Raw genomic sequence first — 119,757 nt, 5'->3', positions numbered from 1 at the left:
ATTTGTAAGTCAATAGTGTCTAGGGATCAAAACACGCTTTTGCCAATTACTGAAAATTAGGTTTTTTAACACCAATGGTTTTTTTATATATATTACATGCTAAACACATTTTGATTTAAAAAATAAAAGAATTTAATCAATTTATATAAATATTTTTATTTAACTTTAATAAAGTAATCAAATATTAAAACAACACCTTAGGGATCTTATGGACGTTACGCTTTGATTGTATTTTCACAAATTTCTCAATTTCTGTTTCATCGGTTTGCATAGTTAAATATAAGTAAATTTCCTAAATAGGTATAAAAAAACTTAAGTCGCGTAGCCAAATCCACTAAATTAATGGGATAGATGGTACAATTCCTGCGCGAACATAACTGAAGGATAATTAATAGCTCGAATACAACTGGAATATACATCACTGGAGGCCTGGCATCTCTCCAACTGCCTCAAAGGAATATAATAATTATTACTTACGTACACGTATGGCAAAACAATACCTACTCTGCTGTCCTTGTATCACAGTTTAATGACATACGGCATTTTGCTTTGGGGTAAAGCCGCCGATTTTAACCATCTTAGGGCAATTTACAATCTGGGTCCCATAGTGACTTTGAGTGAGAAATTTAAAGATAATTAGTAGAGGTACTTGTGAAAGAGTTCGCCCAGGGAAACACTGACGCCTTACCTATTTTTGCAGTGATGTAACCCTTACTGTGTTCCGATTTTGAAAGGTAAAGGTGAACGAAAGGTAACATGAGACTTGTCAACTTATGTCTCGGGATGACGGGCGCATTTGGAGTACCCCTCAAATCTTTGTAATTTAAAGCTCTGAGAGCCACTGCAACTGTTATGGACAGCCGAGTCACTTATCACCAGGCGCTCGACTTGATCGTCCTGTCACTTATTAACATTAAAAAAATAACATTGTCACACTTTGCACATCGCATTCGTTACACGTTACACGTACGTTCATAAAATTTATGTTAAGAAGAAAAGTACTTTTTTAATGAAAAATATTGATAAACGTAACATTATAAACAAAAATTACTTGGCTGTTCTAGACAGTCTTCTTTACAAAGTCACAAATTCATTTAAGTAATAATGTAGACGCTTTTATATATATTTTATATATATATATATATATATATATATATATGGCATATTCAAAATATGCCATTTACGGAACTTAAAATTATAATGAAACAAAAACGGTACACTACAGCTTTTGCGTACTTGGACATGTACTCATGTTCATAAGTCAAAGCCAAAGATTATTTATTCCATAGGTAAAATAAATTTACACTTGAAAACGTACACGTAACGTAACGTACACGTGAAACGTACATACTCGAAATAGGTATTGTAAATGATAATACACGTACAAATATTTATTTACAAAGAGCAAACCCCCAAAGTTTCTTTCTCAGACTTCGCAAGTAAATCTGGCTTACAAATTAGTAGTAGAGTTTAATCAATATGACGATATCCAATATAATTTCCTTACCTATCAAATACCTAACGATTGTTTGAAATTGAGTTTGAAAATAGCGTTAGAATAACAACATATAAAATATATCAAATCAAAGTAGTAGGAGAGCTCCTTTCAGATCTTTGCTATTTATGCTCTGAGTGGCATTGCAACTGTTATGTACAGGCGTGTCGCTTAACACCAGTCGCGCGGCTATTCGTCCAATGTTCGTCCCGTTATTTGGTATAATAAAAAAATGTATATCATACTTTGTTTGTCTACGACTTAAGTGTAATTCAACAGCTCAGCGGAGTTTCGCTCGGCTTCAAACTGCTTTTGGAGATGAAGCACCATGCGACGACTATTTATAGCTGGTTTGCAGAACTCAAACGCGGCCATGTGAATCTCAGATTATTTATATATAGAGATTCGGGCATCCTAGGCATAGGCATGAGTTAAACACAATCAATACTACACAAACAACTGGGTGTGAAGAAGCTGTGCTCTCGGTAGATCTCACACAATTGACTGAGGCTCAAGAAACGGATCGCGTCACTTGGTGCAATCCCATGCTTACCAGATTCAAGGAAGGGGCGTCAAATTTGATGTGGGACATAGTAACAGGTGACGAAACATGGATTTATAGTTACGATCTCAAAACAAAGTAGCAATCGAGCGTATGGGTCTTTCGAGATGAGCTGAAACCAACCAAGTGGCGCGCGTGCAAAGTGTCTCTTTTTTTAATAAAACTGGACACGTGGCTTCTGTTGCTTTGGAGAATCTTTGCACCGTGAATAGTGATTGGTACACGATCATTTGTTTGCCGGAAGTTATTGACAAACTCCGTAAAAATAACCGTCAACGCCGTATCATCTTGCACCACGATAATGCCAGTTCTCACACGGCCAGACAGACAAGTGAATTTTTGAAGGTGAACAACGTTGACCTTATGAGCCATCCCCCGTACAGTCCCGACCTGGCACCTAGTGACTCTTATTTATTTCCAAAAATTAAGAACGAGTTACGCGGTCAGCGACTTCATTCATCACCTGAAAAGGCTGTCGAAGTGAATGAAAAATATCTTTTAGAGATTGTCACGGAGGAGTGGCATAAATGTTTTCAAAATTGGTTCATTCGTATGAAAAAGTGCATTAACGCTAACGGAGAATATTCTGAGAAACAATAAATTCATTTCTGGCCATTTATAGCACTTTTTCTTATTCAATCCGGAAATTTATAGTGCGCCTCACGTATACGCCTCGACTCGGAAAAGATGCAGTTTCCGATCGGGAGAGGCAATCAAAATGAAGCTGTTGGTAAAAGTGGCGGGTAATCGATGGATGCACGTCGCGTCCGACCGGCTAGTCTGGAAATCTTTGGGGGAGGCCTATGTTCAGCAGTGGGCGATAATGTTAGAGCATGAGAAGTTAAAATAATATATTGTACCTACAACTACACGTCGTCGGTCAAACAACCAGAAACTACTAATACCTGTTTTATACAATGAACTGAATTTTGACGAAAATAATTTATCTAAAGTAACATTTAAAAAGAAAACGAACAAAAATTTTTATCACAAATAACAGCGTTGTATTCGATATATATCTATGTAGATGTGTACTGTACATCGAGTATATAACCAGAAATAGAGACGAAATAAGGGCCATATATTCCTGGTAACACATTAGCGATACAGCTCTTATAAATATCAACTCTCGTTTACTCTGAAACATAGACAGGCCAACTACTGACCTGTGTGTACGTTTCCGTATATTCCAAAAAATATTCTGTATTTATTCTGTATATATCTCTAACAACGCCGTGCTGTTCTATTCGATGGTGTGGAAAAAACAGCAAAATATCAAATTACAAAACAAACGGAATAAAATGTCATCGGTAGTTACATATTAAATATGTAATTTTACAATTTACGTCCATTATAGCAAAGCTCAAGTTAACTGGTCGATTTGAAGTGAAACAGTTGACGACACCCATTGACGACACCCGTCAATTGTTTCGAACTCGGGCTAGCCAAGCGCAGTTGTCACAGTAATGATACGGCAGAATAGTTTTCAAACAAATTAATTGACATTTCGTCTCTATTTGTGGTTATACATTCGATGGTACTGTATGAAATACATATGTATGATATGAATGATAGATAAAGTAGGCTTAGGTATGTTGCTAAATATGAGTGTTTAATATATAATTAATAAAAATTAATATGAAAGCTTTAGCGGGCTTTGAATTTGTAGCCGTTATTTTTATTATCTCAATATTTTTTATGTACTACAAGTATTGACTTTTGTAAGTCAATGACTACAAGAGTTAAATACTCGTAAGGAAAAATCTGATTCGCTTTGTGATTTAATACTGTGTCAACTTTCAACACATAATACTCCCCAGTATACTAGATACCTACGTATCTCAGGAGGGTCACGAAACTTTTTCCTATCACTTTTATTCCGCTTCCGGCGTCGCGTCGTCAGTTTATTTAGATTAAGGATTTTTAAACACAAGATATACAAAAGTAAATCTATGTGTCACACTCCATATAACAAATAGAATATACATTCTACTTAAGTAACTACTTACTAAATGAATCATATTTCCAATAAACACGAGTGCTATGCCTATAATTTATGAGAATTTCGCCACCGTCTAAAAATACTTATTCGCTGAAGTTCGATATAGAAAAATCAAAAAATTGTTTGCTTCTTTCAGGTAAACTGTAATAAAAACCCTTTGGCATTGATCTTAAACCCCTAACTTCACAAGCTCTGTGTGTCAAATCACAATCTTCGGACGCGTTTCGAGCCCGATATCGGTTAATAAACGTTTCATGGTAACACCCGTCCGAAACGAAGCTAGAAAGATTATCGTTATTTCGTATTTAAAATTTTGAGACTCCGGTATTTTATGAACCCATTATGTATTCATAGCTGTGACCGGCCATCTCAAAGTCATTTACAAACAATTTTTCATCGCAAATAACAAATTGTCGTAACGCCGATGCCTTATAGTTCTGGTAATTCAAAATTTTCGGTTCGAGATGTAGAATTAGGGAGCCACCACACTTATTAACGCAGAATCGCATAAAGCCGGTCAGAAAAGGTTTTGTCCATGATCGTAAAAGCAAAAAAGACGTGTGTTTCGACGCGGTTCGACACAGACAGGTCGGCAACATCTGCTTCGTGCGAATTTCCGATCGCGTCCCGTACGCATGCCGACGACGGCTAATCCTGGTTTAGAAGAAACAAAGATGGGGTGCGACGGAGCGGCAACGGCCGCATCAACAGCGAATCGGCTTAATGCGACACGTGTAGTTAAACACGATCGCATCGAAACGATTCTGCGTTAATAAATTTAGTGCGATTCTAAAAGATAGCGATCAATTCAAGATGTAAAAGAAGATATTTATTTCATCACCATCATCAATCTAATGGTTTTAATTCAAGGGTTTAGGCCTTAGTCCGCGACCCTGGCCCAATGCGGGTTAGGGACTTGCAACATTTTGCAATGGTTGTGAACCTTCTTCGACTTGCAGGTTTCATTACGATGTTTTCCTTCAGCGAAAAGCTCATGGCAGATTTAAAATTAAATTTCGCACATAAATTCCGAAAAACTCAGAGGTTTGTGCCCAGATTCGACCCCGCGGCCTTTGCTTCAGATACGTAGGTCAAAACTTTCAGGCAATCACCGCTAATACGAATTATTTACTTGAAGTAAATACAATCATAACAACCAATGCAGAAATACTGAAAACCGTAAACGTTTTAAAGATAATTACACACTGGAAAGAAAACTATGAAATCAGTGCACCTAATCCTTTTACGGGCAACGTCATTGCATTAAATTCGTTAATTATTCAACTCCGCTAGAGAATCAAGTTACCATTCTATTACCGCCACACATTTAATTCAATTCAGGCGGTCCCGGATCACTCGCTAGTGTCATTACAATGAGATTACCTCTGTCACACTGTCTCCTCTACTTCTCTGTTTGCGTACGCCGGCCGGAACATAACTTCCAACTTAATTATAAAACACTAGAATTGCTTCTCGAACATATGAAGTCCGATAGAACAGTGGCATTCGTTTTTTAAGCACACAGTCTGTATCGCGGTTTCGCGGGTGCCATGGACACACAAATAGACAACCAAAAATTACACCCAAACTCACGAAAGAAATAAATGTAGGCCATATAAATATTTCTTTCGAATCGAATCCGCGACTTATTGTGGCATCGTTTTGGGACCGGAGGCTACCACGAAATGCGTATTTCGCACAGACATGTATTTAGATATGTCTGTGGTATATGTCGTGATTTGACATAAATCATTACTCCGAAACGTCAAACGACAGCTTTCGTATCGAATTTTGACATTACTTTCATCGTAAAACTGACATAATGTAGTAGGTACGTATGAGCTTCGTTGCGGACGCAATCATGTAGTTTCGTATTTCATGGTGGACTTCCCAGCGAACTAAAAACAAAAGTAGGTAACACATGTTACCTCCGTTATAACCTTTTACTAATTTAAAATTCGTAATAACTCATGAATAGGCACAATGAAAATATTCCGCCGTAACACACGTGAATTCTCGCTCATTTCGGTATTGCTAGAACAGGACCATTGTTTTAAAGGAGCATTCTACCTGCCTAACCTGCTACCTGCTGCAGCTAGCATGCTCCTTTAAAACAATGGTCCTGTTCCAGCAACAAGCTTTAACAGCAAGCTTTTTAGGAGGCAGTGGACTTTGTTATTTACGTTCTGAAGAGTTTACCCATAAAACCAACAAATGTAATTTTGGAAAAATATTGGTGACACTCACCTTTCACTCCCGTGCAGTTGCGGACTGGCGGCGGTTAGAAGATAACTCCTTGTTTGCTACGAATGAATATTATAAATAATTACTGATAAGCGGTTTTTACATTTTCAGCAGCGGTTTCGTAATTTCATATCAATTTTTTGTCTCAATGACCATTTCAATGACCGTCTCAACCGTGGCATAGCCAAAGGCTCCTTTGGCTATGCCACGGAGGTCCCAAGTGAGAGTTCCCAAAAATACCTTTAATGGTGTCATGGGTTCAAACATTCCCCCGCCTAGAAGGACAAAGATCTCTTTGTTAATAATAAATAAAGAAAAAAAACAACTGAGAGGATGAGAACATAACATACTTCTTTCCCCAAGAAGTTAAACAAAACATAATATTTTATAAGAAAAAATGTGCGGTATGACAAAAAACTAAAAGTTAATTTTTCTGCAGAGGTAAAAGGGAAACCTTTATAAGTGCCTTTGATAAGTGCCTGAATTACTACATACGGACACCACGCGGACCACTCCATCTTTTCCGGGAAAGACGTCTTCAATAATACCTAATAGCCATATAAGCGGTGGAAGATTATCAATGTTAATCAAAACAGTTGTGCCTTTAGTTATAGGTTTGGTTGCTTTATTCCATTTTGGTAGCCTTTTAAGCGTATGTAAATACTCATTTGTTTGAGCAATATGGTTATTATGTTTATGTACATTAAAGTGGTGCGGTGAAGAATATATTCATTGTAAAGTTACACCAGAATCCGTGATTGCGCAAATATTTGAAATCGTTCTGAAATATTGTCAGAAACATGTCTAAAGAAGCTTAGCAAGCAACAGAGCCGCGCATAATTCTAGACGTGCTAAAGTAAGAACCTTAACAGGAGCTACCTTTTGACTCCGCCTGTCTGACAAACAATATTTACTATATTTTCTGAAAAGGTTGGATGTGAAACACAAATATACAACTGCCCCATAAGCAGCAGTACTAACATCAGTGAACACTACCAAAGACAATTCACAATCAAGAGTTAATGCCCAGATGACGAGGGAATTTAAGTTCTTGTAAAAGCGGAATCTCAGGTTTGAACTGTAACCATTGCGTACAGATGCGTTCTGGCAATTGTGCATCCCAATCCAGTTTCTATAACCAGAGGGTTTTGATCAATAATTTAGCATATAAAACTACTAGCGCTGCGATACCTACTAGTCTCGTAATTTGGCGATTGTAGACAAAATAGTACGTTTTGTCACAACATTTTGCGGGTCTAAATTTACAGTTATGGAGAATTCATATGCTATTGGACACCAGTGTAAACCCAAAATTTTTAAACTCGTATTATCCGAAATGTCCACAGCTGTGGACAACCGATGATCTTCTGAAAAATGCTCAAGTAGACCACGTGAATTGCTCGAAAATTTGACCAACTCTAAACCAGCCTTTAAGAAAAGAGCAATTAGATCGCGAGATTGTTCAATAGATATTCCTAGATCAACCATATATAAATTGCGGGAAGCAATTGATGCGGCGGCGGGATAAGACGGACCTTCATCTAATAGAAGCTGTTTTACCGTGCGCATTGCAAGGTAAGGACTGCATTTAAGCCCGAAACAGACGCGGTTAAACTCATAAATCTGTAGTTTAATTTCATCAGAAAAGCGGTATATCATTCGAAGATAACGATGAAACTCAGGAGCAACCAAAATTCTCAAGTACATTTGACGTATATCAGCGGTTATGGCAACGGGAAATAAGGGCACGTGAAAAATGATCGCAAGTAAATCTGATTGCAGATTCGGTCCAGTATATAGACAGTCATATAGCGATAAAAAAAATAAAATAAAGAAAGAATAAAAGAAAAAGAAAGAATAAAAGAAATAAAAGAAAATATTGGTGACACTCACCTTTAACTCCCGTGCAGCTGCGTACTGGCGGCGGTTAGAAGATAACTCCTTGTTTGCGACGAATGAATATTATAAATAATTACTGATTAGCGGTTTTTACATTTTCAGCAGCGGTTTCGTAATTTCTTTATTTGTAAGTCAATGGTTATTTCGTATCAATTTTTCGTCTCAGTGACCATCTCAATGTCGTTTCTATTTTCTTCTTTTTGGCATAGCTAAAGGAGCGAAAGGAGGTCGGAAAATGCCTCCCAATCTTTTCCCAAAAATACCTTTATTGGTTTCATGGGCTCAAACCTTAGAGGATGGAAAAAAATCTAAGGCTCACTTTTTTTTCCATCCTCTAAGGCTCACACCCTAGCAATATGGTTGTCACATTAATTTATTTATAAAATCTTTTTAATTCACTTGTTACCGCTCAGAATTACATTTTAATATGTCTTTGTTTTGTTTTTTTTATGCCTGTTTTTCGAAATGAACCTAAAGGTATCGAAGTAGTTTTTCTGCTTGTTGTTTATATTACATAGTATGTATGTACCTCTCAGTTGAATATGACATATCAGATATACAAGTACATGCCGCGCCTTTGCACTTTGTTTGTAGTTATAATAAGTAAAAGAATTGAATTTATTTTAATATAAGAAAGTACCTTCCCACCTTTAAAAACAAAGAAGACCCCGCCTAGAGCGAATATCGAGAGAGCGTGCTCTTATGACGCTGTCATAAGTGTAAAGTGTACTGTAATAACGGCTTATAGGGTCAACCTTGGAGTGCTTTTGGGTGTCTGTACCATACTCAAGACATGTGAACCCGCATACTGCGACATCGCCGCCGCCGAGAATACGACAGGTACCGAAGGATTAAGTGACAACGCGCCGCACATAAGGCAAAATGACCACTTTAGAGGGTCAAAAATAAATTTTACTACTTAAGTATAAGGTCTAAAATTGCTTGTATTCTTCGAGTCAAGTACCTGAGCCATAGTGCTGGCCAAAAACATCCTTTGTTATACTATATTATAGCATTGTGCAGTGTACGGCTAGTTGCATTCGAAACCGGAAGGCATTACAACGTGTTATTTTCATTCAAATCGTGGGAAAATCGAAATAATGATTATGGACATTGAGGCCACAGGTATGTTTATTGATTAATATATTTTTTCACCCTAGTTATACAAATTATGTATTAATTAATGACGGTTTCATTCCGCTCTTACTTTTAATAAAAAAAAATATACTTCCTAAGGCTTTCAAAAAAAGTTCCGCTTAGTACAGCTTTCTGTCCTAAATATATCCACTTGTGTGTTTGTTGACTACTAATATTGTGAATTCTAGGAACTCAAACCAACTCATTGTGACACTAGGTAGTCGGAGTGGACCAAGACACTCGGAATTTAATATTAAAAAAATGGATCTGGTTTTGGTGTTAAAAAGCGAAAACTTTTATAAACAATCATCGTCTCAGTGTGTAGAACGATTAACGAGTTACATAATGAACAAGTTTACTGAATATGAACTGTCAAAAGACTGTGTAAACAAAATCAAGTGCGTTTTGAAAGAGTTTGTATCAAAATTGTTACAAAAGTGGAAAAAATCGAATTGGAACATGGACAGATTTATAAAAGCCAATTCAAAATGTTTACTAAACGATTTAGTATTGCCAGCAGTAGGCACTTTAAGCTCGAACACTAATTTGCAAGTGAAAAAGACCAGAGGCAGACCTGCAAACCCTTTTGAAGAGAGCTCTTTACGAACAAAACGAAGAGTGATGAAACCACTTGTTTCTGAGACAAGCCCAGAGCTATTATGTTCTGCTGCTCAAGCCAGCCTTACTAAGAGTGGAAAAAGGACAGCTGCCAAATTAGTAAATTTAGCTTTAACTACAAGCTCTAGGAGATACAAACGCATGAAAAACATTCATGACACGCCAACATATTCAGCTTTAAAGCCTTACTCTCCTGAGGAAGCTTTAGCGCTCATAATCGACTCGGACATGGGAAAAGAAGATTATATTTATTGACAAACAGGAGCGAAATCGCGAGGCGCCAACATATATCCAGCTTACAACGTCATAGCACAAACAAAAAGGCAGTGTTACCCAAATAACATAAAAATCACAGAGACTGAAGTGCAAATTCCAGTTCAAGATATTTTGGGCCACACCATACAAAGACTTGCTCATATGCAGCAGAATGTACTTTTATTACATCACGATCACGAGAAAAACTCAGCGATCAAAGTCGTTTACAAGTGGGGTCTTGATGGCAGTGGAGGACATTCGATTTACAAGCAATGTTTTGCCAACAATTCATTGTATGGAGACACTAACATAATTCTATGTTCCATCGTTCCATTGCAAATATCAGAGGTAACCACGAATGGAACACAGATTTGATGGCAAAACCCAAGTCCGTCTTCATCTCGATATAACCGAATCATTCGCCTGCAGATTGAGGAGACAAATGAATCCGTTAAACATCATTACGAGGAAATAAAGGAACAAATATCAAATTTTTTTGCCTACTGAAGTCACATTCGAACATCATCCTGTGTGTACAATGATGGACGGAAAGACATGCAACGTACTCACAGAAACTTCATCGACACAAGCGTGTAATGTGTGCAAGGCAACACCCAAGGAGCTCAGCAACCTTGATTTACTTTTACAGAAACAATATCCTACAACTTCATTTAAGTTTGGAATATCCGTACTGCAATCATACCTTAGATGTTACGAGTACTTATTGCATATCTCATATAAATTGGAAATACGGCAATGGCAAGCGAGGGGCAGAGAAGCCAAAGAAAATATAAAAAAGCGGAAAGAAGAAATAACCACTAAATTTTACCAGCAAATGGGATTAGTAGTAGACCAACCGAAGCAAGGTGGGGGCAACTCAAATGATGGGAATACGGCAAGGAAGTTTTTAGCTGAACCTACAAAATCTGGGGCTATCACAGGCCTATCCTGATTTTATAAAAAGATTTGCCAACATCCTCAGTGTTTTATCGTGTGGATTTAGCGTAAATTACATTAGTTTTAAAAACTACTGCATCGAAACTACGAAAATGTGCATCGATCTTTATAATTGGTACAAGATGAGTGCATCTGTGCACAAGCTATTAATACACGGTGCAGATATAATAAAGGAGCTACCTTTGCCCGTGGGGTTGTTTTCAGAAGATGTGCTGGAAACCAGTCAAAAAGAATTCAAAGGTTTACGACTTTTCCATGCTCGAAAAACCTCCAGAATTGACACCAATACCGACATTGTGCACTGGATGCTAATAGCTTCTGATCTAATCATTGCATCCAAGAGGAGGAGCCATCACAAAAAAAGAAAACCATTTTCTAAGGAGGTGCTGGAAATGTTGGATGTGCCACTAGTAGAAACCATCGAAGACAAGGAAAGTAATGACGAAGAAGCAATGGATGATCATGACGACAGTGATAGTAATTAACTACATTGTTTACGACATAATTGACGTATAATTTATAATTACATGTACTTTAATTAAAATATACAAATTTGATTTTCAATTTTATTTTATTTTTATAATCTATAAATACCTTTTTAGGTAGGTAGGTACTTAGAAATCTTCTCAAATCTCAACACAAAGTAGCCCTTTAGGTAAGAAATATGTAACCATAAATGCACATATTATTTCACATATTTCTTTTTTGACCCTCTAAAGTGGTCATTTTGCCGTATGTACGCCGTATGGCGTGCAACATGCGATTCCTCCATAAAACTATCAAAAAAAAGTAATGATTTCAGATTTTTGAGGATTCTACTTTTTTGCATTGTTTGTCAATAATTTCATTATTTTTCATTTAATATTTTTTTGTTAAGCCGTCAGCTTAAACAAGCAACAAACAACTAAGAAACTCAAAACGCAATAATACTTATCAACTCGTTTTAGAAAGCGCCAAAAAAGCCATTTTCAATCAAAGCACTTCACATTTAAATTTGGATCCCAATTTTTCCAAGTAAACACAGTAAACACAACATATCGATGGCTTTATGGAATAGTGGCCCATCTCAAAATTAATTATTTCATCAAGAAGATGATTTAGAAACAATGGAAGCAAATGGAATGGAAGAATATATAATGTGCAAAAATCATACACCATTTTTATCACTCGTTTGTATTAAATATTCAATAAAAAGCTCGATGTTTATTTCATAATAAAATTTTGCATTTTCTACAATAAATGCAGCCGTATCATACAACGAATATGAACTATTTCGGTTTGAGTCACTTTCTTGAAAAGCAGCGATATGTACCTGTACTTTTTCAGCAAGAAATAAGACGGGGCTTTTTTTTCACATTTTTGTTAATAATTACTAACACAAAATAAATAAACAAGTAATTTTGGAACGTGTAACGAAAGCCCGTTTTTTAATTATTCTTCCCACGGTATACATAACTTAAAATCGTATGAAATCGACAAAAATCCTTACTTCCAAGTCTCAAATACAATAGGCAGACTACAAAGAATACATTGCCAGCTTTTAAAAGTTGAATTTACACTATGACAGAACTAGTGACGTGCAAACGCAGATCTGAATTTTTATCCGGTTTAATAACCGTTCTTTCGTTTGACTTATTTAAATGTTATTTAACGCCTATAGTACATAGTTTAACCCTTACTAATTTGCAATATGATAAACAATGTGTAATTTTTGCAACTTTAATATTTTTTTTATATTTCGACGGCTAACAAGTCATATTTACGTGTATTATAAAGAAAAAAAAATCACAATACTTTATGATTAAAAGGCAGAGGCTCAAACACATTTCTTTTTCACGTAAATATTCTTTTTTTATTTAAAAAAGTTCACCAACAACTTTTGCTTTTATTTCATATTCTATTGAAAATAGGTAAAAATCTGATTAGTTGTTCAACTACATTCAGATAGAACTCCTGCAAAAAAGAACATCTTCCTATAATTCTTACCCCTTTTAATAAAGGTGTCCTACATTAATTTAGACATCTAAAAACACTTTCAAGGTACGGGGTAAAGTGGTATGCCTAAAGTTACACCTTAGGTCCTCATCTCACAGAGCCAGATGATGATAAAATAAATAATCCAGGATTTAGCGTTGGGTCATGGAAAAATTTCCTTATCTTTTTATACAAGTTTATTTTACAATTCGTGCTAAATAAAACTTCAAAAGATATTTCTAAACGTAGAACAAAATATGAGCCTTTAAAGAGCTTCAAATTGTATTTTTCAAATTTTTCCATTTTTTGGGATTTTTCCGGAAAAATTACCACTATTTGAATTTTTTCGGAAAATTACCATATAACTAAACCTGGGTGACAAGGATGAATACTTTTCCACCACCCATCACTGCTGCACAGTATTTGAAAGGTATTTGACAGAAGTAAGAAGCGAGATAAAAAAAATGGCGAGTTACTAAAAACTTCAAAAAAGTTACGAGTACAGTTTTTACAAAGATTATTTTTATTTTAAGTATTAAGTAGAAAAAATGAAGAAAGAAATAGTGATGAAGAAAGTTATAACTATATTCCTTATTTTAAACCAAATTACAAAAAACTTTGTCCTGAAAATTCCACTAATTACGAATTCAAAGTTATTGTTCAAAGTGATAGAAGATAATGTGATTTAAGTGAAAGTAAAACATAAATTTTCACTCCCGCCGCTTTAAACCCAAATAAATTATCTTTAGAAAGTGAAAACATAATGTATATTAGAATTTAGAACTACAATGGCAATAATTACTGAGGATCCCAATAATTAAACGAAGACAAGGCTCAAAGGACTTGTACCCAAGCGACAACTATTAATAAAAAAAATAGTAAGAAGCGATTGACATTGACGCTTTGACATTACCAACCAAACGTCATACAATTTCTGGATCTGAATTCGCCATGCGATGTTTTCCTTGTGAATCAGTGAAATAATTTAAATCTTATAAAATCCAAAGCATGATTATGGAGCCGACAATGTCTAAAATTTCGAACAGGCTAATTGCTGCCATAGCGATAAGTACACACGCAAGCAAACTACGTCGTCCCATTTACATAACCTCACGCGATTACTGTGATAGTAAATCCATTTATGAGCGCTTAGAACAAGGAAAACTGCCACGCGTGGTACACGGGCAGGAATACCCTGAATGGAGGAAGCCTTGGATAGAGCGAGACGGCGAATGGAAAACAAAATTAGCAGTATTCACGGATAAGAATCCGAGCACGGAAATACTGAATGCAATGCAAAAATTACCCAATCTTGATGTTCAGGCGGTGAAAGATTGGTGGGCGGAGATGAAAGAAGTGCAAGAGATACACAATCAAAAGTATCTGCCTGAAAGAGTGGCTGTGTTGGGAACTAACTTGGCTGCTATGCACTTCTTCATCTACCGACATTGTGCCATCAGGTACTTCTTGCTTACATATTTACTTGTTAACAATCTTTTAATTGTCTTCATAAATCTCGATAGTTCTACCATACATTGAGCTTCTTAGCATTTGTATTATGTTGTAATGGGAGAGTGGAGTCTACAACTCTACACAAGCATAAAGCTTTATATTTGGGACGTTCAGAAATTGCTATACATCTTGATTGTGCACATATGCATTTTAGGTGTCTAGTGGTGGGGTGTGGATAGGAACAGCAAGAGAGTATTGAGCATGCGATTGGTAGATTAGTCAACCATTACCTCCCGCACTGCATTAATGCCCTACTGACATCCCAGATAGAATTGCACCCATTAAACTGTATTTTTTGTATATTCCCAGAAATACACGAGAAAAAGAATAAATATGGTCATTATTTTGCATGAAATTTTATGTGCACCAACTTACCCCACAACCCCACTTTTGGCTCAAAATGTGTGCTCAAGACTTTCTTGTCACTAAGTACTGGTTCTCAAAAATATAAATGTTAGAGAGGATATATTAGGAAGAAGAACACTTTCTTCTTTCTGTTTATTGGTGGTGCCCATTTAGGATTTCGCCAAGGTCGAGTTTTCTACTTAGTAATTATAAATATATTGTAAACATAATATAAAAAGTATGGTAATTGTCACCAATGTCCAGTGTCCGGAAACAATAATCAAACCTGTAAAATATAAGGAAAGACAAATTTCAATTGTCTTTTTAGGCTTTATTCACTATCTTTGTTCTGTAGGATCTGAACGGATGCACCCTCTTGGCAACAATGGAATAATTGTTTTTCACTGCCTTTTCAGATTGAAAGATTCCAAAATATGGATGACTGGTTTTATGCCGCAGCTTAAGTTGCCTGATAAATATGTAGATGGATACTATGTAGAAGCTGTGGACTGCTCCAAATTTCACCACAATGGCATTCGTTATGAAGGACTTCAAAACTTAAGCGGTTTGAACTTTCTAAAGTGGCTATCTCTGAAGAATAACAAGCACATTGATGTGTGGTGTCTAGATAGAATAGCTGGCCAGAATGGAAATACTTTGGAGTACTTAGATATTACTGGCATGCAATTAACAGCTGAGGCTGTGTTTGCATTAAGTAGAATGCCAGCTCTCAAAGTTGTCCGTATAACGGATCCAGGTGATAATATTGATGTACAAGCTGCTCTATCCATTCTTGAAAGTGAAAACTCTAATCTGACCATAAAAGCTGAATTTCCAGAAGTAAACAAATCATTATTACCTGAACATGCTGAACCTAAAAAAGAAGAATTTTGAACAGTAACCAAAACCAAAAATCAAGGAACCAGTGCTTTACCTTATAAAACTGTATATAGACTAGGTATTTATGTGTAAATAGCTCAAAAATGTAGGTATAAATTTATATGTTGTATGTCACTATGATATTATGAGAATGGTAATAAAAGTGTTACATGGAACTATTTTATTTACTTTATTTACCTGGTTGCTTTTTGGCTGAATAGATACATGAATTCCTGATTTAATGAAGCAATTATTAAACCAGAGATTGCTTGTCAGAAATTGGTTGTTGAGCAATAAATTTACTCTTTAAGCAGCAAGTGCAAGAACAATTTCTTGTAACTAGGAAATTTGTTTGTGTTTTTACTTACAAGTGCATCCCTGATGTGGTGTTACCATATCGCACCCTTAGTAATATAAGGGCACAATCCAAAAAAAGTAGATTTTTGGGAAATTTGGGAATTGATAGGGACTTAAATAATAAATGGGATCAAACTTATATAGCTCCATATTTCTGTTATATTTTTTGTACTATATGGGTCTAACTTGAAAGTGTTTTTTTAACTTGCTTGAAACTTATGGAATTTATTTATATTATTTTGTTTTTATTGCTCTTTATAATACATTTATCAAAGAACAAATCTGCCAAATTTCATATTTATAACTTAAATAATAAGCATATTATTTGAAAAAATAGGTGTAATGTAGGAATCCAGAATCTTAATACGCGATTCCCCAAAAATCTACTTTTTTTGGATTGTGCCCTTATATTACTAAGGGTGCGATATAGCTTGCATTCAAGCTCCAATACCCCTACTCTGTGGTACTTTTGTCCAAGGTCTATCAATGTACATTGGCCTGTCAAGGTATGTCAATCTACATTGGCCTGGCGGACAATAGCCCTATCTACGGAATTACTGCCAATATCTGGTGTCATGCAGATATTCTTGTTACTAAATTGACCTGCAATGTAAGCCCTCCAGGTCTCATGTTGTGTTAGTGGAGCTATTTAGTACCAATGTATCTAGGGAATTATAAGTGCACTTAGGTTGAATTTAAATTGCCACATAACCATAACATAATGAACTTGACCAAAGTAATGAAGGGTCACAAACTTGTCTCACTGCCCACTTAGGCAAGATAAAAAATTTCAATGCCCACCACCATATACTAATATGTAGTATAGTTCATATAGATAATCCAGGTTTTTTCTCTTTCAAATGCGGTAGCGCCCCTTGGATAGCATCATCGCCCCCAATTGCTTCAGAGGCCCCTACCGCTTCCCTATAACTCTGCAGCACTCGCAGTATGGACCACTTCGGGTTTATGGTGTAATAGGTACACCAATAAACATGGGCGTCTGCAGAATTCTTGCACAGTCTCGGCAATTTAACGTACCTAGTTTGTGCGTTGTGCACAATTTTATTTAAAAAATTCACCTTCATTCCGTTCTACAGTAAGTTGTCGAGCCTTAATTGGATGCAAGCAATAACGTGTTAACCCACAAAAATTCGAAAATTGAGTTATTAATGCCAATTTGTAACTTGTCATCTCGTCTACATTTTAATGACATTTCACAAACAAAGTAATTTAAAATCTCCAATTAATAAAACAAATGGTAATAACAGTTGATATAAATCCATTAGCCACAACCACGAAAATAATATTTAGGCGCTATTTTCACAAAATTATAATAATGTTGGTTGACATGTTATTGTTTATATCCAATTCCATATGAGCACCGTGACCAGTAGTGGTATGTATTGGGTTGTGTAAAAACAAGGTTCATAAACAAAAATAATGGCAAATGTTTTCGAGGTTTTTATTGTTTTTAACATTAAGTTCATACAATGATCCAATATGCTTGAACAGACTGTCCACACCACTATGACGATTTGCTAAAAATTTGTTGTGAGTCGTATCCAGATACATGAGTGGTTATAGATTCTAAGTTAAGGTGCCGTTTATGGGTCCATTAATTGGATTTTAAACATTAAAAAAAAACTCGCTTATTCAAATGTGATTACTATGTCAGATATTTTCCTCTTATTCCTTTTGTCTAATTCAATCTAATATACATTAAATTGAACACTTAATCTAAATAAAACTCCTAAACAGATATTTACATTTACGCCACATTGACTAAACAATTAGACTAACGCCTTATGTAAGAAGTAATAAATAACGAATATGAAATGCTTCATCAAAAATGTCCCTTTGAAATAACTGTTATTACTTAAAACATAACATTAAAACTTGTTTGTAACATAGAACAACTCAGTCCGATAAAGAAGATTGCATATTATTCGTCATTTATCGAGTAACAAAACCGATTATAGTAATACAAATAACACTATTATGTATTGAAACGCCACATTTGCAAGGTTTACTCAGTTGTCAAATTGCTCATTTCTACAAGGTTTATTATTGCGACACTGCCCTATTTCTGCACACGATTACACCATGTAACACGATTATTGATTCTAGATTATCAATATCATTGTCTAATTGGTTCTAACATAAAAACATGTAAAAAAAATCCCTACAAAACTGTTTTTGTGCTCTGGATAACAAAATATTAAAATTTGCGTACAATTAATGAAAGGGACAGATTTTTGGTTTTCTCTTTATTTGAAGTGAAAAAGGTAACATTATATTTCTAATCAATAGTATATTTCAACCAAAATTCTATTTTGATGACAAAGCATCTAGAAATGTGTATATTTGCGAGATTATGTAAATACCACTATGTAGCTATGTGACAGTCGCAAAAGAAAATTTTCATGGGTATAGCTACTCTTTTCGCATGTACAGTCAAACCAGAAACAGAACATTTTTGAAAATTTGTTATTGTACAGTATAATTATCGGTCGAAATGGTAAAAATCCATAAATTAGTACCATAACATAATAATTTCGTATACAAATGAAATATCAGTGTAGTAGATCGATGGCATGAATTTCTACATCATACTGATAAAATTTAACAGTTTGTCGAATCAAAGTAAAGCCTTTTTTATAAGTATTTCCATGTAACAGCACAAAACTATTTAAATGGAACAGTGTGCGCTTGAAAAGATAGTGGTAATGCAATGAATAACTACAAATAAATTGTTAAGTGGCATGTATGCGCAGTTTTGCTACTCAATAAGGAACTGGTAACTTGCAGTTTGCTATTCCTTTACGGGTTTTTCATATTTGTTATTAACTTTACACAGAGAAAATACGTTCACTCAAAACTCGACATATCTCCAAAACTAGTAAAATGTATAGAACTCAACAGTAGGCAAAATATATGGACAGTTAGAAACAAAATTGAAACATATAGTATAAACAATTGCAAGCACAAATGATCCAAATAGTTTTAATAACGTAGTAAATAATAACGAAACTCTTGCCTTGTAGATAAAATAACGCAAATAATAGGTAAAATAAACGTGAAAAGTGCTAAAAAAGGAAAATTGTGGTTAAAAATGTTTTATTAAGTCGCTGGTACGACACGTGTAAAGATTACTACAATGTGTTACTACGTTTCAAACTTAGGAATAAGTTAATGATTGCTTAAATATAGACAGACATCGAAGGGCATATCGCAATCCTTGTGGCAATGGTTGCGAATCAAAGCTGTATGCTAGTGTTGACACTACTTTCGGTTTTTATTATAAATACTATTGTTTTCTACCACCGCGACGTTTCTTGCCAAGAAGATTGCGATTTGCATTATCGATTTCGAAGATAGCAAATATTTCGACAATAGTTTTGCCGAAATTCTTATTTTACGGTCGTTTTCATATCATTTCGTATAGCGATTTAATGAATATAGTGCGAATGACATTTTTCCAACAACCTCAGTAGTCTTTCATTGCGCAATTTGGGATAGAAATGAGTTTCTTGTAGGTCGTAGCTTTAAAATTATGAAGCGAAATCGAATTCGATTTGGTGGATTGAGAGTGACACGCTGAATGCTGAGTGGAAACCATTTTGAACCTGTATGTTTTTATAGGATAATAAGATCAGTTTTCGTTTTTTTTTCTATCAAAAATTACTCAAGTATGACCTTCGGTACAAAATAAAAAATTTGCTGATGTGTTAAACTTGTGCTCCTAAGGGAGTAATCACACGAGCTGCATCCCGATTGTGAAAAACATTCAAGTACTACTAAATGCGGTGACTTTACATGAAGATTTTCATGTATTACGTTATTTATTACAAGTATGTACGAAAACTTAAATGACTGTGCTATTTAATGTGTTATGTTTAATTGACTGTAAGAACGAGCTCGTAGTTTTCTATCAATCTTTTTAACATCGCTATTTTATTTAATCGGACAATAATAAAAAAGATCTAAAACGTAGTTTGGAAGATGTTTGTATAATAAAAATGAGCAAGCAATATTTTTGTGTCTGTTATGCTAACACCAAACACACGAGGTGACGTTGTACGTAGGCAAATAAATAAATGTCACCGTATTCACCGGTCTCATACTATTCGTGTTGTTTTCTCCGCTTTATCACGTATTACCTTTACCAAAAATTACAAAAACTGTATAAATTTTGGATTGAGGACAGTAAGTAGTGCACATTTGCACGGCATTTTTTAAAATATTACTATCAAACATAGTTTTAGCGACTTGAAAAACTTTATTCAAATAAAATAATATTCTACTCGCTTGTATATACCCATTCATCATCAACTAATTAATACGCCCCACTGCTGAGCATGGGTCTCCTCTCAGGCGGGGTTTAGGCAATAGTCCAGTACGGGGACTTTGGGACCAGGGTTGGGGACTTGCTCACGTTTTCAGAAGGTTGTGAGCCTTCTTCGACGCACAGATTTCATGACAATGTTTTCCTTCACGGAAAGGCACGTGATAAATTTCAATTCAGATTTCGTGTAGCAAGTTCCGAGAAACTCAGAGGTCCAGATTCGAACCGACGGCCTTTGCTTGAGAGGCGATAGGTCAAACAACTTAGGCTACCACCCACTATATACTACGCCCATTATATTTTAAATAATTTCTAAAAACTTGTCCGATTCCCTATTGCTAAGCTACTAATGACGATTGATTACTGATGACGATTTTCATAAACATTACTTGTTGCAAGCTAAATAAAAGTGGTGAACAATCCAATGTTCTTAAAATTTGAAAGCCACGACCTTACACCAACGGCTTTATGGAGACCTACATAGCACAAGCACAGTATTCGACGTCGAAAACTACGGAGTAAACATTAAACAATAGAGATATAGGTAGTGTAGTACAACATTACAGTCTATGTGGTAACAACAGTTTAATATTATATTCCGTATGTACGATTGTCGACAGCATTCAATAACTCCCTACACTTCTTTGTACCAAACCAGAAAGTTCTTAACCTCCTGCCGCTTTCTTAATAAAATTGTGATTGTGAGTACTTTATAATATATAACATCCAATTTTTGAGAGTTAAAAATTTTCAGGATACAGTATGCCTATAACTACAAGACTAATTAGAGTAGATTTAACAGTGCGAAAATACTTCTTACATTTACATTTTTTATAAATTCTTTTCACCTCCGGACTCCTAAAGTAATTATCTATCGCCGAAGAGATCACTTAAAATTACAATTTTGATACATAACATTTTGTATTGGCCAAAAATCTTCACGTATAAATTAGATTTTATTTTTTATTTATACTAATTAGCATTCTTTAAATAAAGAAATTACTTTGAGAGCCGGGAATACTTAGCGCTAGAAACATATACTAATATTTACACTGAGACGAAATGTATTTATTGATATATCTAGTGTCGTTAACATTTGAGCTGTTTTGTATCCATTGCTGTGTTGTGTGTGATAAACTGCGCGCTTGTGGTTCGGATCCGCGCTACATATATACTCCATTATGTATTAAGCATTATATAAGAGATAAAGAAATCTGCCTCCGTTGAATTCCTCCTACTGATAACGCGCCAATGGCAAACCTGGCATCCAAAACACTAACGTTTAACTCCAATTATTAGAACTGTTCCAAACAAGCAATTAATCTAAATTAAAATCACTGTACATAAAAATTACATAACTCTATGTCCTTAACCAAAATGAAAACATATCAAACTTGTGGAAGACCAACATCACAACATAAATAAAAGAAACAAAATCCTGATAAAACGAATCGCACCAGGTATACTGTAAATACATACATGTACCGCTTGCTCCTCTGAATCTTATAGTGTATTACATATAATAAGAATGCTAAGCTATATGCCTAGGTATCAGACGTCTACTGGTTATAGAGAACGAACATACTGAATAAATGCATACTAGTTACGATAAAATCTGGCATTGACCGACAAAACCCTTAACTGTAAGCTTTATAACATCTATGGTTTGTGTGTTAGACAATGAATTATAAAAATGTGATTAAATGAAAATAATGATCGATGAATGAATCATACATTTAAATATGTACTGAGATCGTGCTTGCTTGAAATGAGAAGTGCTAATTACATGAAATTGACGCTTAAAATTATTATAAGAATTAGTAAAGATACGCTAAACCGTCAGTACCTGTAGCATGAATATAAAGTGACTGTTTTCACTAGCGACTGTGTAAAATATTTGCACAAAATGCTGCTATTTCTTCTTGTAGCCGCTAGGGGCGCTATACAATTAACCATACAAAATTCAAGTGTTTCACGCGTTCGCTAACGACGACTGTCACTGTTAACCATCGAGATAAGAGGCACTGACGTTTGAATTTACAATTAGAACCGTAATAAAATACGCAAGACGTACTTGAAAATAAGATATATCGTACACCTAAATACGTCAATTTTAAAATATTAAGTATACTCGCTTCGCTTAGGAGCAATCACGTTGACGGAGGCTAAACGACGCATAATATTGTGTTCAAATACAAACCCAGCCTACATCATTAAGGAACAAACGCGTTCCATAATTCGTACTCCTTAAAAATACACACACGCGATCGCTCGAGTCATACACAATACGAAAGTTTTTTAAGCTTTTTTTGCAGTAAGACAATTGAGATAAATACTTGTACACAACCACATTATTATGAAAATACCTTCGTTTATGTGTCGCTTAAAATTCACAGAGCTCTCCAATATTATTTTCTCCATTCGAATTCATTTTTTTGTAATTTTTTCGATTTCGCGTTTACTGATCACGATAATAAAGACAATGTATTTAACTACCAAGAAATATAGAACTAACATAGAACGTCATGATGCGTTCAGAAAAACATCGACTTTATTACACATAATCGTTATCTTACACATAAGTTTACATTGATTAAATAAGATACAAGACGTACGTTGATATCTATAAAATATTTCAAATGCTATTAAGCATTTGCGAGAAAATCTCTAATACAATTATCGAAATCACAAAGTCTGTTACAAATTTTATTTTGTACGACTATACTACGCGATAGAATGCTACGATGGGCTTTAGGTAGTCACGGAACAGTTTCTACATAATGTTAAATGCACTGCAATCGACAGTTCTCACTATGTTTACGGTTGCACTCAAAGGTCATGAGCCAGAGCGACTGGTGACGGCACGGTGAAGCTATACTGACGTCTCTTTACTCCGTGACTATGACGCAGATGGCGTAGCCGCGCCGCTAACTGGCCGTCGATGTAGGCTGCAGCGCTGCGGACACGATCGGGGTATTCACGTCTGCGTTTGCAAATGCGCAGTGAATTATTACAAACAAAATATATTCACAATTCAAAGATGCTGCTATAATACGTTGCTGCAGTTCACGACACAAGGTGACAATTGACACTTTGCTGCTTAGATGTTTAGGTTGAATATTTATTGCATCGACGAACTTTAACAAATAACATAATAACATACACGCGATATGAACAACATTGCTCTCAAATAGAAATTTATTTCGTCATTCGAAGAACATGTTCTCCGTTTAAATGGGCACTGTCGTCTATTAAAGTATGTCTAACTAATAAAAAGTACAGTCAACTAAAAAAAATTGTCTCTTTCGAGCGTTAGTTTACTTATATTACTTGTAAAAAAAGTAAAAACATGAGTAAATAAAAGGATCACATAATTGAACCAACTTGTTTATGTAAAGTTATCACAATAATTTCTAAAAATGATAAGTATTTTAGTTGACTGTACATATAAATCAATCGCAAGTAATGAAACCTCGTAACTGAGCAAGAGTAGAATTGGAAGCCTCTGGCTACTTACTAGTCGGCGTGTTGACCTCGGAGTGCGGTGTGAGGTTTGTCTGGGCCATCAGCTTCTGGCGTACCTCGCGGATCTTGAGCTGTAGCGACATCTTCGTCGGGAATATATCTACATGGGTAACCTGAAATGGAACGCGGCTTTTTCTTTAAACAATACACCAGACAGCAAAATGAAAAATTCCAAAAATACGTCTGTCAGTAGTGAACATATCCGTTGATTAATCTATATATTACAACTCGCAATAGTGATTTGGCCGAATACAGAATAGTAGGCCACGCTCTCGGCCAAAGTGTCCATTATTCGGCTGCCGAAAGTTCGGAGTAAAAATGCCTTTTGCTTGTGACAGGTTACGACTTATCTCATTGCGCTAGGTGCGGAGGCGATGGGCAAACTCAGTTGTTCAAACTTACGTATTCGTTACATCACAAACGTTTTTTTAAATTGTTCTCTGACTGAATGTATACACAGAACAGGCTCCAAAACGAATCGGATTTTGATTAAACTGCTAGAGGTCTTAGAGGATATTCGATTTTAAGACATATAGTATAAAGGGCTGGTATCCGCAACATATATAGTTTGATATAAACCAGAGCAATATTTAGAAATAGCAGATCGCTAATCCACCTTCCGAAAAAAACAGTCTACTGGGGAGGCTAACGTACAGTAATGATGCTGATGATGACAATAATCGGCAATAGACAAAATTATCAAATAAAACCAACTATCAAATTCTGTAAAATTTGTAAGTCCTAAATTATGGACACTGTCCTGCGACCGCTATATAAAAGCGCGCACAGTTAGCAATAACGTGATAAGGCCAGTTACCTGAAACTGAGTGGTGGCCTGCGTAGTGGGGAACATGCCGTGCTCTTGGAAGAGACGCAGTACAAGATGGCGGCGCTGCTCGAGCACCCGTCGGTGACCGGCCTCGCCGCGTGCGCCGCCGCCGCTGCCCGAACACGGCGTGCGCGGGGACATATCCTCCAAACTCTCAGATATCGAACCTAATGAAACACGTCATCTACATTAGTATAAATCTAAAAGTTTGAGACTGGTCAGCAAGGGCATATCTTAACCCTCAGCTACAGGAAAATGATCCCAGAACACTGTCCATAAATTTTTTGAAGTTTAAAGTTTCTTTGACATTACGAGTATTCTGCAGTTGGTCTCGTAGAGATTTTTGATCCTTACGAAAAACAGGATCGAATGACATGAAAAAAATTTCGTGAAACTTGCCTTTTATCTTGCTGAAAAAATGATACAAAAAATCTGTAATGGCAATCGAAATATCTTCAAACTTCAGTCTTCTAGAACCGTTTTCTTATTATGACGGTTAAGATTGCTGCACTGGCTGACTCATCTCAAATTTCCACCCTGTATATAAGGAGAAAGACATCGAACAGGACGCGAAAATATTTTTATCTCCATTTAATTTTAGACACTTCTAATAAGTTTTCGTAAAAAAAACGGAGTCACTGAATAGACACCATTGATAATCTTATAACCAAAAATATGTTTTAAGCCCTTCCGAAGACATTGGTTTCTGGCGCACCCAGTTTTGTAGTTGGGTTGTTATAATTTAAAATAGCATCAGTTATAAATTTAAATATTAAAATAATTAAACTCGATCGGAGAATGAAGATTTGGCGTAATGTGGCGAGCAAATGCTCATCTTTTTATTATATATATCAAGCACGTCAAATCAAAGAATCATTTATTCCAAAGGTAAAATAAATTTACACTTGAAAACTTTAGTTTTATGAAAGAAGAAAGGTATTGAGCCCTGCGGTTTACCCATTTTTCTAGTCACTCCATATATGTTTACTTTCTGAATTAGAATTCAGAAAGTAAACATATATGGAGTGACCCGATCTCAAGGGTAGACCCTTGAGATCGGATTAGACAAGTTCCAACATCTTGCCATTTATACCGTAATATTGTAAATATGAAGTCAAGCACCTACCTCGGAAACTGTCAAGGTTAAAATCTGGCCCGAAGAATGTGTTGCCGACGAGCTTGGTGGTGGTGTGCGGTGTGGTGTATGAGTGGGGGGTCGGCATTCCCGCGCCGTTCATTTCCGCTTCCATTTGAGGCGTCACCACAGTGGCTTCATCCTCTGAAAGAGAAACACGAATGTTTTAATCGCCGACCAATCAATCCACGTGCGGCTCTCTGCACGCTACAATTTCACGTCTGTGGTTACCATAGAACGATGTGCAAAGTACAAAAAAATGCCAATTAGAGCATACAAAACAGCTAACCTCGTATTACGCGTAATCACATAGATAACGGAGAGCACATTGAAAAATGTCTCGAAATATGATATACAGTAAGCACTTAGGACGATTGAAACTGACCTATTTTGTTGTGCTTCTTGCGAAGGTAAAGCTGCGGGCTACGCGGAACGACCATGGCGCTAGGGCTGCTAGCCTCCGGCTTGAACTGCGGCAGTTTTACGAATTTCTTCTCGAAGTTAACTGTCTCCAGCACTCTGCCACACAATATGCTTCATATTAAAAATAAATAAACAAAACTAATGTTAAGCCCCACCAAAAAAGAGCGATTAAATTAGAATTGACGTACTTATCACGCCCATCTTCGTTGCCTTTCTTGAACAGGCTCTTCTTATGAGAAGGCGAAGGCAGGTTGTCGAGTTTTTTGGGTGAGGGCAGCGGTTCGGTGTCCATCGGGGTGGGTAGCTCAGTGCGCGACTGATCACCGCTACCCGTGGAACCAGTTGACGTACCTGACGTACCACAAAACAGTTATTTAACAAATCAACACAGAAAGAAAGAAAGTATCTTTAATCTTTAGTAAAATAAATAGACATCAAAATATAGGAAGGGTTGAGTCCATAAATGAGTGGATACTTACCACGACTAAGACGTTTTTGCAAGGGCGCCCGTCCAAGCTGCGCTGGAGTGGGCGCCAGCGGGAAAGGACGGGTATCCTCCACGGCCGTATCCCATTGCCTGCACGACACACACATTGTTTATATTCTTAAAATGACAACATTTTTTTTAATCAAAATTAACTTCGTCATATCTGACACCGCTTCAAAGCGGTTGTTGTGACGCATGCTATTCCTTTTTTAAATATTAATTTTGGTGGTTTCAATCCGTTTCGTCTGATGGCTCCTTTTATTTTTTTCCATCCTCTAAGGATGGCAGAGCACAAGTAGTGCCGCAAAGATTTTATATACATGTTTTGGTTGATTTATCTCTTTTGACATAGATATGTTTTCTTTCTAATGGGGCTGACAAGTTCAGTAGCGATCAAAGCCCAAGATGTTATCTAAATCCATATTGACATTTTCCTGTACACACTTGACATAATTAGTTTAATTCAATTATTTATTTAGTTTCATTCATTATGTCGATTTTGTATAATATGTACACTATTTGTGTACTTATGACTTACTATTATATAATTATTTCTTCATTATTTTGTAAACTGACGCTCACTTTTCGAAGAGTAGTATAAAATGACATGTAATTGTATTTGTATGAAATTTGTAATGTTGAGAGAAATATACTATACTCAACTAAATAAATATCAAATATTTGCATTGACCTACCAACGGTGAATGAGTATTTGAGTACAAAATAACTACACATTTTCTCCTGGAAAATCGATAGCTACATTTGATCATCGCGAGACCTAATTGTAAGCGTGGAACCATAAGAAGTGACGGTAACAGTAAAGAATATAAAAATATAATATTGCAATTGTAATATAAATACAATGCAGTGGCGATGAGTGGATATTTAAAAATAGTAACTTAATGCGGAAGTTATGCGGTAAGTGCTGCAATACATGGATTTTGTTCCGTGTACTACATAATTAATTAAAAACATTGACTTACAAATAAATGGACGACGGGTCTAATACAAAAACCACGAAAAAAATGTCCCAAGTCAACCTATTTAAGCGTAGTGACATTTCAAGGAATATGAAAAAGCTAATACGTTGAATTGAAATTGTAATGTCATCGCAGCGTGAATGACGCTCTGTATACGATTTTAACGCCCTTTAAGTTCGGACACTTTTTAGCGCGGACCCGACGTCCATATAATTGTAAGTCAATGATTAAAAATTAAAAAGGGCTTGTGTTTTAGTTAAATTGTCCATTCAACCACGAACTATTAAGTAGAAATAAAACAACCTAGCAGGAAGATATCACTAACATCATGAACAATAACTTTTGTTTCGTGACTTTTAATAATTCATCAGATTTTACTTTCGTACAAAAATGAAAATATTTAAATAGATCGCTCATTTACCACTCTGTGAGATAGCAAAAGAAAATACCTACTACTAAAATTATTTTTATGAATAACAACAACACGTGGAAGGAGTTGTTACAAAAACAGATGTAAAAAGTGTCAGTCAGTACGTACAACAAAAACTTAAGTTTATTTTTAATAAATTTATTGTTTTGTAAAAAGTCGTAGGTGGGATAAAAATTGTTGTATATGATGTTGTTAGTATTTTACAAATAACCCTGCATATGGGGAAAGTAGGAAGAAGGCATTCTTTGACATTTACTTACGGGTTGGGTTGAGGTAGCGGCTTGGAGTGATTGTTTTGCGATACGATCACCGAGGGACCAGTCTGCACAGTTTGCGCTTGGCTCTTTGGCTGTTCCACTTCCGCTATGGTTGAAAACAAATCGATGGTTGAAAGGTGAAAAGGGCTTAGTGATACCTAAATCGAAAATTAATTTAAATTCGAAATCACCTTTATTCTAAAGTAGTAAATCCAACTTTGATTTAATAATTTCATTTCTTAATTTGAACACGTTCTTTTGCTTTTTCCTTTCGACTTTTGATACACATATTTTGCAAGAAAATTACAAAGTATATGAGAAATTCAAGAATCCGCTGTGAGAATAGTTTTTTTATTCATTGTATGGCAAATCTGAAAATAAACTTTGTTTTTTCTTTTCCATTTTGTGTGGTCAACATACGACTGGATTTCACACGAAATTACATAAAAATAAGTGCTAAAACATAAAAAGGCTGTGACATATGCACGACATAAGGATTTCAAGGGCCGTACTCCAGAAGCACGAAATCTATCTATCTAACAGAGGTGACCTACAAACTTAAGTTTCGATCGGGGCTAGAACTAAGAATATATGATAACGCAATTAGACAGCTTCGAATGGGCCGTTTGATAGTTTCGATAGTGCCCATTTTTTCGTTGAAGCACTTCGAGAATAGTTTCGTAGACCATCCCTAGTGGGAAAACGACCGCAAGTACATATTTTGTGCTTCGAGAGTAGGGCCCCTGGTTTGATTGCGGCAACACCCCAAAAATCACCCCATCTTGAAATTGTTTCTATAAGTCCGTTTTAGTTTGAGTGGGTGACTTTGTGAGAGAATCCACGGAAAAGTTAGTTTGAGTTGATTATATTGTACGTGTAAATGAAATATACCTGTAGTGTAAGAGGGCACGAAGAGTTTTTGCAGTTGCACGTAATGCACCGGCTGCGGCTGCTCCACCGCGGTAACCGTCTCGCCCGTCTGGCTTGTCTTGATTAGTAAAGTGCCTGATGCATCCAGGGACAGCGTCAGGGGTCCTAAACACAATAAAAATGAAATTAGAATGTCTACCAGGTCCCCGTGACTGACAGGGAAAATGTAACATTTTTAACACCCTTGATATTATTGAAATAAATATTCTGGAATGTTCGAGTGTATTGAAGTTCAACCCATGGGGAATGTTAGTCTATAATAGACTACTCAGCAGTGCACTTATGAGTGTCAGGTTGTCTGTTCATGTCACGTGAACCTGAGCATCGAATATGGTATTTTATTTTAAATACTCATTTATTAATTGTATTTATTCTGTAGTGTACTACGAATGACTAAATTAAAATAGCATATATCTTCAATGTATAACATTGAAAGTATCAAAAGTGGTGCATAATAGTTACCAATCAAATCAGATTGTCAAATTGAGATCACTACATCGTTGCTTTTCAGGAGTAGTCACCCTAATCAAAATAGTTGATTTTTTAACTATTACCAAGTTTTCCACACTGATTAACATAATTACGTGATAACCGGTACGGTCATCGACTTTGTAAACCACAATAATGTTTCTGTCAGTGGTACTCCAGCAACTTTAATATTTGGGCACCGAAGAAATCTTGCCCAGTCAGGGTACCGCGGGGAAAAAGTAGATTCGACTGTTAATTTTAAACGCAGAAATGTTGTGTATTATTTGAAATAGGCATGAAAACATTTGTAGACAGGACACATGCACTTTACATAGATATTATAATAAAAAATATACTACTCACCCGAAGTCGTATCTGCAATGTTTCTCTTAACGAGAGTGACGCTTTTCAACATATTTGATTGTGCTTGGTTAATCTGCTGGGTCGGCACAGATATACCGCTCGAAATTACTTGCAGGCCACTCGTTGCCGTCGGGGAGTTGATAATCGAGGCTATGGCGTTATCCAACGCCGCTTGTGTTGTCATGTTAGACGTACCCAGAGAAATGCCTTGAACGCTGTTTGTTAGACTTTGAGTACTAGATGCAATGGACTGCGACATATGCGGAGATGTCGGTATTTGATTGGGTTGACTCAAACTCGACTTGGTGATCGTCGTGTACCATTGTTGTCTTGGGTTATCACCTGTGGAGGAATAATGCGATTATGAATCAGGCACACGCTTTCGTCTAATGGTTGACACCAATGTCGTATGAATACACGACATTAGTGTCATCCATGTGTTTCATGCCTAGGTGACTACATCGTCATTTAAGATCGAGAGAAACTGTGGTCTAATGGTAACCAATAAAAAAATAACTGGTATCACCATCACGGTACTACGGCCAGGTCTGTTTCTACTCCAAAACAACAGTGTAGACACACTTCTGTGTTCTTGATTGAAGAATAGAAAAAAGAAGTTCTTAGTAAAGAATATTTCACGCAAACCACTTCTTATACATCATGAAAAAAGCACGTTAACAAAAAAAAAACATTTTGTCAAATTCTCGGACACTGCCCCGTACTGTGAGTGTCAGAATAGTGAAACTTCTGTGTACTACCTAGTCCACCCAAACGATATCCGGTGCAGAAAGGTTTCTGCTGAAAATTGTTGGACTCTTGTTGGACACAGCGTAAACTATGGAGGTCGTGTAAGTATTTTCCCGTTGATACGTGACATTAAATGGTGTTATACAATGAGCTAACCTTGATCGGCGTGAGTAGACTTGAAGGCGCCTCCTGTGGGCTGGAACACTTTGGACCCGCCGGGACTGGATGCTGTGATGCCACTCAGTAAGTTGTCCGAAGATCCCGCACTGTGGGACAATTCGTATCATATTTCAAACATCAGCGTCAAATCGATCCGAAAGTAGGACCATTGTACGCTTTCGTGCTCAAAACTGCTCTCGTAACGAAAAAAGGCACAACTGCTGTATAAAGTACGCATAGTTGTGCCTTTTTTCGTTCTGAGGGCAGAAAACATGACAAGGGGCGTAATCGTTTCACTCGAAATCCAGTCTGACTTTTAAAGTACAATGTTAAATCCTATACTTACGAAACACATTCTCTAGGTTTTAAATTATGAAGGATGTTTGACAAAAAATTACGACTATGTTAACAAATTCAAGTTTTAAACCTTTCTGTGACGCCGCAAACATTATTCCTTTTAAAATTTCCTCCTTAGAAGAACAATCGCATATCTCACTACTTAAGTTTTAGTGTAAGGGACCTCCTCCTCATCCTTCCTCATCAACCTTTTGGTTATACGGGGAGCGTAATACCCGCAAGCCTGCAGAGGGACCTCATCAGTCAGGCCCTGCCCTGTTGATACAGACTCACCTCCCGTTGTGCATTGCACAAACAAGCGGATGCCACCACTAAGCTGTTGACTCAAAAGGAAGAAGAGCAGTAGCATTTGTATCCATTAATACAGACCTGGCCTTAATAGGCTTAGGGCGTCTTGTATGATCATGGTGCGAGGGCAAATATTGCTGCGTCTCGAGGCCTTCCGAGTCGGAGTCTGTAACCCGCTCGCACTTGATATCGACATCCACGCTCTGTGTCACCAGCGGAGGCTCTTCGCACACTTGCTGAGCGATCTGACAACAAGGTCATCATATCCTTGTAAACACTCACGCATTTATTAATTAGAAATTACCATGTATTAAGGTTAAGGTAAGTTGATACTTAGTAATTATAAAAGAAACCGATCTCAAAAGATCGTAGAATTACATCTATTTGCCAAGTTTTATTGGAATCGGTTACCGGAAAGTGCGCGAAACAGAATTCAACCCCTAGTTTGCCACTCTTAGAGGTGGAATATTTTCTTCAAATTTAAATGGGACCAATATTGAGGTACCCTCTTTCCAACAAAAAAAGAATCATTAAATCGGTTTACAAATTAGCCGGAGTTATCGCGTAACATACATACAAAAAATACACATCTATTCAGCAACTTATGATAAAAAAATGTCGTCGAGGTCATTGACTTTCAAATAAATGGACGACGGGTCTAATACAAAAACCACGAAAAAAATATCCCAAGTCAACCTATTCGAAATTTAAATTGTAATGTCATCGCAGTATCGCGCTGTCAGTAGAACAAATGAAGACTAAAGCGGAGTGTCGCGCTCTGTATACGATTTTAGCGCCTTACAAGTGCGGACACTTTTTAGCGCGGACCCGACGTCCATATAATTGTAAGTCAATGGTCGAGGTACAATGTTTTGACGTCATCTATAGAAAATGGTGTAGTTTACTATTCGATTCTGTGAATTTTTTACGCACCGTCATCTGTTCGTCGTCGCTCATCGGAGGCGAGGTGCCACGGCCATACGCCGCTACGCTGACCGGTAGGTCGGCCACGCTCACCGGCACGCCGCCGTTAGACACCTCAGATGGCGTTCGAGGACTCTGCATAATATATAATAGTTACAGTTTAACCAATCCGCTTCACCTGAGTGGACTTTGAGCTATTTTAGTGGTCAACCCCCCAGGTGCTCTCTCTGTCTACTATCTGTAATAATTTGCACGTGTTGCATCCGCTTAAACTGCCTCCGTGGCCGAACGGTTACCATGACTGTCACGCAAAGGTCCTTCGTTTGATTCCCAGGCCGTGAGCAATATGTGTATGGCTTACATCTATTTCTCTCGTGAGTTTGGGTGTAATTTGTGGTTGTCTATGTGCGTTTCCAAGGCATCCGCGACACAGGGTTTCCCTAGTGGGGACTATGAGTGTGTGCGTTATTATTATATTAATATTATGTCAAATTAGTTCCTCGGTGTCGGTACAAAAAATATTTGGTTCCTTGAGAATATTACTATTATTTTACAAAGTCAACTCAGATCAAAATTTAAACTCACTATCAATCGATTTAGAACATAAATTACTTTAGCTACTTTCGGCGCTGTTAAAATCGACAAATCAGGTTCTGCAAGGAAATAAATAATTCAGAATAAAGACTTTAGTTTGATAAGATACAAGTTGCACACACAGATACAAAAAAAGGTAATAATGGTAGATGCAGAACGCTCACATTAAAAGGAGTGCAAATACTCGTTTATGTTGCAATACAGCGAACCTGTAGTACAGAGGGCATGGCAAGTTTCAGAGATAGAGGAGCTATTGTAAGGGTTGCCATAGAAAATAAATATTTTTCAGACTACTATGTAAACTACAATACAATTTACGAAATAAATATACTGGTTTATTTTGTAAAATACTAATAACCTCGCAGAACTATATTGTTACATCATAATCAACAACTTTTGTTCCATGACTTTACTGAACGCTGAACGCCTTGACTGTCAATGCATGAACCATTGTAACATCGTACATCTATTGAGTAAATCTAAAATAGTATTCTAATTGTAATTTCATTTTCTTTTATTTATATTGTTATTTATTTTAATTTTGATTTTCATTTTGTGATAATTTTATTTTTTAGTTTAATTGTATTAAATCTTTGTATCGTTTTGTATTTGTCCATGTTGGCCGAAATAAATGATTTATTGTTATTACTTACAAATCCAAACAAATTTACCAAAAATTAACTTAATATTTTTTTCCGTTTTGACATTTTCTAGATTTGTATTTGATGATAAGTAAGTTGTTTAGCAACACCTCCCATGTGCTGCTGTTCATAAAAATAATGTTGGTGGCGGGTCCTTTATTTTGGTATCGCACAGAGTTATCACCGTTTAGAGCGATCTATTTAAATATTTTTATTTTCGTACCAAAGTAAAATATCGTCATTTATTATTAAATCATAAAAAAAGTTGTTGCTTATGATGCCAGTAATGTCTTTGCGAGGTTGTTAGTATTTTACAAGTAACCCTATATAATCTCCCTTTATTCGGAGTGTCGTTACGATTTACTAATTAATGACCTCCGTGGTCGAGCGCCTTGCATACCGGTTTTCATGTCGCCATCTCTGAGGTACCTACCGGATTCAAACCCCGGCCGGGTCAATGCAGAAATTAACTTTTTTATATTGTCTCGGGTCTGGGTTTTTGCTGTGATGCAACGGTACCGCATCGAGTATATAATCAGAAATAGAGACGAAATGTCTTTTAATTTGTTTGAAAACTATTATGCCAGTAATTATTTATATCATGTATTTTGTAATTAGATGTTTCGCGATTTTTCCCACATGTCCGGTAGGAACACCCCCAATAGTTAGAGATGTTGTCTTCATTATACTAAAAACAGAATATTTTTGGAATATACGGAGACGTACCTACACACTGGTCAGTTGTTGGCGCTGTACTATTTCAGCTTTCTAATTTGTGATTTCAGCGCATACGAGATGTGATGTTTAAAAGTGTTATTAGTGCCATTTGACTGATGAGTTGCCAAGGATGGATGGCCCTATGTCTCTATTTCTGGTTATATACTCGATGTACAGTTGTTTCCGATTTCCATAACACAAGTGCTATAATTAACTACTTTAGGATCAGAGCAACGTATGTGATGTTGTCTAATATTTATTTATTCATTTATTGCAGTGTAAGTAGTTAATTTCTGGGAGCAGACGCTAGGTATTGTAACATATTTTGTAGAATTGATGCTTAATATCGTGCTTATTTACCTGAGGCATAGAGCCACTAGGGTCGCGGCTGCTGGATGACTTCCTGCGATCTTTATTGCACCACTTCCATTCGGGGTGTGCCTTGAAATGCGCTTCTTTCACCTGTTTACAACAATGAATGTTATATAGTGAAGTGATGGAATTCAAAACGATGCGAAGAGATACATAGATCTTATTCTATTACTACTTATGCACATAACATAACTTTAAATACAAAAAAAATCGGTACATTATACATTGTAGATCATTGATAATAATGCAACGGAAATGTCATAACGAAAACAGAAACGGACGCAGATGTCAAAAATAAATCTTAACGGTAACGGAAGCGGATGCGCAAGCGAAAGTGTGAAAACCTATAAAAATCTCAACAAAATAGTTCCAAACAGTGTACGTGGTTTGGTGTCATAATTGCGCTCAACACAACACAAAACTGCTAAAAACAAAACGCGCGCGTGCTTCATCGGTTGCGACGTTGTAAATTTTCGATTAAAGTTTCTTTGTAAAACTTACGGAAACAAATGTAAAAAAGCGTGCGGAACTTCCGAAGTTGCGAAAGAAGAAACAAAGGTCAGTTGCATCACTAATCATTGACTATGTAGCACGTAAGACAATTTACCAACGAGAACATAAGGAATTGCAGTTACCTCACTCGCCAGCTCATTGTATTTCTGCTTCTGTTCAGGCTTTAGCGAGTACCACCACTCGCCGAGGATCTTGCTCACGGTGCGGTTGTCTTGGTTGGGGTGCATCTGGTGCACGACTTGCCGATGCCGCTTCGAGAATATCATGAACGCGTTCATCGGACGACGGATGCGACGCTCCTTCTGTTATGAAATACTTTTATTAGCGCTTACTTACTTACTTACTTACTTACTTTACTTGTTATTATAAAACGTTTAGATGATGAAGGATACCGCTCATTTTGTTAATTATGATAGTGTTCAAACTCCTAAGACCCAGTAAACTACAATGGGGAAAGCGCTAAATGCAGTACTTTAACCTAGAACACAGCAATGCCTCCTCCTCTCTGCCTCAGTGGAAGAACGGTTACCATGCCGGACTGCCACGCAGAGGTCCCAGGTTCGATTCCCGGGCCGGGAGAAGTATTTGTATGGCCTACATTTATTTCTCGCGTGAGTTTGGGTGTGATTTGTAGGTGTCTATGTGTGTGTCCATGACACCCGCGACACAGGGTTTCCGTAGTGCGGGGCTATGTTGAGTGTGTGCGTTATTATTATATATATGTTATTATTATATAAACTACACAACAAATGCAAACGATGTAGCAACATGTCGTCTACACAGTGCAAAGGGTTTGCCCGCTTAGTAAAAAAGAAAAAGAGAAAACTATATCACGTCGGGGTCACCAGTTTACCATGGCGCAGGTGAAAGGTGTTGGTAGTCACCACTTCGCCATGGCAGTTTAGTGGAGAATGATAGACGAGTCGTGGGTTGGTAAATGACTGTATATTAATGTATGAACTGATTATAACTGTTGATATATTTACTTGAGCTACTTATTTATACTAATTTGGTACGTGTGTCTTATGCTGATTCACAAGGCATGATTGTAACTTTTGCTTGCACTAAGACGTGCCTGAATGTCGGAAGAGGGTTAGACATTCTGGCACGTCTGTGGCTGCTACAGGATACAAAACATTTGTTACCTTTTCCGCAGATCCGGGATTCTGAAGCGAAGAAAGGCTCTGCGAACGACGCTTGCTTGACTCCTCGCTGCCTCCCGCGGCGGACTCTTCACACTCAAACACTTCGTCATCTTCGTCCGCGCACATTGTCACCACAGTGTCCCCTAAAAATTGCCATATATGTGTTAATAGTAAAAATGGCAAAATTTGTTTGCTTCCTGCTCGTACATACAAAAACAGGTAACACCGTTAGTCACAACAATGTCAAGGTTGTACAGGACCAAAGGCACGTCAAACCAAAATCTCAAGACGTCAATTCAACTCTTATGCCGCATGTAATACGAGCGGTCTAAAGTTCAAAGTGTCCAGTTCGAAGCTACTGATTGTGATATTTATGTAATACCGGGTTATTTATGTAAAATACTAAAATCATATAAAATAATAATTTAACCAGAACTAAACTGTTTATTGTTGTACTATCGGACATTTGCATCTGTATTTGATAGTAAGGTACTACGTTCAAACGTGCAAGCATCCTCTCTGATGACCCCCATCCTCGCTCCTGCGTTTTACATCGGACTGGTTTTTTCGCTAGCGCTTTCTATGTTACCGCGCAGAGTAGTCACCGTTTAAACCGATCTAGTGAACTATTTTTATTTTTGTACGAAACTAAAAATCTTATGAATTATTCAGTCATGGAAAAAAATTGTTGTTTATGATGTTAGTAATATACTCCAGCGAGATTGCTAGTATTTTACACGTAACTCTATATGGTCTGCTTAAAGGTAAAACCACATAAGTGACTTTCCACAAATTCACAAAAAATCTCCAAATTATGTATCTGTTGTAAGAAAATCCCCATCTTTCTAATAAAATAAATTCAAATAAAACCAAATAAAACCACTTATTGAGTTTTTAGCTTTTTAGTCATTGTGTTTCACCTGCAGAAAGATAGTGATTTTCTTATCGGTGTTATGTAGAAAGGGCGAAAGCACCGTTTCGAAAAATTTTTCAGGGGAACTAGTTTTAGTTTTTCACGACTGTTTTAAAATATCTACGTCCTGTTTTAAATTCAACTTTAAAATTTAATTAAAACCAAAATTTAATTTTAAAACAGCACGTTAATATTTTATTACAGTCGTTAAAACCTAAAACATGCTCCCCTGAATTTATTTTATAAATGGCGCTTTCGCTTTTTCTACAAAACACCGACGATATGAATTCAACACGTCCTCTCACTGAACATAGTTTTGGCAGTCTAAAATAATGTTACCAATATATGAAACCCTTTGAATGTAATGTGCCAGACAACCACACCAATTGCCTGGTCTCAAACTAGGGAATCCCCTGTACTATAAATTAAGCCAGAATAACGAAATTCACTTTATAGCGCTACTCTATACTACTAAACAAGATTTCTTGCCGAGAATCGAACCAGAGACGTTCTCATCTAACATCCACAGTGCTAACCGATCACAGAGGACGTTAATCAAAATAATTGATATTAAAATGTAAATATTAAATTTACTATAAGTGTATCATTTTTCTATACAGATAAATAATTTCATTTCTTTCGCATGCTTTAACATTTAGACATGTAGGTACTATTCCGTAAGTACTTTTCCATTATTAGTTTTTTACAAAACCCTTAGGATATGGAAAAAAAATAAAAACCAAATAATGCAGTGACGAAAACGCTTGCCGCAAAATGCCATAATGAGAACGAAAAATATGATCGAGATGTTATTTTACATACTAAACAGTAATGCCAGCAGACAACTATTGTGCTTTTTAAATACGTACTATGTTGAATAAAAACTATAATAAGAGGGTCAAGGGCATGAACGCATTGTTACACCAACCAGATGGCACACTTTTTAAACGATTTCTCTTTTTGTTTACGTTATGTTAAATTTCGATTTCCTTAATTTTATGTTATTTTTAACAAAGAGGGCTTTCTAACTGAATTTCTAGCTTTATTGATAAATTAATAAGTAACTTTTTTTAAATGATACGAAGAGACGGGACGAATAAGGCTCAACTCACACTGGCACAGAGTCGAAGCGTCGCGACGCGTCACGTTTTTCGCCTATAGCATATACATCTCTATTTTCCCATTATTAAGGTACAATTTCGTGTTTTGCAAATATGGAATCGAGCGTCGACACTTGGTAGCATTCGAGCGGCCTCGCCGCGCGTCACTTGGGCGCCGTGAGACGTCAGACGCCGACCAAACTGTGATCCCGGCGCACTAATGCGAGCGTCGTCGCGCGTCGCCAGGCAGTGTAGTTGAAAAACAGGACGCGACGCATCGCTTCGACTCTGCGCCAGTGTGAGTTGAGCCTAAGTCGTGCGCTTGGTCGAAACTTTAAATAGCAAAGATATGAGGAACACAGCCACTGTGACCGTCTCCCTGAGTTGACAAGTCCCATGTGCCTGTAATTTTACTTGGTATGTTAAAAAACCAACCGAAACAGAATATGCTTACGCATCGAATAGATAGCAGAAATAGAGACGAAATGTCATTTCATTTGTTTCAAAACTATTCTGCCAAATCATTACGGTGACAATTGCGCGCTCCGATTGGCCAGCCCGAACTCGAAACAATTGACGGGTGTCGTCAAATTTCAAATCGCCCAGTTTAACTTGAGCTTTACTATAATGGACGAAAATTGAAAAATTACATATTTAACATTTAATTACCGATGAAATGTGATTCCGTTTGTTTTATAATTAGATGTTTAGCTGTTTTTCCCACAACGCCGAATGGAACAGCCCCTCATTGTTAGAGATATTACCTTTATTACAATAAATACAGAATATTTTTGGAATATACGGAGACGTGCACACAGGTCAGTTGTTGGCGCTGTACTATTTCAGCTTTCTAATTTGTGGTTTCAGCGCAAACGAGATATTTACGTTGATATTTAAAAGTGATATAAGGCCCCTCTTGCCTGATGAGTTGCCAGAGGCGGATGGCCCTTATTTCGTCTCTATTTCTGGTTATATACTTGATGTGCTTACAATACTGCTTGCCGGCAGAAATAGGTACGGCTATTTCCCTGGATGAACTCTTTCACAAAAATTTCTACTGCTACTCAATTGCCAATCATTATTGATGTGAACATTTAATTAACTAACCACTGCCTTCAGATTTGATTTCCTCGTTTTTGATATGTGGCGTGTGCGGGGTGTGCGGCGTCTGCGGCGTGTGAGGCGTGCGCGGAGTGCGCGGGGTGCGCGGGGATGGCGGTGCGGCGGGCGTAGCTGGCGGCGGCGATGTGGCCGTCAGCAGCGGCACCAGTGACTGCCAAGGAAACACTCCACCCGGTACTCCCCCGGTCGACACTGCGATGGAAAGTAATAACAACAATTAGTTCAAAACTCTGTTCAATGCAACATCAATAAATTTATACGCCCCGCTGCTGCGTGGTGCGTAGAGTTTAGGCCATAGTCCCCACACTGGCTCAATGCGGATTGGGGACCAAGGTTGTTGTGTGTAATTTCGCACATAAATTCCGAGAAACTCAGAGATGCGAACTGAATTCGAACCCACTTGAGAGCTTCAACCACGGCTTCACCACCCCGCTGTGTCGAAGAATATAAAATATAAACAGTGAAGAAACGCCTTTTTAACGTTTTCTCAAGTTACAACTTAAGATTTAAATGTAATTTTGTGGTTCTTGCGATATATAAAGAGATTTTGAATTGCAAACCATTGCAATTGTCTAATAGCATTGCATAAAAACGGCAGGTTGAGTGGACAATATCTTATTATTTAAAACATTTTATTGTGCTGACACATGACCCTATTATATAAAAAAGTACACCATATAAAATGAATTATTAGATTTGTATTTATTTCGCATTTCCCGTTTCATTATCGCTACTTATGGGATTCTTACCACGACATGTTTTTAACGTATAACAGCAGTTTATGTTTTTTAACTCACATACACTCATAGCCCCGCACTCGGGAAACCCTGTATTGCGGGTGCCATGGGCACACAAATAGACAACAACAAATTACACCCAAACAAACAAGAAAAATAAATATAGGCCATACAAATATTTCTCCCGGCCCCGAAATCGAACCTGTGTGTGGCAGTCCAGCATGATAACCATTCGGCCATAGAAGCATGAGTCATGTTATGTGTTCTAATAATCATATATATTTCTGGATCCTAAAATAACTGTTAATATGTTTATATAGTATAATTATTATTATTTTAGGAACTGGAAATGCAAACTTAACACACTATATCATTTCATATAATATTTATATTTTAATTATCATATAAATTTGGTTTTTTGGTTACATTATAGACATTTATGGAAAAACTACTAGTTTTCCAAATCTATAAATGTGTCTTACAAATGAAGGAACAATCAGGTAGTCATAAATATGAAGCATACATGTCGTACGTATGTCTTCGGAGTCATTTGAGTTTTACGTATTTTATTATTGAGGAACTCTTTAATTCGGTAAAGTGTCACATTTTTGAACAAGTACGAAACAAACGATAATAAAAAATATATAATACTAAGTACTTCTTATAGAACGTCATATCTTAACGGTTAAAAGATAGATTTTAGATAGCAGGAGCGAACAGATATTATGTCAAATCGTACAAATCCAAAGTAATATTATAAATGCGAAAATAACAGGCAGGTACGTTCTCCGTCCGCTAAATCGCTACAGCAATATTGATGAATTTTGGGATAGATTGTGACAAAAGTAGCCTATTTCCTTCTCCAAGGTCCCGGAGAAGGAAATAGGCTACTTTTTGTCACAAAAATAAATCTTAAAGGGAGTGAAATAGGGAATGAAAGTTGGTAAGGGTGTAGGGTGACTAAGTAGTAGCCTATGCAGCCTCCATACATCTTACTTAGTAAGTTTAGTTGTTCAAAAGTTGAAAGTCCAGTTTTATAGGTATTTATTCAGGTTTAACAATAATATTATGATCTTTAAAATGTAAACGGTGTAAATATAACTAGTAAAAGGTTCAAAAAGATAAGAAGATATGTGTTGGCTACCGCGATCGGGCAGGCAATGACGATGGAACGAAACAAAATCAGAATGCAGGGCAAAACGGAACAATTCAAAATTTGAATTTAAATACTAGTGTGAGAATAAAATAAGGAATTTAAATAAACAGGTGGGCTGACGATCTGAAGAGGTCACACTGTCACAAGGGGAACTAATAAAACTATGAACAAAATCAGAATGCAGGGCAAAACGGAACAATTCAAAATTTGAATTTAAATACTAGTGTGAGAATAAAATAAGGAATTTAAATAAACAGGTGGGCTGACGATCCAAAGAGGTCACACTGTCACAAGGGGAACTAATAAAACTATGAAAATTAGTATAGTACAGTCGAAGTACTTATTCTACGCAGACGAAGTCGCGGGCACCAGCTAGTATTAGAATAAGTGAACAATGCAATCATCAGATTCCGTAAAATTCGAATAGCTCCAAAGTTAGGTAGGAAATGAAACTATTTTTCCGGATTTAAATCGCGTATATTTGTTTTTTTCAAACAAACCGACGTTTCGGGCCCTTTACAGATCCCATGGTCACGGTTGACTGAGGTGGTTCACAAAATTAATTGTGAAACCACATTTTTTTAACAAAATCCACAGAAACAAAAGAGTTCTATTTTTCACCATTATATTTCTGTACAAAAAAGTTAACATTGTGTAACTTTTTAAAAGTCTAAATATACACTTATTGTCTTTGGTTCAGAAGGTTTTTCCGGATCCGTTTTTAATTTTTTTGTTAATTGTGCCCGCTTGTTTTTAAAAGGTTGTGCAAATGAGTATGATGAGTTTTAAATTTTTATTGAATTGATATTCAATTATTTTTTGTGAAATTACTCTACTAGTTTGTTATAATTATTAATACAAATGTATAGTGTAATTAATACAAATATATGAAACATTTATCACCCAGTTAGTAGTACCTTTACAGCTACCAAATCTTTCATAGATTTCTCATACATGGCGCTACGATTAAAAAGTCGTTGAAAAACCAAATACAAAGACACGACGCAAGCACATAGAAAAATTCGTGAGGTCCGCTGGTTCGTTCCGTGGCTTAGTTGGTATAGCGTCTGGCACGGTAAGCTAGAAGACGTCGCGTCGGCGTCGGTTCGAATCCGGCCGGATCGAAGGAATTTTTTCTGAGTGTTCGATCTTTGTATTAATAATTATAACATATGCTAGAAGTTGTTTATATAATATGTAGATGAATATGTAACACTGTTTTTTTTTTCCAAGTAAGTGCTAGCTGCAAGAAGAGATTTTTAGTAAGTGGAAGTCTGCTCTCACTACGTGCTAGCTCACGTACGGAGAAATTTTAAGGATAAAGTTTGTTTAGTATACATATTTATGTAGCAATATAATTTTATGCTTCTTACATTTATTTTACATTTTCATACATAACTAGGCAAATGTATAAACATTTTAAAACAAAGATTTCATTGTAAAGATATTTTTGGCTTCAATTATTCCACAAGTTTTGCCACATGCCCGCTCGCGTTTTATAACGAAGCGCCTAAACTTAAAATTAATAAGTAACAATGGAAATTTGAAGATTCCCTTTCTGTCTCACAAATTTTATTAATAAAATGAATAGTGATGCCTACCAATGATTGCGGTGTGCGAAGATGGCGGCGGCAACACGGGCAACAGCTGGCTAGGGTGCACGATGACGGCGCTGCTGTTCACGTTGTTCATCTGAAACCAGTTAAATTAATTCAAACACCAGTCACAATATTCCCATAAAAAGAGAACAGCAGGGCTAAAATGGCCGCCTTGGCAGAATCATATGATTGATAGACATATTATGAATTCTCAAACAAAATAAAAAACGCTTGTCTTCTATTTGACAGTGTTCTATGGAAGGTCTCCATAGAAAACATGTATGGTCAATTAACCATATTATGATTCTGCCAATGCGGCCTTTTTAGCCCTGCAGAGCTAACGAGATTTATGTTGAAAAGGACAGAAGTAAAGAAACAAGCCGATTGTTTGTGATATTGATTTACACTTCGTATTACGATTCATAGCTTTGAAAAATGTACATATACGTACGTGTTCACCATTATCGACAATCCGGTGTTCAAGCTCGGACTCGTTATTATTCACGTGATGCGGAATCTGGTGTGATTTCTGTTCAATCTGAAATAAAAATTAAAGGTTAGCCCAAATACTTAGCACAGAAATGAAGTGTTGTGGAGCAATTTACATGTATTGACAACAGCAATTATATACATAATTGTCATTTAAAATTTAAAAGCTGAATGTATCGTAGTTGCTTAAGGTGAATAAAAAACATTATGCTTGGAAAGTTTACCTGAACAATATCACTAGGTTCATTCTTGATCAACACAAATTTCTTCTCAATTGTATTCTGCGGAATGACATAAAATCTCTTGATTCCGGGGTCCTTGGCGTCAGCATCAACCACAGAGAGGAGGCGCGCCTGCAGTGGTGCCGGCTTTACAATACGCTTGTTCTGCTCCATAATGTGAGCTACAGAAATTTCGTTATTCCGTTGCTCAATAATGTGATGAATGTTACTTTCCCGTTGAGGTATAGAGTGGTCCTCTTCTTCGTACTCCGAACCGCGTCGGAAATTCTCGTGGTTATTCATAGGCGGGGACATTTCGGCGTCTCGGCGAAATGAATCATGAATACCGTTTCTTAAGTGCGACGGTTGCGGGCTGCGGTACAACTGGTCCAAGTCTATTCCGTTGGAGACTGGAATGCTGCGGTGAACGACGAGGTTGTGGGGGATGTCGTCTATTTTAGTCGCGCGAATGGCGTTGGCGGCGGATGACTGGCTGTTTGTGATAGTCAAGGACACGCTGGGAGGCAGAGAAAGGCCGCTCGGGATGGTTGTGGGAGCGCTAAGAATAGAGCTTGTTTGAATCGAGCTCTGGATGTTCAGAGCCGACGATGGTATACTACCGATCACGTGGCTTTGTGCGCTCATGCCGTTCGATTGCAGCGTCATCGGACCATCCACCTAAAAAGTCAAAACAGGATTTTTTTTAAATTTAATTAAATAAAAAAGAAAGATAAACATAATCGGTAACATTATTCTGTCATGAAAACTCAGCAACGATTTTAAATTTACAAAATATGAATTTGGTCTGGAGATATATGGATTGGTACAGATTTTATTTAAGAAATAATTGAAATACTTCAGTAAGGCTAGCACGATAAGGCGCGACTTGCGCGAGACCGACATGAAACGCGAGATCTTTATACGAGGATAGCAGTATCTCGCACAGTGCTAGCCCTATAGGTACTTGTATTAAATTCAAAGGATGGAAGGTTTAAAAAGTTTGTTTTTACCTGATAGTGATAAGAGGGCGCCGGCGAGACCCGGATGACGCTAGTGGCGACTCCGCTGACGGGCGAGCTCTCACGCGCGGGTCGTACCAACTCGGGTCTAAACAAACAATTCAGTAGTAAAGAACTTGCCACCTTTATATACTGCTTAAGACAGACTACAAAGAAAAGATTAAATTTCTCACATGAGCTTATGGTCATCGTCGAACTTCGTCCATTAAAAATGTGTATTTGGAAAATTAAAAAGAAAATACTTGAGAATGCTCCAAATCATTTTCATATTTTTCAAAAAAGGAGGAACTTCTCAATTCGACTCTATGTATTTTTTTTGCATGTATGTTGCGCAACAACTTTTCTGAACCCATTTTCATAATTCTTTTTTTGTTGGAAAGAGGGTACCTCAGCGTTGATCCCATTTAAATTTGAAGAAAATATTCCGCCTCTAAGGGTGGCAAACTCTCCTAGTTTGCCACACTTCTTTGAATCCGGTTTCGCGCACTTTCACCACTTCCACGAACTTTTGATTCGGTTTTTTAGTACTCTGTATCTCTGTATGAGATTATCAACATAACACATAACACGTACATAGTGTAATAATAGAGGTATATTTTTTTATTTTTTGTCGTTATTATTAGTTGTCTTATGTTTAATGTTAAGTCAAGTTGTTAATTGAATCATGGGAACAAGGGCGTTCGGCACCCAAAGCCCGTTTGCAAAGGTGGCGCTACGCCCTTGTGGCATGGATTATAAATGTGCGTTTGAATTTCGGACCTGTTATCACCTGCGGTTTGTAAAAAATTAGTTTTAACGTAAAAAATGTCTGAAACGAGCGACTTCATCCTCAACATAGATCATCTAGGAGGCCAGTGAAACCTGCTAAAGATGGTAATGTCGATTCACTTTAATCCAGCTTCAATGTAATGAATGATCAAAAATAAGTTTAAATGTATTCAATGTAAGTTTCAAATAAGACTGATTCACTATTTATTTCCTTAAAAACCAATAATAAAACGAACGCCCCATTAATTTACCGGTTTGATGCAACAAGGGCGAATAACACAAGGAAAAAAATTACAATTGTTTCTAATTGTTTTAAAATAATAATAACACTTTAATCTTTTAGCTAACTCATAGAACAAATAAATAATAAAGTATATAAGAGTCATACTATAAATATTGAAAAAATATAAGACAGTAAAGCTTTATTTTAATTTTTTTTCCAATCTCACTTTTACGTGACGCCCTTGTTACACCCAATGCTTCAATTGCATTGTCTATTTTCTAATTACAAGAGATATTTGCATGTAACTATTTGATGCAAATAGTTTTAAGTTGCTTCTAGCATATATTCCTAACATTGTAATAATGTATTAAAATGTTCATAGATCATGTGTATTATCAAACGTGTCGATCTATAAACTAGGAAGTTCTCTATACCATGAGTACCAGAGCAACGGAATTCACTTCTAACCAGAACACCCAGACCAGAACTAATTTAGAAAAGTTAATTTCCCAAATTGATTCGAAATTTCATTGCGACCGGGATCGGGAGCGCCCACTGTGAAGAACGTTTGGCCACCCAGCTCGTTAAAAATAACTCTCGACGATGCAGAAAAATATTTCTATATAGACTATTGGAAGAAAGGAAATCGGTGTATCACTTGCTAGTAACGTAGTAAAACTACAATTTCCTGAACTAGTTCAAAATAAAATTCTTATCTCATAGAAGAGGAAATAGTTTCCGTCGCTTCCTCTTGGTACAATTTGCGCTACGACAAAACATTTTCTAAAAATAGACTAGTTTCCAGACCGGTATTCTCTATCTCACATAACTTTTCATTGTAAAAATGTTCTAATTATATCCCAGTAGTTAAGCTGTGTAGCACTCCTCTTAATAGGGTCACTAAATTGAAGTACTTAAGGCATTGGTGGGTCACCGAGTCTTTGGAAGATAATACTGATATTGAGAGCGTAGGGCGTTGGCAATGCGTTGCAAAACGTTGACCCGTAGGTTTGCAAGGTGTACTAACAACGTAAAATTATCACTATGTAAAGCTTACTGCCAGACCTTTTACACTTGACCTATAGGCATAGGTCAACTACACACAGATAGCTCTAAGCTCTCTAAGAGTCGTGTACAATATATTCAGGATGCTGTTTCATGGTTTGTATCGTTTCAGGATTTGCCGCCATCATGAGAAAGAGAGCGGCTTCATTGATGCACAGAGTGCTTTACATTATTGCTGGCGGGGTCCATTTGTAAAATTGATATTTAATTTTAGACTATTGAGTTTTAAATGAGTTTTAGCGTTAATACAGCAAAAAATTCCACTATATATGCACAGTAGATGGAGTGAGTAAATAATAATCGTAGCTCTTCTACCACACAGTTTCTATCAGCTTTCATCTGTTGAGTTTATTTAGTAAATTAGTATTTGTTAAAAAAGTCTTGCGAAATATCGGGTAATATACCTGATGAGATGATGACGGTGCGTGTGCGGCTGCGGCGAGCAGATGGGCACAAAGACGTTGTTCCGTAGGCCCGGCGTATCCGCGCCCACCGGCGATGCGCCCGGGCTGCCCGAGCGCGAACTGCCCAGAGATACTGCGAGACAATATTTATTTTTATAAATTTTTGGTTGAGATGCACTCATTCATGGAGTACTTTCACCAGAAACGCATTAGTCAATGGTAAGTAAACATTAGACAATCATTTTGAAAAATTCATATCGTAAGTTTCCCTATTGTGTTTGCATCACCCTGTGATAGCTACAGATTGGTTAAAACACAACAGGTAAACCTTCCCTTGCATCGCTGTAGTCCTTGAACGACATGACGATGAAGTTTGACAGCAGCTGGTTTTTTTTTTTATAATATCAAGTGACTGGACGAACAAGTCGTGCGTCTGATGGTAAGCTACATGCCTGTCCATAACAGTTGCAGTCCCACTCAGCTCTTTAAATCGCAAAGATCTGAGGCGCACTGCCACTGCGCCCGTCACCCTGAGACATAAGTTGACAACTTCCACGTGCCTGTAATTTCTTTTTTTTCATTACTGCTTGGCGGCAGAAATCGGTAATAATAGGTAGAAATATGTTCTTTCTAAGAAGCTCTACTGCTACTAAAAACTAAACCTACTTTTAGGAAATGAAACTATTTTTCCGGATTTTACTCGCGTATATTTCAAAATCCGGAAAAATAGTTTTATTTCTTATGTGTAACAATCGCGAAAACCTAAGAACTTGATAAACCTACTTTGCTGAAATTATTTTGAATTTTAGGAATCAGTAAAGAAAACGCATTTTGCCGTGAGCTGCCATAGAATGGACTGTCAAGACTAATGAAAAAGTCTGAGTGTCGACCAGTGTTGTAACTTGAAAAAAAAAACCAATGTGTTTTTTCCCATTTTTAAATAAAAAACATGAAAAAAAACACAGCGTCCTGGTCTTTTTTCTAAATTAGTTTTTTTTTTAGAAAAAGTAAAATGAATGAACTGAAATAAAATAAGACACTAACTTTTCAACAATATATATATGTCAAAATATACATAACATGTTTATAAAAATCAATTACCATGATAATTATAAGAAAAATATAATCTTACCATGGTGTTACCAACACTTGTAATGTCATCAAAATCTTTCTGAGTCTTCATTAATCCTTCATTGAAATCCTACCGAATAATTTTATATACCGAATATTTTTGTGCATGTTACGCGATTACCCCGACATTTGTGAACCAATTTCGATGATCATTTTTTGTTGAAAAGGGGAGTTGAAAAAAAATACCCCACCTCCAAGGCTGGCAAATTAGGGGATGAAATAGGTCCACCGATTTTAATAAAACTTGGCACACAGATGTAATAAACACGGCGAAAGCGGATACGCAGATTTTTGTAATTATATTTATAATTATTCCGGGATTTCAAATAGAGTGTATATCATTATACTAAATGCGGCTGGAACTTTAAATTGCAAGTGCTCTACTTAATAATACATACGATTAGTCTTCTGACATGGTGTTGTCGGAAATGTCGGGACGTTTGATATGTGCGTAAATAAAAGATGAGTGCGAAGCTCGTAATAACTTTAAGTTAAGTTGAATTCTATTTGCAAGTGATACGGTTCCCATTGATTTCAACACTTGCCAAATCTTAAAAAAAAATAACGTCATGAATGTTAAAATCGTTCGGGGAAATCGACTACTATCATTATAGACTCCTCAACAGTCAAGCTCACCTGCGTGTGCTGCATAGTGGGCAGTAGCATTATCGCTGAAATAAGTCTCGAACTGCGGTCAACATCTGCCCAGAATGGTGTCTAGAGGCATTACCTCTAAATGAGCAACACTACATCATCAAGATGGTGGCCATTGTAAAGGCGGGGGAGGTGCTGAGAATCCCCGGACTACTAACAGAATCTGGCTACGTACAATGGACGCACGCTGCGGCAAGACGAACCCACCGGGGAACATGAGGTAGAGCTAAGTCGTATCAACTAGGACATGGTAGGGTTATCTGAAGTCCGAAGCAAGGGCGAAAACACGCTAACTCTTGAGTCAGGACACTTGCTCTACTTCTGCCAGGGAGATCAATTTTCTCTGGTTGGTGTCGGTTTTGTCATCAATAAGTCACTTGTTCACAACATTGTGGACATCGGAAGTGTGTAGACCATCGTGGCGTATCTTGAGCGACTTACGCGAGAGCGACATAAAGAGCGAGATACTGCTATTCACGCTTCATGTCCTTTCGCGCAAGTGGCGCCTTAGTACGTTACTGGTTTCAAAGTTTTCAAAGCGATTCTGCGTTAATAAGTGTGGTCAGTCTCGAATGCAAAAAAATCGTTCTCCAGCATAGGTTCATTAAGGTCTGTGGTGCGCTTTAATTCTTCTGCATGGACTATCGGTTATTGATATGTATATGTCGATGTGCCGTTTACCAATAGAATGACGTTTGTAGAAGTGATAAATTGCAACGTTTCATTTCTTCACCGCGATAGTCAAGCTTGAAGATTACGGCACTGTGCAAATCAATAATTACAGGCGAAACAAGGAAAGGAAGATTAAAACAAAATTAATATTCTACGGGCGCCTTCAAATTAGACGCTTGTAGTGCTGCTGTGTCGCGTCAGTAGCGCTTCAGTCATTTTTAGTTTGCTATAAGTGACTGCAAAAGTGGCGCGCGCTTGTCACGACTGTGGCGCTGCAACTGAGTTTCTAAATATTCTATGAACATTAGTAGTCTTGTCTAAGTAAACGTCATTCACGTATAAAGTTTACTTACACTCTGGTATAAGTTGCAGTATAGGTCTTTGTGAATGAGTTCGTCGTTCGTCTCAAGGTGACGACCGCAGTGGCAGTTCCCCTAAGAACTTTGCGATTTAAAGTTCTGAGTGGCACTGCAACTGTTATGGATTCGAACACCGAGCGCACGACTTGTTCGTCACTTCACTTTGTACTATATAAAAAAAGTTGCAATGAATTGAAGTGGCCAGTTAAGTGCCTATAAACTCTGAATTGAATCTATAGACAGGGAGTGCCAGAGTACTGGAGAAACTTCCTGAATATAAACTATCTGGATTGCTAAATGTTGTGTATAGGTAGATGGAAACAACTGCATAATCGACCGAACATTGGCATTGTATTTTTTTTATTGAGTACGAAACCGTACAATATACTTAAGTCGTACGACATTCATAATTTTACAACAGCTGATGTAGGAAGATACAGAGCACAGAAGTAATGAAAAGGGGAAAATTATCAAAAGAAACAAAGGGAAATTCGTCGGTCAGAAGACAATGTTCAAGTGACGGCAAGAGTAACAAAGCAATGAACAGCATAAATAGAGAAACTTGGCTTCTCTAGAGGACGTCTATTGACGGAAAGAAAGTGAAAAAAAAAAACAAGAAGAAAATGAAAAAAAAAACCCGTTACTAATAAAGAAAAACCAAGTAAAGAATTTGCAAAATTATATATTAATAACCCGACGTAAAAAGGAGAGTTATAAATGAAGCCTTCATTTATGTATATGTGTGTCTGTATGTGGCATAGTAGTTCCCAAAAGGACCACAAAACTTTATTTTATATGTAGGTTGAATTAATCGGGAATCGGTTGATTCAACATCATCAACCCATTTGTACGTCCCACTCCAGGGCACGAATCAGGCGAGAGTTGGCTAAATTTGATGAACAATTATAATATGTTAAGCTGTTTAAAGATTATCATCTTTTCTCAATCGATATAGGGAGGATGTCAGTCTATAATAAAATGAATATTTCGATCCCTTCTACGTAAGGAATAGTAAATCCAAATTCATAACTTTACAGGAGAACGTTTGAGAACAGTGACATGGTTTCAGCTCGGACTCATTGACTTTTTCTTTTTCAACTTTCCTTTCATTTCTTGTTTCAAGTCCATTAATGCAACCTTTGTCAAGTCGTAAATAAAGGCTATTTATATTTTTTTATGACGTACGTACCCAAGTTCTTGCCACATAACGCCCACATGTACAGGAACGTGTTCAAAATATAGACTTAGAACGGTTAGACAAAAGATGTCAATACATTTTTCTTTCAAGTAATAGCAATATTTATATACAATATTACATATATGGTTCATTCACTACCAAGGGAACCTGCCACTCACGACTAATGGCAGACATACGAGGGCTGTCAATTAAAAGCTATTCGTTGCTTCACATGGTACTCGTCACGATATTTCATATATCTTCGCATTACCTTGAATCACTTTTCAAAATATAGATTTTATAAACACTTTTCAAAACATTTATTTAACAGTTGGGTGTTAAAGTTGGGATGGCCAAAATAGCAGATTTGTAAGATCTCAAATCAGAACTGTCCAATATATATGAACCATACAAAACCCCTGGCAGTGGAGTATTCCCCGCACTAACTAACTGCCTCCGTGGCCGAACGGTTACCATGCCTGCCATGCAGAGGTCCTGGGTTCGATTCCCAGGCAGGGGGAAATATGTGATTGGCCTACATTTATTTCTCTCGTGCGTTTGGGTGTAATTTGTGGTTGTCTATGTGTGTGTCCATGGCACTCGCGACACAGAGATACCCTGGTGCGGGGCTATGTTGAGTGCGTGCGTTATTATTATTACTTGTACAATAGGGCGGCAACACACTGGTCCAGCACTTAGTCAACATCTTTTAGCGTTCGGCTACATGCCTCAAAGATGGAGAGAGGTAAAAGTTATCTTCATACCGAAACCAGGAAAAAACAAATATACTGACGCAAAATCCTTCAGACCTATTAGCTTCACATCGTTCGTACTAAAGAGAATAGAGAGGTTATGTGATAGGGAACTGCGGAACGGAGCCGTAAGGAACATACCGCTACGCGACAATCAACATGCATATAGCCGGGGTAAATCCACGGAATCGGCCCTCCATGTCGGCAGGATTGAAGAGGCCCTGAACATCAAGGCATTCTGCCTAGGCTCATTTCTAGACATCGAAGGTGCCTTCAACAAAACAAACTTCTCCAGCATACAATCAACACTAGGAAGATACGGAGTGGATGAAGCGCTGATCAGTTGGATTAGTAACATGCTTAAACAATGAAGACAACAACATTGTAGAACATGGTTGTAAATGATTTCAACATTAAATTAAGCAGGGAACACTTCTTCACTTCACTTCGCTGATGACGAAGCTATTAATACCTACTAGTAACAGGAAGCTATGCACGTACACTGCGATATCACACAAGCGGCAGTCAGAATTGTGGAAACATGGTGCAGTGTATATGAACTATCTATATTTAACTGCCTCCGAACGGTTACCATGCCGGACTGCCACCCAGGGGACCCAGGTTTGATTCCCGGGCCGAGAGAAATATTTGTATGGCCTGCATTTATTTCTCTCGTGACTTTGGGTGTAATTTATGGTTGTCTATATGCGTGTCCATGGCACCCGTAACACAAGATTTCCCTAGTGCGGGGTTGTGTTGAGTGTGCGCGATATTATTATTATTATCGGTAACCCAACAAAAACAGATCTAGTATTGTTTAAAGTTCAAGTTCTTCAACACAGAACTAAAATTGTCAACGGAAGTCAAGTATTTAGGAGTAACACTTTACAACAAGCTAAACTGGAACAAGCACTTGGACAACAAAATCAAGAAAGCTACAATCACCTTCTGGCAGTGTCATAGAATGGTAGGTAAGCAATGGGCACTTTACCCCAAAATAACTCTATGGCTATACACAGCGGTGATAAGATCTACGGCGCAATAGTACGGTGGCCACGAACCAAACTGACAACCGCAGCCGACAAGCTGGACAAATTCCAAAGACTAATATGGCTGCATGAGAGCGAGTCCGACTGCGGCCCTCGAAGCGATGCTGAACCTGTCCCCTCTCCAACTGTTCATCCGACTGGAAGCAGCGACAGCGGCAGTGCGTTTAAAAAAGGTGGCCTATGGAAGCACAGGAGGACCCCACATACAGATATCCTTTGCAATATTGTTAAGGAGGAACCGCTACTGAAGGCGGCTGTGGACAGAATCTCCAAACAATACATTTACGACAAAAAAATACAAGACACAGTTGTTTGAAGAACCCAATGAAGGTCTAAACCCCTAAGAGGATCGCATCTTCACTGACGGGTCCAAAACGAATTCAGGAATAGGTACTAGGGTATTTTCAGAAGACCTCAATATCAGAATTTCAACACCGCTTGGCAACCATAACACAATATTCCAGGCGGAATGTATGGGCATCAATTTGGCATCAGAAACAATCATAGCTAGAAAAGTACAGAACCACTCCATTCGAATATTCACCGACAGCATGTCAGTACTTCAAGCACTGGGCGGCTATGACATAAACTCAGGACTAATCCATGAATACCACGTAACTCTACAGTGAATCAAAGGACACAGCGGCTCACGTGGTAATAACGCAGCAGATGAACTGGGCAGAAGAGGATCGGAGATGGACACTATAGGACCAGAACCTTTACATAAAAGTACAAAAACTATTCATCACACCTGAACAACCCATACGGATTGTAGACAGGCTAAGGAAGTACTCCCCATGCTTAACGCATGTCTATTATTAGTAGTTAGTATTTATTAACCCCAAAAGGAAAGAGCTTCGCGTTCTAACTACCGCTCTAATGGGTCATGGTCCCTGTAATAAACACCTTTTTGAATCTAGGTGTGATACCTAGATTCAAAAAGGTGTTTACAGCTCTCTATGAAGAGCATGCGTGGAGGGGGAGGAAACCGCCGTGCACATCCTACTGCAATGCTCCGGCGTGGCCACCTACAGGACAAAATACCTTGGAGTGACGATGTCGCTCCCCGAAGTCTTTGAAAAACCTAGACGGTTGATGAGATTTTTGAAGGGGCGACGAGTAGGACCCTGCACCCATCACACGCAAAACAGGCGCTTGGACGTCGAGTTGCGGACAACCCGTTACGCCATACCATACCTTAGTACGTATTCTATGGATGTACATATCTAAAGATATATGTATATACTCAGACATACTAGGTACATACGTATCTGCCATTGAGTCATTTAAAAAACTACCTACTTAATAAATAATTCAACACAAAATACGTTATGGTAATGGAAAAGTTCTAGCTATAGTTAATTTCATTATGTTCTTTGACTTTATTTAGTAACCACGTTAACACGGCGATGGAATTGATTATACCATGATTATACCCGATTGATTTCACTACAAAATGATGGAAAACATGTTTACTATTTTTAACTCTCCAAGTGAACGGTACGACATATAATGGCGTCGAAAAATTTAAATACCTGGGATGCACTATTACCTACACAAATAAAAGGGAGGATAAAATCAGTAATCGCATAGTAAACGCGCTACTATGTGCAGCTGCCCTTCACAAAGTGTTGGTGTCCAAGTTACTAAGCAGGACTACAAAGATTCGTGTCTACAAAACAGTAATTAGGCCAATCTTAATGTATGGGTGTGAAACATGGACACTAACGCTGAAGGAAGAACATAAATTTTTAGTGGCGGAACGGAAGATATTTCGAAAAATTCTGGGATCAATCAAAGGAGAATTTGGGAACTGAAAGGCCAGATTCAATAGAGAGATAGAAGAACTCTCTGAGCCGAACATAATCGGGGAAATAAAATCTGCTCCACTTCGCTGGCTAGGTCATGTGGAAAGAATGGGAGAGGATCGAGCTGCCAAAAGAGCGTATTTGGAGCAAATTACGGGTCGTCGTCCAGTGGGCTGTCCAAGATATCGTTGGAAGGATGAAGTAGCCAAAGACCTCAAGGAACTGATTGTGTCCGAATGGTCGGAATTGGCACAAGACAGAAAGGGCATACTTTGGTGTCGGAGGCTAAGATCCACTTCGGGTCGCTGAGCCAGCGAAGTAAATATTATTAACACTTATCGTATTCTTTATTGCAAACAGATATAGACGCCATAACAATGTATTTTGCCGACTACATTTGTTTTTTTTTAAATGCTTTAAAGCCTTAGGAATTCGAACCCAGTGTGTAGCAATAAAGTTTTCCCGTAAATACAGCGATCTAGATTTCAATTTCCGCCCTATATGTTATCTCTCTCGTAGTTACAGAACAAGGCTACACACATTTCATTTATTCCAACCAGCTATATCAAATAAAAAATGCAAAGTGCAATACGATGTTCTTCAAATGAAATTCAAAAGTTCAATATACATCAATGTAGGCTACTGAATTATTATTTTTACGGTTGAAATTTTATTCAAGCTAGTCCACAATGAATGATGAATAAATGAATTTGAATATGAATTAAAAAAAATTAATCAGTCAACCGTGACCATGGGACCTAAAGGCCCGAAACGTCGGTTTCTTTGAAAAAACAAATATACGCGATTTAAATCTGGAAAAATAGTTTCATTTCCTATGTGTAACAATCGCGAAAACCTAAGAACTCAAAAAAAAAATTAATTAATTAATGTTCTCAGATTTTATTTTTTATTCTGTTACCACGGAAGTACACGAAAAAGACATTTATTTCTATAATCCCGTTTAATCTTTCATAAGTTTCAAGTATGTAAATAATTTAAAGATTGAATATTTTTTAATCTGCTTTAACAATTTTATAAAAAAGGTGGCAGCTTGTTTAAATCACTTTCCTTAAATATTACATCATTTGCTATGTTATTTTATTCAATCTCCAATATTCGTGTACTGTTTTTATTATTATACCGTGAAAAGTAAGTCTAGCACGATGGGACGCGACTCCCGCGAGAGCGGCACAGAGCGCTAGATCTCTATGCAACAATAGCGATATGTCGCGGTTTATGTCGCTCTCATGTCACGCCCTGTCATGCTAGCCCCACCGTGTGCTATCTCATTCAGTATCATATCTCCAATTAGTAAAAATTGCTATTTCTTGCCGACACTACTCTCAGCTCTTCTACGCTCCGCTTTAATAAATAACGGGTCATAAAATGGACAAATAAACAATAGTATTGTGACTTACCGAGCATATTAGCGGCCTCAGTTTCATCGGAATCGAAACGGCCGGTGACGCGGTAATGGGGCGGCGTGGTGTCCGACTCGCGAGAGGTCTCGTCGCCCTCTACACCCGTGCCGCTTGACGAAAGCGATTTGCTGCTGCTTCTGAAACAAAGTACACAATTAACTATGGAAATACCACCATATTGCTTCAATCAGCATGTCTGGATAGTTTAGTCCGTTGTCCATGACTCATCCGATATTCAATTTGCATAAAATTTAATAGCCACCGACGGCAATAATACGAATACTAGATGAAAAGTTCATAGCTACGGAACGTTTGAAAACACTGCTGTTAGTGAAAGAAAAACTTAGAGAATTATTACGCCTACCTAGTTAGCAGCAGTAGAACTCCTTGTGAAAGAGTTCGTGAAGGAAAGTACTGCCACTTTACCTATTTCTGCCGCCAAGAAGTAATGTGAGCATTACTGCGTTCCGGTTTTGAAGGGTAAGGGTGCCGGTGAAATTACAGGTACATGAGACTTAACGCAACCAGGGCGACGGGCGCAGTTTAAAGCTCTGAGTGGCACTGCAACTGTAATGGATAGGCGTGTCGCTTACCATCAGGCGCACGACTTGTTCATCCCGTCACTTGATGTTATAAAAACAAATCCCCAGTGAGAGATTGGCGTAAGGGTAGGTCTGTAAAAAAACCTATGAATGAAGTATGTAGAGTAAAAACCAACCTTTGCTGCGGTGTCTGCGCGGATCCCTGCGCTAGCGGAGTGTTCGATGACCTGGTGACACCACGCAACGAGAGATGGCGGGAGCAAAACCCGCGGCGCTGGCTCTCCTTGGTACATCCGTCCTTGGAGCACAGCCTACGCCATTGTTTGCCGTTGAACTTCTTGCGGATGCCTGTGGGCGTCGACACGACGTCGCCCTTCTTGTATTTGTGCGGCGTCGCCGCTTGAGATCTTCGCAACAAACGAAGGCATGTCAGTCAGACCGATGTCGCTTCCAGTTTTTGAACTGATTTTTATCATTATTATTAATAGAAAGATCGAACAAACACAAAAATATCCTTCGACATGATTTGACTCGAACCAGCGTCTGTTGTCTCACTGTGGGTGTCGTTCTTACCAACTGAGCTATAGCTCGAGTCAGCGGATCTTACGAATGTGCTCGTTCCGGATTTTCATATTGGGTTTTAACGGTGCTTTTTTTTGGGAGAAACTTATGAGTTTCTTCGATGTTTATCGTTAATTATGTAGGTATGATTTTGCAAGTACATCTCACAAGCATAGGCTTATTTATGTCCAGCACCCAAATCTTATGCAACTTTGGCACATGAAAGATTTATTGCATTCGTCGTTATTGTAAATATTTAATAAAAATTTTGTATGGCTTGACAACGGGAACAAAAACAACACGTATTTGCATGTTTATTACAAATTACATTCGCATTTTCAAAAATTTCAAGGAGACAAAATCTAAAGATGGTATTTGGTACGTAATTAAATGTAAAATGTTATATAATTGCGAGCTGTCGCACACGTCACGCAAACATATAATAATCAAAACAAAATTAAATTCCGATAAATCAATATAACATATTATAAATAAATGAGTATTCGCAAAAACAAAATACTATTTTGTTTCCATTGATATGATAGACTACTTATACATTATAATCGGTTTTCGTTATTTTAATATTCGACGAAAATTGGCAAAAGCCTAGACTTTTTTCGCTTCGAGCAGCTACAGCGTAATATACGCCTAATTTCTAAAAATAATTGCAAAAGTTTCGCTCATAGTCAATAAGTATTCGCAATTTCAACTTGAGTCACGTTATTATGGAATAATTATTTTTCGCTTTTCGCATACGAACTTAAAAATAATTCTTTTTGCATCAAACGTTTGAAACAACGAATTTGTAGCTTTTTAGAGGTACATAATGTTCACTGGTCAATCTGGGTTCCACAAGGTTCCTTTCGATGTTTTCCTTTACCATTATAACGATTAAAACCGTAGACACAATTAGAAATATTGAGTATTTTGCTGGTCTACTTAATTTTCATTGTACTGCATTTTGCTGTTTCGTTGGACAAAGGCATCTGTCGGTATTAACTCCATCATAGTAGTAGAAGTTAGTTGTATAAAAATGACACACATTTCACCTCCAGGTTTAGGGTCTGCACTTGTCTTCGTTTTTTTATGTATCTTTTAGTTTCCTCACGATCCTTTCTTCGTCTTTAACATAAGCGGAATGGACTTGGCGATGCTGACAAGGTCCAAGTGTCGAACATAGACCAAAATTAATAACGCGACGTTAATAGCCTCATAGCCACACACTAGGGAAACTGTGTATCGCGGGTGACATGGACACACACATAGACAACCACAAATTACACCCAAACGCACGAGAGAAATAAATGTAGGCCAATCACATATTTCCCCCTGCCTGGGAATCGAACCCAGGACCTCTGCGTGGCAGTACAGCTCGGTAACCGTTCGGCACGGAGGCAGTTAAATTATTCAAACATTATATTATATTAACTTTGTTATTGCGATTATTATAGAAACCCATCGAAGTGTTTATTTTTTTATAGATACATCTATGTATTATTTCTTATATATATAAGAAATAATACATAGATGTATCTATATATATATATGGAAATTAATTGGTACAAACCAATTGTTTGTGTTACAAATCAAACTACACTTGTATCATCGCATCGTGCGTTTCTCACCGCCAGCGCAATGTACACCAAATCCCCTCTACCTAAAATCTACTTGCGTGCGGTTGATTGTGCTGTATAACTAAAACCCGGGGAACTAGAGCTTTATATAAATAGGAAACTAGGTGCTGTGGTAGAGGGGTTAAATACTCCTCTGAATATATAATCCTTAATGTCCTACATTACACTTTCATTATACATATTACATTAATTCTACACTTTCAAAATACAGAAGGATAAGGCCTCCCTTTATACGCTATTGTATTTCGATACAATTTATTAAAAGAAGTATTTTGGTGTCTATTATGTAGGTAATATAATATCTATTATGTAGGTAATACCTTTACAGTATTATATTATATCTCACAAGAAAAACAATCGTTAAAGTAAATAAAAGAAATATGTAATAAAACTAACACAGATGGAAACCTGAACATCAAAAATGTATAAGAAAAAAAATCGCTCTAGCCGGTCAAGTCATGCGTAAATATTTGCTAGCATTAATTCGTAAAGAAAATACAACATCAATGCAACAAAAAATTTAATGATGTGTTAAAAAACAAGTCGCTGTGATGTTTCTGAAAGGAATCAATAAAATAAATAATTGTATATTGATAACTGGCTAAGATGCATTTTTACACCATTCGCTATAGCAATGCAGTAAAGAAAGGACAAAGACGACAAGAATTATAGTAAATGATTCACATCGAGCCTAAAGGCAATAAAAATAAATAAATAAGGTAATAAAAATAAATAATATATCAAAAACAAACAACGCTTCAAGTACTTTCGCATAATTTTTACGAAAATAAATAAATATTCAAGAAATTAAATATATTAATCCGATTAAAAAGAACGAAAACAAGTCGAAAAAACATTTTAATTTAAATATGTACATTTAATTTAAATATATTTAAAACATTTTAAAGGCCCATTTTAATTGGTTAAAATAGGTTATTTTCATTATTTAATCTCATTTCGTGGAAATGGTTTTTGATGGTTTTTAAACGACTTACCTTGGAGTGGGGGGTTGAGATCGAGGGGTGAGACTACGCTCGAGCAGGCTTGAAGTGCTGCCACGACTCTGCAGGCTGCTACGTTTGCTGTTGCTGCAGTCTAGTAGAGCAAACAACACCCGGCTATAGATCATTTTGTTCTGATAGGTATTATTATAACTCCTGTTCCACGAATTGTAACGTATATGATATCTTTGACGTTTTCTTTCATATTTTTGATCTACTTGTGTACTTGACTAATGCCTCTACGGTTCTGTAATCAATAAACTTACGTTTGAATGATTTCATCAATTACAAAGTTCTTGGAACTTCTATACCACATCTAGTAAAGAGGCTGAGCTCGACGGGACGTAGGCTGCTGTTGGTACATATATATGTTACGATTAGAGCAAATCTGCTTACATCACACGCGCTAAACAATTTAACGAATTAATTAAAATAATTATTTATTTTTATTTGACATCACAAATACAGACCGCAATATGACTTAATTTATAAAATCAAACTTACGCTAAATTGTCATTACGTTTTAATATTTGCGATAAATGCATTGCGAACGTGACGTCATGCTTGAAAGCACTGTACTTGGTTATAGTTAGTCCCACATAGGGCAGAACCGGTGCGTTTCCTCAAATGTTGACTCCCGATATTGCCGGTACTTCTTGAAAAGCTTAAACTGTAACCAGTAGGTATGCTCTTTCCGGGTTATCCGTACCTATTCAATAATATACTTAATAATAATACCATAAATAATAAAGAAAAACTTCATTCTCTAATGAAAGTAAAGGTTTTTATTCAAAATACATATTTTGAATAAAAACCTTCGAGATATAATTAAATTTAGCATAACATAATATCGTAAAATCATATTATTTATACAATACAATTGCTAAAAGCAAATGTTATTGTTTTTCCTGGCCACTTAATAGTACTCTGGTGAATTTCCGATGATGTTTTGGAAGTATATCTTATTACTGTAATTTCGTTTTCGCTCCTCTCACTAGTACTAATTTTCTTAACCAAAATACAAAAAAGACGAAAAAACAAAAGAATATCAAAATACTTTAGTTTAAGTGTTACCGCCATTTTCTTTTTTTTAAGTAAGCGGTACTGATAGGTATTTTTGATTTGATTAGTTATGAACACTGGGCAGTTGGGTATGGGTGGGTTGAGTAAGAGTTTTTTTTGTCATTATTAGCAAGTAGATTTAAAAGTTTAGAGAAGAGGACAGTAATGGATTTTCATACTTACTTTACAGGCCTTGGCCAGAAAGAAGTAGCATGGTTCATAAAAGACAAACTTTCCGTGTTCGTTTTTTGAAAGCAATGCAAACATTTCCGAGCATGTTTGAGAAAAATCACATTGTAGTTAAGTATTATAATGGCAGAAACGTGTGTCGTGCAAAGTTGCCAATGTACGATATTATTCATAACTCTGTAGGTAGGTAGTTCCTTGCTAAAATCGGGAGTACCGGGAATCTACAACAGCGGTAACGGGACTGATTGTACCTCGCCAGTACCGGGATTAACCGATATTTCCGGAATCGGAGAATTCCCGGAAGCAAGCACACACTAGGCAGAGTCTATCCTATGGCGACCTGAAATTGCTACCAATATTGCAAATGTTCAGATCGTGTGTGTCGCATTTAATAAATAACTAGAGCAAGATATAAAACGGCACATCGCGTTTTAAAATCGGTGATGTGTAACTTTGCAACTTTATCTACGCTGCATCACGAACTTCCGGACAATAACCTAAAAGACCGATCACCTAAGCTCATGTGAGTGGTAGGCGATATAAACAGTTTTTACCCATATGAGTGACATCAATGGGGAACATGATGTCATTCTTGAGTTCGTCGTCGCTCTCGCCGTAGTCATCGAAGGTGCGTTTGCGCAGTTCATCCATTGAACCGTTGGAGAGCGCGCCCACGGTCACCACGGGCCCCGTGCCCGGCATAGGCGAAGATGTGTAAAAGTTTTCGCCCATCTAAATAGATAAATATAAATAAATAAATAAATATTAGACAACATCACATTCGTTGTTCTGATCCCAAGTATAAAGCACTTGTGTTTTGGAAATCGGAAACAACGACGTAGCACAAACACCAGACCCGAGATTAAAAAGTTAGTTTCTTTATATAGTATTATTTATCCACGATCACCAAATTTTTTCCACATATTTATCCCCCAGGGATTGGAATTTTGCATGTATTTATAACCTACTGTACGATAAGCATCGAAATAAACATACCTATTTACTGATTTTCACTATTCGCTTGGTGCAATCAAATATGATTCATTGCGAAAAACTGTTATGATTCATAGCCACGGTTACCAATTGTTGTCAACGTTATATACAAACAAAAATCTCTCTCCACACGAAATTTTACTGATTCATTATACCTGAATAGCAATACGGCACGTAGTTGTTACGATCGCACTATCTTTAAATCTGCGAAAAATCGGTCTATCTCCAGATGTCTCTAACATTAGGAGAGGTAGTGGTTGAAATAAGAACCGTTTAAGTAGTTATTTGTAAGAGAGAAAAGATAACGACCAAAGACCAAAACATCACGAGCCCGTGCGCCTTTATTCACGATTGCCTAACACTTCTTCTGAAAAAATTGCCTAAAGACGCATATACCTAAAACTCTTGGATATAGAACAAAAGGCAATGATTCATCGTTGCGACCATAGAATGTCGTCACAGACTAAGAACCAATAAGCGCGCATTGTCGAACAAAGCCGCGGAAACCGTGCCTAATTTTTTTTTTACATATACCGCTGAATTTGTAACAAGTATTTTATTATTGAACTATCAATAAGTTTAAAGTTATAAAAAGGGCCCATTATACAATTTTCCAACAACATCCGTCATAAACGGAGACTGAAAAACAGCAATATATCGAGACTATCTCCTTTTCATGCGCATAATATCTCAATACCATTATCGGATTGTTGGTTAATCAATTTAGAAAATTTAACTTACAAATTGTTTCAACCGAGAATGGAATCCGAAAGCTCCTCGTGTACTAAAAGTATTATTTGAACCGTGTCAATTGAATGCGTTTAAGTAATAGATAACCTGGTTACTTAATCATCCAAGGTTATACTCGGGTTAGATAGATGAATGTGACTGCGTATTCCGAGTTGACACCTAGTGTACCTGATAAGTTAAATTCTGTCGTAGCGTGTTTACTTGGACTGCGATTAAAATAATTAAAAGTAACGAAGTACTAGGAGTATGACTGTATTTGGTCGTTGGTGTAGGAAAAAAAACGGGTAGCAACATTCGTTCTTGTTATGACTAACACAGACACGCAACCTCTGGTCATTTTTCCTGGTGAATTTGTTTCATAAAATGTAAGTGTGAATGTGACCTCCATCTCACCTGATGGAAAGCAACGATGAGGTCGACGATGGAGCTAGCACGAGTTATAACGTTGAGGGAACAAGTCTGCAGGGAAATCCACTCCACAGCCGTTCGTCATATAAATGTGGAAGCGTAACGCTTCTTGCTAATCTTTGGAATATCCACAACATAGGGGTGGAACTCAAACCTACTCCTAGAGTCCCGGTGATGAAAAGGGGAAGGTGGAATTAAATCGTGTAATTCCATCGCACGCTCTCCGTGATATATCCTGTAAAATACCGGTAACCAGGCAACTTTACGGCGGTGTTCAAGGTACTGCAGCTTCGTCTCCACTAATTCCGAGTCACGTTTAAGCCTCTTGGCACGGTTGTTAATTGAATCCTAACAAGCTGGCCAGTTGGTATGTAGCAGAGCCATCTCAAAGGTGGCAGCAGTACTCCATGCACGACCGGACTTGTGCTTGGTATAGCTGAAGCAACTCTCCCGGCGTAAATTAACGCCTCACCCTGAAAAGGATGCCAAGGTTCCTTGCTGCATTTTTGGCCATCGATTCAATGTATCTGCCGAAGTTCAAATTGGACGACGGCTATCGGTATGGATATATCACAAAAAGTTGGAGTCAGCTCAAATAAAGGGAGTCTGTTTAGTGGAGAATAGACACGCCTGCGTTTTGATAGCGTTTAATTTGCCAATGTGACAAGATTGATATCGCCCCAATCGGAGACTGCCTTGAGTGTCAAATTCAAACGGCTAATGGCATGGACTCTCGACAAGACTGGATTTCCTCTACGAACTACTACTAAGAGGCCTTATTAAAAGTTTTGTTCAGTTTCCGAGTACTCGGAGCTTTGCATGGTCGAGCACCTGCCCAAGCTTGTTACGCGGCCTGTTTTTGTGCTTCATCACAACTACAGTCAGCGTTAAACCATGGACGACCGTATGGTCCATTGGGTACAGTATGATATGTAATACTCCATATCCAAACGCAAGACCTCTACTACAGACACCATCAGCACAGCTCGACGAATCTCGTGAAGCAAAAAAAACGCCTGTCAGGGATATGAGGTAAAGAAATGGCGCATTTCATCCCAATCTGCTAACCTGTATCACTACACCCGTCCCATACCACTAGGGCCCTACTCGGGTGAGGAGTACACGGATATAGTTTTCACTAGACATTGGTCGGAAGTACAAAATGGAGGCTCCACAACCACAGAGAAGGGGTCTGGATCAGTTGTTAACAGCAGGTCCAAGCAATTAGTCGCATGAGACTCAACATCTGGGATCCTGATGGCGCCACTGGCAAGTTGGGAAAGGCTTAGCGTTAATGTAAGTTTACGCGTCTCTCTCCCAGCTTGGTTCGGTCATCTTGTATGGGAACAACCTTTCCGTAGGTAAATGAGCTTTCCGTAGGTTACAATAATCAGTGTCAAAATTGGGCCGATGTACGATTCGTCGGCCTTGCGCGCCAGATACGACTCAGTGGTTTTTAAAACATCTTCCTGATAGATTAAGTTTCTGAGATAGGCCGCTTTCTAACCATATAACAAATGCAGCACACATTTTGTTAATGTTCAAGTTTTATGTGGATATGGCTTCGTCGTTTTACACAACGATTCCGTCAACGCCAGGCTTGGAAGACTCAGTGCTATGATGAGACAAATTGATATTTAATTCTTACTTTTTATACCTGAAAATTGCACCCAAATATAAAATAATTATGTACTTTAGTAACAATTAAAGTAATATAGTAGAAAAAAAAAATGAATGTGAGTGGTGAAACATACACCACTTTTGCGCTGATAGTCTCAAATATGGTGTCTGATCCATCGAGTAGTCTGTTCCCTCCAATCTGTTTCACCCCTATACAAGTGTAAATAAATAATATTATCTATATATCGCACCTACCGTGAAACACAAACTGAACTGCCAAAGAATATAAAAATTACTTAACAATGAAATTTATAAACAAAAACAGAGAACAAGAACAAAACTTCATTTTTCCATATTATTATAGTATACCATTTTGTACTCCCTAAAAACTAACATATGCTATTTAAATCCGGAAAAATAGTTTCATTTCCTATGTGTAACAATCGCGAAAACCTAAGAACTCGATAATAAAACCTATATCTCGTTTTCTGTTAATTTTTTTAAATCACTATTTCACAGGCGATGCGATATATTGACAGTTTGTCAGAGTCTGTGGCACATGATTATGATTACGTCTATATAATATTACATACCTGCATGGGGACAGAATGATGCATCCTAAGATGCTGGGATTGAATGGTGGTGGGCGGTTGGGAACCAGCGTCTTCAAGCTCGTCGGCCCATGGGGGCTGTACCAGCCGCAGATCCGCACGCTTCACCTCCACCGTCTCCTTGCCAATGTCGCCATCGGTCACCTGCTTGCGAGTTACATCCATACTGTAGCTTGACGCCTACGTTTGTACCTCCCTAATCTTGTAATGAACTCGATCTCATGAAATATATTTTGCTCTCCATTTGCGCTCGTCGAGACCCCGAAAAGCCACTATTTGCGTCGAAAAGTGTGACTTTTTTTAAACAAATCTTAAAGTAGTGAGGTCCGCTGGTTCGTTCCATGACTTGATGTAACTGGGTCACGAAATACTTTCACAGATTTCTTATAGATGGCGGTATGGCTAAAAAGTCGTTGAAAAACCAAATACAAAGATACGACAACAAGCACATTAATAATTATAACAAACTAGTGGCGTAATTTCACAAAAAAATAATTGAATATTAATTCAATAAAAAATTAAATCTTAAATTAGTTTTGACGCATGCAACTCCGCGTAGGTCTGACAGCCGTGTTATCCATGCACCACACATTTTGATAGTAAACAGCGCAATACTTTTAACGAGCAATTCTTTCGTCTTTTATAGGAAAAAGTTCCTAAAATATTAAAACACTGGTCTCCATTTGGGCGCATACTACACAATTCTGCCCTCCTATAACTAACGTAATCGACATTTTTAGCGAAATTGTCATTGAATATGTCTGAAATCGATGATTTGAATGGAAAATGGAATGGAGATCTATGAGACACTCTAATCGGTTTTTTTAGATCTTATATTTAGTTTTAGTTGTATTGTTAAGCCAAATCAGCGTAGTAGACATTTTGTAGGTGACAATAAAACTTTAGGTAATTATTAAAATGCAAATAGTTAGTTATGATAAGGAGGGAAGAATTACTGCCCTCACCAATCAGTCAATAGCCTACTCCGGTAGGCTATCGACGAAGCCCAATTTGCTTTGTTCTACATACACTATTGAATTAACATATTCGTATATAACTCACCATACCAATGGCGAGTTATTAATTACACAGAACGACTTAATCCTCCGAAGTTTTCAGTTAACTAAAAGTTTCACCTAATGCTGCTGGCGGACAACTTTGGTCTAACAACTTGCTACTCAAAATTAATTGAAATAATTTCTAAATAGGAAATTTCTAAGTTAGCTTTTACACACATACCTATTCGAAGTAGTGTATTTAATCCTACCTGCTTCCAACACAATTTTCAACGTCCATATTGATTTATTGATTTTATAAATTATTTAAATTTTTCATTGAATTGATTTTCAATTCAATAAATTGCTTAAATTTCAAATTGGAATATTTTGAACTGGAATGTTTTATTTAGCACTGGTACCATAGTGACAATAGGATTATAACTTCAAGTAATATATATAAATATATGTGTATATTTAAGGTAAGTGACAATTTTTTGGAGCTACTCGAGACGCGTCATACAACTACATTCGTTGGAATATAGTTTCTTCAAAAAGGGTGGGTCTGAAAAACAGCTTAAGCTGAGATTTTTTCCTTGTTATCTACACAATATATGTAACTATAGATGATGCTATTTAAGACTAAATTGTTATGCAAATGTAGATAAATAAAGCTCTTTATTATTATTATTATTATTAATTATTTTAATGTGAAATTACTCCAGTAATTTGTTATAATTATTAATAAAAAAATCGAACACTCAGAAAAAATTCCTTCGATCCGCCCGGATTCGAACCAACGTCTTCTAGCATACAGTGCCAGACGGTATTCCAACTAAGCCACGGAACGAACCTGGGGACGTCATGAATTCTTCTATGTGCTTGCGTCGTATCTTTGTATTTGGTTTTGTAATATATTGTTTTGATATTTCCATAATCATTCAAATATTACAATACTTATCAGATACTCATAATCGATAAATTGGATCTCTTACAGAAAATATTGGATAACGTAATAATTTTTCTATTTAACTCGACTATATTGTTATTTTCATCGTTCTTTTCAGACATTTATAGTCGACAACTCGATCTTTGTAATTAATGTAACAAATTTAACTATATGATTCACCATTTTTATTTTAGTCGTTCATTAATACCTACAATATTTTGATGCCTAACTTTAAAGAAAATAGTTTTAATCTTGAACTCTACATTAAAAACTGTAAATCTTTAAATGAAAGGTTTGAGCGTTTTATATTAGGATCGAGTACGCTGAACTGAAAACAAGGTATCGAAATAAACTTACCTTCACTCGAATTCTGATGGGAAAATTGAGCACCTCGAACACTAGGCCTTCAACAAACACGCTTTGAGTGCCTTCTCGAGTGGGATCAGTGGTCCGCACGACACACGCGGATCCGATCAACAGGTGGCTCATCTGCGGGCTCGCGTCGCTGATGATATCATACTTATTTGCGCCAAATATATCCGTGTACTCGACCGGCTCGTTCTCTTGCCCGTCCAGCTCGACGATTACTTTGCAACCTTCGGCCTGCCGAATCACCCCCGGGATGTACAGCCCGCGTTGCTTCGCCAAAACGCGATGATCGCGCCACTCCGATAAGTCGATGTTGGGATACCGGAGTATGAACGGTTTGACTTCGCTCGGCGGCGAATGATGAACGATCGGTGACGGCTGCATCACAGAGACTTGATAAGCCGGCGGTTGATACTCGACTTGCATGGAGGCCGATGCGGCGACGTTGGAATTCGAGGCGCAGTTGCGTTCGATCTCCTCGAGTTCGGATGGATCAAATTTGCGTTTCTTTGGGAGGTTGCGCACAGGCGCTTGGCTGGGGGGTAGTTGGTGAGATGGCTGTGCAGCGGCAGCAGCAGCAGCGGCGGCACCGCTGCTGCCCGTGCCAGGATTGGTCGGATTAGCCATACTTGTGCTCGGCGTCGGGTGGATAGGCCGCGTTGATGACAGACTCACGGTACCAACACTGCTGATCACGGATGCCGGAATCTAGACAACAATTTGCTAGCTCAACAATTTTCCGAAGTGGAATATTCAGGAAGTTAAAAAATCAATAAATATTTGCTATTATATTTATCAAATAAAACGAGTAAAGCTATAATTGTAAGTCAATGAGTAAAGCACATTTATTTAAATATAAAATAATATTTAAAATTTAAATGGTAAAATTATTAATTGCGTGTACTCAGAAAAATAATAAATTAAAATTAATAAAGCGACTCATATAACAGAAAAATTAATAAATAATACACAATTTTGTTTATTTTAATTTACCGTCCAACTATTCCTAGCCACATGAAAATGGCTACCCAATAAAAGAGACCTGGTAGGTGTAATAACAGACACTGGGTTTACAGGTCTTATAACTATTGAATTAGGTGATTCCATTGTAATGACACTAATGCTACTTTGAGTTCCCATTTTTTTAACAACAGAGTTAAACAAAGGCAGCGCGTGTCGCGAGATTGAGGTGCAACTTGGCTGGCGTCCCGTTTGGAACAGGACTGAGAGTCAACTGCCGCAGCTACGGGAGCAGCCGTTCGGTATGGGGTAACGCTAAGCCTAGCCTCGCCGCCCTAGATTACAATACAAGTACACAGAGTAATGTACGCTAGCCAACATCGATGTTAGCGAATTGTATGTGCGCTCTCACTGTGCATTAACACCATTATTATTTTGGGTCGTTGCAATATACTTATACTTATACTATGTATACTTATGTATACAACACATATGTTCAAAATCTGTTCACTTCTATCACACGCCATCTCGATTTTCACTTCGTACATACATCGTCTTCCATACAGTTAATTCGTCTATTGTTTGTGTTCTCACTAGGTATAATACGATATGACTTGAATATATACCATAGTTGTGGTGACAGGCTTCATTCAAAATGTTACGTCTGAAAGCATTTTGGAAGACTGTGCGTAATGACTACAATAGACAGGTATACTGGGGTGGTTTGGTCACGTGGAACGGATGCATGAAAGTAGAGTAAGGCGAGATAAAGACTGCAGAAAACACTGCCCCCGTAGTATGGCTACGCATGCTAGTCGCGACACGCGCGATAAAATTGGAATAAGCGCGCTGTAGCCGTCTTAATCAGATCTAATTTAGATAGCCAATAGCGCGCGCTTATTTCAATTGTATCGCGCGCGTCGTGACTGTCATGCGTAGCCATGCTACGAGGGCTGGTAGCCAACACTGGAAGTAGACAGCCACAAAAGACGTTGGCAGATCATAGAGGTCTTACAAATTTTATATATTATATGAATTACATCTATTTGCGAAGTTTTATTGATATTGGGTGCCGGAAAGTGCGCGACACCTAATTCACGCCCTAGTTTATCACCCTTAGAGGATTTATTCAAATTTAAATGAGACCAATACGGAGGTACCCTTTTTCCAACAAAAAAATAATTATTAAAATCTGTTCACAAATGCCGGAGTAATCGCGTAACATACACACAAATAAAATAAAACCGAATTGAAAACCTCCACCTTTTTTGAAGTCGGTTAAAAAGTGAATAAGGTCAGCTAAAAGCTGGTCGAGATAAATTTAATAAGCTCAAACCCGATAATTCTTTAGTAAACAATTTTTTTTAGTTAGTTGCAGCGTCAGATTTCCATAATCCCATCTAAACCATGATATTTAAAATGAAAGTCACCCTCTAGAAAATTCATTATAATAATGAATAGATTGCGATTTGGACATGGCAAGTTTCCAGCACACTTGCAACGTATCAACATCATCAGTGCGAATAATGTGATTAGCTGTTGCAAATTTGGATCATCTCATTCTGCATTATCCAGCATTTAACGTGCAAAGGCTGTTACTAGTAGATGGCCTAATGAACCTAGACTATACTTCAAAACAAAAAGTTTATGAAGCTATTTATAGGCATCATTTCCACTTTTGATGTCATCGAGAATTGAAAATCTGTATAAAGTTTGAAACTAAAATGAAGGAAATAAATTAAAAGTAAGAGTAACTTAATTTTTTTTTAAATAAAATAAAATAAAAATTAAATAAATTAAATGAGACAGCTGTTAAAATTATTCAAAAAAACAATACACTAAATTTCAAGTTGAACGAAGAAATGGAAATAAAATAAATATTTATCGTTTAACTGGGAAAAGAGCTAATTATCATTAGAGCTATATATACATTTAATTGCGTTTAGAACATGAAAAAAGAGTTTCATTAGTAGAAAAACACTTTCGTGGAAACAAAAAAGTTATTGTTACGAAATTTTAACGTGCTCCCAACTTTTTGCAGCAGCAGAAAGGAAGAAATTTTATAAAAAGTAAAAACAAACAAGCTTTAACACAGTCACGCTCTGTCACAGTCCTGAAGTTGTTTTTCACCCTTCTATATATTGCAATTGCTTTTTTATATTAATTTATAGCATTACGTAATGAAATCATTCATATATATTTTAGTCTATAAGTACTTCAAATACACATTACATAGGATATCAAGAGTTTCCAGGCTGTGTACACATCGTAAATATAAAAAATATTGTGTTAATGTCGGTGAGGGGAAACTACACTTACCAGCAACGCTGCACAAGGCGCGACTTGCGCGTGAAGCGACATAGAAGCGTGAGAACAGCAATGTCTCCGGCTTCTATCTAGCTTCTGTCGTATTAGTCCTCCAAATGAATGGGTAAAACCACGTAACTCAATGTTACTTCTCTGCATTTGTGTTTTGTATTAAGAGCGTCAATGTTATCATCATAGGCAAAAAGTCTAAAGCGCCACTTTGAGCGAAAATGAGTCGTAAATCCATTAGTTTGAATTTGTATTGTCTGCATCAACACGTCCAGGTTTCGTGGCGATCTGAACACGTTTTTGGCGTTTCAGTAATCCTGTAATTCGCCACTCTCTCGTGGCGGTGTTTGCTTTGTTATTTTAACTTTCCATTGACGTGATATACTCTGCTCGAGAGAGTAACAAAAACGTAAAAGTTACAATTTTCAATGTGAATAAAGTTTATACAGGGTTATTTGTAAAATACTAACGACCTCGCAAGACTGTATTACTAACATAATAAACAACGACTATTGTTCCATGACTTAATCATTTCTTCACATTTTACTTCCATACAAAAATAAAAATATTCAAATTGTTCGCTCTAAATAGTGATAACTCTCGTGTAAAACCCAGGAGCGTGAGTGGGCGTCGTAGGGGAGAATGCTTGAACATTTGAACTGACTACCTTCTAAAAACCTGTCACGTAGAACAACCATAACTAGCTTTATTAACTGCCTCCGTGGTCGAATGGTTACCATGCCGGACAGCCACGCAGAGGTTCCCGGTTCGATTCCCAGGTCGAGAGAAATATTTGTATGGCCTACATTTATTTCTCGTGAGTTTGGTTGTTATTTGTGGTTGTCTATGTGTGTGTCCATGGCACCCGCGACTCAGGGCGTCCCTAGTGCGGCTATGTTGAGTGTGTGCGTTATTATTATTGTAACTTAAAATTTTATTTTTGGTAAAGTTATTATGGCTAGTAAAAAGTTACGAAACAAAAGTTGTTGTTTATGATGTTAGTAATAATATTACTTATTATATTACAATCCTGTGAGGTTATTACCATTTTACTAGAGATGAAACGGATATCAGGTAACTATCCGGTATCCGGCTTAATTTGAATATCCGGCCGAATACCGAATAAAGGACAATATACGGCCAGACATAGGGATATTAAAACTGAGAAAAATCGCAATCAGTACGCCAAATAAATTTATAAATATCCAAAAGCTGTCCTCTGAAGCTGGTATTGTCTACGAAAATAAACGATTAAAAAAATCTATATTTTATAATAGCACTTGATATTATAAAAAAAAATATTTAAAAGGGTAGCAATGGGATAAATAAATAGTAACTACACGATTGCTGACAATCTGTTCATTACTTGCAACTGCAAAGAGCTATGAAGTTAGATAACGTAATCTGTAAACTAAGTAATCAAATTTCAATGACGGCAAATTATGGTGGATGAAGTCAAGTATTTCTGCAATAAGTGATAATATTAGGTTCCGTTTATTTTCATAGACAAGACCAGCTTCAGAGGACAGCTTTTCGCTATTTATAAATTCCTGCAAACTTTGTTAAATTTAGGTGCTGCTTGATATTACCATATCATCAAATGAAAGGATCGCGATCACGATCAATTCAAACTGTCTTCAAATAATAATCGATTTAATGCCGGCCATATACGCTACGGTTTACCGGAGAGGTGCAGGTGTACTGTGCAGGTACACTTGAACGTGTGTAGGAACCGACCTGTGCAGTTTTGTGTACGTGCGCAGGTGACCGGCGCAAGATCGAAAATCAATTCGTTGTAGTGATACTGTACGGTAAACCTGTGCATGTTTGCATGTACTACCTGGGCAGGCGACTGCCCTGTCATTTCTAGTTGCGGTATGGAGTAGTCGTTCTCATCAGTTGCAAGGAATCTCAAAGTAATTGATAAATCTTTCGTGCAGAGAATACTGTTTCTAATAACTATCTTTTTTTTTCTATCACCATAACCGCCATTACAAGTAATCCCAGGTATGTCTTCTCATCCACCCGAAGGTAGTTTTTAAATTCTTCAAGTACAAATATTAAATCATTCATTAGATTGATGTGGCTATAAGTTTTTCTTTTTAATAACCAATTTTTACACCACTTCGTTCGCTTTTTATTACCGGTTTTCGTATTATTATTTTTTAAGATTAACGCAATATTTATCAAAGCCATCACATCGTCGTCATCTTCAATCGATGCCATATCGAAATTAACTGAAGATCTCTACGCTACGACAAGCGGTCAACCTGCGCAGGTAGACCTCTCCGGTAGACCGTAGCGTGTATGGCCAAACTTATATCGAATGAACTACGTGTAACGATAATAATGAAACGTGCAAGAAGATTTAGAAAAAATGTTTTCGGCAAAACCTGCGAATTTTAGAATAGTTAGATCACGAACAAATCAAAAAAATCAAACAAAAGAGTAACGGGCGTATCAACTGCTATTTTAATATAGACAAAGAGTGATGTAACTGTGAGTCTGATATCCGGCGGCCGGATATCCGGCGGCCGGATATCCGGTATCCCGCACAATCACTATCCGTTTCATCTCTATATTTTACAAATAACCCTGTATCGGAACTCGGACTCATACTAGTGTTCACTACCTAATTTCCGTCACAATTATTATTACTTAAATATTCAAGTACATTATCGTGTAATTATTAAATAATATTTCATGATACAATTCTCGAATATGAAATAATATTTCACGAAAAATCGAATATTTAAATAATAAAAATTGGCACGGAAATTAGGTAGTGAACACTAGTCCGAATATGACCGGCATAAGCTAATTCGCATTGAAATAAGTAATTATTAAATAACCCTGTATTGTATATTCGTAGCCACAAGTTCATTTTAAAAGCCATAGACAGACTGTAGTATTTTTTGTAATAATTCGGTTAGAGACAGTGGCGAGTTACTGAAGAAAATAAGCCGATGTAGAAGGCATACAGCAAATGTTTCAATGCAAGCCATTTTCCGTTCAATACCTATAAATCGATGGAAATTGTATCTAACGGACCGTTCGTCCCTGGTGAAATAAGACTCAAGCGCAGACTTTATTTAAATGAACAATTCATTTTCTTCACAATTAAAATATAAACTGTAAATGTTTAGGTATCAAAATCACATTCTCGAAAACGTTCTGAAAAACCAGAGCCCGTAGCAGAGACTTTACTCGTTGGAAGCGTGGCGTCAAGAGCTGCTACTATTAACAACACGACTAGATAGATGCAATTACAAAGGACGTAAATTTTCCGGTCGCACTCAATACATTTTGTAGATGACTTACCCTTCTAAACTGGAACGCACTAATGCTCACACTACTGCTTTGCGGTTGGAATAGCCAAGGTGGCAGTACTTCCCTGGGCGAACTATTTCACAAGGAGCTCTACTGCTACAGAAAAGTTGGTCTCCATTCATAAACATTTTGTTTGGAACCACGTCTCAGTCTAAATTGGCATTTTGTTTTTACATAATGTCATTTGCCAACAAATGTTGTGCATAGGGCAATATAAAAATAAATATTAGCTGCAGGAAAATTTAAAATCGTTTATTTTTCAATTAGATACCTCCAATTAATTCTCCTACAATAAATTAATTACAAACTGTCTACCTGCCCAGAGTCAGAGTCGTGGAAACTGGGTAAACTCACACTTCTTATCTTCTTCCCGCACTTTTCTAATAAAATCCAGAATTTTAGAATACGTCATCGTGCGTTTTTCCTCGAAATCAAAAGCTATCAGTTTTTACAGTATACTTTATTTCTTCACCTTTGAGCCAAACATTACCCACTTGCATTTTTTCAAAGCGATCTTGCTTTTTTCCGCCATTATCCCACATTTCGTCCAAATTCGCTGAAATATGAGCAATGCTTATTTTAATATTTCTTTAAGACTGTCGCGTCCTTTATATCGAATTGCAGCGAAATATATTCCAACAATCGTGTATTCTATTTTCTTCACTTCTTGATATATATAACTCGTGTACTGAAAAAAAAACTACATGGTTAAGCCTATGATATATAAAAAATACAGGCAAAGTACAAGAGGGTACATGTCGCACTTACAACTAACATAGTATTATCTCAAAAATAGCTTTATATTGTATTTTATCTCAAAACTTCCTTATATTATAATTTATCTCTAGAATTTCGTTGTCTATGTATGTCATTCGTTTACGATTGAATTTCCAAGCGACAGGAGAACACTTTTATTAATTAGGTAATATTAATTATAAGGCAATTTTTGAGAGAATACTATGTTAGTTGTCATGTGCGATGTAGTTTCTGATCTGAGAACCCAAATGCATGTGTTAATTAATTTGATATCTACCGCTTTCGCCTTCATTTATCTTAATGACTGAATAGGTATTTTCAGTTATTATAATGTCAAATAATACTACTTACCAACTACCTCACGATCTATCACTATACCACTTTTTTATTTACTGTACGAGGTGTTGTTAAACGAAATGCGAAAATGCATACAATTCTACAGTTTAATTACTAGTTTATTGTACTTTGAAATAAAAATTGTAATATTAGACGACACTTACACAAAATCTTGACTGAAATCGTGAGCTCTGGATTCTTGGCTACCATTTTTACTAGGGCAATGGAAAAAATACGGTGACCCTTTTTACCCGGCTAGATCGAGTTTTAAATCACTGTGAGGCGTGTCGCTTACCACCTCGCGCATGACTTGTTGTTCTTCTCGTCACTTGATATCATAAAAAATTTAAAAAAACTTATCATTGATTTCATCCTGCCTATACAATAAATCGCCTTGGGAGTAGGCTAATGATATTTTAGTTTAATACACTCAGGATAAATGCAGGTTCTCTTAAATTATCACGTAGGTGTCGGGCCAAAAGAGATAACATATATGATTTGTGGAAATACTAATGAATTATCTAAATTTTATTATATTTTATCAAATTGAATTTATTGTTTTAGATTCTAAAACAATAAATTCAATTCACGGGAACGCGTGTCGCGTTGACCATGGACGGCGTCGCGAGACATTAAGCAACGACAGTACTTATTATCTATTGATGACAATCATTTTGTTCTAATCATTATTTGATTACTGAGCGGATAACGAGCGAAGCAAAATAAACAAAACCTATGTCAAAATGTCCTAACATTTAAAAACAGGACGGAAATAAACGCGTTTAAACACTTAAATAGGTATTTTCACACCTACCTATTTCCCCGGCGCGGACGTTAAGACCTTACCTTGGTCACGGACTTACTGGTGATGCGATGTTATTATATCTCCATCTTGGCGGTGGAATCTTCATCCACCCTCTATATTTTTCAAGATACCGCCACATACAATACTACAGTGTCCTTATTCCATGCCGAAACCGTATTCTAGTAAGAAGTCGATCGCGAGAAACGATATTGAGTTTTTGCAAATACGTGATTCCACGCTCCAGATAACTTGAAACCGTCCTGATTCAAATTATTTGGATTTTTTTTTTAAATTTCAATCGCTTCACACACAATTCTTGAGTAAAAGTAGGGTACACTTAAAATATTATACAACGCTTACGTTCATAATATTTGAGAGTTTGGAAGTGTTTTAAGGAACCCTCAGTATGCTGTTCATCAAGATAGAATAGAAAGGGTTAAAATAAATTTTTGAAGTCCCTGGACTACCGCGCCAGTTTTTGCTATATTTGACTAAGCTAAGATAGTAACTTTACAAGATTTTAGCTGCCTCAGTGGCGGAACGGTTACCATGCTGGACTGCCACGCACAGGTCCCAAGTTCGATTTTCGGGCCGATAGAAATATTCGTATGGCTTACATTTATTTTCTGTCGTGAGTTTGGGTGTAATTTGTGGTTGTCTATGAGTGTGTTCATGGCACCAGCGGTACAGGGTTTCCCTAGTGCAGGGCTAAATTATTATTATTATAGCATAAAAAGGCGAGCGCGGAACAACTGTTTCGTTTGGCCATGGACATGGACCAATTTGCCATATTGACGGCCAACCTCCAACCAACAACAACCAAGTGTAGAGCCATTTTAAGAAGAAGTAAAAGGCACGATGTACAGTCGGTGATTTCTAGACGGCATTTCCTAAATATTTTTATACAAGCTCGTTCACAGTGACATTCATTCCGCTGAACCTTTAGAGAAAATCGCGTTTAATGTACCTCGTACCTCTCCTACCTCTCCTCACGTTGAAAAAAAGACATTTTGTTTAAAATTGGCGAACAAATCATGCTAACTACCAAATGCTCAGGCAATCTTGTTATGATATGCTTGCAAATTCATTAAATACATTTAAGAAAATAGCGGGAGAACTGACATTCTAGTAGTTCTAACGCATATTTTTTATTTATGGCTGTAATAAAAACATTTTGGTGACATTATGTAGATATTTTATATCCGTCATGTAATTGCACAATTTACTTTATTTTTCTATACATGTACACTGTTCTTAGACAATTGTTTGTATATGACTATTTGTTACCTGAACAAATAAATAAAATAATAAAAAAGTGGCGATCGGTCGAGAGAACCCGTACGACGAAACTAGATGCAATGATTTGTGCCTATTTCCAGGTTCTGCAATCGCTGATTTACTACATTGGCGGTTTTTAGGTAGGTGAAAATACCTAATAAAGTGTTTTATTCCGTTTATAAATGTTAGTCAAAATGTCCTGTTTGTTACATAATATACAAACATCTAAATATCCTATATCATATGATATATGATATTTACTTGGTGAAATAGTGCTTGAGAGACTGAGAATAGTATCGAAAATACCTGTTATTTACCGATTTTTTTGGTATGTATATTTTGCGATAACTCCGATCTGTGAACCGGTTTTAACGATTCCTTTTTTATTGGAAAGAGATGATGATGAGAGATACTTCAGATTTTTTAAGTATCGCCGTTTACTACAATACCGGTACCCCTTTACATAAACGAACCATCATTATTACAATTAAACACTAATACTTTAGGTTCCATCGTTAATGTAACACCGATAACCAATTTAGACAACTAAAAAAAAATTATTACGCCCGGCCGTTATCGTAGTTTAAATACAAGTCGAAAACGCAAAAAATGCCTACTTGTGCCGTTTGAAACTGCAAGAACACCACAGCTGTGAGAACATAAATAAACAGGGACATTTCCTTCCACAATTATGCAATTTTGTAATCAGAATGTGCATAAATTGTTTTAAAATCATTTATTTTCATTTTGAATGAATTGCGAGAAAACAAATATGCAAACGAGTGCATGCCGCATGATTCGTAATACATTGCGACTTTTACTTGGTGCGGTATACTTGCGGTTCTTCTTTAATAGGCTATAAATATCGAACGAGCAATACTTTAGTATAAGTAATGCATTCAGTTTCGTAGTACGACCGCTTGCTCATGTTCTTGGTAAAATTTTACGATTAGTGATGTTCACTTGATGCAACACAGTTCTCAATTCTGATCAATTTATGAAACAAATGGATGGATAATCTCAAGACCTCAGAAAATATTATAAAATATTCTATAAAGATTGTTGTTATTTTTTATATATGTTTTTTTTTAGCTCTCGGAGCCAACTATTTTTTTCAAAACACATTGTTAAAAAGGACTTATTAATCTTATTCTGTTATTATTTTACTATATTAATATTTCACGGCTTTTCATAATCAACAAATACTTGAAAAATCATTATTCCAAATACGTGCTGCATTCGCGTCTTCGATTTAATCAATCGCTTTAGTGCCGAAGGAGGTTTCCCATCACTAAATAGCACTTGTGACGTCGTCAGAGATACAAAATAATGTGGCACGCTTGGTTTTCATATAGATCGCGTTACTTGCCGTGTCTATTTAGACATAATCGTCGAGTATTGGTAAAAAGCGCGTATCTTCACGAAACCAAATTTCAAAGGAGAGGGATTTAACGTTATTACTTTGTTATTTCACGACTTTCGTTTTTGCACAGTAAGCATTAATTTAAGTTGTTTAAGGACTGATAACAATAGATTCCCGTAAATCACCCTAATTTGGTTGCCACGAAATTTACGCGGATTTGATTTGGCCACTAAATTACCGAAATGGAAACTCATAATCAAATGATAGTTACGCATAATTGCACTTTCCCCGACAATATTATGTCTGTACTGTACACAAATCAAAAGTATCTAGTTATCAGGCACGTTTTAGCTAATTACTGAAAATCAGGTTTTTTAATTAACATTTTTTAACAACAATGTAAAATCCATTTTAGTAAATCACATTACAGGTAATTCACATCACATTTGATACCGATAACCCGTTTAGACAAATGAAAAATAATTATTAGAAATAAATCCAATACGGGGTGTAACTGAAAGGTGCAGTGGAAATCTAGGAATTAAATATCTAACGGAGATGCTATATACAAAATAACAGCTCTGAGTTGATTTAGATATCTTTTAAATATCACTTTATGAAAAAATTTGACGATGTCCTATCGATATCGACTTTAATTAGTCACATCACTTGAGGGGTCATTTGTCGTGACGTAATGTGTTTTATATTATTTATTTACGTACAATACTTCTACTAATGAGTGCAATAAATGCAAAGCACTTCGGGGTAGAAGACAACGAAAATAAATATCTGATTAGACAGAATCACTGTAACACAGCCCGAATCCAAACATATTCTCATTTCAATCGATTCTAACAGCATAAACTATGGGAACGTGATATCAATAGTTTTGTATAGTTATTTTCATTGCACTAGCTGCTGTTTCATGTACCGTCTTAAAATTGGTAGAATGAAATGATTGAATTGCTAAAATTCCTTTTTTTTTAGCTTTTCGCGGTTGTTTATAAAGCAACGCCATCGCCATGGAACTGATTTTCCTTTTTTATTTACTTAAATTTCAATTCTTTTCACCAAAAATATTTATAGGGTATCCATTTCAATCCACTTTATTGGAAATTAGGTCATCTCGTATCTGTCGCTTACCTTTGAAACTACATTGCTTACAAACGTCTACTACGTTTCTTTTTTCCCACTTAACGTGAAAATATCCTTCCACATTTCATAAATTGGAACGTGTACAATTGTATGTCCAGATCTTTTGTACTAAAAATTAAAAGCGCAACAGCCGTAACATACAGCAATTTGCAACTTTTGTATATTTTTGGCAAGTATGACTTTATAAACAGCTACTGTTTTGGTAACTGGTTTTCAAAGGTAACCCTGAACAGTACCTACTTACCGCATAACGGTAGAATACCGCTTAAACTCGAAACGGTTACCAAAGATTAAGGTACTTAAATCGTAAAGGTGTTCCGAGTTTATCGATAAAAGCATAGTATTCGTAAAGGTTTTCAGACCTACCATCTCTATAATAGCAAAAAGTATACCGTCGACTAAATTGTAAATCTCGTAACCTCTATTAATGCGAACTGTTGATTAGGCACAAAAAACATAATTACTAAGAATAGTTATATGACAATCTATCATTATACCTTTATTTTATAACTATAAAAAAGGTATAGAAGTTATATTTTAAGCTTTAATTGGGGAGATTGTGGGAGGTACCGGCCTTGCTAATGACGTCGTCCGCCATAATTTTTATATTATTTTTACAAAACTACCGTAAATACTCATTGAACTGAACATAGAACTGCCTCTGTGGCCGACCGGTTACTATGCTGGACTGTCACGCAGAGATCCCAGGTGCGATTCCCCGGCCGGGATAAATATTTGTATCATATATTTCTCTCTCTCTGAGTTTAGGTGTAAAATGTGGTTGTCTATGTGTGTGTCCATGGCACCCGCGACACGGGGTTTCCCTAGTGCGGGGCTATGAGTGAGTGCGTTATTTTTACTTGATATTGGCGAAATCATCGATTATTTCGATAAGGGTCGTAACATTTAAAAAAAGAAGAAGACGCTTTAGACGAAGATAAAGCTAATTCATCCAAAACAGAGTTACGAGGTTTTGAAATTTAGCCGACGATACAAAACAAACACAATTAGATTATTTGTGGTGTTACGAGAACTTGCTTAATATTATGCAAGAAAATTATTTGGTAATTAATGACCAATTGCAACACAATGTAAACTGCCAAGACAGAAAAATGTCCAGTATAAGCCGGGTATTTACCAGACTACAATTTCTGCGTTATATTGCGAATTAAAACATCCCACAGCAATCAAATTTGTTTACCATACTATATACCTTATAAAATCTGTGTTGCCTAGCACAACGGTTACAAATCCCATGGCAAAAAAAGGTAAAACGCAAAATGTAACGGTTTTCGATAACACTGCGCAATTAAAACACTAAAAACTAAAATCTGTTTCCGTAATTATGTTTTATGGGGTTTGACAGGTTCATAAGAACGAAATACCATCATGTCAACTGACAATTTTTATCATTTTGATGTGGGTAGTCTCCTTTGGGTTCTGTACTCGCCAGTCTTATGTCTATGTAATTATTATATTTTGTGTAATTCTTAGTTATTAATAGAAAAGTGCCTGAAATTTCCCTGTGCGGTTGTACTAAATTTTGGTGAACAACCATTTGATATGTTCATTGGATGTTTATTATCTTGAACTTAGCCATAGATTGTATCTCTGGATGAACTCTTTAATCTATAGTGTCGCTTGGAAATTGCTTTATGGTAGTGAACGTCCAAAAGCGAGAATTTTTGCTTCCGGCACGTACCAGTGCAGTGGTGAGGTAATGTTCCAAGTCTAAACAGTGAGGGCTGCCTATAAAAGCCCCTCACGGTCCAAAAAGCCCAAAAATCCTTTCTCGGTTTGTTCCTTCTCGTACCTACATGATTAAAGTTTTCGTCTATCTGTTTAGTAAGTGTTTTCATACGTATCCCAGACTTGGGTGAGTGACTAGTTACTTTATTTAATCTTATTAATATTGCACTTCTGTATATGATCCAGATGCCATTTTGAGTGTATTGGAAGGTCAATTTCTGTTACAGCTTCACGTGTGGAAAGAATTCCATTTTATGTAGTTTATTGTCCCGAATTCACGAGAACAGTGTTGTAGTTCTTATATAGTAATTTTAAGTGTTCCCTGCTCGAATGAGTTTGTTAATAGATTCCCTTAATTTTTGCAAACTTGGTTAATCTATAATGTGTAACTTAGAATGCCTCAACGTACTGTAGTATAGTAATTTATTTGAACTTAGTAGAAATTGAGGCACGTTCAATTGCAGCTGTTTTTATACTCATCAGGACGCGCCGCGACCGGTGTTCTTTAGTGAATACCTGTTCATATATTTTTTGTGAATTTCAGGGTTCTATCGCCGGACGAAACTTGAGGACCTATCGCCTATCGTACCCACCTCTGCCCCCGTAGCATGGCCACGCATGATAGTCGCGACACGCGCGATAAAATTGAAATTAGCGCGCGCTATTGGCTATCTAAATTAGATCTGATTGAGACAGCCAATAGTACGCGCTTATTTCAATTTTATCGCGTATGTCGCGACTATCATGCGTAGCCATGCTACGGGGCAGAGCTTTATAAAACCGATGAAATATAAGTGTAAAACTATCCGTGACTTTTATTTATAATCTGTAGACTCGGGGTCCTAAACGCCGACGTTTCAAAAGGCGCTGCTCACCAAAGCAAATAATTGGTACTGTTCATGCTTTTCTAAAGTTGCACAACATAACAAATTCTTGATGGATCGAACTTTTACGAAAACAACAATGTTCTTCGTTGCTTTACCTTAGTTGAAACAGGCATTTAATGCTGCCCAAAATCTGTCTTACATTTTTGCAAGACCGACCCTGCAAGATTTTAGCAAGAACAAGTCGAGTCTGAAGAGACACTTGCATCTCGTAGTTACGTCAAACTACACGGCCACGTGACATTAGGTAAAAACAAATAACACGAGTGAAGTTAGCGAATTATACCAACAACAACATACACTGCAATTCGATAAACTAACTAACAAGCTTGTATCCGTAACATACTCCAACGCGTACTCCAATCAGTGTCTAACTCAAATTAGTATCAGTTTTCATTGTCTAAAATTTACCAACCAATATGATAGTAAAAATGTTCTAAGGTTAATTACATATGTCAATATGCACTTAAAATGTACTTAAGTACTCTGATGCGTTATTCAAAAGATATCACATGGTAGTTTGATAAGTAGCAATAGTTAATTGCCACGAGCTTATGCAGCAAGACAGTCAAAACATCTGGTATAGGTCTTGGTACGTTGGTGGCAACATACCAAGACCAATACCAGGTGTTTTGACGCGAGACCAAGCCCAAGTCCGGGGTTAGTATCGTCTTGGTATTTCATTGGGCAACACCACAGACATATATATGTCTGTGGGCAACACTACACTAAATTTCGAAAAATACTTTTGATCACACGTTTCTGTGTGTCGTTCACTGCCATGTTGTAGAAGGGTTAGTCGGTTTTATTTATTATTTCCACAATCTCAGTATAAATGTCTTCATAATATCGTCAGCATATAGCAAACTTATATCAATAAAAACTAAAAACGTACGCAGGCTACCGAATGCACATCCAATATCGTACCGACGCTCCTTTGAATGATTGATTGGATCGGTTTTCTTTTTATCCTTATCGCCAAGGTAAAAACTGATGATGGAGTGAGAACGTGTACTAAATGCAAAAACATAAATGAATGAATTTGAAACAGTACACATACATTCATAAACAACATGTTTTAATACATACCGCCTACTTACTATGATCATGCATACTTCTGCCTTATCTTCATTCGCGCTTCATACACTCATCCAACCCGGATACTAGCCGTCTGGTAAAAATGGTGATTATAAAATACCTGATCATCGATGTCCGGATAAAGTGCGTGGGCGCGGTAATGCTGTGCGTGGTGAGGATGGGGGGGCGCGGCCGGGCCGGGTGGCTGCGGCTGCGCGGTGCCGCCCGCGTACGCTCGCTGCATCACCGGCTCGCCCGTCGCCACTCACTCACTCCCTCTCACACCTGTCAACAAAATACACCTAAATAAAATGTCTGCATACTTCCATTATCCCTTTTAACATGAGTATATATAATAAATCCAATTGGAGTCGCAGGAAGGGAGCAATGGGATATAATACAGATGGATACAGAAATGCTAAAGATAAAGGGAGCCGTGTCCGAAGTTCTCTACTGATTCATGAGATACCAGAGTAATAATAGTGTTAGATTACTATTTTATATTTACACCGTTTCTATAAACTTTTCATACGAATGGCGTATATTCAAAACTCGTATTTTACAAACGTTGGAAAGATTAAATGTAAGCGATGCAAACGACGAGCCGGTGATCAAATTTGATTGAAAAATTACGTCTCTCACGTACCGAAGCGTGGGGATTGCAGCAGATCATTCTACCGATTCGTATGAATTAGAGACCCATGGTCCGTTCCTAGCATTCTATTGTCCCCAAAATGATACGTAAAAAATTACCAATACCTCCAATACCTGGCAGATACCTTGTCCAACATAATACCATATCCGTATACAGTGGGAAAGCTGCTCCCGCCGCGGGGATCCAATTTCACACTAAATGAAACTATTACATATATAATATATAACTTTGTGTCAAATACCTTATATGAAATAAAAACGTATGTGCTACTTGTTAGCCCTGAGAGATGACCGTGCTACGCCTAGACAAGGCAAGGGTCGGTGAAGCGTGTGAGTGTATTATATAATCGAAATCGGAAATCCGAACCGGACTTCCTTAGTGTAAAGTGTTTAATTACACAATCATTGCTTATCTTAGCTCGCGTTTGGGGCGTTGTACTCATTACGTTTTATTCAATAAATTTTCATCATTCAACGTTTTCTTCAGAATTTGGACCCTTTGTGCTCGGCAACAATATTACCAAGAGCTAAGTTTATCGTCGTTACAAAAATCTCCTAAGAGTGAAAGTAAAGACGGCGCATCTTCTTCCAATGCGCCAAATTTTGTACAACCTTGTCCCTTTCCATTGAGATGTGACATACATTTGCAAATTAGCTACCGGTTTTGCGTTTACTCTTCAATCCTGTAAAGGAGGGTTTGAAATCAATACAAATATATCTAGAAGTGAGAGGTAAAGAACCTTAAGTCCATGTTTCGGAATTTATGTGTTTTTACAAACATTGCTTTAGAATGCTAAAATTCACGCAATGATAAAAGACATTATGTCCTATCGTCAGTTGTTTTTTTTTAACATATTTTATGTGACCTTAACATTGATTATAAACACCTAATAAAGAGCCTCATTCTCTTAAAAATACCTTACACTTACAGATATTAAATCATATTACAAATGCTGTGTAAACTGCTTATTGCTAAGAAATAGATGCTCTCAACAAAGGCAAATTACACGTAGACTTCACGAGTTTTGTATTGACTTAATTATCGTTCCCCTCTGGAACACGAACATTCCGTTGAACCTAGCCGGCTGATCAATGTTCTATATCTGACTACAGCATTTGCATTGTTCCACGACGTCTATAATAAGTATACTAATACATTCATGTCGCTTATCTCCTAGATGTCCGTTATTGCACTTGGATAAGAAATTTTTTATAAAGATAATAACACTAAAAAGAAAGAACAGAAAAAAATTACGCGTTTTTGCGTAAATGTATTCAGCTCATGGTGGCAAAGACGTCTGTTTTATTTAGTTACGCGCAACGATCTTATATACATCAATTTGTTTTGTAAATTACAGTTGTAGTACTTAGTCTGTTCGATTATACTATCCGTGAATGTTCAATAGCTGTAGAGCTCCTTGTGAAAGAGTTCGTCCAGGGAAATACTGCCACCTGGCCTATTTCAGCCGCCAAGCAGTAATGTGAACATTACTGCCACTTACTACTCGTAAAAAAATGTATTAATTCCCTTACATCTTTCTTTTTATAATACCAAGCGACGGAACGAACAAGACGAGATGCTTGTCCATAGCAGTTGCTGAGCCACGCAGAGTTTTAATCGTAAAGATCTGAAAGACACTGTCGCAGTCAAGTCACCCTGAGACATAAGTTGATAAGTCTCAAGTGCTTGTAATTTAACCAGCACTCTTATCCTTCGAAACAGTAACGCAGTAATGCTCACATTACTGCTTGTTGGCGCAAAACAGGTTAGGTGGCAGTACGATCCTGGACGAACTTTCATTGTCACTCGGACTTTTTATTTTGATAAAAAGTCCGAGAGATAGTGAAATTATAAATTTATCTTTTGTTGATTCATTGTCGGTGGTATCCACTCCGTTCCTCGACCGCAACAGCATATCAGCGTTGGGTTGTTTTGCATGCACAACCCGACAAATGCTGAGTGATGACCATTCCGGATCTCTATGTTTCATATTAAGATTTACTTTATATTACTAGTAGAGACCAAATAAAAATTATATTCTTTCTTTCGAATGTCTTTTTCGCTCTTGGACATACACGTTTTCCTGACCGTCTTAATTCGATTCCATGTCGATATGTGTCGTAACTCTCTTATATCTTAAAGACCCCATGAATATAGAGAGGGAACGTAGAGCGTTGGAGGTAAAATGTTATACGGTGATACGAAAGTTTGTGCAGTTTAGTGAACATGTAAGTTTTAGTAGCAGTAGAGTTCCTTGTGAATGAGTTCGCAGAAAAGTAATGCCACCTTACCTATTTCTGCCGCCAAGCAGTAATGGGCTCATGGACCTTGTCGACGAGTGCGGTGGCAGTGGCCCTCAGATCTTTGCAATTTGAAGTTCCGAGTGGCACTGCAACTACTATGGTCGCTTACCACCAAGAAACACGACTTGTTCGTCCCGTCACTTAGTACCATAAAAATAAAATATAAAATCTTGCTATTTAAATCATAATGCTAAGTTTTCTAACGTCCACATTTTGAACCGACTATACACATAGGGCCATCAGTGCCCTGCGAGTACAATGTAACAACGGTTTTCGGATGTTGTAATGGCTGCCGCGGTTCTGCAGCGCGTCAGGCATATTTTTATCTCACATCACTATTGTTATTAAACACTGTGGACCGGTTTTTTTTTTTTTTTTTTTACTTATTAATGTGTGGAGATAAATAAACGAATTTGTCACTATCATTATTATTATTTGCAATGGCCACGTACAGATGACTTTTATACCATTATGCGCAAAAAGTCAGCCTCACTGCTCTGCGGACTGCGTGCCAACTCCAACCATACTAGAAACCATTGCCAGTAGAATTCGCTCTCCTTTTATGCGGCAACTTATTTCGCCTTGCGTCTGAGGCATACGAGTGAATTTATTTTTAATTTTTTAAATTTAGATTTAATAGTAACATAATATAAAGAACAATATTGTTACTAACGAATGTAGACTTGTTTGTTGTCTGAAAATAAAAAAATATTATTGTTATTATCTATTTTAGACTCTCGCCTCATCCATGGTCTAAAAAATTAATTTATAATTTTTAAATGGGAGAGGCGGTCTTCTCTGGCTGTGGTACAGTCAGCCGGAGTCAAGGACTCGGGTTCAAGAACCGGTGAACAATAGGTACGTGCCTTATTGAGCAGGATCGATTTTTGCATCTATGCTGGAAGCGACATCACAGAAATCCGCTTCAAGTTTGACAACATCGAGGCTAACTGGAATGAACTCGTTTGCGGATCCAACTATTGGGATTTTTTTTTATATCTGTCGTGCGCCTGGTGGTAAGCGACACGCCTGTCGATAACAGCTGCAGTGCCGCTCAGAGCTTCAAATCTAAACACGTCACTCTGAGGCATAGTTAAAAAGTCCCATGTGCGTGTAACCGTTTAAACCGAAATACAGTCATGCTCACATTATTGCAACGACAATGGATTATATCAGTAGAGGCCCCTGAAATATTATTATTATTATTATTATTATTACAACAACGTTAATTTTGATTGCATTATGAAAGGTAGGCTACGTCACTTAAAAAGGTGCCAGAACGACGTTGACCGCACATCCCGAAAAAGATAATAATGACGATCTTAATACGTGCCTGAACAGGCTGGCCGGACGCAGCGTAAGACCCAATTAGGCGGAAGTGCTTTGGAGAATCGCTTGTCTGACAACGCCCCACTGGAGACTACATAAAAAATAAATAAGCAATTTTCCCCCACAACTACTTTCTTTGAACAAAACTGAACGGAGTGCACTTATTAAACGTCTATTGATATTTTTTAAATATCCGTCAGAAAAATTATTGCTTCATTATTTTCTAGAAAATCTTATGTCTTTATAGAGAATACTAAAACGTCGAGTTGCGGAGACCAGCCCGTTACGCCAAGTACCAAGTAGAGAATACTAAAAGGATTTGGACAAGTATCTAAGCAACGAAGGAAATTACTTTGAAGTTTGTTCATAAGAATAGAATAAACATAAGCTAAGTTTTACTACGTCTTTCAGTAAAACTTATAATTAGATGAGATTGTTCAATAATTGTATTTTTTGTTATTGCATTTTATACTATTGCGTGTATTCAGATAGCCCGCCTGTCAGCGCAACGGACATATCGATACAGCCGCCACTCCAAAACCAGCATTACGTGCACACACGGCTTTTTTTAAATTATTTTCCCTTAACCACCATACCTATAACGCTCTAACACATACCACTATTTGTTTTGTAAGTAAACCAGAACGGGAAATTTCTAGCCTACCGCCGCTTGTACCCATATGCTGTGCTAAATAAATATGAACATCGCATAAGCTTTACCATGAGATACAATATCTGAAGTCTCCCGTATCTGTGATTGCGCTGACGCCACCTTCCGTATAACAGCAGTGCTGATTATTGATAGAAAGAAATAGGGGAGGAGGGATGTACTAGACCAGACCACAATTCGAATACGAAAATAAAATTTACCCATATTATGTCTTTACACCCGATCATTATTATAAATTGAGTAACAACCCAAATGCTAATAATATAATGAAGGTACTTTGAGATGTATATAAAATAGTATATAGAAATTACAACAATAAAAAGTAATTATTACAGGTTTAGTCTTTTTCTAAATAATAACTAAGAACAGGCGTGTCGCTTACCATCAGGCGCACGATTGGTCGTCCCGTCACTTGGTATTATAAAAAACAAAAAAATAAATAAAGAAAATATTCGTTTATGTTCAAATTCAAATTCAATTTATTTCTGATTATTACACAGGTTACACGGCACGAGTAGGACCCTGCACCCACCACACGCAAAATAGGCGCCTTGACGTCGAGTTGCGGACACAAGCCCGTTACACCAAGTACCAAGTACACAGGTTACAAAAATGTTACAAAAGTTCATATTGAATCACTGTGATTCGTATTCATTCATATCTTCATTATTCATATCTTTGTAAACAATATAAATTTCTTTGTATGCAATAATTTGTATATGTATTCATTCATGTCGATGCACGATGCCGTCTAATCTTAGAGGATGGAAAAAAAATCGTCTAATAAAATAACGTATGTCACAATTTCCTTAATTTTTTTTCCATCCTCTAAGGTCACATACTAAAATATACAAACTGTCTGAACCTAAGAACTTAATTAAACTACATACAATGTCAATTTAAAATTAAATCTCAAATATTGTGGAATGTCATTTCATTTTGAGGTAATTAAAAAGTTTTTTGAAAGAATTACCAAAAATTGACAACCCAATGAAGTTGCATATGGCCAAACACTGGACGCCATAATGCCAAAGAATAAGAAAAAAAAACGTTGTCTTAGGGTCGTATTCTAAGACTTGAGTATGATTTCTAGAGCTTGAAAGCATACTCATGTCCTGACTTGAGCATTGAGTAGAGTTCTTGAATACAACCTTTAAACCCTTACGGTTATTATTAGAATTTCTTATTTCAATCGGAAGTTTATTTTAGATCTTCCTTTTTTTTTCATCCTCTTAAGCTTCGAAGCCGTTCAACTACGCTTTCTCCAAGTAGCAGTTTTGCATGGTCTGGTTTGTTGATAATCAGAACGGCGTGCACTTATGACATATTGAAATTCAGGTAAAAGAAGTATACTATATGATGTTTAGCACTTTGTACTCGTTGTATCACAATAAATCGTGACAGTTAATAAAAAAGAAATGTAAAAATTAAACACTCCCTGCCACAAAATTTGCGCCACCTTACATTTTCAGTATTAAATGTCCTAAGCCTAAACTGATTAATTTATGAAAATATATTACGCAATTTGGAAACTGGTACACTTAACGTTATTTTCATGAATCCTTGTTGAAAATTTGTATTTCTAACACCAAGGAAACTTTTTCTTCAATGATAACAATATTTTTAATCTAGCACTTTAAAAATAAAAATGCAAGGTGTATCGAATTATGTGCGCGGAAGTATATTTATAATATACTCAGCAGTTTAAAAAAAAACCGAAATAAATGTACCTTGTACAGTCCTCTCGTAACGTTTGATTACTTAATGCCTGCCACTTTACATATAATAACAATATTCACATTTGACCAACAATTTAAATAAATTTCGTAATGTTAATGAAAATCATTTCATTTTCCAATCTAGTAAACATCCTACTGCGAGACCCCGCAGTTCACGACACCACTTATCGAGGACTTTGCCAGGTTAGTTAGTATGCTTGTACCACGCTGTAAGTATTACACCGATAAGGAAATTTAATTATATATTTTCGGTAGATAGGTAACAGTTGTTGGAATATCATTCTGTGTTATAGAATTAATGAGTTTTTGGAGAAGAATAAAAAGTCGCACGTTGTTATGAATAGTGACTAATGATAGTCATTAATAGAAAGATCAAAGACAAAGAAAAATTCCTTCGATCGGACTGGACTACACCAGCAGCGTGTGCAGCGGCGAGGTTGCTGGTTCGTAAATTTCACCAAAAAAAAACAATTGAATATCATAATAGTATAACATCATGATATTCAATAAACAATAATATAAAGATAATCATTTACCGTCAAGTATTGTTACTGGACAATTCAGGACTCAATTTGGATTCAAACTTGGATTTAAAAATAAATACTCTTCAGGGTTACTTGACATTTGGATGAGGTCACAACGCAAGAAACTAAATCGCTAGTGTGTCCTTAGTTGCTGTACGGGTATTGACTGGAACCCAAGTCCAAGCATACTTCTCCAATTGCATTATTCAGGTCCATTGCACTTATGAATGTATAGATAAAACAAATTTCACTCCCATAGATATTGAACTCAATTTACAGACGGCAGCATATCAATCTACAATTGAAGAAAAATGTATAACTTCGTCTGCTGTTGTCCACACAAGGTCACACGTGTCTATGAAGATGTCGTAGCTCCTTTTGTACTCCCCGTATACTACACAGGGTTTATTGACAGGACACTGAACAGGATTAAAAAAAAATGTTTCCGTAGCAACCCTCTCACCATGATCCTGTCTCATGTCTGATTGCACAATTAGTTATGACGCACCGGCTCTGTTCCAATAAGTCGTCACATATCACATAAAATATTACAACAAAAAGTAGTACCTACGTAATAAATAACAAACGCAGAGGAACGATGTCGAAAGTGACTCAACTTCACCTTGACCAGAACTATGTAGGTACGCACGCATAGAGGCATCCGATTCGAGTGTACGTTGAATCAAGGCATAGTAACGTCCGTAATACTACTTACGTTAAAATAATAAACTTCATATGTTCTGCATATATTTTGAATTATATTTATTAAATATATTTGAATTTCCGTGTTCCTCGAGGGAACGAATGATAGTCATTAATACAAAGATCAAAGACAAAGTATTAAGTTAAAATAAGTCACGTGAAGTATACGTGTAATTTACCTTTCTGAGAGTTTTTTGTAGTTAAGCAATGAACAGAATCTGGGTCATTGTACATCAATACAACGACAATAGTATTTGTCAGTAATAACATGATTAAATATATTTGTATGGCTTTCAAAACCCTTTTTCACAGCAAAAGTAGCTCTTTCGTCTAGCGTCTTTACTTTTACTAAGGAGGTTTGTGAAACGACGAAAGAAGCGTAGCTCTTGTTAATATTATGCACATTATAGAACATTGTGTTTTGTGATTAGTTATTTAAGATGTAAATGCAAAAAAACACACTGTACACTCAATGTTTCTTTAACAAGGACAGTATGAGGAAATCCAAAACCATAGGAGATACAGGGAACCTGTCTTAGGAATCATAGTCTTTTTTTTGGGAAAACATTTTTGCCATAAATGAAAATAATAATATGTTTATAGATTTTTTTTTATTGCCAATCATCTCAGTTTTATGTATGTTTAATGGTCATTTCATTGTATAAGAAGAAAAAAATTAGGACAGCAAAAGTTAGCCAAAGTTAATAAAATGTTTCTTCATACAAAATACAGTGGTCCAAAAGAGGGTGGAGTGCAGATAAGCAATAATTGCGTAATTAAACACTTAATTGAAGCGCTAACTGATTATAATATCGTTGGAAATAAATGTATATTTGCATAACAATTTAATTTTCATTGTGTAACAATCGCAAAAACTTAATAAATCGATTATTATAAAGGCTTAAACTCTAAAAGTGTATTATTTGAGACTCGATGAAAAACGGATTACTCGCTTCCCGTGAAAGATCATTATAATTTTTTTTTTCATTTTTTTTATTTTAATTTAGTTATAATTTATTACAGACAATATTTAAACAATTCCTACTTGCCAAATATATCTAACAATAAAAGGGAAAAACTATTTCATATTTTTGAGTAAGGACTGTTTTGTCCGGAACTTTTTCTAAACGTTTATTAAAAAATAAAAACATATGTCAAAGAAAAGTAATATAAACACAAAAAATAAATTCTCTCTCAATAATTAAGTACTTATTGGCGATCCAATGTGACTGCACGTCTTTAGACAAAGTAAACGTAGTGCTTAAATTCTCTTTGGACAAAGTTGACATTAATTTCTTGAAGTATTGAATCTGAGCCGTCACTCTTTGAAGAAGCTTCGTTATTTTCCTTCTCTGACTGATGATTATTAATTGACTTAGAAATAAATGGACGACGGGTCTAATACAAAAACCACGAAAAAAATGTCCCAAGTCAACCTATTCGAAATTTAAATTGTAATGTCATCGCAGTATCGCGCTGTCAGTCGAACAAATGAAGACTAAAGCGGAGTGTGGCGCTCTGTATACGATTTTAGCGCCTTACAAGTGCGGACACTTTTTAGCGCGGACCCTACGTCCATATAATTGTACGTCAATGTGATTATTAGTATTAGGGGTTAAAGTATGAAATTGCCGTTTTATTGCAATAGGTTCTTTGAATTTTCATAGAATCTTCATGGTTTGAGGTTTTCGAATGAAACTTTTTTCAAATGGTTTCTGTGATTTTTTTTTTTAATTTGAATCATTTGAATATCGACTTTCAATTGTTTTTGTTATTCAATTTAGACAAGAAAGATGGATACTGCGAAAATTCGAGTGATTTTTGAATACGAGTTCCGACGCGGAACTAACGCGGCAGAAACAGCCCGCAATATCAATGCTGCGTTTGGAGAGGGGTCTAGTAATGAACGCACCGTGCGATTTTGGTTTAAACGCTTTCGTGATGGAAATTTCGACTTAAAGAACGAGCCACGAGGAAGACCGCCCACACAGGTGAATAATCGTTATTCACCTGTGTGGACGAATTAAGAGAGATAGTGGAAGCCGATCCTAGTCAAACTACCCAGGAATTAGCGGCATGGTTTAACGTTACCTTACTCACAATATTGACTCACTTGCGTCAAATCAATAAAATAAAAAAATACGAAAAATGGGTGCCTCATGATTTGACTGATCTGCAGAAAGAAACGCGTGTTGAAACTTGTGTTGCCTTGTTGAACCGGTACAGAAATGAAGGAATATTGGATCGAATTGTAACATGTGATGAAAAGTGGATTCTTTATGATAACCGGAAAAGAAAAATGCAATGGCTGACCCCAGGTCAAATGCCACAACAGTGTCCTAAAGCAAAACTTACCAATAAAAAGGTAATGGTAACTGTTTGGTGGTCTCAGCATGGTGTTATTCACTATAGTTTTCTCCGATCTGGTCAAACAATAACGGCAGATGTCTATTGTGCCGAACTCCGAACCATGTTGACAAAACTAGCAGTAAAACAGCCCCGACTCATGAATCGATCTTCACCATTATTGCTCCACGACAACGCGAGACCTCACACAGCACGAGAAACCATTTTGACCCTTCAGGAACTGCAGTTAGAAACCATTCGTCATCCTCCGTATTCACCAGACCTTGCTCCAACGGACTACCATTTTTTTCGTGATTTGGACAATTATCTACGTGACAAGAAGTTTTCTTCCCAGGAGGCAGTACAAAATGCTTTCACACAGTTTGTGCAGTCTAGATCGTCGGAGTTCTATCGCAAAGGCATTAATAACCTTCACATTAGATGGCAGCAATGTATAGATAATAATGGCAACTATTTTGATTAAATAAATCTGTTAAAAATTAAAAAAATAAACAATTTAGATTTTCAGTACAAATCGGCAATTTCATACTTTAACCCCTATTATTACTTAATAGTACACGCGTCGCCATCTCCACAATGCAAAGTTATTTAAAAAAACATTTCCGAAGCAAAACACTATAAATATTGTATGTCAGCTAGAGTGCATTAATTCTTAATTCTGAAAAAAAGGTAATGACAATTGTTTATTATTCACACATATTCAAATTCATAATTTCAAATAGTACATACTATCTACGAGTAAGTATTAATTTTACAAAAACTCACACGAAACCGAAAAAAATCAATACTTTAACAAAACCGTATCAAGTCTTAAAACACTTAAGTAAACCAACACGAATGTTTTAAATAAAAATATTCTTTTCATTTGGATTTGCGTGAATCAATAATAGCGTAGCAATTAGAAATACAACAAGTACATCTTTTGTTTCAAATCATCTATATTGCTGTAATTCGAAACAGCGCTGTAAAAATAGCACTGCAACACATCCTCACTTGTCGAATTCCGATCATAACTAAAGATGACGCAATATTGGAGGGGATTTTACGAAACTCAGCAAACAGTGACCTACGACGACATCTTTAATTGTTCCTTACAATATTCTAAAGACGGCTTTATTGACGCGTAAAGAATCAGATTTTACGTTCAGAAATGGTATCTCGAATTTCAGATATTTTGAGTTGCGACACAATTGTAATAGCAGTACGATATCATAAAACTTTACAGCCGAATTCGACACAACCCCCACATTGTAGAGCACTAATAGATGGCTAAACCACTGGAATTACGAAGTGTCTTAACATTTCCGACAAGTTCCGACCGATTTTGCTGTCTAGCAAGTGAAGACTGTAGAACATAACTATTCAACCATTCTGGCGCACACTGGACAACAATCGGCTAGTACCGTACGATGATTGGCAAGTCCTTTCACCAATGGCAAGCATTATAGTGCAAGCAATCGATACGATAATAAGAAGAGCTGTAGTTTATGATATCAATGAGGGGAGTACAAGCCGTGCGCCTGGTTGGTAAGCGGCTGATGTAAAGCGCCCACCTTCCTTTTTTACGTCATTTTTTTAAGAAATAACAAAATGGATGCTTTGTTTAGAATAAACTTTCGCTTGCTTTGCTCGTAAAAATAGTAATATGCTGCAATACTGCGTTATTGTCAAAGGCAACGATAATAGTTATAGTGCCACTCAGAAGCATGTCAATAGGGTCCATGACTCAGCATCTGAGGACAATGCTAATACTTTTTTAATATTAAGTAGGCTGCAAACAAGCATACGGCCCGCCTGATGGAAAGCAGTCACCGTCGCCTTTGAACGCCTGCAACACCAGGGCGTCACGAGCGCGTTGCAAGCCCTTTAGGACTTTCTCAAACCTCTCTTGAAGGACTCGCATGCTGTATTCCTGCAGGAAAAACCCCGTCAGGGAGTTTATTCCACAACTTTAGTGTACGTAGGAGGAAGCACCTCTGAAACCGTACAGTACGAGATTTAAAAAAAACAAAAACTTGACTGCAATAATATTTAGCTGGAAAGATAAAAAAGAAATACTCTTCCCCTAACTATTTTGATTATTTTTATAGCCTATGACACTCCCACAATCAAGGCGACTAACTCTTAGAGGATGGAAAAATACTCCTTTACTTTTTTACATTCTCTAAGCTCTAATTACACCTTATATGTCAAAATCCATCAAGACGTCTATGCTGTACAGCGTGAAAAAGAAATGGACATACATACATTTGAAAAACATAACCCGCCCGCAGTCGGGAAAAAAGAGATTCGTACTGTAATCTGTACCTCGTTCTTTACTCTTTGTTTATAATAATCAACGGTTTAAGCGTAAACGGTAACTGACCACCGTGCATTGGCCGCAACGAAAGCCGTTAAATAATTGAACAACTAAAAGCTTTTGTAGATACTTCACCGACTCATCATTTTCTTAAATATTTTATGAATACCGTCTGTCATCGCGGCGGGTCAATAACTCATATGTGATTTATATGTTACTTTTATAATACTACGGACTAAAAATAAATGTTTATAAATTGTGATAGCGCATTTTGGTTTGTAATAAACGTTTTAGCTATTGAGATTATACCTTTTGCAGATGGATTCAACGGCGACCTTAATAATAGACAATATTTCTCAATGTACAAAAAGAAACCGATTTTTTTTTCTATCCTTTTAGTAGCATAGTAGACAATATTTACAATTATTTAATGAATCAACTGGACTATTAATTTGCTTATATTTATTTATATGCAGCAAATTGAATTTCGTTGGAATAGAACTTTTAAATTGAACGTGTAGCAATATTTACAAAAATTGTCTCAGGACAGAGTACTAAAAAAACCGACTTTGGAAGTATAATTAACATCTAAATAAAAATCTTAACGCAAACACGTTAGTTAAGTTTAAATGATTACAAATTTACACTCAGGCCTTTGGTGTATGTGGCTAATGTACAAATATTTATTTGGTCTGTGATTTTGGCATTGTTATATGTTAAAAACCAATGATATTATACTTGTAAACAATGACAACGTTATACTAAATCTTTTTTTAGCGTCCCTCTAAATATGTGCGTGACTGTATTTATAACGAACAATCTTTTACCTATTTTATTTTATTTACCTTTTACCTATACTACTAATTAGTCTGACGATTTCAATCTCGTTACATATAAAATAGAGATATTTTAATTTTAGTTCGGTAAATTCTATAGCTCAATATAAAGTTGACGAATAAATTTTGAGACTTGTATTTATAGTAATTAGTTGTCTCCACATATGATAGGCGAAACTGATACCCCTGACCAAAGAAAATGGAGGAAAACCGTCCGATGCCTAATAGACAATTAAGAGATAAAACTAATGCTACATACATACGCGACTAACCGCTACAAATGGGTACAAAGCTAGTATTCCATGTGTTCTTCCTAGCGAGCGTTTCGAATTATAAATTATTCTGCCGCCTTTCTGTGCACTTATGTACTTTGGTATATGCGGTTAGTCTAGTAATAATAGACCAGGCCAATAATACTTACTATACTTAGCTGTGAACCAACACGATGGGTTTTTTTGTTTTTTTTTTCTGGCACTTCGCGGTTTGCGTTTGTGCAACTTCAAAATGGGGAAACTTGCTTACGGAAAACAATGGAAAGAGAAAATAATTTGGAAGAAAGGATCAGGGAAGTGCGATTTTTAATTGTTAAATAGGAATATATATAAACATAAGAATTTTATGACAAACGTAATATACAGCTATATATTTATAATTTGATACCATTGAAAGTTATAAACGAAACGAAACATTTATAGATAATAGGACTATTAGATGACAAAATAAATATGATGTTTAATGTTACCTACCTTATTCTATGGTACAAACTGAATAAGGTTGTCATATAAGGAGATTGTATTATAGACGAAGTCATAAATAATATCATAGTGATAACGCAGTTTCAAAGTGTTTTTATAGTAGTTACAACAAGTACACTTTCGTTGGTTTCCTTGGATCATTGTTGATTTGGCTGACCACGGGACTCGTGATTCAACTGTTTGTCAATTTTACCCATCGGAACTTGAACCTTACATTGTATAAACAATATTTAATTTGAAACACATATCGTGACATTTAGCAACCTACTTTCTGTGACCGTGTGTACACTGATTCATCGGAATAGGATTTTATTACGAGTAGATATAGCTACCTACTGACACTACTAGGCTATTACTATGATTTATATAACTTTCTATACTTATTATCACCAATATTTCGACTGAAGGACTTGAATCCAAAGTCATAAAATAAGTAAAAAAGGCACTGTATCATTTGTTTTCTTTTCTTCGTTTAGAAGAGTATAGATGAGCACTATATTGTAGTACCTAGTGTCATAACAAAGCGTAGAGGGAGAATATATGGTTTATATATTCTTTTTTTTATTCTCCCTCTACGTAACAAAGCAAGTATTGGCGAACCTGTTGTCCAATGCGCGCGGTCAAATTAGTTAATACGATAACCGGTACGCGTTTGGTGTATGGAGCTCAAGAGGCATAAAGTAAATACTAATTCTTTGTACTGCGTTTTCACGTTAGTTTTTCGTGATAAAAGGACAGTACTATTTGATTTCAACTCCTGATTATACCACATACCGTGGTTTATTAGTTCTAAATTGAGTAGGCGAGTTGTTGTTACAATGTTTAGGCTACGTTCCGGACATTATCCGTCGAACTGGTTTCGATATCTTATGAAAAAAGTGAATTCACCAAATTGTGAAGCTTGTAATAAAATTGAACACGTCCAACACTTGTTGGCGGAACGTACCAAGAACGAAAGCCAGCGACAACTACTGATGTTTCTGTTACAATTGAACCGCTCCAACGTCAACTTCTTCCAAGGGATTCTATCTGAACCCTTATCAAAATATACAAAAAAGTTGTGTGACATGGTAAACCGGCGATAGTAGTTGACGTAGTACTTCTAATGTAATAATAATAAAAATAATATATAAGACAAGTTTTACTGTGAATTGCATGACAATTAGAATAAGGTTATGATAGGACTGGCATGTTGTCTAGAACAAAATGAAGATTTAAAAAAAAAACTCCTGATTATATTCAAAAGAAAACTTTCAATCCAATCGAGTTTTGAGATAAAAGGCGCCACATATTATGTCGAGCGTGTGGACTACGACTTGTATCAATTTCTCATGAAGTTAATAAAATCGGCTGTATGAAAGTATTGACTTGATCAAAAAGCCCGTCCGTTATTAAAGTATGTTTCTATCATCGGGGGACTAGGCGTAGGCTTGGATTCCACCCCTATGTTGTGGGTGGACCTCATTTATTTGGCGGACGACTATGGAGTGGAATTCCCTGCCTGCAGACTTGTTTCCTGAACGTTATAACTTGGACCTTTTCAAGGCGAGAGAGAATAGGCATTATTTGGATGTACATGCCTCATCGTCACTTTCCATCAGGTGAGATGGAGGTCAAATAGACACTTACATTTGAATAAAAAAAAATGTAAAAATTAGAAACGTTTCAAAAATTGATCTGATCTACAATCTGATGTTATCTTTCGGATAATTTTAGACTACCCGTTTCATAACAATTCTGTCACTTGTTAAATACATCTCTAAGCGTCGTTTTATGGACTCTTCGTTATCCAAGTAGAGTCCATTCAAAGAATTTTGTAAACATGCTAGAAGGCTAATACGAGCGAATACGGTGGACGAGGTAAGGGCGCGTTCCCACTATGTCGTCACGTTTTATTATCGTTGGACGACTGTCGTGTCTAGCCTGTTCCCATATCACGATTATCTGTCCTGGACGATTTTTTACCTTTGAACGACTGTCGTGACTAGCTGTTCCCTAGTGGGAACAGCTAGTCACACTAGTGATCGTGACGACAATTTACCGTTTCACGACAGCCTCCTTGTCGTTTGCGCGACAGAATCGTTTGACGCACTGCAGTCGCTTGTATGTTCTTTTGGAAGCCGGTAATGTGTGTTCGCTCGAAATGGATGACGACGAAATTTTAATAATGTATTACTTTTTAAAAATGCGGATGAGGAAGCAAACAAAGAAAAGAAAATATAACGTGACGTATAAAATAAAACGTGACGACAATAGGAGCTGCGACAATATGTCGTCACGTTTTTATCGTGACTTTTTTATCGTCAGACGACTGTCGTTATAGCTGTTCCCACTGTGACGACAGTTTGTCGTTGTAACGTTAAAAAATCGTGAACGACAGTTAATCGTGTCGTGCTATATGTGAACAACTTCATTTAAATATACAAGTCACGACACTGTAAACTGCACGACAATCTGTCGTCACGACATTAATTAATGTAGGTTATGATAGCACCGACAACAGTGAAAATAGCAGTATTGACGAATCAGATTAAATATGACCGTTTGTAGCACCGCTTTTTCCGCCTCTTTTTGTATAAATTTGTTTTTTAAGTGTCTAACGTGTACTTTAGTGACATCACAAACAACAACTTTTGTTTCATGACTTTTATAGATAGCTCTAAACGATAATAACTCTGTGCGGTAACAAAAGAAAACGCTAGCGTAAATACTATTCCGATGCAAAACGCAGGAGCGGGGGTGGGGATTTTCGGGGAGGGCATTTGCACGTTTTAACTATCTACCTTACTACTAAATACAGATCTAAAAAGTGTCAGATAGTAAAAAAACTTAAAAGTTATTCTTGGTAAATGTTTTATGTTTAATAGTAAAAAGTCACATAACAAAAGTAGTTGTATAAACAACATCATAAGATAACGCTACAAATTATGTAGGCCTGAGGCGATGTTTAGTATTTTATCTTTCGGATGCTAATTATCACATGATATGTGACCACAAAAGTGTGTTGCAGCCTTTTTAGAACTTCTCTAATTACTGTTTTTTACGCCGTCCGGTATGAGAATCAATAAGGATAGTTGGAAATCAAATAGTGTATCAGTTTTCAAGGGCATGTATTTAAATGGCATTTTAAAATTGCAAAAGCAGCAGGCGAAAAATTCTAAACAGTCATCTATTTTAATGAATGATCCTTGTTTACAAGTATAATATCATTAATCCTATTTCCCTGAGACATAAAATAATTTAAATCAATAGATATTTAAATCATTCTGAGCTACGCAAAAAATGTTCGATATGTATTAATTAACTTTGATACTTTCATGTTGGACCTCAAAACTAAGACAAATGAGCATTAAAAATAAAATTTACTAAAATACTTTTTTATTTTGATTTACTAAAATATTTAGTTATACTAATATTATATTAATTATAATATAATTAACCATTTTCGGAAACGCAAGCAAATTCGGCTCTGGCACTCTCCGGCCGCTTCCGCGACACGCTCGCTACGCTCACTCGACTCGGCTCGGCTTTTTCATATACCTAAGCTATTGAATGGAGGGCGCAACCAAGATTTGACCTATGTGACAAAAGAGCATCGAACATTATTTTCGAATACCAAATATTAGTTTAGTATGCTCAAATATAATGATAGTGTTACCTTGAATGCTAAAATGCTAAAAGTTCATTTATAATTTATCTGTAGATCAACTAATATATTATTACATATTTATTGTTCCGCCTGGAACAATTAATACATAGGTATATCAAAAACAAAAAAATATCGTTCTTTTTTTAAAGTGCACATTTCACAAAATAGGTCAATTATATCTTTGCGGATCAAATAATATTATACCGTTTTAAAGTGAGGAGAAACTTACTAAACTTTGTCGAAACATGTCCGATCACGGTGTTCAGCCTTGGCCGGACTTGCATCCGCAGTTGGGATTACAACTGCGATAAGATTAATCCAATGACCATGTTTTTGTGGCACCGTGTTGTACAAAATATATTATCTAACGAGATGTTGTTTTAACCCTTTGGATTTATTTACTTCATAGCTAGATACATAAGCAGTACATGTCATATCATCATCATGTCATGTTTATTACCATTAAATGTAGAGCACACTACTGAGCACTGGTTTCCTTTTAAGGTTGCCATTATTGTGTTGCACTCTTGGAAGAATTCTGACCCTCCTCAGGCATGTATGTTTCCTTGAACTGTACATGACTTTAATAGACTCAGATGCTGCACGCATTTGTATATTAAACATTTTATTTTTCTCGGTATCATATATTTAATACCAGAATTGCGATTCCACACAACCCTATTGCAGTCCATCATAATGAAACTTCATTAATTCGTGGAGACAAAAATAATCAAATCACACTAAATTATGTTGCATATTTGTCACTAAGTACATGAACTTGACGCGGGTTGCTCGAACCTTTCACTTTGGTAATAAACATTATGTTTTTTAGTACTACAGTGCTTCATGAGGGTCTTGGTTCAAATACAGCAATTCAGCCACTGTTGTTTTCTCTTTCCCACATGTGTTATTAGAGCAAGAGAAACATCTGAATAAATTTCAGTCCTCCACCCTACTAGTGGGACTAATCACGGCAAGTCTAACAACACTGTATTAAGATCGAGCACAGTGCACTACCAGACTGACCTAACTGACTTCAGAGATTCTAGACAAATATGTAAGTTTCTTCAGCAAAGCAACTACTAATACAATACTTCCTCGAAAATATCGTACTAATCTCGTAACCTGCCATCATGGTCGTCTTTTACAGTACTCATTAATGATGTCTGGAATAAAAATCAAATGTTTAAGTAGAACATAATAATAATGTATGTAATTTTACAAAAGGCGCACAGCAAAACACTTGCATATGTAAAAGAATAAACACTGAGCACATGTCATATGATAGTAGCTGAGTTACACCTTTGTAGGCAATGATGACTGACACCAGTAAGCGGATTGTAAATACCAGCAAAAAGCATGAAAAATCTTAATCTTCTTCTTATTAAGTATCTAGTGCATACATACTAGATATTCAATAAGATTATGCATATCATTACCATCATACATCTTAATCTGATGTACGTAGCTGCCTTTAACATTAATTAACAAAAGTTTAGTGTTTCGCAGATGAAAGGACAAAATCCTTATCAGTTCACCATATTCGTCGGTAAATGTTTACAGGTTATAATTCCGCCACCTTTAAAAATGACGTACCTACATGTTATCGTTTATAATAATTAATGTATGAACTTATCTATGAATGTTAGGAATTATGGTAAACATCAAGTTACCAAATTGACAACAACGCCTTTATCTCGAAATTTTGTTTGAACTTAACCTTTATAACTTACTGACAATTTTATTACATTGGAAACAAAATTTTTTTCCAGATCTAACATTGCAAAATTTTGTTTTTTCAAACAAGGGTTCTTTACAGGTCTCAAGCTCACAACTGACTATCAGCAAATGTGGTGAAATTACAGGCGCATGAGATGTGTCAACTTGTCTCAGGGTGACAGATGCAGCGGCAGTGCCCCTCAGATCTAATGCGATTTAAACAAATGGACAGGCGTGTAGCTTTCCACTGGTCACATGACTTGTTCATTACATCACTTGATATTATAAAAAAATGTTACCAAATTAACAGACATTAAAATTGTTAATTTTTCCCGATAATAGTACACAAATTCCAAAAAAAAACCACAGCTTTAATGTTTTATTATTAGATGGGGTTGAAATAGCATCCACAATACATATCAGACAAAACTCATACTGAGCAATATATGGGTTGGTAAAATATTTAAGCTAGTTATTATAGTAGTTAATTTATAGAGAGAAAATATACACTCCCAAATTGTCCGTGTGGTCAGATGGATGGACGACCTGAGAAAGGTGGCTTGCAGTGGCCGGATGTGGGCAACACGGACCGGGAGAGTTGGCCTGCTTAGGGGAAGATTTATGGCCAGCAGTGGATGCTTGTACGCTGATGATATATTGTTCATGCAAGCAACTGATTAGGAGAATGAGAAATATGTCTTTATGCTTGACCATTTCAAATAAATTTGTCCACCAAATTACATTTGAAATTGTCAAAATTAATAAACATTGCCACTCATTAGTGTTGTAAATGTTGTAACTGGGAGGCAGGAAGCATTTATGTATGTCATCTTGTTTATTCAAATTTATAAGCCACAAAAAATAACTATGCAATGAATACACGCATCCATCAACACATTCAAAGCCCAGACCATTATCTAAAAATAGGTTACTGGACTAAAATTAACCACAAATATATACCACATATATAGTGATGTTGACAGCAGCTATCCTCAATAATGGTCACATTACCATCGATACACTCCTACAGCAGTACTATCAGATAGCTTATTGTTTATTTGAGAAACTCATACCTTATTTTTGGTTTTAATCACATCAATTGATATAAACAAATTATGGAAACCTGCAGAAAACCGAAAACCTATACCTGGTCTAATTTTCTATTAGACCAGGTTAATGAACGTGTGGCACTGATGTAATAATAGGGTGGCAAAACTGGCAAATTACCACCCCAATACCTATAACAGGTGACACAGGGTTTTTAAAAATAATACTACTAAGCATTTGTAAATAAAAACAATGACAAACTTTATTAGTTCTCTAAAAATGTTGTTGAGAGCTTTTCATAGTGCTGTTCTAAGCTGTAGGTTCATAAAACAGAGTATGTTCATAAACCCATAAGGTAAATGTTATTAAATATGTTGATCACCTGGTTTCCTGAATTCATTGACAGATTTTAATTAGGTATATGTAATAAAATACATTAAAAATGCAGTTCACACAATAGGTATAACTTCAAGGTGATTCAATCAAAATACAATTATTACTCTGTTAGTGGTAGGTATTAAGACTATAGCTATTGTAAAGATTTGACCTAAGAAAACAGAGGTATCATAAACATCCATTGTTTATGTCTATCATGACAACTGGTCAACAAATTCAATAATTATTGGTATGTACGGTAAATAGGGCCTAATTTGATGCTAGGGACAATTGTGTATTAGAAAATTACTCACAAAAGACAATTTGGAATGTACAGCGAGATTGCTTTACATCGTGACGAAATTCATGCAATTGTAGCCCAAAATATCCAACGGTCATAAAATCTGTATATCACGTAAGGCGTAAGTGAATGCAATGAACGTATAAAAACATTTCGTGGTGCAAGGTTGTGGCGGTGTATTAGCTGTAATCAGCTGATAAGGGCACGCAGGCGGCTGCACTCGCGCGGCGCATTCTTGCAGATGAGAATCAATTAGTTAATTGATTGCCGTGAGGCTGAGACCGCGTCGAACTTACCACACCGCTTGGAATCCACCGTGCAGTGATAGAACCGATGTTGCGCCGCGCCCGCATGCCGCATCACAACACAACCACGATGCACAAAATGTAACGCTATACAGATATTTATCCATGTTATTGTCGCGACTTGAGCGCTACGGCTTATATGCGCAGGACATTTTTTCCATCTCTTACTACAACGGGTACTCACCGTCGCTTTCCATTGTCGCCAGCTCGCAGCCGCTCCAAGTAAACAAGCCAACCACATAAAACAAAATGGAAGCCCGTCCGCACCGAGTTGAACAATTTTATGAGCGCTCTGATCACGATTCGAGTTGTAAAACGTTGTTACTATCCTAGCGTAGTATTTCAGCAGCCCCCCACCAATTTATTATCTGCCGTCATCACATCGTAATCGCTTACGATCACAAAGAAATAGGTCCACGAAACACTTTGAAATACCATCAGTCTTGATACTAAGGTGACGAATTACACAAAAGTTATAACGTCCACTTGAAAATAATAATCATTGAAGCGTTTGACGTTCTGAGACACAACACCCACATCAGAAAATTCTACATGGCGACTGGCCTGCCCCAGCACAGCAGCTTTCAATAATTTCCACTCGAATATCTCCTTTTCACTCGCTCACCATTCATTTTATTATTTCTCAATACGTTAGAGAGAGATGGCAATATATAAATATCTCCTATGTATGAATAGAATTGGTGTTGTGAAGTGTCTCTCTCCTCGGCGCACCGCTCGACACCGAGTTGAATGGACCCGAGACGCGCTCAACCATTGGATCGATGACGGTCACGTGACACTAATATCGTTCACCACTACGTACGCGCCAAAATTTAAAAGGCGATAGTTTTCTTTTGTTTTTAATCTCACACTGACTGTCATGAATAATGATTACCGCTAATTAAATAATCATGAAATTTAATGTAGCTAACAAACCATGTGGTTTGTATAAAAGCTAATTAGAATGTCATCCTTATACTTGCAGTTACCATAACAAAATTAATCGTAATAGGTCTATCTCAGCTTCACCAGGAAAATCACTAGAGTTATTATTATTAGTATATTATTTAAGGCTCTTTCGCAAACCCTTGACTATCCTGATTAACTCTTTATAAATAAATACCCAACTTACGGAAACTCCAAAGCAATGTATTTACTTAGGCACTACAAAGAACACTTGCATAGAATTCTGTAATATAGGTTAGATAGAAAGTACATTTATCGTGATCGACATTTTTCATTTTCGACTTTTAGGTATATGTAACATGCTATTGCTCCAAAATGGAAAGTGTATATGAGTAGGTACCCGTTTAGGCAGTGCACAATGTTAAAAAATCCAAAAAAGTGTTGTATTCAATCAAATTGAAATTTTAATGCTAGTATCTCCAAAATTTTTGGTTTTATCAAAATTTCAGGCGTTCTGGATATAAAAATAAACTTTCGACACGCATGTTGCAGATAATATCCCACTAAATTAACAGCTGATTTTTTGTAAATATAATGTGCATAGTTAACTACATTTCAAAAATATTTTTTGTGCTATTAAGCGTTAAAAAAATTTACAACAAGTGTTCACAAAATATTCATTTTTCTAGATTTACAGCTGCATTTCGGAAAAGCGGCAAAGCTACTTAAATAGCGTTTTGATAAATATTAAGTATTTTTTTATTTTTTGTACGACATTGGCATTGGCATTGACATTGAGTCGTTATTCAAGATCCAATTGCAGTTCTCGTCTTCATTTTAGTACACAGCCACTATCTATGTGCATAATTACTTGATTTATACTTTTTTGTTATATTTTCTTTGTGAAGAAAAGGAGGGAATACAAACCCTTAGCTTAAACCGGTTTACTATTTTACTCTGAATTATTATTTACGTAAATAGAACGAGGATGTTTCATGTTTATGAGGGTAATGTACGTAACGTTCGGTTAGCATACTTCAAATTTATATAAAATATGTACTTAATATTTTGTATGTAAGAAAAGTTTTTTTATATTTTAATTTGATCAAGGTAAGCAATATGCAAGTAAAGGTAACGTGTAGAAATAGCTCCATATATCTAATGTCATTTTATTAACTCACTCTAGCTGTTTAGAAAATCGATATTTCGAGTGCATACTTCATGATTTATAATAAATTATAATTCGACTTGCGCTTTACGACAAAACGATCGATTCACAACATAGAATTGACTGTACATCATCATCGCATTAAGTACCTAAGTTCTACAACACCGGTTTATTACTTACTCCTAATTTGGGGACTCGTAAAACCATTGAGTAGCAGTGGATCTCCTTGTGAAAGAGTTCATCCAGGGGAGTACTGCCACCTTACATGTTTCTGCCGCCAAGCAGTAATGTAAGCATTACTGAGTTCCGGTTTAGAAGGGTAAGGATGTTGATGAAATTACAGGCACATGGGACTTGCCAACTAATATACTAGGGTGACGCGCGCAGTGGCAGTGCCCACAATACTTTTGCTATCAAAGCTCTGAATGGCACTACTGCAACTATTATGTACAGGCGTGTCGCTTAGCACCGGGTGCACAACTGGTTCGTCCCGTCGCTTGATATTATAAAAAAAAAACCTAACAACTATCTTTATTTGCTAACGTGGTAGGCACTTTTTGCGATCGGAAAGCATTTAAATAGTGGTATTTTTAACAAAATATCGAACTGGCTAACAGATTCCGGAAAAAAATCGCAAAATCTGTGAACATATTCCCGCATCCAACCATGTTATCCAATCATCTTTCCAAACATGTTTGGCAACAGCAGAGCTCCTTGTGAAAAAGTTGTCCTGGGAATTACTGCCCCCTTACCTGTTTCTGCAGCCAAGCAATAACGTGAGCATAGCTGAGCTCTGATTTTGAAGGATAAGGGTGCTGCAGGCTGATTTTGATTCAAATCGAAATCGGGTAGCCCATCGTAGTCTAGAAATCAGATGGGTTTCCGAGCGACAAGATGAACCTGATTCCGTACTATATCTTTCTAATTTGTGAGTTAAATCAACTATTGTTACGATTTGAAAAACTTTTGAAGTTTCCGATCAGGAGAGGCAATCAAATCAAGCTGCTGATGAATTACAAGCTCATGAGGCTTGTCAACATGTGTCTCACGGTGACAGGCGCAGTGACAGTGCCCCGCAGAACTTAGCGATTTAAATATCTGAATAGTACTGCATATACGAAAAAAAAGACGAAACAGCGTGACGAATTGTTTAGTTTTTACTAAATTTCAAGTACCATTCTCGGCGGTGCCGAAAACATTCATTTAATATACTTTAGCTTGGAGCCGATTTCTCTTTTAAAATGTTGAGATTTAGTTGATCCGTTGCTCCTTTATTTAGAACATAGGTTCCCAAACTTTTTGGGTCAGGCAAGTACACTTAGGCAAGATAAAAAAAATAACGCGCACTACCACAAAAAATAACATAGAAAACACATTTTTTTTAACTTAACATAAAAATCACAAGGCAATATACTATATGTATATGTAGTGTAGTGTAGAATTTCCATATATATGTGTAGAATACAGAAGACAATTTTTTTTTCAAATGCGGTATACCCCCGGACAGCTTCAACGCCCCCCAATTGCTTCAGAGGCCTTTGCCGCCCCCTAGGACTCTTCAGCGCCCACTGTGAGAGGCGATAGGGACACTTTAGGAAACTATGATTTAGAAAATACAACAAACTTAGAAGCCAAACAGTAAATTACATAGGTACCTACTTATGTTAAGATTTATCACTATAGATGACGACGATTATAGCGTAGTTTAATGAAGGTGCGTACATTATATCTGTGAAGTGGTAGGACCATTATTCAAAACTAACGAATGACTTATAATAATGGGATTATTGTAATTGATAAGGTACATATTGTAACACAAGACATGCCCTGATTTTATTAGCATTAATTTCCAACGTAAGGCTCGATTTATATTGCGGCGGTACGGAATGGCAAACTAATGTTTGTAACGATATTGTACATAGCATAATGAACTGTATGATGGATTGTATAACGTAAACTACATACGAGCCAAAATCTTCCGCGGAATGCGCGAGCATTCTCAAGCATGCGCGAGAATTCGGCATTTTTAGTACTGAGATTATTTACAATTTGAAATTAATTTAGTAAGTACATACTTTGGAATCAATATTTTATACATTGTGATAAAGATAACGGTAAATTTATTCCGTATAAAAAAATTTAACCTAAATACATGAATCTTATTAAATAACCTTTTATTGATATATATGCGCCAAACAATGATAAATAGACTACAAGACATTTTGATTACCTATATAACATAGAATTGAGTTAACTTTTCTTACGCATTAAACGGCGAAAATTGTTCAAGTACACATTTGAGAATAATTCAATATTATAAAGTAAATTCAAAACTCCATTTTAAATTTAAGTAAAACACAATCTACGTGTCGTGATGTTGACGTGATATCGACACCATGAATCTGTCACTTACAAATCAATACACATTATTAGGTACTACATAGGGCGCACCATAAGTTTCCGGAAGTGGCCACTTACATAAACAATATTTAAAAAGTAATTACAATATTTGAAAATGGAATTCTTTGGCTGTAGAATACAGTATGTTTCATCTGACTGTCACTTGTTTTTACATTGTGGCGTCATTTTAGAAATTGGTTGACTACATCACCATGGATTTAACTCGTGAAAATTTTTGTAGTACCTATAATTTTCTACAATTTTTAAGTGTAATTTAACAGCTCAGCGCAGCTTCACTCGGCTTCAAACTGCTTTTGACGATGAAGCACCATGCAAGACGACTATTTATAGCTGGTTTGCAGAAGTCATACGCGGTCGTGTGAAATTCAGCGACTAATTTCGTGATGGTCGCCCGTCCATTGCTGTGAACAACAAAAACATCGATGCTGTGCACCGTATGAACAAAACAGACAGGCATGTGACATGCCATGAGATTCGGGCATCTTTAGGCATAGGCATGAGTCAAATACATTCAATACTACACAAACATTTGTGTGTGAAAAAGCTGTGCTCTCAGTGGACCCCACACAATTTGACTGAGGCTTAAAAAATGGATCGCGTCACTTGGTGCAATGCCATGCTTACCAGATTTAACGAAGGGGCGTCAAATTTGGTGTGGGACATAGTAACAGGTGATGAAACATGGATTCATAGTTACGATCCCAAAACAAAGTAGCAATCGAGCGTATGGGTCTTTCAAGATGAGCCGTAATACAGCTGGACACGTGGCTACGTTGGTTGCTTTGGAGAATAGTTGTACCGTGAATAGTGATTGGTACACGACCATTTGTTTACCGGAAGTTATTGACAAACTCCGTAAAAATAACCGTAATCCGTATCCGTAACCGTATCGTCTTGCACCACGACAATGGCAGTTCTCACACGGCCAGACAGACAAATGAATTTTTGAAAGTGAACAACGTTGACCTTATGAGTCATCCCGCGTACAGTTCCAACCTGGCACCTTGTGACTTTTATTTATTTCCAAAACTTAGGAACCAGTTACGCGGTCAACGATTTTCATCACCTGAAGAGGCTGTCGAAGAGTATGAAAAATGTGTTGTAAAGATTGTCACGGAGGAGTAACATAAATGTTTTCAAAATTGGTTCATTCGTTTGAAAAAAGTGTATTAAAGCTAACGGAGAATATTTTGTGAAACAATAAATTCTTTTCTGACCATTTCTAGTATTTTTTTGTTATTCATTCCGGAAATTATATTATAGTGCGCCCCACGTATAGTCACGCCAGATCAGGCAGTGTGAGGGGAACATATTTTATTTTAAGTAAAATGTTTTGAGCTTTATAAACTCTCATAAGAATCTTGAAGTACACTAAGGTTGCCTCCATTTATCAGCTTTACTTGTTTTAACAATTATTACGCTAAATTCGATATTTGCCGAAAATGTGCAAATTGTGCTAACATTTCTCTCCCCCAAAAGATAGGGTAAGAGGAAAGTAATCATATTTCATATAAAGATAATGTTTACTTCACAGAACAACTGATACTCGTACAGTAGAAGCGCTTAGTTGGCGTGACATGCGTGCCAACTGTACGCGGAGTTCCATATACTTGAGATCATTCAGCCATTTTCACTTTGTACCTTGGTCGTGTCAATTATCTCGCGCAAATCCTGTGGATGTCGTTTGGTCCAGCCATCCATTAGGATAACATGACAAGCTTAAACTTTCTCCTTCTAAACTAAAATTATTTTCTTGCGCACCACACCCTATGTTAATAAAAGTATGTAACCACATCCCTAATTATATCAAAAATTTGGATAAGGATCGGTCTTTGAAAAACGTTTAAAAGATTTCTAAACAAAAAAATCGTATTATAATATGTCTGAATTTTTTGGCGATAAATGTATTTGAAATTGATTTCGTGTCTATATGAAATTTAGGTAATAATCAAAAATACAATTCAGTAAATATTATTATTAAAAATAAGTGTACGAATAATATATATCATAATATATGTTGAAATAATTGTATCATTAGGTTTAAGTTTAAATTGTGCTACGCCCTAACAGGGTATCACATGTAGTTTATTGAAATGTGGATTGCAATAAATGAAATGACATTAAATGTAATAGTGATAAAAATGTTTAATAATTATAAAAATAATAATCTAATTAATTTTAAGATAAAAATATTATGTAATATTGATTTTTATTAATAATTATAAAATCAGTAATATAATTCATTATCTAAACTATTTAACCACGTTCAAGCTTGCAATGTATTTAAATTCCATTGTAACTTTGCTACACCCTTACAGGGTAATAATAGGGGTTAAAGTATGAAATTTCCGATTTGTACTGAAAATCTAAATTGTTTATTTTTTAAATTTTTAACAAATTTATTTAATCAAAATAGTTGCCATTATTATCTATACATTGCTGCCATCTAATGGGAAGGTTATTAATGCCTTTGCGATAGAACTCCGACGATCTAGACTGCACAAACTGTGTGAAAGCATTTTGTACTGCCTCCTGGGAAGAAAACTTCTTGTCACGTAGATAATTGTCCAAATCACGAAAAAAATGGTAGTCCGTTGGAGCAAGGTCTGGTGAATACGGAGGATGACGAATGGTTTCTAACTGCAGTTCCTGAAGGGTCAAAATGGTTTCTCGTGCTGTGTGAGGTCTCGCGTTGTCGTGGAGCAATAATGGTGAAGATCGATTCATGAGTCGGGGCTGTTTTACTGCTAGTTTTGTCAACATGGTTCGGAGTTCGGCACAATAGACATCTGCCATTATTGCTTGACCAGATCGGAGAAAACTATAGTGAATAACACCATGCTGAGACCACCAAACAGTTACCATTACCTTTTTATTGGTAAGTTTTGCTTTAGGACACTGTTGTGGCATTTGACCTGGGGTCAGCCATTGCATTTTTCTTTTCCGGTTATCATAAAGAATCCACTTTTCATCACATGTTACAATTCGATCCAATATTCCTTCATTTCTGTACCGGTTCAACAAGGCAACACAAGTTTCAACACGCGTTTCTTTCTGCAGATCAGTCAAATCATGAGGCACCCATTTTTCGTATTTTTTTATTTTATTGATTTGACGCAAGTGAGTCAATATTGTGGGTAAGGTAACGTTAAACCATGCCGCTAATTCCTGGGTAGTTTGACTTGGATCGGCTTCCACTATCTCTCTTAATTCATCGTTATTCACCTGTGTGGGCGGTCTTCCTCGTGGCTCGTTCTTTAAGTCGAAATTTCCATCACGAAAGCGTTTAAACCAAAATCGCACGGTGCGTTCATTAGTAGACCCCTCTCCAAACGCAGCATTGATATTGCGGGCTGTTTCTGCCGCGTTAGTTCCGCGTCGGAACTCGTATTCAAAAATCACTCGAATTTTCGCAGTATCCATCTTTCTTGTCTAAATTGAATAACAAAAACAATTGAAAGTCGATATTCAAATGTTTCAAATTTAAAAAAATAAAATCACAGAAACCATTTGAAAAAAGTTTCATTCGAAAACCTCAAACCATGAAGATTCTATGAAAATTCAAAGAACCTATTGCAATAAAACGGTAATTTCATACTTTAACCCCTAATATCTCATGTATAAGCTTATCTTCCATGTGAAATGCTAATAAATATGAATATGAATAAAATTGAAATAAGCGCGCGCTATTGGCTGTCTCAATCAGCACCCCGTAGCATGGCATGATAATCGCGTCACGCGCAATAAAATTGAATAAGTGCGCGCTGATGGCTGTCTCAATCAGATCTAATTTCGATAGCCAATAGCGCGCGCTTTTTTCAATTTTTTCGCGCGTGTCGCGACTATCATGCTTAGCCATGCTACAAGGGCTGATCTAATTTAAATAGCCAATAGCGCGCGTTTATTTCAATTTTATCGCGCGCGTCGCGACTTCATGCGTAGCCATGCTACGGGGGCAGAGGTGGGTACTGAAATAGGGGGTAGCTCAGATTACGTGGCGAGAGGCATTTCTATAAACTCAAACTGTAATAATCTTCAATTTTATACTTTATTTCACTTTTTTACATAATTTTGGCGTAGAGTTACGAAACAATGATCTTAATATGATATGTCAAGATCCTCCCTTATTTTCTTAGCGTTCCAAATACAAAACTATAATCATTACCTATGTTCAGCCAGCAATTCTACTCATAGAGTACAGCCTAGTCTACAGTACGATAGGCGATAGGTCCTCAAGTTTCGTCCAGCGATAGAACCCTGAAATTCCCAAAAAATATATGAACAGGTATTCACTAAATAACACCGGTCGTAATTAAATTTATCGTAAGATTTGCAAATCGTAACATTGCTAAATCATTTGAATAGCGAAATTTCTTTCTCACAGCTATTGGAATTGTATACTTGCTAGTTCGCACGATGCAACAACAGAATAACTACAGCAGGTTAGTTAGTTGTTCGATAATGAGCAATGGTCGGAAAAAGTTTTCCTCGTAATATATAGATACATGTACAGACATAGCTACAAGGAGCGACATTTATTTGTTTATTAACCTATACTACACTGACATTCAATTATATTGAGAATTACATTCATAAATTGCTTAAACTACAACTTCAGCGAATCTTGAAGTCGAAGGTCGTCGGACCATCTTTTAAATGGACGACCTCTTTTCCTCTCGGCATTTTCTCTTGGTAACCATTCTGGTCAACTTTTCTATTCTCTTCCTGTACGTACGTGGCCTGTCCACTTCCACTTCAGTGTTTTGCTTTTTGTGGTGACATCCTCCAATTTAGTGGTCCTTCGTATGTCTGTGGCTCTCTCTTTGTCTCTTAGAGAGAATCCCAGCATACTTCTCTCCATTCCTTTATGAGCCATCTGGTGACACCCAAGTCCATTTCTTTGTTTGTTTTTTCTTGAAATAGCTGTTCATGTAAGAGAGGTTGTGTTCTTGTGCTAGGTTTATCATCCTTTTTCCGTTTTCGCTCCTCTTCCCCACGCCAAATTTCCTTATCACTGATTCTTTGCCTGGGTTTTGTGTTCCGATTCTGTCGTAAAAGTCGCCCATAACCACCACGTTTGTTTGCGTCTTATAGGGTTTCCGAGAGTTCTTCATAAAATTTATCTTTTAGACCATTGTTGCTAGTTTCTGTTGGTGCGTATATTTGAATGATGGACCAGATTTCTTTGGAGCCTGGTATACTTATGTTGAGGACTGCAATTCTATCGGTTATTCCCTTAAATTCTATATCTTTTCACAAGGAGTGGCATAAAGTTGTTAAAACCACCAAATATTAATTAATTACTTTTTCGATTTCCGGAAATGGTTTTACTGCATCGTAGAACAAAACCACTAACCTAGGAAGTCGAAGTTGGATTTTAAAGTAATTATAATGGTGCTATGTAAAAAATACAGTAGTTAACTGACATTTTACCAAAACGGAGAATAAAAAAGTAACGAGTATTGTCATTTTCTGCCCCTCCCTAGGTTTAGATACCGCATTTGGATGAATTACACTTTCCGAATTTCAATGGCACTTTTGAGTGATTTTTGTAAAACCATTTTTCCTTTTGATTGTCAGAGTTGTTAAAACCAGAGTTTTAGAGCTAACAGAACTATGTAGGCTAACTACTAAGTTAGCCCACATAGTTCTGTAAGCTCGGTTAGCTTATTTCGCGGTGTGAAGAAATGTATGAATGTAGGTGCTATGGACAACCACAAATTACATCCCAATAGACACCCACATACATAGGCAGCCACAAATTACACTCAAACTCTACTACTACTTAAGCAAAACCAACCAAAGAACGAATGAGAATGGAGGCATGCAACAAACACTTCATGATATATAGTTTTTCTACGCGACTATACCTTACAATAATTTGGATTTCTGTTATCTTGATGGAAACAGCAACGTAGATGGATACAACAACTAATTCCACAATAGGACTATAACCGACAACTTTTTCTAGGTACCTACTCGAGGTTGATAAATGGTAACGCCGCGCCGCCGCACCTGCCGGAATAGGGTTAATCAGCGTGGCCATTCAAACAACTAAAACCATAGATGATGCACTATGAAACAACCTTGAAATTTTAAAATGGCGAATCGATAGAACATAGGTTCTTTCGACTAGAACCGACAGATCACGGTGTTTTACCCGACTAGTCAAATTTTGGCAAAGGCAAGCCACGCAAACACAGTACAATCAATGTCAAAATTATTAAACATACCGAAAAAAACTGAATACCTACTTGATAAAAATTAACTTTATTTAATGTAGGATCTTAGCTGGCGTCCTATGCAGGAGGGCAGAGTCCAGTGGTGAACGCCTGGTTAGTCGAAAGTTACATCCTTTCACTATTAAATCAAAAAGCACAATTAATTGAAACATATTCGCCTTAAAACAGTAACCTGTGTAATTTTTTATTTTTTTAAGTTTTTCATTGGAATTCATGTATTTTTTGGCAGTGAATAGGTACACAACCAGTTTCTCGTCATCATCAACAGAACAATATAATAACAAAGTACTCTTTGTTCAATTGTATACATAAATAATTTCAGTAAATTCAATCCCTGACCTGACATAAGGCACCAGAAGTTAACAATATTTATATACTATGTTGTAAAAAATGAGTAATGACAATAAGTATCAAAATAATACAATATCAAACAAACTAAGATCCATTTATTGGGTAAGAAAAAATATATCCTATGTACTTAAAATTAAGTAATGATTAATAGATAGATGTTTATTAAAAGACAATGTATAATGTCTTAAATGTTTTAATTAGCTCCATGTTTTTATATATCAAAACATATGTCATTAAAAAGCTGAAATCTTTGACTGTAGATATTATGTTTTGTAACACAATCTAAAATCTTACTTATAAGTTAGAATATGGAACAATTTTACTGTAATAAGCTAGTTGATTATGTTTCAATAATGAATATATTTAGATCTAGAGCCACCAAGTACAATTTCACTGAAATGTAAAATCCGTATTGTAATAGCACACTATGCTACATATTATAGCAAGATTTAAAGTGAATTTGTCATATTTTGTTTTCGTGTTAAATGCCCAGACCAAAAACAGAAACAATGCAATACATAGTTTTGTTCTCCCAGCGCACTGTGCATGATCCATCAGTGTTGTTGTCCCAGAAACATGATGATGCTGTATGTAGTCCTGCTCCATTCTTTTGCATTATAGTGCATGTTACTGTAACAAAAGAGAAAGTGCTGTATTTACTACAAGGCGTACTCTGTATCCAAAACTATACGCACCGGCTTCGTATCTTATGCATTACACCCACCTATGTACTTGTACGGTTTTTGTAACTTTGTTAGTTGGCCCAGACAAGACTCCACTACAGCCGAAGTCCACTGATTCACTTTGTTATGTTGATAAGCTGTACCTCCGATAGAATTTTCGATAGCTTCTTTGATAATTTTGCTCACATCGTCCACAATAAATTGGTTCTGAAACACGTCATAATCATGTCGCATAATCGATATTAACTTTCTACTGCATTAAGTTAACCTAACAACTTACTTCCTCGGTTAAATCATTACATTCCTTGACCTCCATGATATACAACGTAAACTTCCAATTGTAGGGATTTAGAAATACTTTTTTATTAAAACAACAAAATTTTTGACGCTATGGAAAAGAAACCCTTTTTTGTTCGTCAAACAAACTCCAACCAACTGAACCAACTTGACATTTTATTGCGAATGTTGGTAGCATTGCACACGCGAGGCTTATGTTAGTTATTATAGAGCCTTATGTATCCTATTGGATGATTTTCCGAAAAATTTCAAATTAAAAAAATTTGAAAAATTGGAAAAATATAATTTGGATGGCTCATATTATGTTCCATTTTATGTGGCTGTTAGCTATACAAGTTTATTTTATAATTCACGACAAATAAAACTTAAAAAGATATTTGTGGCATAGTTCTAAACGAAGAACATAGTATAAAGATTCGAATTATTATATTTTTACAATGTTTTTATATTTTTCAGAAAATTTTCCGCAAAAATTTGCTACTATTTATATATCTATATGCAATCTATACACACGTTTTTTGAAAATTACACAACAGTAATGGCAACCGACAATTTTGACGTATACATATAATTTGTCCCTAAAGGATGGAAAAATAGTATAAAGGTCGTATTCTAGAACTCTACTTAATCCTCAAGTCAGGACTTGAGTTCAGGCTTTTTATAGGCAAGGAGCCTGCATTGGGAGCAATTTCGAATACAATTTCACTCCTGTATTTATTCATCGCAAAAATAATAGAAGAAAATCTACTACAATGCTAATTACTATTACTGTTGTATATATTTTCTATGTTTATTATTTGTAGTGTTGGGTTATTGAAAAATTCCCATTTTAAAAATTCACATTTTACAGAAAAATCTATAGTCTGTGGCTAGTTGGCATAGCGTCTAACGTCTGAGCGTAGCACGCTTTGCTAGAAGACGCTGGTTTGAATACTACGAGTTCTAGAATAGAGAGTGACTGTGAACTCTACTTAATGCTCAAGTCAGGACTTGAGTATGATTTTTAGCACTGGAAATACGACCCTATTGGCAAGGACTTGAGTATGATTTCTAGTACTTTAAATCATACTCAAGTCCTGACTTGAGCATTGAGTAGAGTTCTGAAATACGATCCTAAGATCTAACCGTAGAAGGTAATATTACGAGCCTTCGAATTTTTATTGTTTCAATTTTTACAACTAATCTGAAAAAAATTCTACCCTATTATTGAAATTTTTTGGAAAATTACCCATAATACAAGGTCTTGAAATGAGATTCGCTCTGGACCTTTTGGAGAGAAAAGTGTTATTTTTATTTTGACTTTCAATTATTTTGTGAAATCTAGTTTAAAGTGGAATAGGATAGTGCTATTGTACCTTAATCGAAGATTAAAACGTGAAATTATACGAATCTCGAACTAAAATACCCCAATCGGCTCGTTTTAAGGCATCCCGAGTCAATCCAAGCACGCCGCCTCAAATTGCCTATCCTCTTTGTGGCGGCCATATTTACAGAAACATAATTAAACTTCATGTTTAGGCTGATGGCTTTGCCAAAGCCTTAATAAAAAATAAAAAAAATATCTTGAAATGAGTTTAAAAAAATGGATTCGCTCTGGACCTTTTGGAGGGAAAAGTGTCGTTTTTATTTTGACTTTCAATTATTTTGTGAAATCTAGTTTAAAGTGGAATAGGATAGTGCTATTGTGCCTTAATCGAAGATTAAAACGCGAAATTATA

The 119,757-nt window shown here is 36.5% G+C and overlaps 3 protein-coding genes across 8 annotated transcripts; 1 reads left to right on the top strand and 2 right to left on the bottom strand.

Moving 5' to 3' along the window:
• Positions 1–14,085: 14,085 nt before the first annotated feature.
• On the top strand, positions 14,086–15,937 carry LOC113239505. The gene is made up of 2 exons (XM_026476541.1): positions 14,086–14,603; positions 15,417–15,937. Exons 1-2 carry the CDS (start codon positions 14,152–14,154, stop codon positions 15,892–15,894), a joined length of 930 nt encoding a protein of 309 aa, XP_026332326.1. The 5' UTR covers positions 14,086–14,151; the 3' UTR covers positions 15,895–15,937.
• A 7,023-nt stretch (positions 15,938–22,960) lies between these two features.
• Positions 22,961–106,204, bottom strand: LOC113239322 (protein capicua homolog). Of its 6 annotated transcripts, none has more exons than XM_026476252.1 (30): positions 106,156–106,204; positions 84,518–84,681; positions 68,376–69,095; positions 66,057–66,221; positions 62,247–62,424; positions 60,436–60,535; positions 57,422–57,652; positions 56,701–56,840; positions 47,681–47,813; positions 45,212–45,308; positions 44,205–44,879; positions 43,943–44,029; positions 43,495–43,585; positions 39,986–40,192; positions 36,866–37,008; positions 35,843–36,022; positions 35,196–35,297; positions 32,893–33,018; positions 32,041–32,204; positions 31,312–31,421; positions 30,409–30,750; positions 29,539–29,682; positions 28,651–28,753; positions 26,973–27,070; positions 26,682–26,844; positions 26,456–26,604; positions 26,062–26,214; positions 24,924–25,102; positions 24,099–24,219; positions 22,961–23,564 (listed from the first exon to the last, which is right to left on the bottom strand). In XM_026476252.1, the coding sequence occupies exons 2-30, from the start codon at positions 84,638–84,640 to the stop codon at positions 23,509–23,511; spliced, it is 5,280 nt and encodes a 1,759-aa protein (XP_026332037.1). In that variant the 5' UTR covers positions 84,641–84,681; positions 106,156–106,204; the 3' UTR covers positions 22,961–23,508. The 6 variants fall into 6 exon arrangements, with proteins under 6 accessions (XP_026332037.1, XP_026332041.1, XP_026332039.1 ...); XM_026476256.1 differs by having other exon boundaries at positions 22,961–23,537; XM_026476254.1 differs by having other exon boundaries at positions 56,701–56,837.
• An 11,088-nt stretch (positions 106,205–117,292) lies between these two features.
• Positions 117,293–118,165, bottom strand: LOC113239512 (dynein light chain Tctex-type). Its single transcript, XM_026476548.1, has 3 exons — positions 118,023–118,165; positions 117,784–117,949; positions 117,293–117,689 (listed from the first exon to the last, which is right to left on the bottom strand). Exons 1-3 carry the CDS (start codon positions 118,056–118,058, stop codon positions 117,541–117,543), a joined length of 351 nt encoding a protein of 116 aa, XP_026332333.1. The 5' UTR covers positions 118,059–118,165; the 3' UTR covers positions 117,293–117,540.
• Between the last annotated feature and the right edge of the window lie 1,592 nt (positions 118,166–119,757).

This window comes from Hyposmocoma kahamanoa, unplaced genomic scaffold, assembly GCF_003589595.1.
Source record: "Hyposmocoma kahamanoa isolate Upper Pololo Valley unplaced genomic scaffold, ASM358959v1 99879, whole genome shotgun sequence".
Taxonomy (NCBI): domain Eukaryota; kingdom Metazoa; phylum Arthropoda; class Insecta; order Lepidoptera; family Cosmopterigidae; genus Hyposmocoma; species Hyposmocoma kahamanoa.
Note: the sequence above shows the minus strand (reverse complement) of the source record. Positions and strands in the feature narration are given on the sequence as shown.

What these genes read in the sequence shown, in the direction of transcription:
- LOC113239322 (XM_026476252.1), bottom strand. Translation starts at nt 84,640, where the DNA reads ATGCAGCGAGCGTACGCGGGCGGCACCGCGCAGCCGCAGCCACCCGGC. An exon ending in TTGTCGATAATGGTGAACAC is followed by an intron (nt 43,586 to 43,942) that starts GTACGTATATGT and finishes AACTGGTTTCAG; the next exon opens with ATGAACAACGTGAACAGCAG. An exon ending in TTCGCACACCGCAATCATTG is followed by an intron (nt 40,193 to 43,494) that starts GTAGGCATCACT and finishes TTTCCATCGCAG; the next exon opens with TGTCGACCGGGGGAGTACCG.
- LOC113239505 (XM_026476541.1), top strand. Translation starts at nt 14,152, where the DNA reads ATGATTATGGAGCCGACAATGTCTAAAATTTCGAACAGGCTAATTGCT. An exon ending in TACCGACATTGTGCCATCAG is followed by an intron (nt 14,604 to 15,416) that starts GTACTTCTTGCT and finishes CTGCCTTTTCAG; the next exon opens with ATTGAAAGATTCCAAAATAT.
- LOC113239512 (XM_026476548.1), bottom strand. Translation starts at nt 118,058, where the DNA reads ATGGAGGTCAAGGAATGTAATGATTTAACCGAGGAA. An exon ending in GTAATGATTTAACCGAGGAA is followed by an intron (nt 117,950 to 118,022) that starts GTAAGTTGTTAG and finishes GACGTGTTTCAG; the next exon opens with AACCAATTTATTGTGGACGA. An exon ending in AAAACCGTACAAGTACATAG is followed by an intron (nt 117,690 to 117,783) that starts GTGGGTGTAATG and finishes CTTTTGTTACAG; the next exon opens with TAACATGCACTATAATGCAA.